The sequence below is a fragment of the Ranitomeya variabilis genome, chromosome 7, assembly GCF_051348905.1.
Source record: "Ranitomeya variabilis isolate aRanVar5 chromosome 7, aRanVar5.hap1, whole genome shotgun sequence".
In the NCBI taxonomy this organism is placed as follows: Eukaryota; Metazoa; Chordata; class Amphibia; order Anura; family Dendrobatidae; genus Ranitomeya; species Ranitomeya variabilis.
In genome coordinates, this window is record NC_135238.1 from 144,907,016 (window position 1) to 145,051,194 (window position 144,179).

General features: G+C 44.7%; 1 protein-coding gene and 1 long non-coding RNA gene across 2 annotated transcripts; one reads left to right on the top strand and one right to left on the bottom strand.

The window, feature by feature from the left end:
* Nucleotides 1-32,119: 32,119 nt before the first annotated feature.
* LOC143785659 (uncharacterized) lies at nt 32,120-32,966 on the top strand. Its single transcript, XR_013218047.1, has 3 exons — nt 32,120-32,198; nt 32,438-32,540; nt 32,846-32,966. It is a non-coding gene; the product is annotated as an uncharacterized LOC143785659 (long non-coding RNA).
* On the bottom strand, nt 32,645-78,042 carry ICOS (inducible T cell costimulator). Its single transcript, XM_077274714.1, has 5 exons — nt 77,908-78,042; nt 68,922-69,275; nt 61,733-61,857; nt 59,461-59,566; nt 32,645-32,931 (listed from the first exon to the last, which is right to left on the bottom strand). Exons 1-4 carry the CDS (start codon nt 77,981-77,983, stop codon nt 59,462-59,464), a joined length of 660 nt encoding a protein of 219 aa, XP_077130829.1. The 5' UTR covers nt 77,984-78,042; the 3' UTR covers nt 32,645-32,931; nt 59,461.
* Nucleotides 78,043-144,179: the final 66,137 nt, after the last annotated feature.

A 144,179-nucleotide genomic window follows, 5' to 3' on the forward strand; every position in this document is an offset into this window, starting at 1 on the left:
AAAACTGCCATGACTGCCTACTGTTTGTTATTTTAGGCCTTTGATAGCCTGTCTGCGGCCCCTACTTGCAATACTCCTCCACTGACCACAATGCTGCCTGGAGTGCCTGCCTGTGTATCCATGTAACCGATGTAAAACTGCCATGACTGCCTACTGTTTGTTATTTTAGGCCTTTGATAGCCTGTCTGCGGCCCCTACTTGCAATACTCCTCCACTGAGCACAATGCTGCCTGGAGTGCCTGCCTGTGTATCCATGTAACCGATGTAAAACTGCCATGACTGCCTACTGTTTGTTATTTTAGGCCTTTGATAGCCTGTCTGCAGCCCCTACTTGCAATACTCCTCCACTGACCACACCAATGCTGCCCGTGTACCCCTGGAACCTATTTAAAAGTTCATAGAGCCTAGTTATATATTTTATTTACTATTAATAAGGCCATGATGGACTACGCTGTACCACGCTACAAGCTAACCAGTCGACACTTCTTTTGCGAGAAAAGCCATCCCAACCCTCCACCAGCATGTAGAAGACCGCATTGTCCATGCACTCTGGCAATCTGTGAGTACAAAGGTGCACCTGACAACAGACGCATGGACCTGTAGGCATGGCCACGGAAGATTACGTGTCCATTACGGCGCAATGGGTTAATGTGGTGGATGCATGGTCCACAGGGGACAGCCTACTAAGTCTGTCTGCAGTCCCTAATTCAAATTGTCCTCCACTGTCTAAATCGGAACTTCCACCTTCTGGCTTTCGGCCTATAGTATCAGAAATTAAACTGCATTTGGCCTTCAACTTTGGTTAGGGCCTACTAACGGCTTCTGCCCCTCCCTGGTGTTGCCCTCAACTAAATAAAGCTGAGCTTCAACCTTCCGGCTCTCATTAAGTGGTTTTAAAAAAAAAATGGTGGTTAGGGCCTACTAACGGCTTCTGCCCCTCCCTGGTGTTGTCCTCAACTAAATAAAGCTGAGCTTCAACCTTCCGGCTCTCATTAAGTGGTTTTAAAAAAAAAATGGTGGTTAGGGCCTACTAACGGCTTCTGCCCCTCCCTGGTGTTGTCCTCAACTAAATAAAGCTGAGCTTCAACCTTCCGGCTCTCATTAAGTGGTTTTAAAAAAAAAAAAAATGGTGGTTAGGGCCTACTAACGGCTTCTGCCCCTCCCTGGTGTTGTCCTCAACTAAATAAAGCTGAGCTTCAACCTTCCGGCTCTCATTAAGTGGTTTTAAAAAAAAAATGGTGGTTAGGGCCTACTAACGGCTTCTGCCCCTCCCTGGTGTTGTCCTCAACTAAATAAAGCTGAGCTTCAACCTTCCGGCTCTCATTAAGTGGTTTTAAAAAAAAAATGGTGGTTAGGGCCTACTAACGGCTTCTGCCCCTCCCTGGTGTTGTCCTCAACTAAATAAAGCTGAGCTTCAACCTTCCGGCTCTCATTAAGTGGTTTTAAAAAAAAAAAAAATGGTGGTTAGGGCCTACTAACGGCTTCTGCCCCTCCCTGGTGTTGTCCTCAACTAAATAAAGCTGAGCTTCAACCTTCCGGCTCTCATTAAGTGGTTTTAAAAAAAAAATGGTGGTTAGGGCCTACTAACGGCTTCTGCCCCTCCCTGGTGTTGTCCTCAACTAAATAAAGCTGAGCTTCAACCTTCCGGCTCTCATTATGTGGTTTTAAAAAAAAAAAAAATGGTGGTTAGGGCCTACTAACGGCTTCTGCCCCTCCCTGGTGTTGTCCTCAACTAAATAAAGCTGAGCTTCAACCTTCCGGCTCTCATTATGTGGTTTTAAAAAAAAAAATGGTGGTTAGGGCCTACTAACGGCTTCTGCCCCTCCCTGGTGTTGTCCTCAACTAAATAAAGCTGAGCTTCAACCTTCCGGCTCTCATTAAGTGGTTTTAAAAAAAAAATGGTGGTTAGGGCCTACTAACGGCTTCTGCCCCTCCCTGGTGTTGTCCTCAACTAAATAAAGCTGAGCTTCAACCTTCCGGCTCTCATTAAGTGGTTTTAAAAAAAAAATGGTGGTTAGGGCCTACTAACGGCTTCTGCCCCTCCCTGGTGTTGTCCTCAACTAAATAAAGCTGAGCTTCAACCTTCCGGCTCTCATTAAGTGGTTTTAAAAAAAAAAAAAATGGTGGTTAGGGCCTACTAACGGCTTCTGCCCCTCCCTGGTGTTGTCCTCAACTAAATAAAGCTGAGCTTCAACCTTCCGGCTCTCATTAAGTGGTTTTAAAAAAAAAATGGTGGTTAGGGCCTACTAACGGCTTCTGCCCCTCCCTGGTGTTGTCCTCAACTAAATAAAGCTGAGCTTCAACCTTCCGGCTCTCATTAAGTGGTTTTAAAAAAAAAATGGTGGTTAGGGCCTACTAACGGCTTCTGCCCCTCCCTGGTGTTGTCCTCAACTAAATAAAGCTGAGCTTCAACCTTCCGGCTCTCATTATGTGGTTTTAAAAAAAAAAAAAATGGTGGTTAGGGCCTACTAACGGCTTCTGCCCCTCCCTGGTGTTGTCCTCAACTAAATAAAGCTGAGCTTCAACCTTCCGGCTCTCATTATGTGGTTTTAAAAAAAAAAATGGTGGTTAGGGCCTACTAACGGCTTCTGCCCCTCCCTGGTGTTGTCCTCAACTAAATAAAGCTGAGCTTCAACCTTCCGGCTCTCATTATGTGGTTTTAAAAAAAAAAAAAATGGTGGTTAGGGCCTACTAACGGCTTCTGCCCCTCCCTGGTGTTGTCCTCAACTAAATAAAGCTGAGCTTCAACCTTCCGGCTCTCATTAAGTGGTTTTAAAAAAAAAATGGTGGTTAGGGCCTACTAACGGCTTCTGCCCCTCCCTGGTGTTGTCCTCAACTAAATAAAGCTGAGCTTCAACCTTCCGGCTCTCATTATGTGGTTTTAAAAAAAAAATGGTGGTTAGGGCCTACTAACGGCTTCTGCCCCTCCCTGGTGTTGTCCTCAACTAAATAAAGCTGAGCTTCAACCTTCCGGCTCTCATTAAGTGGTTTTAAAAAAAAAAAAAATGGTGGTTAGGGCCTACTAACGGCTTCTGCCCCTCCCTGGTGTTGCCCTCAACTAAATAAAGCTGAGCTTCAACCTTCTGCTCCAAATTACCATTTTAAAAAATGCAATAGGCTTTTCCGGCCTACTAAAGGTGTCTGCCCCTCCCTGGTGTTGTCCTCAACTGAACAAAGCTGAGCTTCCACATTCTGGCTTTCGCCCTATACTATCAGATATTAAACTGCATTTGGCCTACTAGTGTGGTTAGGCCCTTGAAACAGTGTCTGCTGCTCTTGGGTTTGCTACTCCACTGAACAAAGCAATGCCGCCTGTTTAGTCCTGTTACCAATTTTGAACTGCATGTAGCCTACTTTATTCTTTGGCCCTATATCTGTTTCCTCCTCATCCTGCCCATTGCCCAGCCACTGCTAAATGAGTCTGCTGGTACATTGACCTAGACCACTACATTCCCCTTGTACTCTACACAGCCAGAATCTGTCCCTGCTGAAAGTAAGGTTCCCCTTCCCGCATGTTATACCACCTTACACAGGGACAAAGAGGAAGGTGCAGATGAAAGTGCAGGTTCCTTCATCAGGTGGGGGGGCATACTCGTTGGCGACGTCACTGGCACAGGGCCCCTCAGAGTACGCAAAAGTGTCGCTGCTGGTGGGAGGCGCCCCCGCCATGCAAACACACCGCCGTACTTTGAGGGGCCCTGTGCCAGTGGCAATGCGAACGAGTGGGCCCCCCCTGCTTGCTCAGGATCACAGCACTTGCAACTTTTAAATACTTACCTTTCCCTGCAACACCGCCGTGACGTAGTCCGCATTTCCTGGGCCCACGAAAAACTTGAGCCAGCCCTACTCCCCCCACAACTTTCCCCCAATTCCCTATGCCCAACTATTATTATACAGTTAATTAAGATTGGCAAGCTTCAGAAACAAGAATGGATGTTTTTGGCATTAAAATGGGCACTGTAGGTGTTTTCCTGGCCTCCACTCACTGCCGACTATGCTTCCCCATTGACTTGCATTGGGTTTCGTGTTTCGGTCGATCCCCGACTTTTAGCGATAATCGGCCGACTGCACTCGACTCGACTCTGGACAAAATCGGGTTTCCCAAAACCCTACTCGATCTTAAAAAAATGAAAGTCGCTCAACCCTACTGGTCACTACAATGGCAATTTGCAATTTTCACTCAGCAACATCCACTGCTGCCTGTTTCTGGAAAACACCCATGGAGTCAAAATCATCATTACATCTGTAGATAAATTCCCAGAGGTTTATAATTTCCAAAATGGGGTCACTTGAGGGGATTCTGCTTTTCTAGCACTTAGGGGCTCTTTATATGGAATCCACAAACTAGTCTAGGAAAATCCGCCCTCCAGGAGGCAAATAGTGCTCTGTCCCTCCCAAGAAAACTCTGTATGGCAAAGTAATACAGTGCAGCCACATATGGGGTATTTCTACATTCAGCAGAAATTGTGGGACAAATTCTGGTGCCATTTTTACCCATTTCCTAGTGTGAAAATGTAAAATGTGCGCCTAACACACAATCTTGGTGGTAAAAATGTAAATGATTTTTCTTCACTTCCCAAATGTAATGTGCTGCTGCAGTGCAGTACAGAGCAACCTCCACCAGGGGGAGCTGGTTAAGGAAAAGAAGTTGTACACACAGCGCAGCAACACTGAACAACTACACAGGTGTCACAAGTAATGAAAGGGACGTCAGACAAGCCAAGGTCATGCCCAGATATAGCAGCGCGGTACAGAAGGGGCGAGCAGAGAGTAGTCGGGGACAAGCAAGAATTCAGAACCTTCCGGGAACGTGGTAACTAGTGTTGAGCATTCTGATACTGCAAATATTGGGTATCGGCCGATATTCGCTGTATCAGAATTCCGATACCGAGTTCCGATATTTTTGTGATATCGGAAATCGGAATTGGAAGTTCCTATAAGTTCCCAGGCGTGTGCGGTGCGTATGGTTCCCAGGGTCTGGAGGAGAGGACACTCTCCTTCAGGCCCTGGGATCCATATTCATGTAAAAAATAAAGAATAAAAATAAAAAATATGGATATACTCACCCCTCCGACGGACCCGGACCTCAGCCGTGCAACCGGCAGCCTCCGTTCCTAAGAATGCAGTGAGTGTAGGACCTGCGATGACGTCGCGGCTTGTGATTGGTCGCGTGAGCGGTCACATGAGCGGTCACGCGACCAATCACAAGCCATGACATCATCGAAGGTCCTTCACTCTGCATTCTTAGGAACGGAGGCAGACGCTTGCAGCAGTGACAGCCAGGGGCCGTCCGAGGGTGAGTATATCCATATTTTTTATTTTTATTCTTTATTTTTTACATGAATATGGATCCCAGGGCCTGAAGGAGAGTTTCCTCTCCTTCAGACCCTGGGAACCATCCAGGATCACTTCCGATATTTGTGTCCCATTGACTTGTATTGGTATCGGGTATCGGTATCGGCGATATCCGATATTTTTTGGATATCAGCCGATCCAATCCGATACCGATACTTTCAAATATCGGAAGGTATCGCTCAACACTAGTGGTAACCAAAACGTGAGACGTAAGACGGAGTCGGGGTACTAGCCAGAGGTCAGAACAAGTCATAAACGGGTGCAGGCAGACAGAGGCAAAAGGAACACTATTACAAGTATCCAGGTCAGGTGCTCAAACCGTGCAGCATGAACTATAGCTGACACTGGCCCACAGGTTGCAGCGAACTTAAATAGCTCAGCCAGCTTCAAAGTGAGGCAGAGGGGATTAACTCCCACATGACCAGTCCAGAGAAAGACAACTGTACACAAACTCAGAACTGCATCATTACACCAGTGTTATAAAAGTTTGTTACACACCTGTGGTGTCAATATAATCACTGCACCCCTAGATTATTACATTGAGAGGTTTAGTTGGTAAAATGGTGTCACTTATGTGGGGTTCTGCTGTTCTGGCTCTGTCAATGTAACATGTCACCCTCAAACAAGTGCAGCAAAATCTGCACTGTAATACTTCCTTCTGAGCTTTGCACTGTGCCTCAAAAGTAATTTTTGACCACATATGGGGTATCGGTGAACTCAGGAGAAATTGCACAACAAACTTTGGGGTCTGCTAATTATTCCATCAAAGTTTGCATTCAAAAAGTCAAATGGCACTCCTCCCTTTCCAATCTCTGCCGTGCGCCCAAACAGTAGTATTCCCCACATATGGGGTATCGGTATACTCAGGAGAAATTGCACAACAAATTGTATGGATCAATTTTTCCTGTTACCCTTATGAAAATGCAAAATATAGAGCTAAAAAAGATTTATTTGGGAAAAATTAGATTTTTTTTTTATTTCCACGGCTCCACACTATAAACTTCTGTGAAGCACCTGTGGGTTTAAAGTGCTCAAGACACATCTTGATAGGTTCCATAAGGGGTCTAGTTTCCAAAATGGTGTCACGTATTGGCGGTTTCCACTGTTTAGACACATCAAGGGCTCTCGAAACGCAACATGGCAACCATTAATTATTCCAGCATATTTTACATTCAAAAAGTCAAATAGCATTCCTTCCTTTCCGAGCCCTGCAGTGTGCCCAAACAGTAGATTTCCCCCACATATGGGGTATTGGCATGCTCAGAAGAAATTGCACAACAAAATGAATGGTCCATTTTCTCCTGTTTCCATTGAGAAAGTAAAAACAAATAGGTCTAAATGAAAATTTTTGTGAAAAAAAGTAAATGTTTATTTTTTTTTCCACATTCCAAAAATTCCTGTGAAGCCCCTGAAGGGTTAATAAACTTCTTGAATGTGTTATTTTGGGTATGTTCTGTTATATAGGCCCCTCAAAGGCACTTCAAGTGTGAGATGGTCCCTAAAAAAATGGTTTTGCAAATTTTGTTGTAAAAATTAGAAATTGCTGGTCAAATTTTAACCCTTATAACTGCCTAACAAAAAAAATCTAAAATTGTGCTGATGTAAAGTAGACATGTGGGAAATGTTATTTATTAACTATTTTGTGCGATATGACTCTCTGACTTTTAATAAAAATGTAAAGTTTGAAAATTGCAAAATTTTAGCTAATTTTCCATTTTCTTTTTCACAAATAAAATAGAGTTACATCAATGAAATGTTACTGATATCATAAAGTACAATATGTCTCGAGAAAATATTCTCAGAATCACTGGGATCCGTTGAAATGTTCCAGAGTTATTACCTCATTAAGTGACAGTGGTCAGAATTGTAAAAATTGGCCTGGTCATTAAGGTGAAAACAGGCTTCATCTCAAAGGGGTTAAAATAAAGAATATACAAAGGGTATAAAACGTTTTGTCCCTAATCTGTCTCAGAAGTCTTCAGTTATTTCATGCAGTATTCCTGCTAATTTATATTTAGAAAGTGTATAGCACCCTGTATACTAATACATATTGGCATAATAGGACAACAAATTTTAGCACCAGTGTCCCCCCAACATGCTAGCAGCGTCATCCTCTGATTCCATGTTTTATTAGGTCCTCTACTACTTCTATTTCAAAGGGTATTGAAGTACCTCCTTCTAATTTTTGGCATCCCTTGCACTTACTTCATACTCTTCACCTGTGTAGGAGACCCACTCTTTAGTAATGGGAAAAAATGCTTTTCTGAGGATCCACCTTCTAGTTGACAGAATTTTTTTGAAACCAAAAGCTTCATCAAAGCTGGCAGTGTTACTTGCATTCCTCCACAGTTTGTTGCTGCCACATACAAGAAAAATCTTTTCAGGGCCAGTTCAAATTTCCGTATATATTCTACAATAATGCCACTTTTATATGCAATTCATGTAGACTTATGTGTGGCACTAGGTGTAGCGCATGACATGCATCTAGTCAGGGATTATTGCCTTATAATGTTTAAGTCTTCCTGCTGTTTTTCTCTATGGACTCATAGACCGATTCATTTTTTAACGGTGGTCTATACATAGAAATGTATCAAAACAGACAAAATTAACTGATTTAATATGTCCATCCACAGTTTCTCTCTGGCATTTGTATGTATGAGGTAGTAGTTGGACAGTTTACGCTACTGGAGCTGGAATTACCACTTCTGAACTCTCAAGTACTTTGTTTGTATCTATTTCTGGGTGTTTTTTTAAGTATGTTTCGGGTTATTGTCTGCTGGCCCTCCAAAATGCTTTGTCAGGGCTGGCTGCTGGCCCTCTAAAATTAGTGTGAGGACCAACTGATGGCCCTCTGACAGTAGTGAGGGCCACCTGATGGCCCTCTAAAAATAGTAATGGCCACCTAATGGTCCTGAAAAAAATGCGGCTTTTAGAGTCCCTCCTTCATAAATTAAACACAATGTGTCTGATAATGTCTCACACTCCACATGGACAGATAAGGTATTAAAATGCTAAAATTGCATTTCCTGCAGACTGTTTTTTCACCATTGAAAGCTATACAAATGTGAAAAAATGCAGCAAAAACAGCCAAAACACTTCACCAGTTTTTTTGTGACATATAGGCCGGGGAATAAAAACATTACGGCAGATGACTTATCTTGCTGTCCTGGGGGTGGAATTAATTGTGAACCAGTACCTATTCTACAAAAAGGGGTGGTTATGGTGTCTATAAGCTCCGATCTAGAAAAGGAGGTCGTTGATGCTCAAGGTGATGCCCCTGCTGCCTGTCTGTTAGGTAAACTGTGCCTGTGAATTTTCATCTGAGAATCCTTAGCAAACATTATGACTCAGTCTTGGCTGGACATCCTGGTGATAAAGCCACCACTGGTCTTCTTACTCAGCGTTTTGGTGGCCAGTAGTTCATTAGGATGTGCGTTAATATGTAGCTGCCTGCAGTGTCTGTGCCTGTTCTAAGACCTCTCAAACTTGTCCATCGGGGTCTCTCCAACCATTGGAGATTCCCAGTAGACCTTGGACTCACTTATCGGTCCATTTTATCACAGATCAACCCTTGTCAGTGGGGAATACAGTAATTTTGGTGGTGGTGAATAAATTTAGAAATTTTTTTCCTTCTATTGCATTACCAGCTTTACCTAATGCCAAAAACTTGGCGCAAATTTTCATCAGTGAAATTGTAAAATTACATGGGATCCCAACTGATATTGTTTTTGACTGGAGAGTGTAGTTTATTTCCAAGTTTTGCAGGGCGTCTTGCACCCATTTGAGGATCCAGCTGTCATTCTCTTCTACATTTCACCCGCAGTCTATTGGGCAGACTGAAAGGGTTAACCAGAAATGGAAGCTTATCTTAAGTGTTTTGTGTCTCAGAATTGGGTTACCCACTTACTGCTAGCGTAATTTGCAGTAAATAATCATCATGAGTCTACTGGTAAGTCCCCGTTCTTCAGGACATACGGGTTTCATCCTCAGTTCAGCTGACTTAATAAGAATCGTTCTTCTGGAGACCTGAAGAAGAACGGTTTTCATCATCTATTACATTAATTTGAGGAAGATGCTTTCCAAATATAAAGGTGTGGCTGATCGGAGACGTTTGGGGGGTCGGGACCTGTGTGTTGGTGACTTAGTGTGGTTGTCCTCTAGGAACATTAAGTTGAAGGTTGAAAACTGGGTCCCAGGTTTATTGGTCCTTATAAGATCGCAGCCGTCATCAATCCCGTGGCATTCCACCTTGCTTTGCCACCCACCTTTAGGATCCATAATGTGTTTCAGTGATCGCTCCTCAAAACATATGTTGCATCTTCTGTACCATCACAGCTACTGCCATCTCCAGTCATTGTGGATGGAAACTTAAAATTTCAGATACTAGAAATCATGGATTCTCGACTGGTTCGTCGGTCGCTGTAGTATGTGGATATCAGCATGTACGCCTATGCGGCCAGACTGATCCGGTCTTTTCACATGGCATACCCTGATAATCTCAGTCCTGAGATTCTGAAGGTCCTTCATAGAAGGGGGGGTACTCTCATGGGATTACCATGACAGAGAGGAGCCAGAAGACCGCAGCACCTCATTGCTCCTACTTCTGCGCTGCAAAGAAAGACTTCACCTTCTTTTAAATGGTGTACATTTCTTTTGGCAGTACAGGGTTTAATCAGTCATGTTGAGAGTTCTGGTAGAAAGGACTCTCGGCTGAGCACTTTTAGTCACTCCTATCCCCTATATAATCAGAGTCCTGATTGACGCACATCATCAGAGGTAGCTTTTGTTGCATGGCTGGGAGGATAGCAGTTGGTGCTTATGGTTATATGAGTAGTAGCTTGGTGGGTTTATGTGTAACTGTTGTTTGGTATAGTGAGTGATAATTCCCTTCTCTTTCCTAACTTTGGTTTTACCCCATCCTCCATTCCCCAGTGCATTCCTCTTTTATATGTGAGAATATTTGTACGCTTGGTATTTTCTGTTTCCCCTATACATATTACCTTGTTCATCTGATTGGTGTACTATGGTGCCCTCATCCCTGGGTGGGGGAAGGGTGCAGATGGAGGGTCGATTAAGGAGATAAGGCAAGGTGCATGGCCCCAGCATCTTCACCTTCAGAAGTAACCTGGAGAACAGGGCGAGCTAGGGTGTTCCCTAGTGTTAGGGACAGGGATGAAGCCCCGGGTCACTCGACAACAGAGTCGTGACGTAGGCCAAGGTGTGAAGGAGCGTTTTTTTTTTCTCTTATTTATTTTGCTTTATATACAAGACATTTTCCTGGGAAACCAGAAGAAAATGAAAGCGCACTCACCGGTTTTGAACAATCAGGGCGGTTTATTCACACGAAATCATGCGATGCAGGGAGGGTTTGTGAACACAAAACGGATGACAGCTGTTTCGTGCTAGGTGAGCACTTCAACAGATCTGTTGATTGGATCTGTTGAAGTGCTCACCTAGCACGAAACAGCTGTCATCCGTTTTGTATTCACAAACCCTCCCTGCATCGCATGATTTCGTGTGAATAAACCGCCCTGATTGTTCAAAACCGGTGAGTGCGCTTTCATTTTCTTCTGGTAACCATAGTGAAATTGTTTTTTCAAAAGCAGCACCAAGGTGGAATCTCTGTAGCATTTTTTTTTGTTTGTTTTTTGACAAAAGGCATAGACGGTGCGATTTATTTTATGCCCCTGGAGCAGAAAGGGTCTGGCGTATAGCGGCTGTGCGATTGCATTTTTTCTTCTTATTGTGGACTGTGAATTTTCCTGGGAAAGAATGTTTCTTAACATTTTTTCCAGTCAAATCCATTTTAAGTTTGATTTTGTATATTTTATTGTCAGTCAGTAAAAATTACGTAATACTCTGACAACAATGTTCCCAGCAGCGACACGGAATTCATAGATGCTTCTAGGGGTCTTTCCTATGCTGTGCCCATGCCATTTCAGTGCTGATTACATGGTTTTCAGCTATTTTTAGACCCATCCATGGGGAGTACCACCTAAAAAATGTTTGCATTTCCATTGACCTCCATTATACTCGCGACTCAGGTTGAGTACCAGAGCATTACGATTTGCTCGACTTGAGTAATGAGTACCTGAGCATTTTAGTGCCTGCTAACAGGGCCGGCGTCAGCACCCGGCGTACACGGGCAAGTGCCGGGGCCCTGGCGAGAGAGGGGGGCCCACTCACGCTGTCATAGATACAGCTGCCGGCACAAGCATCTTCTCACTCACTCAGTGCAGCCAGGCAGCAGGCACATAGGGGTTAAGAGAACGCAGCCAGCCGACTTTGTGGGCGGAGAGAGCACGTTCTCCTGCTCTCTGCTCTCCGCCCCTGGCTGGCTGCAGTGCTGAACTTATCAGGCAGATTCTGGATCCGGAGGTATATACAGGTATCCCTGTATTCTGGGGTTCTAGGTGAGCTGGGCGGCTGCAGGTTGCAGGCTGCACCCCACCAGCTCCTCCAGACATCACCCACAATTTTAGTCAGCGAGACAGACAGCAGCAGACTGAGCCACAAGTCCAACTGCAACCACTGCTGATTAACCCATAGCATGCCAGTCCTGCATGCCGCCCCCCGAACCTGCACCAGTGGGGTAGGAAGAAGCTTAACCCCTTCCCATCTGTATGAAGGTTATTGCTGAACCTTAAAGAAAACAATCCGACCCACATAAATGGGGTTAACCAGATGCCAGGAGGAAAAGGAGCTGCTGCCATGGATAAAACTGAGCTGTGGGCTGTACGTTGGGGCCCCCGTGGCCCCAGGCTGGTGACTGGAGGGACTCTGCCCAGTGCTGGCATGTGGGTGATTTCTGCTCCGGAGTCTCAGCTTCTCTCCTCCACATCACACTGTGCAGTCACAGCAACATTGGTTGTGTCTGTCCAGGTCCCAGCAGCTGCCACCGCTCCCACCACAGACATGGCATTACTTAACCCTTCCCCTGCGGCCACCGGCAACAAATCCACATTATTCCTTTATTAAATCAGGTTCCAACCCAATAGAGGAGCAGACATTTCCTGCTGCCATTAGGGTCCGGGAGGGGGTGACCTGTGACATTGGCTGCCCTGCTACTCTGAAGTGGGGGGTGACAAGGGTAACGATGAAGGAGAAATGCACAGGATAATAGTGAGCGCAACAGAGGGCAGTGTATGGTATGGAGCAGTCAGGGGGTGGGCTGCAGGATCCCCCCATACTGTACATGACTGCTCGGGACAGGGAGGCTTTTTATGAGCTTCTAATGAGGGGGCACTAATTGGATCATTAGGGTTTGTGGAAAGGATTCAGCATCAGGTCCCTCATTAATGCCCGAGCCGCCTGTTACTTTGTAGCACAGATCTGTCAGGGCCGCAAAACCAAACAACGTTGTTTATGTAGAAAAATCTTTGTTTTATAGAATAACTCAAAACAAAAGATTTTCTGATACAACAACACCCTGCACACGACATTGCACAGCACCTCTCCCCCTTTATATATACACTGCACAGCACCTTTCCTCCTGTATATATACACTGCACAGCACCTCTCCTGTATATATACACTGCACAGCACCTTTCCTCCTGTCCTGTATACACTCACCGGCCACTTTATTAGGTACACCATGCTAGTAACGGGTTGGACCCCCTTTTGCCTTCAGAACTGCCTCAATTCTTCGTGGCATAGATTCAACAAGGTGCTGGAAGCATTCCTCAGAGATTTTGGTCCATATTGACATGATGGCATCACACAGTTGCCGCAGATTTGTCGGCTGCACATCCCAAAGATGCTCCATACAAGGCAGGATGGATCCATGCTTTCATGTTGTTTACGCCAAATTCTGACCCTACCATCCGAATGTCGCAGCAGAAATCGAGACTCATCAGACCAAGCAACGTTTTTCCAATCTTCTACTGTCCAATTTCGATGAGCTTGTACAAATTGTAGCCTCAGTTTCCTGTTCTTAGCTGAAAGGAGTGGTACCCGGTGTGGTCTTCTGCTGCTGTAGCCCATCTGCCTCAAAGTTCGACGCACTGTGCGTTCAGAGATGCTCTTAGGCCTACCTTGGTTGTAACGGGTGGTGATTTGAGTCACTGTTGCCTTTCTATCAGCTCGAACCAGTCTGCCCATTCTCCTCTGACCTCTGGCATCAACCAGGCATTTCCGCCCACAGAACTGCCGCTCACTGGATTTTTTTTCTTTTTCGGACCATTCTCTGTAAACCCTAGAGATGGTTGTGCGTGAAAATCCCAGTAGATCAGCAGTTTCTGAAATACTCAGACCAGCCCTTCTGGCACCAACAACCATGCCACATTCAAAGGCACTCAAATCACCTTTCTTCCCCATACTGATGCTCGGTTTGAACTGCAGGAGATTGTCTTGACCATGTCTACATGCCTAAATGCACTGAGTTGCCGCCATGTGATTGGCTGATTAGAAATTAAGTGTTAACAAGAAGTTGGACAGGTGTACCTAATAAAGTGGCCGGTGAGTGTATATTGTATATACACTGCACAGTATCACTCCTCCTGTCCTGTATATATGCACTGCACAATACCATTCCTCCTGTCCTGTATATATATACACTGCACAGTATCACTCCTCCTGTCCTGTATATACACTGCACAGTACCACTCTTCCTGTATATATACACTGCACAATACCGCGCCTCCTGTACTGTATATATATATACACTGCACAGTATCACTCCTCCTGTATATATACACTGCACAGTACCACTCCTCCTGTCCTGTATATATACACTGCAGAATTTACAATAGCTGTCACTCATGTAAGAAGTGAAATCTGGCATTGTACTATACATTTCTCTGCCGCATCTGGGCATCATGAATCGGGGTATGTGTTAAAGGTGGGGGCCCACTGAGACTCTTTCGCCCGGGGCCCTCAAAAACCTGGAGCCGGCCCTGCCTGCTAATAACTAAAAATGATGGCAGTTTGTCTCACACATACAGTATTTGCATGTGGAGGAGTGCAGATCACCAGAATTGTGTGCCTTTGCTAAAGGCCTGAGAACCCAAGCAGGTGAACCCGTACTATTGTACAGTGGCATGTAAAAGTTTGGGCACAACTGGTCAAAATTACTGTTATTGTAAACAGTAAATCAAGTTGAAGATGAATTTATTTCTAGGAGGCCTAAAGCTAAATATGACATATTTCCTTTGCATTTTAATAAAAAAAAAAATAAAAATAAAAATATATATATATATATATATATATATGTATATATCTATATCTATTTTTTTCATCTTTTACATTTTAAAAATTAAGCAGCAAATCAACTAAAAGAGGACTGAAACTCCTCCAAAACTTCAAAAACAGCAGCAAGGAGGCAGCGGTGTTTATCTGCCAAGGCCTCCAGACAAATACTGCAGACCCATGTAGTTAAGATGGCAGTAACACAGGTGCAAAAATACTTATGAGACAACCACTCATGGCCTAGCAGTCCATGAAGGGGGTGGTTGCTTAGTATGTTATTGCACAATAGAGGCTTGTATGGGGAACTGTTCAAATAAAGGTAATGCACAATATCCAGGTTAACAGCCTATTAGTGATGCCCATACTATTAGATCAGGCGGGCTGCCCAGCACTATCCAAATGCATCTCATGTGAACAGACATCACTGGCTGCACACTGGTTGCACACTGAAAAATAAAGTGCGGAAAATGCAGATAAAATATGTATTATAATTAATCAGTGTGCTGTCGCATCGTGTATGTACGTACTTGTATATTGGTCACATAGCGTATTTGAACACCTGAACGTTAATTTAATGCTAAGGGTGTGCGAGCCTTATTTTTTTGGTTGGGCCAGGGAGTTGCTTTTTTGCTTTTATGTTTTCATGTTTTTTGTCTATTTTTATGACTTCAATAAATCGCAAATGATGAATCAGGTTCTGTGTATATAAGTGTATGTGCACACAACATCTTATATACATGCGGTCTTTTCCTGGAGCATTTTATCCAGTGTTTTTTCAGATTTTCTTTTGGTGCCCCAACTTCCAGAATCTTTATTAGATGATTTAGGGCTCATTTACACTGGTGAATATTCTCTCATGCGAGAGAATCGGGCCAACTAAGCTAATGTCACTAGGCTCAAACTCTGTCTGATCTAAAGCCTCTCTTAGGCTACGTTCACATTTGCGGTCAGCGCCGCAGCGTCGGGCGCCGCAGCGGCGCCGCATGCGTCATGCGCCCCTATACTTAACATGGGGGCGCATGGACATGCGTTGTGCTGCGTTTTGCGCCGCATGGCCGCAAGCGTTGGACGCAAGAAACGCTTCAAGTTGCATTTTTTTTGCGTCCAACTTGCGGGCAAAAACGATGCATGCGGCGCAAAACGCAGCGTTTTAGCGTGCGTTTTGCCGCGTTTTTGTTTGCGTTGTGCGCTGCGGCGCCGACGCTGCGGCGCACAACGCAAATGTGAACGTAGCCTTATATGACAGTATTTCAGTTTGTATTTTACATTAGTATTTATAAGCAGAACTATGAGCTGACCCAACTGAGAAAAGATAAGTCTAAAGTGCAAACTTTACCCCTCAACTGGTTCTTTTATATCCACTCCTGGTTATGAAGTACAAATAATTATGCAAAATACTGACTACAATAGTAAAAATGGTCTTACATTTATCCTGCAGTTATAAAGAAATGAAGCCTTAAAGAAAACATATTGATCAGGTTGAAGCAATTATATAATACAATTGTAAGTTAAGCTACAATCACACACAATTATTTTGCCAGCATTTTTACCTGTGCTTTGTATGCTTTTTTGAATTTACATTAAAGTATTTTAGCGTCTTGTGATGTAAAAAAAAAAAAACTTGCAGAAACATGTAAAGCCTTTACATCAAAAATACATTAAAAAAAACACAATATACATGCTGGTTATGAAGACAAAGAAGAAGTCTATCAGGAAAAAACAGAAAATTAAATAATCCGCAATTAGAAAATTATGCTGATTGCATTAGTTTTCCTTTATATTTTAATGACTGCTGCCTTTCAATAAAAAACTACATTTGTTTTTGCAAAGGCTGTGTAATATGTGTTTATATCTGTTTATCTCATTTTCTATATGGAAAATATTGAAGCACTTCAATTTAGTCTTGTGACCTATACAACCTTGCATGTGCGAACTACAAGATAATGTTAGGGAACTTTCAGTGGTTAATGTGTCACCTAAAAAAAGGCATATCTATGTCAAGTTTGCTTTTAACATGTATCGAGCAATGACACAAAGTTGTGCCAATTTCAAAATGATACATACATTTTAGAACATAATGTACTGACTGTATGAGCACAAAAACACATCTTGTTTTTATTTTGGATTTCTTCACAGTCCTATCTTGGTGCAATATAATTCCTTTAATTGGAATGTATCACATGAAAATGTAATTCAGGTCTTTATTATAGTTTAGATTTTTACAAATATTGTGTTGCTATTTTTTATATATTTTGGGACTACTAAGCATATGTAATAGGCTGATATGTGTTTTTGCTTTTAAGTTCATTTGTCAGTTCTGTTGTATAGGTTGGTAAAAAAAAAAGTTTTGTCAGTAGCTTGCATAACTACTAATGGCAATTAAATAACTCAGCTTAAAGAAATTTTCCAGGACTCAAGAATAAAAGGCCCAATCTAGAGATTGGTCATCAATATGAGACCACTGTGGATCCAAAACCTGACACACCCAACTATATATAGGGCTCATGAAGATGGGCTTATAAATTGGACCTCAGCTATCTGATTTTGTTGACTGCACGTTGACCTATGTTACTCAGTAGTGCTCTCTCAGCCTAACTGTCCATGAAAAAACAGTCAGAGCATGTACTACTTTGCATGTACTACTTTCCTCTGAGTCTTGGATGAGACCCATCCAATCAAGTCTATAAGTGAGTTTAAAAAAATCAGATATCACATAGAACATCCGTACTGTATCTGATTTTTACCTATATGTTTTGCTCTGCCCCTTGGAGATTGTACCAAGATAAGAGAGCCCCTTTTTGCAGTCACATTCTATCTGTGTATGCTTTGGATTTGAAAATAATGACATACACCCCTTTCAATTTTTCACTCTTTGTTTCATTGCAGCCATTTGGTAAATTCAAAAAAGTTCATTTTTGTTTCTCATTAACCCCTTCACCCCCAAGGGTGGTTTGCACGTTAATGACCGGGCCAATTTTTACAATTCTGACCACTGTCCCTTTATGAGGCTATAACTCTGGAACGCTTTGACGGATCTTGGCGATTCTGACATTGTTTTCTCATGACATATTGTACTTTATGTTAGTGGTAAAATTTATTCGATATAACTTGCGTTTATTTGTGAAAAAAATGGAAATTTGGCGAAAATTTTGAAAATTTTGCAATTTTCCAACTTTGAATTTTTATGCCCTTAAATCACAGACATATGTCACGCAAAATACTTAATAAGTAACATTTCCCACATGTCTACTTTACATCAGTACAATTTTGGAACCAAAATTTTTTTTGTGACGGAGTTATAAGGGTTAAAAGTTGACCAGCAATTTCTCATTTTTACAACACCATTTTTTTTTTAGGGACCACATCTCATTTGAAGTCATTTTGAGGGGTCTATATGATAGAAAATACTCAAGTGTGACACCATTCTAAAAACTGCACCCCTCAAGGTGCTCAAAACCACATTCAAGAAGTTTATTAACCCTTCAGGTGTTTCACAGGAATTTTTGGAATGTTTAAATAAAAATGAACATTTAACTTTTTTTCACACAAAATTTATTTCAGCTCCAATTTGTTTTATTTTACCAAGGGTAACAGGAGAAAATGGACCCCCAAAGTTGTTGTACAATTTGTCCTGAGTACGCTGATACCCCATATGTGGGGGTAAACCACTGTTTGGGCGTATGGCAGAGCTCGGAAGGAAAGGAGCGCCATTTGACTTTTCAATGCAAAATTGACTGGAATTGAGATGGGACGCCATGTTGCGTTTGGAGAGCCCCTGATGTGCCTAAACACTGAAACCCCCTACAAGTGACACCATTTTGGAAAGTAGACCCCCTAAGGAACTTATCTTGATGTGTGGTGAGCACTTTGACCCACCAAGTGCTTCACAGAAGTTTATAATGCAGAGCCGTAAAAATAAAAAATCATATTTTTTCACAAAAATGATCTTTTCGCCCCCAATTTTTTATTTTCCCAAGGGTAAGAGAAGAAATTGGACCACAAAAAATGTTGTGCAATTTGTCCTGAGTACGCTGATACCCCATATGTGGGTGTAAACCATTGTTTGGGCGCATGGCAGAGCTTGGAAGGGAAGGAGCGCCATTTGACTTTTCAATGCAAAATTGACTGGAATTGAGATGGGACGCCATGTTGCGTTTGGAGAGCCCCTGATGTGCCTAAACACTGAAACCCCCTACAAGTGACACCATTTTGGAAAGTAGACCCCCTAAGGAACTTATCTTGATGTGTGGTGAGCACTTTGACCCACCAAGTGCTTCACAGAAGTTTATAATGCAGAGCCGTAAAAATAAAAAATCATATTTTTTCACAAAAATGATCTTTTCGCCCCCAATTTTTTATTTTCCCAAGGGTAAGAGAAGAAATTGGACCGCAAAAAATGTTGTGCAATTTGTCCTGAGTACGCTGATACCCCATATGTGGGTGTAAACCATTGTTTGGGCGCATGGCAGAGCTTGGAAGGGAAGGAGCGCCATTTGACTTTTCAATGCAAAATTGACTGGAATTGAGATGGGACGCCATGTTGCGTTTGGAGAGCCCCTGATGTGCCTAAACATTGAAACTCCCTACAAGTGACACCATTTTGGAAAGTAGACCCCCTAAGGAACTTATCTAGATGTGTGGTGAGCACTTTGACCCACCAAGTGCTTCACAGAAGTTTATAATGCAGAGCCGTAAAAATAAAAAATCATATTTTTTCACAAAGATGATCTTTTTGCCCCCAATTTTTTATTTTCCCAAGGGTAAGAGAAGAAATTGGACCCCAAAAAATGTTGTGCAATTTGTCCTGAGTACGATGATACCCCATATGTGGGTGTAAACCATTGTTTGGGCGCATGGCAGAGCTTGGAAGGGAAGGAGCGCCATTTGACTTTTCAATGCAAAATTGACTGGAATTGAGATGGGGCGCCATGTTGCGTTTGGAGAGCCCCTGATGTGCCTAAACATTGAAACTCCCTACAAGTGACACCATTTTGGAAAGTAGACCCCCTAAGGAACTTATCTAGATGTGTTTTGAGAGCTTTGAACCCCCAAGTGTTTCACTACAGATTATAACGCAGAGCCGTGAAAATAATTTTTTTTTTTTTCTCAAAAATGATTTTTTAGCCCCCAGCTTTGTATTTTTACAAGGGTAACAGAATAAATTGGACCCCAAAATTTGTTTTCCAATTTGTCCTGAGTACGCTGATACCCCATATGTGGGGGGGAACCACTGTTTGGGCGCATGACAGAGCTCGGAAGGGAAGGAGCGCCATTTGGAATGCAGACTTAAATGGATTGGTCAGCAGCCGTCACGTTGCATTTGCAGAGCCCCTGATGTACCCAAACAGTACAAACCCCCCACAAGTGACCCCATATTGGAAACTAGACCTCCCAAGGAACTTATCTAGATGTGTTGTGAGAACTTTGAACCCCCAAGTGTTTCACTACAGTTTATAACGCAGAGCCGTGAAAATAAAACATCTTTTTTTTCCCACAAAAATGATTTTTAGCCCCCCAAATTTTTCTTTTCCTAAGGATAACAAGAGAGCTTGGACCCCAGAAGTTGTTGTTCAATTTGTCCCGAGTACGCTGATAACACATATGTTGGGGTAAACCCCTTTTTGGGCGCACGGGAGAGCTCGGAAGGGAAGGAGCACTGTTTTACTTTTTCAACGCAGAATTGGCTGGAATTGAGATTGGACGCCATGTCGCGCTTGGAGAGCCCCTGATGTGCCTGGACAGTGGAAACTCCCCAATTCTACCTGAAACCCTAACCCAAACACACCCCTAACCCTAATCCCAACGGTAACCCTAACCACACCCCTAGCCCTGACACACCCATAATTCTAATCCCAACCCTAATCCAAACGTAAATGTAATCCAAACCCTAACCCTAACTTTAGCCCCAACCCTAACTTTAGCCCCAACCCTAACTTTACCTCCAACCCTAGCCCTAACCCTAACCCTACCCCTAACCCTAAACGTGACTGAAATACGTGGCACTGAAATACGTGGCACTGAAATACGTGGCACTGAAATACGTGGCACTTAAATACGTGGCACTTAAATACGTGGCACTTAAATACGTGGCACTTAAATACGTGGCACTTAAATACGTGGCACTGAAATACGGGGCACTGAAATACGTGGCACTGAAATACGTGGCACTTAAATATGTGGCACTGAAATATGTGATACGTGGCACTTAAATATGTGGCACTTAAATACGTGGCACTGAAATACGTGGCACTGAAATACGTGGAACTTAAATACGTGGCACTGAAATACGTGGCATTGAAATACGTGGCACTGAAATACGTGGCACTGAAATACGTGGCACTGAAATACGTGGCACTGAAATACGTGGCACTGAAATATGTGATACGTGGCACTTAAATATGTGGCACTGAAATATGTGATACGTGGCACTTAAATACGTGGCACTGAAATACGTGGCACTGAAATACGTGGCACTTAAATACGTGGCACTTAAATACGTGGCACTTAAATACGTGGCACTTAAATACGTGGCACTGAAATATGTGATACGTGGCACTGAAATATGTGATACGTGGCACTGAAATATGTGATACGTGGCACTTAAATACGTGGCACTGAAATACATGGCACTGAAATACGTGGCACTGAAATACGTGGCACTTAAATACGTGGCACTGAAACACGTGGCACTGAAATACGTGATACGTGGCACTGAAATACGTGGCACTGAAATACGTGGCACTGAAACACGTGCAACTAATACGTGGTACTAAAATATGTGGCACTGAAATACGTGATACGTGGCACTGAAATACGTGGCACTGAAACACGTGGCACTGAAATACGTGATACGTTGCCCTGAAATACATGGCACTGAAATACGTGATACGTTGCCCTGAAATACATGGCACTGAAATACGTGGCACTGAAATACGTGGCACTGAAATACGTGGCACTGAAATACGTGGCACTATGACTGTCAGAAAATGTTCATTAAACGGTTAGGGGTGAGGTTAGGGGTAGAGTTAGGGTTAGGGTTTGGATCCCTTTATCACAATGATGGTGGTGGGTGGCTTTTCAGTGTGTTTTCTGTTTTTTTTCGATAAAAATGCATGCGTTTTTAACGCAAACAAACGCATGTGCTTAAAAACGCAAGAAAATACTGCAGGTTGTATTTCTGAAAATTAACGCATGCAGAAAAAAACCGCATGCGTTTGAAAACGCGACCAAACGTGTACAAAAAAAACGCATGCGTTTTCAATGTTAAATATAGGGAAAAAACGCATGCGTTTTTTTGTGCAAAAAACGCTGCAGACAAAAACGCAAGTGTGAAACCAGCGACGCTTTTTATAGCAAAAAAGTTTTTGCGTCTCCACATTTTGAGAGCTATAATTTTTCCACATTTTGCTCCACAGAGTCATGTGAGGTCTTGTTTTTTGCGGGACGAGTTGACGTTTTTATTGGTAACATTTTCGGACACGTGACCATTTTTGATCGCTTTTTATTCCGATTTTTGTGAGGCAGAATGACCAAAAACCAGCAATTCCTGAATTTCTTTTGGGAGAGGCGTTTATACCGTTCCGCGTTTGGTAAAATTGATAAAGCAGTTTTATTCTTCGGGTCAGTACGATTACAGCGATATCTCATTTATATCATTTTTTTATGTTTTGGCGCTTTTATACGATAAAAAGTATTTTATAGAAAAAATAATTATTTTGGTATCGCTTTATTCTCAGGGCTATAACTTTTTTATTTTTTTGCTGATGATGCTGTATGGCGGCTTGTTTTTTGCGGGACAAGATGGCGTTTTCAGCGCTACCATGGATATTTATATCAGTCTTTTTGATCGCGTGTTATTCCACTTTTTGTTCGGCGGTATGGTAATAAAGCGTTGTTTTTTGCCTCGTTTTTTTTTTTTTTCTTACGGTGTTTACTGAAGGGGTTAACTAGTGGGGCAGTTTTATAGGTGGGGTCGTTACGGACGCGGCGATACTAAATATGTGTACTTTTATTGTTTTTTTTTATTTATTTAGATAAAGAAATGTATTTATGGGAATAATATTTTTTTTTTTTTTCATTATTTTGGAATATTTTTTTTTATTTTTTTTTACACATTTGGAAATTTTTTTTTTTACTTTTTTACTTTGCCCCAGGGGGGGACAATACAGATCGGTGATCTGCCAGTTTGCATAGCACTCTGACAGATCACCGATCTGAGAGAAGTGCACGCTGCTTCACAGTGCCTGCTCTGAGCAGGCTTCTGTGAAGCCACCTCCCTCCCTGCAGGACCCGGATCCGCGGCCATCTTGGATCCGGGACTGGAGCAGGCAGGGAGGGAGGTAAGACCCTCGCAGCAACGCGAACACATCGCGTTGCTGCGGGGGGCACAGGGAAGCCCGCAGGGAGCCCCCTCCCTGCGCGATGCTTCCCTGCACCGCCGGCACATCGCGATCATGTTTAATCGCGGTGTGCCGGGGGTTAATGTGCCAGGGGCGGTCCGTGACCGCTCCTGGCACATAGTGCCGGATGTCAGCTGCGATATGCAGCTGACACCCGGCCGCGATCGGCCGCGCTCCCCCCGTGAGCGCGGCCGATCGGCTATGACGTACTATCTGTTGTGAATTTGCTTTTTGCTCCCTCTAGTGGTTACTAGTTTTTTGACTCTGGTTTTTCTGTCATTCCTTTTATCCGCACCTGGGTCGTTAGTTAGGGGTGTTGCTATATAAGCTCCCTGGACCTTCAGTTCTATGCCTGGCAACGTAGTTATCAGAGCTAATCTGATGTGCTCTTGTCTACTGATCCTGGTTCCAGTTATATCAGCTAAGTCTGCTTTTTGCTTTTTGCTATTTGTTTTGGTTTTGTATTTTTTGTCCAGCTTGTTCCTAATCTGTATCCTGACCTTTGCTGGAAGCTCTAGGGGGCTGGTGTTCTCCCCCCGGACCATTAGACGGTTCGGGGGTTCTTGAATTTCCAGTGTGGATTTTGACAGGGTTTTTGTTGACCATATAAGTTACCTTTCTTTATTCTGCTATCAGTAAGCGGGCCTCTCTGTGCTAAACCTGGTTCATTTCTGTGTTTGTCATTTCCTCTTACCTCACCGTTATTATTTGTGGGGGGCTTCTATCCAGCTTTGGGGTCCCTTCTCTGGAGGCAAGAGAGGTCTTTGTTTTCCTCTACTAGGGGTAGTTAGATTCTCCGGCTGGCGCGTGTCATCTAGAATCAACGTAGGAATGATCCCCGGCTACTTCTAGTGTTGGCGTTAGGAGTAGATATATGGTCAACCCAGTTACCACTGCCCTATGAGCTGGATTTTTGTATTCTGCAGACTTCCACGTTCCTCTGAGACCCTCGCCATTGGGGTCATAACAGTTTGCCAGGCCAATATTAAATGTTTAATGCATCATGCTCCAAACGTATAGCTAAGGTTGTTTATCCTGTCATGGCGTTTGTAGATTCAGGTGCTGCCCTGAGTCTTATGGATCTGTCATTTGCTAAGCACTGTGGTTTTACTCTTGAACCATTAGAAAATCCTATTCCTCTTAGGGGTATTGATGCTACGCCATTGGCAGCAAATAAACCGCAGTATTGGACACAGGTTACCATGTGCATGACTCCTGAACACCGCGAGGTGATACGTTTCCTGGTTTTGCATAAAATGCATGATTTGGTGGTTTTAGGGCTGCCATGGTTACAGACCCATAATCCCGTCCTGGACTGGAAGGCTATGTCAGTGTCAAGTTGGGGCTGTCGTGGTATTCATGGGGATTCCCTGCCTGTGTCTATTGCTTCTTCTACGCCTTCGGAAGTTCCGGAGTATTTGTCTGATTATCAGGATGTCTTTAGCGAGTCCAGGTCCAGTGCATTGCCTCCTCATAGGGACTGTGACTGTGCTATAGATTTGATCCCAGGCAGTAAATTTCCTAAGGGAAGACTGTTTAATCTGTCGGTACCTGAACATACCGCTATGCGTTCATATATCAAGGAGTCTCTGGAGAAAGGACATATTCGTCCGTCTTCTTCCCCTCTTGGTGCGGGATTCTTTTTTGTGGCAAAAAAGGACGGATCTTTGAGACCTTGTATTGATTATCGGCTTTTAAATAAGATCACTGTCAAATTTCAGTATCCTTTGCCGCTGTTGTCTGACTTGTTTGCCCGGATTAAAGGTGCCAAGTGGTTCACCAAGATAGACCTTCGTGGTGCGTACAACCTTGTGCGCATTAAGCAAGGTGATGAATGGAAAACCGCGTTCAATACGCCCGAAGGTCATTTTGAGTACTTGGTGATGCCTTTTGGGCTCTCCAATGCGCCTTCAGTTTTTCAGTCCTTTATGCATGACATTTTCCGGAAGTATCTGGATAAATTTTTGATTGTTTATCTGGATGATATTTTGTTTTTTTCTGATAATTGGGACTCGCATGTGGAGCAGGTCAGGTTGGTCTTTAAAATTCTGCGTGAAAATTCTTTGTTTGTCAAGGGCTCAAAGTGTCTCTTTGGTGTACAGAAGGTTCCCTTTTTGGGGTTCATTTTTTCCCCTTCTGCTGTGGAGATGGACCCAGTCAAGGTCCGAGCTATTCTTGATTGGACTCAGCCCTCGTCAGTTAAGAGTCTTCAGAAGTTCTTGGGTTTCGCTAACTTCTACCGTCGTTTTATCGCTAATTTTTCTAGCATTGTGAAACCTTTGACGGATATGACCAAGAAGGGCTCCGATGTAGCTAACTGGGCTCCTGCTGCCGTGGAGGCTTTCCAGGAGTTGAAACGCCGGTTTACTTCGGCGCCTGTTTTGTGCCAGCCCGATGTCTCACTTCCCTTTCAGGTTGAGGTGGATGCTTCAGAGATTGGAGCAGGGGCCGTTTTGTCGCAGAGAGGCCCTGGTTGCTCTGTTATGAAACCTTGTGCCTTTTTCTCTAGGAAGTTTTCGCCTGCCGAGCGAAATTATGATGTGGGCAATCGGGAGTTGTTGGCCATGAAATGGGCATTTGAGGAGTGGCGTCATTGGCTCGAGGGTGCTAAGCATCGTGTGGTGGTCTTGACTGATCACAAAAATCTGATGTATCTCGAGTCTGCTAAACGCCTTAATCCGAGACAGGCCCGCTGGTCATTGTTTTTCTCCCGCTTTGATTTTGTTGTCTCGTATTTACCAGGTTCAAAGAATGTGAAGGCCGATGCTCTTTCTAGGAGCTTTGTGCCTGATGCTCCTGGAGTCGCTGATCCTGTTGGTATTCTTAAGGATGGAGTTATCTTGTCAGCTATTTCTCCGGATCTGCGACGTGTGTTGCAGAGATTTCAGGCTGATAGGCCTGAGTCTTGTCCACCTGACAGATTGTTTGTGCCTGATAAGTGGACCAGCAGAGTCATTTCCGAGGTTCATTCCTCGGTGTTGGCAGGTCACCCGGGAATTTTTGGCACCAGAGATCTGGTGGCCAGGTCCTTTTGGTGGCCTTCCTTGTCAAGGGATGTGCGGTCATTTGTGCAGTCCTGTGGGACTTGTGCTCGAGCTAAGCCTTGCTGTTCTCGTGCCAGCGGTTTGCTCTTGCCCTTGCCTGTCCCGAAGAGACCTTGGACACATATCTCCATGGATTTCATTTCTGATCTTCCGCTATCTCAGGGCATGTCTGTTATCTGGGTGATATGTGATCGCTTCTCCAAGATGGTCCACTTGGTTCCTTTGCCTAAGCTGCCTTCCTCTTCCGATCTGGTTCCTGTGTTTTTCCAGAACGTGGTTCGTTTGCACGGCATCCCTGAGAATATTGTGTCAGACAGAGGATCCCAGTTCGTTTCCAGGTTCTGGCGATCCTTTTGTAGTAGGATGGGCATTGATTTGTCGTTTTCGTCTGCTTTCCATCCTCAGACTAATGGACAGACGGAGCGAACCAATCAGACTTTGGAGGCTTATTTGAGGTGTTTTGTCTCTGCTGATCAGGACGATTGGGTGACATTCTTGCCGTTGGCTGAGTTTGCCCTTAATAATCGGGCTAGTTCCGCCACCTTGGTTTCGCCTTTTTTCTGTAACTCTGGTTTCCATCCTCGCTTTTCTTCGGGTCATGTGGAGCCTTCTGACTGTCCTGGGGTGGATTCTGTGGTGGATAGGTTGCAGCGGATCTGGAATCATGTGGTGAACAACTTGAAGTTGTCACAGGAGAGGGCTCAGCGAATTGCCAACCGCCGCCGCGGTGTGGGTCCCCGACTACGCGTTGGGGATTTGGTATGGCTTTCTTCCCGCTTTGTTCCTATGAAGGTCTCCTCTCCAAAATTTAAACCTCGTTTTATTGGTCCTTACAAGATATTGGAAATCCTTAATCCTGTATCTTTTCGTCTGGATCTTCCTGTGTCGTTTGCTATTCACAATGTATTTCATAGGTCCTTGTTGCGGCGGTACATTGTGCCTGTAGTTCCTTCTGCTGAGCCTCCTGCTCCGGTGTTGGTTGAGGGCGAGTTGGAGTACGTGGTGGAGAAGATCTTGGATTCTCGCCTCTCCAGGCGGAGGCTTCAGTACCTGGTCAAGTGGAAGGGCTATGGTCAGGAGGATAATTCCTGGGTGGTCGCCTCCGATGTTCATGCGGCCGATTTAGTTCGTGCCTTTCATGCCGCTCATCCTGATCGCCCTGGTGGTCGTGGTGAGGGTTCGGTGACCCCTCACTAAGTGGGGGGTACTGTTGTGAATTTGCTTTTTGCTCCCTCTAGTGGTTACTAGTTTTTTGACTCTGGTTTTTCTGTCATTCCTTTTATCCGCACCTGGGTCGTTAGTTAGGGGTGTTGCTATATAAGCTCCCTGGACCTTCAGTTCTATGCCTGGCAACGTAGTTATCAGAGCTAATCTGCTGTGCTCTTGTCTACTGATCCTGGTTCCAGTTATATCAGCTAAGTCTGCTTTTTGCTTTTTGCTATTTGTTTTGGTTTTGTATTTTTTGTCCAGCTTGTTCCTAATCTGTATCCTGACCTTTGCTGGAAGCTCTAGGGGGCTGGTGTTCTCCCCCCGGACCGTTAGACGGTTCAGGGGTTCTTGAATTTCCAGTGTGGATTTTGACAGGGTTTTTGTTGACCATATAAGTTACCTTTCTTTATTCTGCTATCAGTAAGCGGGCCTCTCTGTGCTAAACCTGGTTAATTTCTGTGTTTGTCATTTCCTCTTACCTCACCGTTATTATTTGTGGGGGGCTTCTATCCAGCTTTGGGGTCCCTTCTCTGGAGGCAAGAGAGGTCTTTGTTTTCCTCTACTAGGGGTAGTTAGATTCTCCGGCTGGCGCGTGTCATCTAGAATCAACGTAGGAATGATCCCCGGCTACTTCTAGTGTTGGCGTTAGGAGTAGATATATGGTCAACCCAGTTACCACTGCCCTATGAGCTGGATTTTTGTATTCTGCAGACTTCCACGTTCCTCTGAGACCCTCGCCATTGGGGTCATAACAACTATCCCGTCGGCGGTCATACGGGCCCACCCCACCTCGACGGGATAGTACGTCGGATGTCAGGAAGGGGTTAATGTACACTCTGCACCCCATCTTGATTAAAACAACAGAAATGTAGAAATGTTTGCAAATTTACTAAAAAGGAAAAAAACTGAAATATCACATGGTCATAAGTATTCTGACCTTAAGTTCAGTATTGAGTAGAAGCACCTTTTGAGCTAGTACAGCTATGAGTCTTCTTGGGAATGATGCAACAAGTGCAACAAGTTTTTCACACCTGGATTTGGAAATCCTCTGCCATTCTTCCTTGCAGATCCTCTCCAGTTCCATCAAGTTGGATGGTGAACGTTGGTGGACAGCCATTTTCAGGTCTCTCCAGAGATGCTCAATTGGGTTTAGGTCAGGGCTCTGGCTGGGCCAGTCAAAAATGGTCATAGAGTTGTTCTGAAGCCACTCCTTTGTTATTTTAGCTGTGTGCTTTGGGTAATTGTCTTGTTGGAAGGTGAACCTTCGGCCAAGTCTGAGGTCCAGAGCACTCTGGAAGAGGTTTTCATCCAGGATATCTCTGTACTTCATGTTTCCTTCAATGGCATCCAGTCATCCTGTCCCTGCAGCTGAAAAACTCCCCCCATAGCATGATGCTGCCACCACCATGTTTCACTGTTGGGATTGTATTTGGCAGGTGATGAGCAGTGCCTGGTTTTCTCCAAACATACTTCTTCGAATTATCACCAAAAAGATCTATCTTCGTCTCATCAGACCAGAGAATCATATTTCTCATAGTCTGGGACTCCTTCATGCGTTTATTAGCAAAGTCTATGAGGGCTTTCATATGTCTTGCACTGAGGAGAGGCTTCAGTTGGGCCACTCTGCCATAAAGATCCGACTTGTGGAGGGCTGCAGTGATAATTGACTTAGTGGAACTTTCTCCCATCTCCCTACTGCATCTCTGGAGCTCAGCTACAGTGATGTTGGGGTTCTTCTTTACCTCTCTCACCAAGACTCTTCTCCCACGATTGCTTAGTTTGGCTGGACGGCCAGGTCTAGGAAGACTTCTGGTGGTCCCAAGCTCCTTCCATTTAAGGATTAAAGAGGCCACTGTGCTCTTAGGAACCTTAGCTACTTGGCCAATTCCTTTGATCTCTTGATTCTCATTTGGTCTCACATGCACTGTGAGCTGTTGATTCTTATACAGACAGGTGTGTGCCTTTCCAAATCAAGTCCTATCAGTTTAATTATACACAGCTGGACTCAAATGAAGGAGTAGAGCCATCTCAAGGAGGATCACAAGGAAATGGACAGCATGACACTTAAATATGAGTGTCTGATCAAAGGGTCTGAATACTTATGACCATGTGATATTTCAGTTTTTCTTTTTTAATAAATATACAAAAATGTCTACATTTCATTTTTTTTCAGTCAAGATGGGGTGCAAAGTGTACATTAATGAGAAAAAAATGAACTTTTTCTAATTTACCAAATGGCTGCAATGAAACAAAAGGTGAAAAATGTAAAGGGGTCTGAATACTTTCCGTATCCACTGTAGCTATACAACATCTGTTCTAAACTGTCATGTGAATTCTTATTTAAATATGCATACTTTTTTCCATTCTTTTACTATCTGTACTGTGTATTTTTGAATTTGGATAGGGTATAATTGTAACACTTCTAGATGGCACACGTGGTTCGTGGACCCACTGTGCCACAGACCAGGGCAATATCCAGCACTAGATGCTGACTCCAAAGGGCAGAGACATTACTTCGGATTCTAAGACAAAGCAGAATGGCCACTTGGGACAAGTTCAGACAGAACAGCCTCTTGTGACAATTTCTGACAGGACAGACAGTTGGGACAGATTCACAGAGTGCAGACTGGATGACCAAAGGGATAAGTTTTCCAGCTTTGGTGTGTGTTTTCAGCCTCCAGGGTGGCAGCTAGGTTAATGTAAGATGTATCCCAGCTATTGGCTGGGAGACACGTTGCAGGTGAATGCACTTTAATTAAATGCCTCTCAGAAGTTACTGGGAGCATTTATCATGTGCACGCTGTCCCTTTAAGAACACATGATCACACACACTTGTTCCTTAGACATGCTGCTGGGTCACAGTGCGGTGTGCATGGAGGATGAAAGAGGCAGAAGCAGAAACGTGCTGGGAGCTGCGCCGTGGGCTGTGGAGGTGAGTAAGCCGTCGTACATGCATGGAGGGAGAAGAGATAACATGCAGAAATGCTGGGCATAGCACAACAATAATTAGGATTATGAGGGACACTAACATTGCGTGGGGGTGCCACTTTGGTAAAATTAGGGTTCTAACCTCTGCTTCAGGTAGGGATAGGTAAAGGGGGTGACTAGGGACATGACAGGTCCATCTGTATTGCTGTCTGGCAAAACGAGTCTAACCCTGACCACATTCCCTATATACCCTTCAGTATCTTTGTCTGCCATGTCTTTTTAGAATTGTTAGTCCTATATACGTTTAAAATAATAATAAAAGTTAATTTTTAGGGGCCTTTTTCTTTGGATTTCAAGTCAGCCCCTATTTTTCTTATCTACGAATTGATTAAAAATGGGTCATGGCTCAGTCTGCCAGCAAGATAATGATCCAAAACATACAGCCAAGGCAACAAAGCAGTGGCTAAAAAAAGCACATTAAGGTCATGGTTTGGCCTAGCCAGACTCTAGACCTTAATCCCATACAAAACTTATGGAGGGAGTTGAAGCTCTGAGTTGCCAAGTGACAGCCTCAAAATCTTAATGATTTAGAGATGATCTGCAAAGAGGAGTGGACCAAAATTCCTCCTGACATGTAAGCAAACCTCATCATCATCTGCAAAAAACATCTGACTACTGCGCTTGCCAACAATGGTTTTGCCATTAATTATTAAGTCTTGTTTGCCAGAGGGATCAAACACTTTTTTCTCACTGCAAAATGAAAATAAATTTATATAATTTATGCAATGTGATTTTCTGTATTGTATTTTTGATATTCTATCTATCAACGTTAAAATTAACCTAGCCTTGAAATTATAGACTGTGCATGTATTTGTCAGTGGGCAAACTTGCAAAATCAGCAATGGATCCAATAATTGTTTCTCCCACTATATCCCAGGAAATTTACTTTTTGAACCAAGACAACATATTTTTAAGTTTAACAGATTAAAAATTGTCTCTCAATCTTTGGAGTTAAGGTACCTTCACACTAAGCGACTTTACAACGATAACGATAGCGATCCGTGACGTTGTAGCATCCTGGATAGCGATATCGTTGTGTTTGACACGCAGCAGCGATCAGGATCCCGCTGTGAGATCGCTGGTCGTTGCTGAAAGTCCAGAACTTTATTTCGTCGCTGGATCTCCCGCTGACATCGCTGAATCGGTGTGTGTGACACCGATCCAGCAATGTCTTCACTGGTAACCAGGGTAAACATCGGGTTACTAAGTGCAGGGCGGCGCTTAGTAACCCGATGTTTACCCTGGTTACCATTGTAAATGTACAAAAAACACATACTCACATTCCGGTGCCCGGCGTCCGCTTCCCTGCACTCCTCCTGCATCCTGTGTAAGTGCCGGCCGTAAAGCAGAGCGGTGACGTCACCGCTCTGTGGGAGATGCCGGAGATGTTCGGTGCTGACACAGGATGCAGGAGGAGTGCAGGGAAGCGGACGCCGGGCACCGGAATGTGAGTATGTGTTTTTTTTTTTAACTTTTACAATGGTAACCAGGGTAAACATCGGGTTACTAAGCGCGGCCCTGCGCTTAGTAACCCGATGTTTACCCTGGTTACCAGGGGACTTCAGAATCGTTGGTCGCTGGAGAGCTGTCTGTGTGACAGCTCTCCAGCGACTAAACAGCGACGCTGCAGCGATCGGCATCGTTGTCTGTATCGCTGCAGCGTTGCTTAGTGTGAAGTTACCTTAACATCCAATAGAGCTGTGTGGATCAATCCCCAAGAGATCAAGTTTGAGTCGAATTTCCTGAAATTGGCAGTTGCATGTGAATTCGAACATTTTGAGAATGGGTTCATTGATCACACAAAAAATATTTTGCTGGCACCATTTCTCAGGCTGCTGAAGCATCAGAGAGTGGGCTAACATAACTTTCCATTGCTGCGCAAGCCCCCATAAAGCCCTGCATCTATGACATCATACCTTGCACAGTAGTGTTCAGTACCGGGGCCATCACATATCAGCAGTTCCCAGTGTAGCACAGTTTGTACCTCAGAGTCGTTGTTCATCTCCAGAGTCACAGGGTAAGTCTTCCTCTTCTGTAGTGTGTAATCTCTTATGATCACTGAGGTTCTCTTTCTCTCTCCTCTTTTGCTATAAGCTGCTATGGTCAGTGGGGTTCATGCTCTCTCTCGCTCTCTTTTGCCTGTAAAGTGTAACTCTGTGGTCAGGGAAGTCTCTTTCCCTCCCTCTTTCCCCTGTGTGTATTTTCTAAGCAATTACAATCTTTACAGTATTGAGATTTGCTCTAATTTATTTGCAGCAAAATTAATTTTGGAGGAAAATTCTGCAAAGTTGGTGAATTTGAATTTGTTCATCTCTATCATGCATATATGTCGGATATGAGACTCGTCTTTGTGTAATGGGTAAGACCTGATTGTGTGTCTTTACTTGTACTAATATTTTTAAATGTTTTATACAGAATTTTTAATTGAAAAAATTACTCATTTTTTTAGATTTTTTTATTATTAATTACTAGTATCATCATTCATTTTGTATATACATCTATTTCTTCACCTATGTTGATTAAGACTGTGGGGTGGCAAAATAAAAAGAAAAAAATATATTTAAATTAAATGATTGAGCCATACATTTTTGGGAATTTACATAGTAGTAGTTGACATTAAGTACATGAAGTTTAAAGTGAAACAAATGAGTCAGCTTTCTTCAGCAGATAAAACAGAAGGATATGCAAAATCCTGTGGTCATGAGTAGCAAACAAAAGTCTGTGGCTTGCAGTATCGATCTCCATTCCACCTAGAAGATAAAAAATACCACTTTTTAACCAGAAATAAAAAATAAAACTGAAATTGTGCAATTACCAGCATACCAAGGTAACTTGGGTTCTTTGGTCTGGGTTCTTGTAAGGCAATAATAAAACTTAAAGTTCATTATCAACATTTATAACCAATGGTTTTGAATCTAAGTAAGCAATTCAAAAACATTTGTTCTTTACGATTGAATAGACACATTCTGAAGAGAGAAGCCCCAGGGTCCTAAACTGCAAACTCTGCAGATGTTATTCCATTACTGAGATGCAGTATTTTTCTAACATTCTATTGCGATATTATTCCATCAATGTATGCTAACATTATTTGTGCACTGTGATTGCATATTTAGGGCTCTCTATTACATCCCTTGTCTGATTTTCTGAATGCAAGTTCTATTAGTGGAAGCCTAGAAGTTTACAGACATTGAATTTGATGCAAGCTGCAAACATTTGTCTTTGATAAGCTTTCCTAGAATTGTAACATTTAAATACAGTGCTGTAAGTTAGAAGCATGAAGCTCTCATGTTTATAAAAAATTATTATGAAATCATTTAGAACAATTTTAAAATAATATTAAACAACTAATAACTTTTTTAAAAAGGGCACAATAGTGACCAATAGTGACCCTCTTAGTCAAGTGCAATAGAATTGTTTATAACTATCTCAGAAACCAATCACATAAAATATAAGATAGCAAGGCCAATGGGCATGTTCACATCTGCATTGTGGTTCTGTATCAGTCACATGATGGATGCCATTATCACTCAAAAAAATCCTAATAAAGGGAATCTGTCATGTAAACAAATTCAGTTAACCTGCCGGTGTGGGGTTAATCTGCAGGATAGGAGCAGTAGGGGAGTATATTAATACACATTTAATAAAACATATATAGAAGGGAGTGCTTATTTAAAATTGTCGGTCATTTACTTCTGTCACAGTACCTATCACATTTGATAGGAATAATAGCTCTGTGCTCCCCAAATACTAGATGGAACCTCTAAACAAAACCTCAAATGTGTATAAGATCAAAGTCTAAATCAAATGACATTACTATTTTCAGAAATACAAACAATAAACACATAAAAGCAACCACAATATCTATAAATAAACATATTAGTATAGTAAGGTGGCACAGTTTGCCTTTTTTAAAAGCTTTCAATTAATTCCCTTTTTTTACGCAGAGGGTTCCATAGTCTCACAGTTTTTACAATAAAGAAGCCTCTTCTATGCAAAGTATGAAACATTTTCCTGTATTGTAGTTTACAGTCCTGTGTATAAATAGGTATTGAAGAATAATTAATTATTGGGTCACCGCCAAGCAGAACCCCATTTTTATAAAATTAATAATACTGTTCTTTTTAATATTTCTAGACAATACAGTCCACTATCTATATTTAATACTTTAGTTCCAGCTTTAATCTCCTCTTCATCACACTGCGATTTTCATTTTTTGCGCTTTCGAGTCTTGTTACCCTTCTTCCAAGAGCCATGATTTTTTTATTTTGAGTCTTCTGCAGACTGCCGGCTGTCATGACAGCCAATAAGCGCCCCACAAAATCACGTGACAGGTTGCCGACTTGTGACACCCTTCCGGCTGGCGCGTTTTAAATGCCCCTGTCAGTGATTGACAGCAACATTTTACTGGTTACCAGACACAAATGGATTTTGGAACCACCCGCGGATGTTAGAAGCCCATGAGAGCTGATCAGATCAGCAGCACGGTGGCGCAGTGGTTAGCACAGCAGCCTTGCAGTGCTGGCGTCCTGGGATCAAACCCTGCCAAAGACAACATCTGCAAAGAGTTTGTATGTTCTCTCCGTGTTTGTGTGGGTTTCCTCCCACATTCCAAAGACATACTGATAGGAATTTAGATTGTGAGTGATAATGTGTGCAAACTGTAAAGCACTGCGGAATATGTTAGCGCTATATAAAGATGATTATTATTATCAGCTGTCTTGTGCGAGGAAAAACTGGGACTCAGAGTTGGAGCTCGCATAAAAGGCAGGGACACGACCTTGCACATATCTGTATGTGCAAGGTTGTGAAGAGTTTATGACTGTGCACATCTTCAAACAGTTTTTTTTTGGTTGATTTGCTTAATGTATGCAAATGTAAGCAACTTTCTAACTAGTCTTAATTATCTGCTTAAAGATTGCTGCCTTACATGAACAGCAGATTGGTGCTGACACTGTATGGAGCGAGCTCAGGAGTTGAGCCCACTCCATACAATGCACCCGACACCCATCAGTAAGTGATGCAATTGAAGATAACTCTCTTTGAATTGCTTTAGCTATTAAATACCACTATACCACTGTCAAGAGCTGGAGCAGCATTTATCAGGCTTCAATATGGCGGACATCAAGGACATAATTTGCCGATTGGTTACAATGGCAGCTATGGGCCTTATGAAGGCCCTCATATGTACCATGTGCTTCATTAGAGATTGGTCATGCCACAATACACTTCTATCATATTGTATTGTAGTGTATTTCCTAGGTGAATCAATCACAGGTTGAAGTCCCATAAGGGGATTGTGTAAAGATATAAAGTACGTATAAAAGTTTAAATCACTCCCTTTTTCCTCAAACATAGATATTGAATTGATCATTCCATTGTGGTCCATGGTTATTGATCTTCCTTGATAGATAACACTTTACCAGGCTGTCTCAGACTTTGTATATTTTCCATGTCAGTAGTACTGAAATAGGTAGCCAACTTCTAATATTGGCAGGTTTTTTTTAATTCCAAGTGTGGTAGGCAGGTCTGCTTCTGCCTCAATTTCAATAGTGGATTGTGGGAAGCAGATCTGCTTTTGTACCATTTTAATAGTGTCTTTGTTCTGTTTCTTTTAATATTTAGATTAAATGTTAAATTTTAAATTCCTATTTCTTGCTGACTCTATGTTATCTATTGTGGGACTTCTATCCTTTACTTTGTTTTTTTTTGGCTAAAATCAAAACTTGATATCACTATTTTTCATATCACACATGAGTATGGTTGGTTAATTACCACTGGAATAGACAGTAATGATTGGCTGACTGTGGTGAAGGACATATTCTCTGATTGAGAACTTTTGCAAAAGACGTATACACCGTCCTTCCAACACAGTGGACCATTTCCTCTTTGTTCAGGCGTTCTCATTTCTTGGCATCACAGACTTGGCCCTATCTTGGATCTCCTCACACCTAACAGACAAGTACATTCAGTGCCTCCCACTAACACACCTCCTCATCATCATGTCCAGTAGCTGTCGGTGTCTCCCCAAGGTTCAGTTCTATGACCCTTGCTCTCTCTTCCCAATCTACACCTTTGGCCTGGGACAGCTCATGGAGTCTCACGGCTTTCAATATCATCTCTATGCCGAAGACACATAGATGTACCTCTCTAGACCTTATATCACCATTTTACTAACTAGAATCCTACAATGTCTGTCTGCTATTTCTTATTTCTTCTCTGCTAGATTTCTAAAACTTATCATGGATAAAGACAAATGCATCCTCTTTTCAATATGTCATTCAACCCCCCAACTGACCTATTCAGCAAAGTCAATGGCTGCCCAATGTCCCCAGTCTGCAAGCTTGGCTCTGATCTTTCGTTCAAATCTGAGATCCAAGTCCTTTCCACTTCCTGCCGACTCCAACTCAAAAATGGCTCTCAGATCTGAACATTCCTCAACCATAAATCTGCAAAAACACTAGTGCATTACCTCATTATCTCCTACTTTGCCTACTGCAACCTCCCACCCTGTGGCCTGCCTTCTAACACTCTTGCACCCATACAATCTATCCTAAACTCTGCTGCCCGACTAATCCACCTGTCACCTCACAATTCTACAGCTTCTCCCCTCAGTCAATCCCTGCATTGGCTCCACATTGCCCCAATATTCCTGTTCAAAACTTTGGAATACAAAGACATCCAAAAGCTATCTTCTATGTAGATCTGTGACCCAGTGTCACGATACTTACCTGCACACAACCTCCAATCATCACAATATCTCCTCCTATACTCCCCTTTTATCTCTTCTTCCCGCAATCACATACTAGATTTTTCCTAGATCCCCTCTACTCTGGAACTGTGTACCCCAACATATCATACACACGCCTACCATGGGAACCTTCAAAAGGAACCTGAAGAACCACCTTATCTGACAAGCCTACAACCTAAACTAATCCTTGCTCCACCATACCGCTGCACAAGCAGCTCTACCCTCACCTATTGTATCCTCACCCAACCCTTGCAGACTGTGATCCCTCACGGGCAGGGTCCTCCCTACTCCAGAACCAATTGGTCACTTGTATTATTTAAGATTATTGTCCTTCTTTTTATTATGTTTACCCCTTTTCACATGTAAAGCACAATGGAATAAATGGCGCTATAACAATAAATAATAATAATATTACTGCTGTGTGACTGCCAAAGAAAGGGAATCAAGTAGACCATACAGTAATAGAAATTTTCAAAAAACTGTGCAATTATAGTATTTATATTCTAGGGAAATTGATGACACTTTAGCAGTGTGTGGAAATAATTTTGGCAAATGTTTGTACTCCAACATGGGTCTCCTTCATGTATATAGCCTGTAACAGTAGGGCTCCCAGACTGGCAGGCCTGCTCTTACTTTCAGTCAACTACCTGTGTTACTATCCTTAAATGTTTCTAAACATAGTAGTCAATGAAGTTGATATTTGTGACACCTAAGTGTGGCTGAGAAGAAAAGCAGTTTTAATTGTTGCATGAGGTATCAGGGCTCCCAGCTGTTATGATCCTTAGTGGTTGAGGATCACAAATTACTCCAGCTAAGTAACAAACATAGGACAAGCTCTAGGGAGGTGGCAAACTGGACTGACCGCAAATCTGAACCTATCCAAACACACTAGAAGTAGCCGGTGAACGTGCCTAAAAATCCTAGACGTCTCGAGCCAGCCTGAGGAACTAACTACCCCTAGAGAGAAAGAAAAGACCTCTCTTGCCTCCAGAGAAATAATCCCCAAAGATATAGAAGCCCCCAACAGATAATAACGGTGAGGTAAGAGGAAGGTACATACACAGGGGTGAAAGCAGATTCAGCAAATGAGGCCCACTAATAGTAGATAGCAGAAAATAGAAAAGGGAATCTATGCGGTCAGTAAAAAACCCTTACAAAATATCCACTCTGAGATTTCAAGAACCCCCACACCAACTAACGGTGTGGGGGGAGAACCTCAGTCCCCTAGAGCAACCAGCAAGCGAGGAAATCACATTTTAGCGAGCTGGACTAAAAACATAATGAACACTGATAATCAAAAAATGATCAAACAAAAACTTAGCTTGTCTTGGAGAGACTGGGAGCAAGGTAGACACAAGGAATCTGAAGAGCACTGAATACTGATAGCAGGCAAGGAACTGAGTATCCAGGTGAGCTAAATAGGAAACCAACCAAGGATAACGAACCAGCTGATGCTGCAACCTGCAGAAAGACAACACTACACAGTACCGCTTGTGACCACTAGAGGGAGCCCAAAAATAGAGTTCACAACAGTACCCCCCCTTGAGGAGGGGTCACCGAACCTTCATCAAGACCCCCAGGGCGATCAGGATGAGCCGCGTGGAAGGCACGAACCAAATCGGCCGCATGAACATCAGAGGCGACAACCCAGGAATTATCCCCCTGACCATAGCCCTTCCACTTAACCAAATACTGAAGCCTCCGTCTAGAGATACGAGAATCCAAAATCTTCTCCACCACGTACTCCAATTCGCCCTCGACCAGCACCGGAGCAGGAGGCTCAACAGAAGGAACCACAGGTACCACATACCTCCGCAACAAAGACCTATGGAACACATTATGAATGGCAAACGATGCTGGGAGATCCAAACGAAAAGACACCGGGTTAAGGATTTCCAAGATCTTATAAGGACCGATGAAGCGAGGCTTGAATTTAGGAGAGGAGACCTTCATAGGAACATACCGAGAAGACAGCCACACCAAATCCCCAACACGAAGTCGGGGACCCACACCGCGGCGGCGGTTGGCAAAGCGCTGAGCCTTCTCCTGTGACAACCTCAAATGCCCACTTCATAGCCAACAACTCCCAATTACCAACATCATAATTCCGCTCGGCAGGCGAAAACTTTCTTGAAAAGAAAGCACATGGCTTCATCACAGAGCCATCAGAGCTTCTCTGCGACAAGACAGCCCCTGCTCCAATCTCAGAAGCATCAACCTCGACCTGGAAGGGAAGAGAGACATCTGGCTGACATAAGACTGGAGCTGAAGACAACCGGTGCTTCAGCTCCCGAAAGGCCTCCATGGCCGCAGGAGACCAATTAGTCACATCAGAACCCTTCTTGGTCAAATCCGTCAAAGGTTTAACCACGCTAGAAAAATTAGCGATGAAACGACGGTAAAAATTAGCAAAACCCAAGAACTTCTGAAGACTCTTAACAGACGTGGGCTGAGTCCAGTCATGAATAGCCTGGACCTTGACTGGGTCCATCTCCACAGTAGAAGGAGAAAAAATAAAACCCAAAAAGGAGACCTTCTGTACTCCGAAGAGGCATTTTGAGCCCTTCACAAATAAAGCATTAGCACACAGGACCTGAAACACCATCCTGACCTGCTTCACATGGGACTCCCAATCATCAGAAAAGACCAAAATGTCATCCAAATAAACAATCATAAATTTATCCAGATATTCTCGGAAGATGTCATGCATGAAGGACTGAAACACAGAAGGAGCATTAGAGAGTCCAAAAGGCATCACCAAGTACTCAAAATGGCCTTCGGGCGTATTGAATGCTGTTTTCCATTCATCTCCCTGCTTAATGCGCACAAGGTTATACGCACCACGGAGATCTATCTTGGTGAACCAACTGGCACCCTTAATCCGAGCAAACAAATCAGACAATAGTGGCAAAGGATACTGAAATTTGACTGTAATTTTATTCAGAAGATGATAATCTATACAAGGTCTCAAAGAACCGTCCTTCTTGGCCACAAAAAAAAATCCTGCACCAAGAGGGGAAGAGGATGGGCGAATATGTCCCTTCTCCAAAGACTCCTTTATATAACTCCGCATCGCGGCATGCTCTGGTATAGACAAATTAAAAAGTCGTCCCTTAGGGAATTTACTACCAGGAATTAAATTTATAGCACAGTCACAATCCCTATGAGGGGGCAGGGCACTGGACCTGGGCTCATCAAATACATCCTGGTAGTCAGACAAAAACTCAGGGACCTCAGAAGGAGTGGAAGAAGCAATAGACACCAACGGAGTATCGCCATGAATTCCCTGACAACCCCAACTTGACACAGACATAGCTTTCCAATCTAAAACTGGATTATGAGCTTGCAGCCATGGCAGACCCAAAACTACAACATCATGCAAATTATGCAGAACGAGAAAGCGAATCACCTCCTGATGTACGGGAGTCATGCACATGGTCATTTGCGTCCAATACTGAGGCTTATTCTCAGCCAATGGCGTAGCATCAATTCCCCTCAGAGGAATAGGAAATTCCAAAGGCTCCAGGACAAAACCACAGCGCCTGGCAAACGACAAATCCATCAGATTCAGGGCAGCACCCGAATCCACAAAAGCCATAACCGGGTAGGACGGCAAAGAACAAATCAAAGTAACAGACAAAATAAATTTAGGCTGTATAGTACCAATGGTGACAGGTTTAGCGATTTTTTTTTAAGCGTTTAGAGCATGCTGAGATAACATGAGTAGAATCACCACAGTAAAAGCACAACCCATTTTGACGTCTATGACTTTGTCGCTCAATTCTGGTCAGAGTTCGGTCACATTGCATAGACTCAGGTCTCTGTCCAGAAAATACCGCCAAAGGATGAGCAGATTTGCGCTCCCGCAAACGCCGATCAACCTGAATGGCTAAAGCCATAGAATCACTCAGACTTGTAGGGGTGGGAAACCCCACCATAACATTCTTAACGGCCTCAGAAAGACCTTCTCTGAAATTTGCAGCCAGGGCACACTCATTCCATTGAGTAAGCACCGACCATTTCCGAAATTTTTGACAATACACCTCTGCTTCATCCTGACCTTGAGAGATAGCCAGCAACGCTTTTTCTGCCTGATTCTCAAGATTAGGCTCCTCATAAAGCAGTCCAAGAGCCAGAAAAAATGCATCTACATTAAGCAATGCAGGATCTCCTGGCGCCAGAGAGAAGGCCCAATCTTGAGGGTCGCCACGCAACAAGGAGATAACAATTTTAATTTGCTGAGCGGAATCACCAGAGGAACGAGGTCTCAGAGATAGAAATAACTTACAATTATTCTTAAAATTTTGAAACCTAGATCTATCTCCAGAAAACAACTCAGGAATGGGTATCTTTGGTTCTGACATAGGGCTACGAATAACAAAGTCCTGAATGCTTTGCACCCGTGCAGTAAGATGATCCACACTAGAAGTCAGAGTCTGAACATTCATGTCTGCAGCTGAGCTCAAAACCACCCAGAGTTCAAGGGGATGAAAGAAGCTAAACAGACTGCAGCAAAGGAAAAGCGGGAGGGAAAAAAAAATGTACTCAGGTCTTCTTTTTATCCCACTTCTGCGATGCATTAAACACTTTTTGGCCTGCTATACTGTTATGATCCTTAGTGGTTGAGAATCACAAATTACTCCAGCTAAGTAACAAACATAGGACAAGCTCTAGGGAGGTGGCAAACTGGACTGACCTCAAATCTGAACCTATCCAAACACACTAGAAGTAGCCGGTGAACGTGCCTAAAAATCCTAGACGTCTCGAGCCAGCCTGAGGAACTAACTACCCCTAGAGAGAAAGAAAAGACCTCTCTTGCCTCCAGAGAAATAATCCCCAAAGATATAGAAGCCCCCAACAGATAATAACGGTGAGGTAAGAGGAAGGCACATACACAGGGGTGAAAGCAGATTCAGCAAATGAGGCCCACTAATACTAGATAGCAGAAAATAGAAAAGGGAATCTAGTAAAAAACCCTTACAAAATATCCACTCTGAGATTTCAAGAACCCCCACACCAACTAACGGTGTGGGGGGAGAACCTCAGTCCCCTAGAGCAACCAGCAAGTGAGGAAATCACATTTTAGCGAGCTGGACTAAAAACATAATGAACACTGATAATCAAAAAATGATCAAACAAAAACTTAGCTTGTCTTGGAGAGACTGGGAGCAAGGTAGACACAAGGAATCTGAAGAGCACTGAATACATTGATAGCAGGCAAGGAACTGAGTATCCAGGTGAGCTAAATAGGAAACCAACCAAGGATAACGAACCAGCTGATGCTGCAACCTGCAGAAAGACAACACTACACAGTACCGCTTGTGACCACTAGAGGGAGCCCAAAAATAGAGTTCACAACACCCAGCACAGCAGGTTTACACCGTTCCCTCACCCACCACCAGGGCCGCCATCAGGGCATTACAGCCGTTACTACTGTATGGGGCCCGGTGATGAGGAACAAAAAGGGGGGCCCAAACACGCTGGCATCTCGAGCCCCCCCACTTGCTTCTCCTCATCGGGCCCCTGGACGTTTTGTTCAAGGCTTCCAACCCCCTATGCATAACAGGACTGTGGTGTTTTAAAGATACACCTACAGTGCTGTTAATGCATCCGGCGAAAGGAAAATGGCATTGTACCTTTAACCCCTTCACCCCCAAGGGTGGTTTGCACGTTAATGACCAAGCCAATTTTTACAATTCTGACCACTGTCCCTTTATGAGGTTATAACTCTGGAACGCTTCAACGGATCTTGGCGATTCTGACATTCTTTTCTCGTGACATATTGTACTTCATGATAGTGGTAACATTTCTTCGATATAACTTGTGTTTATTTGTGAAAAAAACAGATATTTGGCGAAAAATTTGAAAATTTCGCAATTTTCCAAATTTGAATTTTTATGCCCTTAAATCACAGACATATGTCACGCAAAATACTTAATAAGTAACATTTTCCACATGTCTACTTTACATCAGCACAATTTTGGAACCAAATTTTTTTTTGTTAGGGAGTTATAAGGGTTAAAAGTTGACCAGAAATTTCTCATTTTTACAACACCATTTTTTTTTAGGGACCACATCTCATTTGAAGTCATTTTGAGGGGTCTATATGACAGAAAATACCCAAGTTTGACACCATTCTAAAAACTGCACCCCTCAAGGTGCTCAAAACCACATTCAAGAAATTTATTAACCCTTCAGGTGTTTCACAGGAATTTTTGAAATGTTTAAATAAAAATGAACATTTAACTTTTTTTCACACAAAATTTATTTCAGATCCAATTTGTTTTATTTTACCAAGGGTAACAGGAGAAAATGGACCACAAAAGTTGTTGTACAATTTGTCCTGAGTACGCTGATACCCCATATGTGGGGGTAAACCACTGTTTGGGCGCATGGCAGAGCTCGGAAGGAAAGGAGCGCCATTTGACTTTTCAATGCAAAATTGACTGGAATTGACATGGGACGCCATGTTGCATTTGGAGAGCCCCTGATGTGCCTAAACATTGAAACCCCCCACAAGTGACACCATTTTGGAAAGTAGACCCCCTAAGGAACTTATCTAGATGTGTGGTGAGCACTTTGACCCAACAAGTGCTTCACAGAAGTTTATAATGCAGAGCCATAAAAATAAAAAATCATATTTTTTCACAAAAATGATATTTCGCCCCCATTTATTTATTTTCCCAAGGGTAAGAAAAGAAATTAGACCACAAAAGTTGTTGTGCAATTTGTCCTGAGTACGACGATACCCCATATGTGGGGGTAAACAACTGTTTGGGCGCATAGCAGAGCTCGGAAGGGAAGGAGCGCTATTTTACTTTTCAATGCAAAATTGACTAGAATTAAGATGGGACGCCATGTTGCGTTTGGAGAGCCCCTGATGTGCCTAAACATTGAAACCCCCAAGTGACACCATTTTGGAAAGTAGACCCCCTAAGGAACTTATCTAGATGTGTTTTGAGAGCTTTGAACCCCCAAGTGGTTCACCACAGTTTATAACGCAGAGCCGTGAAAATAAAAATTCCTCTTTTTTTCACAGAAATGATATTTTAGCCCCCAGCTTTGTATTTTTACAAGGGTAACATAATAAACTGGACCCCAAAAGTTGTTGTCCAATTTGTCCTGAGTACGCTGATACCCCATATGTGGGGGGGAACCACTGTTTGGGCGCATGACAGAGCTCGGAAGGGAAGGAGTGCCATTTGGAATGCAGACTTAAATGGATTGGTCTGCAGGCGTCACGTTGCATTTGCAGAGCCCCTGATGTACCTAAACAGTAGAAACCCCCCACAAGTGACCCCAAATTGGAAACTAGACCTCCCAAGGAACTTATCTAGATGTGTTGTGAAAACTTTGAACCCCCAAGTGTTTCACTACAGTTTACAACGCAGAGCCGTGAAAATAAAAAATCCTTTTTTTTCCCACAAAACTTATTTTTTAGCCCCCAGTTTTGTATTTTCCCAAGGGTAACAGGAGAAATTGGACCCCAAAAGATGTTGTCCAATTTGTCCTGAGTACGCCGATACCCCATATGTTGGGGTAAACCCCTGTTTGGGCACACGGGAGAGCTCTGAAGGGAAGGAGCACTGTTTTACTTTTTCAACGCAGAATTGTCTGGAATTGAGATCGGATGCCATGTCCCGTTTGGAGAGCCCCTGATGTGCCTAAACAGTGGAAACCTCCCAATTATAACTGAAACCCTAATCCAAACACACCCCTTACCCTAATCCCAATGGTAACCCTAACCACACCCCTAACCCTGACACACCCCTAACCCTAATCCCAACCCTATTCCCAACCGTAAATGTAATCCAAACCCTAACCCTAACTTTAGCCCCAACCCTATCTGTAGCCTTTACCCTAGCCCCAACCCTAACCCTAGCCATAACCCTAGCCCTAACCCTAACCCTAACCCTAGCCCTAACCCTAGCCCTAACCCTAGCCCTAACCCTAACCCTAGCAATAACCCTAGCAATAACCCTAACCCTAGCCCTAACCGTAGCCCTAACCCTAGCCCTAACCCTAGCCCTAACCCTAGCCCTAACCCTAATGGGAAAATGGAAATAAATACATTTTTTTTATTTTTTTATTTTCCCTAACTAAGGGGGTGATGAAAGGGGGTTTGATTTACTTTTATAGCGGGTTTTTTAGCGGATTTTTATGATTGGCAGCCGTCACACACTAAAAGACGCTTTTTATTGCAAAAAATATTTTTTGCGTTACCACATTTTGAGAGCTATAATTTTTCCATATTTGAGTCCACAGAGTCATGTGAGATCTTGTTTTTTGCGGGACGAGTTGACGTTTTTATGGGTAACATTTTCGGGCACATGACATTTTTTGATCGCTTTTTATTCCAATTTTTGTGAGGCAGAATGATCACAAACCAGCTATTCATGAATTTCTTTTAGGGGAGGCGTTTATACCGTTCCGCGTTTGGTAAAATTGATAAATCAGTTTTATTCTTCGGGTCAGTACGATTACAGCGATACCTCATTTATATCTTTTTTTTATGTTTTGGCGCTTTTATACGATAAAAGCTATTTTATAGAAAAAATAATTATTTTGGTATCGCTTTATTCTCAGAACTATAACTTTTTTATTTTTTTGCTGATGATGCTGTATGGCGGCTCTTTTTTGGCGGGACAAGATGACGTTTTCAGCCGTACCATGGTTATTTATATCTGTCTTTTTGATCGCGTGTTATTCCACTTTTTGTTCGGCGGTATGGTAATAAAGCGTTGTTTTTTGCCTCGTTTTTTTTTTTCTTACGATGTTTACTGAAGGGGTTAACTCGTGGGGCAGTTTTATAGGTTGGGTCGTTACGGACACGGCGATACTAAATATGTGTACTTTTATTGTTTTTTTTTAAATTTAGATAAAGAAATGTATTTATGGGAATAATATATATATTTTTTTTCTTTATTTAGGAATTTATTTTTTATTTAGTTTTTTTACACATGTGGAAATTTTTTTTTTTTAACTTTTTTACTTTGTCCCAGGGGGGGACATCACAGATCGGTGATCTGACAGTGTGCACAGCACTCTGTCAGATCACCGATCTGCCTCACAGCATTGCAGGCTTACCAGCGCCTGCTCTGAGCAGGCACTCGGTAAGCCACCTCCCTCCCTGTAGGACACGGATGCCGCGGCCATCTTGGATCCGGGACCTGCGGCGAGGAGGGAGGTAGGAGACCCTCGGAGCAACGCGATCACATCGCTTTGCTGCGGGGGACTCAGGGAAGCCCGCAGGGAGCCCCCTCCCTGCGCGATGCTTCCCTATACCGCCGGCACACCACGATCATGTTTGATCGCGGTGTGCCGGGGGTTAATGTGCCGGGGGTGGTCCGTGACCGCTCCTGGCACATAGTGCCGGATGTCAGCTGTGATATGCAGCTGACACCTGGCCGCGATCAGCCGCGCTCCCCCCGTGAGCGCGGCCGATCGCGTATGACGTACTATCCCGTCGGTGGTCATACGGGCCCACCCCACCTCGACGGGATAGTACGTCAGATGTCAGAAAGGGGTTAAAAGCTGCAGCCGGCCCAGGTGCATCATGGTCCTGCCTGATGTCACACTCTGCTCCACTTCCTCATCCCAGAGCAGAGAGAGCAGCTTGCTGTGTGTCACGCGGGGGCGAGTCTCTCCGGTGATCCCATCTGCTGAGTTGCATCTATTCCTCTCCTATGTGATACTGTCTGCTGAGCTGTATCTAATCCTCTCCTGTGTGATACTGTCTGCTAGGCTGTGTATCTAATCCTATCCTGTGTGATACTGTCTGCTGAGCCGTGTATATAATCCTATCCTGTGCGATGTTGACTGCTGAGCCGTGTACCTAATCCTATCCTGTGATACCATCTACTGAGCCGTGTATCTAATCCTATCCTGTGTGATACTGACTGCTGAGCCATGTATCTAATCTTATACGGTGTGATACTGACTACCGATCCGTGTATCTAATCCTATGTGTTTCTGTCTGCTGAGTTGTATCTAATCCTCTCCTGTGTAATACTATCTGCTGAGCTGTGTATCTAATCCTATCCTGTGTGATACTGTCTGCTGAGCTGTATCTAATCCTCTCCTGTGTAATACTTTCTGCTGAGCTGTGTATCTAATCCTATCCTGTGTTATACTGTCTGCTGAGCTGTGTATCTAATCATATCTTGTGTGATACTGTCTGCTGAGCTGTGTATCTAATCCTCTCCTGTGACACCTTCTGCTGATCTGTGCGTCTATTCCTATCCTGTGATACTGACTACTGAGCCGTGTATCTAATCCTATCCTGTGTGATACTGACTACTGAGCCGTGTATCTAATCCTATCCTTCTATGATCCCGTCTGCTGAGATGTATCTAATCCTATCCTGTGTGATACTGTCTGCTGAGCTGTGCATCTAATCCTCTCCCATGCAATCCCATGTGCTTAGCTGTATCTCATTCTTCCCTGTGTGACCCCATAAGGTGGGCACTGTGGTATAACCCCTTCTCGCTGTTTCAGGTTGGGTGGTCTTGGAGTTCTTCACTTCTGCCGTTCTGTTCTTCTGACTGGGGGCGGATGACAAACGAGCAGGTGGAGTTGGAGGGTAGATCAGGCGGAGGGCGGGCGAGCAGGGTGAGTCTCTCTAGTGAAAAGAGGCTTTGGGTGGCTCACAGTGGCTGTGTCTATACTGGTATGTGGCTGATGAGGGAAGGCGAGTGGTGACTGGGAGCTTGCATCCAACAGGGTCCAGGGGGAGACTAGTGGGAACTGGGGCCACATCCAACAGGGTTCAGGGGGAAGCTAGCGGGGACTGGGGCCGCATCCAACAGGGTCCAGGGGGAGACTAGTGGGGACTGGGGCCGCATCCAACAGGGTTCAGGGGGAAGCTAGTGGGGACTGGGGCTGCATCCAACAGGGTCAAGGGGGAGGCTAGTGGGGACTGGAGGCCACATCCAACAGGGTCCAGGGGGAGGCTAGTGGGGACTGGAGGACGCATCCAACAGGGTCCAGAGGGAGGCTAGTAGGGACTGGGGCCGTATCTAACAGGGTCCAGGGGGAGGCTAGAGGGGACTGGGGGTCGCATCCAACAAGGTCCAGGGGGAGGCTATTAGGGACTGGGGCCGCATCCAACAGGGTCCAGAGGGAGGCTAGTGGGAACTGGAGGCAGCATCCAACAGGGTCCAGAGGGAGGCTAGTAGGGACTGGGGCTGCATCCAACAGGGTTCAGGGGAGGCTAGAGGGGGCTGGGGGTCACATCCAACAGTGTCCAGGGGGAGGCTAGTAGAGACTGGGGACACATCCAACAGGGTCCAGGGGGAGGCTAGTAGGGACTGGGGCCACATCCAACAGGGTCCAGGGGGAGGCTAGTGGAATGTTTAAGATTCTGGATGATCCTGAGCTGCTACAAAACCAAATGCCCAACTATAACATCAGGCAGCAGCTCGGGATCATCCAGTAACTTATAAGTTTTGGTTGGGGTTTGGAAGGGGGGTGGGGAACTACTGAAGCAAGTTGGTATATATGATCGGAAACATCTTTATTATTATGACAGTGTAATTTTTGAAAGGGGGCTGTCGGTCTGTGCACCCACAGCAGTGCATGGACTGGGCGCCGATCTCCTGACCAGCATCCTCATACATGCTGTGAGGCTGCAAATTTCAGATCTGGAGACCCGTGGCCGGTCCATGCACCACAGTCCAAGTGCAGACCGATATTCACCAGAAGTGGAGCTTTTCCAAGAGAGGGTGGAGGAACTGTGGAAGGTTTGAAGGGTGGAGGTGGAACTGGGGGTGGAGCCTGGGTGGAGTTTCAAGGGGACCCCAACATTTTGACAGTATGGGGCCCTGAAATTCCTAGTGGCAGCCCTGCCCACCACATCTTAATTTAAACTTAAATTAAAAGCTATAAATGCTGGCCCAGACCCTGATACCTCATGCATGGCACATGGATGACTGCTGCTGCGCCATTACCACATTTCTACTGTGGTCTGCCATTTTTGGAAATGTTGAAATGTTTGGACTCCAGGTTTTGTCTACTTCATGTGTGTTTTAATCCAAAAAAGATTAAGAGAAAATAATACCCTAAACAATTATCTGATTTCACTGCACTCAAACAAGCAACACTGGCATTTAAATCAGCTCTCACCTCTGATAAACAGGCCTACTTCACAACCCTCGTATCTCCTCCGCCCACCACTGCCCCCTCCGAGTTCCCTAATCGTTGCCGAGGACTTTGCCACGCACTTCAAAAATAAGATAGACCAAACGAGGCAAGTCTTTGTTGTCCAACCACCACAACCGCTTTGTATGAGAGACCAATGCCCAAACCCCATAACTTCACTCTCCAAAATCTCTGAAGGGGAGCTTGCTCATCTTCTCTCCAAATCACACCTCACCACTTGTGCACTTGACCCCATCCCATCCCACCTCCTCCCCAACCTCACCACCACACTAATCCCATCCCTAACCCATCTCTTCAACCTTTCACTAACTTCTGGTTTCTTCCCCTCTGCCTTCAAACATGCCACAATCACACCTATCCTCAAAAAGCCATCCCTTGACCCAAGCGGTATGTCCAGCTATTGCCCCATATCTTTGCTCCCATTTGCTTCCAAACTTCTTGAGCAGCATGTCCATGCTGAACTTTCCTCTCACTTTGCATCTAACTCTCTCTTCGACAACCTACAATCTGGCTTTCATCCCCACCATTCCACTGAGACTGTCCTGACCAAAATTACTAATAACTTACAGCCAAAGCTAACAGACAATTCTCTATACTCCTCCTCCTAGACCTGTCCTCTGCCTTCGGCACAGTTGACCACTGCCTCCTACTACAGATCCTCTCTTCCTTTGGGGTCAAAGACCTTGCCCTATGTTGGATCTCCTCATACCTTGCCAACCGCACATTTAGCGTTTCCTACTCCCATACTACCTCTTCATCTTGCCCCCTCTCTGTTGGAGTCCCCCAAGGCTCTGTCCTAGGACCCTTACTCTTCTCAATCTATACACTCGGCCTGGGACAACTCATAAGGTCCTATGGCTTCCAGTACCATCTATATGCCGATGACACTCAGATGTACCTCTCTGGCCCAGATGTCACCTCTCTGCTCTCCAGAATACCACAGTGTCTATCAGCCATATCCTCCTTCTCCTCTCGCTTCCTCAAGCTCAATGTGGACAATCTGAACTCATTATCTTTCCTCCATCACGCATATCTTCCCTACCTGATCTATCTATCAAAATAAATGAAATCACACTTTCCCCTGTCCCCAAAATCCGCTGCCTCGGAGTAACCCTTGACACTGCCCTGTCCTTCAAACCGCACATCCAAGCTCTCGCCACCTCCTGTTGCCTCAAGCTCAAAAATATTTCCAGAATTCGTCCTTTCCTCAACCCACACTCTACCAAAATGCTCGTGCATGCCCTAATCATCTCCCACTTCGACTACTGCAACATACTCCTCTGTGGCCTACCTTCTAACACTCTCACACCCCTCCAGTCCATCCTTAACTCTGCTGCCCGACTAATTAATCTCTCTCCTCGCTACACTCCTGCTTCACCTCTTTGCCTTCACTGGCTCCCAATTTCCCAGCGTATCCAGTTTAAATTACTAACACTGACCTACAAAGCCATCCATAACCTTTCTCCTCCGTATATTTCCATACTAATCTCTCAATATCTTCCCTTACGTAATCTCTGGTCCTCCCAAGACCTCCTCCTCTCCTCCACGCTTATTCGCTCTTCACTCAATCGCCTCCAAGACTTCTCCCGAATATCACCCATCCTCTGGAATTCAGTGCCCCAACACATCCGGTTATCCACTACTTTTGGATCCTTCAAAAGAAACCTGAAAACCCATCTCTTCAAAGAAGCTTACAGCCTGTAAAGACCACACAGCCACCGCAACACCATTGGAGCTACTGCAACTCTCGACCTACTGTCTCCTTCCCCATAATCCTGTAGAATGTAAGCCCGCAAGGGCAGGGTCCTCTTCCCTCTGTACCAGTCTGTCATTGTTAGTTTTGTTTACTGTAAGTGATATTTGTATTTTAAAGTAACCCCTTCTCATGTACAGCACCATGGAAATAATGGTTCTATATAAATAAATAATAATAATAATAATAATAATAATAATAATCTTATATCATATGATTTTCAAGTAGACACATAAACACTGAAAACCAAAAAAAAAACACTTGTAGACACCAAACAAGGACAAACTTTAAAAAAAAAAGGAATAACAAGACACAATAAAAAACAAAAAACATATATTAAAACCAAAGGGGAGCAGGCCAGCACACACAGCACTATCACGGATCAGTAAGTGCAAGGAGTTTTAATTCCACAGAACAGGCTGCCAGGAGCCCAAGGAAGCAAATTCAATATTCCATCAATTAATATAAAGTGGAGTGCAAACATATATTCTATTAACAATCATCATAATCATGCTTCCCTATTCACCCAGGAGTCTGCACTGAAGGCACCAGCACCAGAATAAAGGTCACAACAAAATGTCAATAAAATGATCACAAGAAATAAATAAATTGCCGATGAAAGAAAGTATACAATATCATTTATATATTACAAGTAAATTCATCAATAACATGATCATACAAGAAATCCATTCATAAGATCTTCAACAAGGAAAGACATTGCCAATCCCAAAAAGTGCACAGTGCCTTTTAAGTTCATACTTAAATCATAAAAAGTCGATAATACTAACCAGTGGTTATGCTGGACGTGCTGGCACTGCCACCCCACACTCCAACGCACGTTTCACATGTTGCTTCGTCAGGGAGTGATCCTTCATGTGTGTTGCCTGAATTTGGCAAAGCTCCCATCATCGAAGGCCTACACCACTCCCTCACCCACCTCTTAATTTCAAACCTGTAAATGCTGGGCCAGACCCTGTCTCATGCATGGCCCATGCCTGATTAATGCACCATTATAACATTTGTACTGTGGGTCAATTGAAGCCATTTTTCCTGGTGTCTGCCCCTAATTTTTAGAAATGTTTGGACTCCAAGTTGGGTCTCCTTTATGTGTATTGCCTGAATTTGGCAGACCTCTCAGACCAACAGGCCTACACCTGTCACTCATTCACCTGTTACTGATCAATGATAAAGCCACAAATGCTATTCCAAACTCTGTCCCAGGCCCTGTACCATACTGAAATATGAAATGTGGCCTGCTGGCTGGACCACACAATTAGCACAAAGGATTTACACACTATTTTGTACTCTGGGTTAATTGATGCCACTTTTCCTGGTGTCTGCCCCTAATTTGAGGTGTTTTGGCAGTCTTTTAGCCACTCTGAAGATGTTGTCTATGCATGTAGTTTTGCCTCCCAATGGGCTTCCCCCAGGTTTTTGTGGGCCCCGGGCCAAAGAGTCTCAGTGGGCCCCTTTAACACATACCACAATTCATGATGCACAAATACAACAGAGAAATATAGTTATAGTACAATGCCAAAGATTTCACTTCTTACATTACATGAGTGATATCTATTGTAAATTCTACAATAGATCAGAAACTGGACAGTATAGTCCTCCATACAGTATATACACGAGTCCATCACTCTGATCTGGTGACGTCATCTTTCACTACACCTCCCACTCGACTCGCTACAACACGGAGGCGATATTCCGTGTCTTTTGCAAGCACTTGGGGAGGCATAGTAATGGAAGGACACTCCCATTGCTTCACGAAGACTATCCCTGCACCGTAGTCTGTCCCAGTACCAAATAACTAAGATGCAAACCATACTCATCTGGTAAAGCATAAGTGCTGCATCAAGCTACTGGCTAAGGGCCATTTCATGTTTTATGTGCATGTTTTATATATTTTTCCAGCAGGTCTGTAGCTCGGTAATTATCTGAATTTGACATTTTAGCGCATGTGCAAGTGCAACAAGATTGCACACAGAGCCTGTCCAATCACCAGCAGCTTCAGGTCATATACAATCTTTGAGCGCCAATGTGTTTTTCTACTATATTCAATAGATTGTTTACTGAGCCCCATATATTGTTCTATACATAATGGGTCCCATATAATGTTCCATACAGTATGTGATGGGCCCCATATATTGCTCCATATATAATGTTCCCCATATATTATGCTCCCCACAGAATAGTCCCCATATAATGCTTTATATGTAATGGACCCCATATGATGCTCCATGATTAGGCTCATATAATGCTCCATATATAATGGGCCCCGTGTATGACATACAGCATAGGGTAGGCCCGATAGAGTATAATGAGCCCCATATCTTGCTTCATACAGTAGTATAATGAATCCCATATAATGTTCCATATAGTATATGATGGCCCCATATATTGCTCCAAACAGAATGGGCCCCATATAATGCTCCATATATAATGTTCCCCATATATTATGCTCCCCACAGAATAGTCCCCATATAATGCTTTATATGTAATGGACCCCATATGATGCTCCATGATTAGGCTCATATAATGCTCCATATATAATGGGCCCCGTGTATGACATACAGCATAGGGTAGGCCCGATAGAGTATAATGAGCCCCATATCTTGCTTCATACAGTAGTATAATGAATCCCATATAATGTTCCATATAGTATATGATGGCCCCATATATTGCTCCAAACAGAATGGGCCCCATATAATGCTCCATACAGAATAGTCCCCATATAATGCTTTATATATAATGGACCCCATATGATGCTCCATGATGAGGCTCATATAATGCTCCATACAGAATAGTCCCCATGTTATACTTTATATATAATGGACCCCATATGATGCTCCATGATGAGGCTCATATAATGCTCCATATATAATGGGCCCCGTGTGTGACTCTCCAGTGTATGATGGGCCCATATAATCCTATATTATGTTCTCATGGGTAGAGATGAGGTAATGGTTCAGTTTGGTTCGGAATCGGCAAACTTCCTGATATTCGCTGAACAATTCTTCAAACATATCCGAACACCAGGGTTGGCGTCAGTGCCAGATGCAACTGGGCAAGTGCCGGGACCCTTAGCAGGTGGGGGGCCCACTCGCCGTCATGGACACTGACGCTCTATGGAATTCCGGTGTCTGTGCCTGTGTTGGCGCCCGCACGTGGGCCCCCCTGCCTGCTCCGGTCCCCAACACCTGCCTTTCCCCTCTCTCCTTGCTCCACCTCTGCAGCATATTCTGTTTTCTAACTGTGACATTCAGAGCAGAGGGCACAATAATGTCACGTCTGTGCGCCCTCTACATCAACAGTCACAGTGCAGAGAGCAGGAAGATGGTGACGCTGAGGAGTCAGAAACAGAGCAGCGGCCAGGTATTTAATTTTTTTTCCTTTGTTTGGAGCATTATATATGGGGGCCATAATACACTGAAGCATCATATATGGACCTATTATATATGGAGCAGTATAAACTTCTATATTCATAGTATAAGCCAAAGAGTCATGCCACTAATCTTTATCACTAATGCTTGGAACAGGGCATCAAGCATCCAGTGATCTTCTTTGTGAATAGTGGTCTGTGAAGCCATGAACATATAAAAGCAGCATGCTGCTTTACTTCTTTTCACACACTTCTGATTTTGTTATCAAAATACTTTAAAATCTATGTAAGAATTGTAATTTTTTTAAATAAAAATTTTTTTATGCGTTTCCGCCGTGTTTTTGCCGCAGCGGAAACGCTTAAAAATGCATTCCCATGCAATCCTATAGGATTCCGCAGTTGCTGTGCCCATGCTGCTGATTTTCCCGCTGCGGAATCGCATAGCGGTAAAATCCGCAGCATGTTCATTATTTCTGCAGAATTGCAGTGTTTCTGCATTGAAATGCTCACTTTACGCATGTGTCTATGCCCACCATATGTAAAGTGAGCGCTTCATGTGTGGATGGTACCCAGGGTCTGGAGGAGAGGAGACTCTCCTCCAGGCCCTGGGTTCCATATTCCTGTAAAAAATAAGAAATAAAATAAAAAATAGGGATATACTTATCTTCTGATGGCCCCTGGAGTCCTTCCGGCTCTCAGCGGTGCACGCGGCGGCTTGCGTTCCCAGGGATACAATGCGCGAATCACCTGGGATGATGTCGCGATCACGACCGTGATGTCACAAAAGGTCCTTCGCGCAAAGCATCCCTGGGAACGGAACATTCCAGGAGAGCCGCTGAGGAAATCGGGGGTCGTTGGAAGGTGAGAATAACCATATTTTTTATTTTTTTATTATTTTTAACATTCTATCTTTTACTATTGATGCTGAATAGGCAGCATCAATAGTAAAAAGTTGGTCACACTTGTCAAGCACTATGCTTGACAAATGTGACCAACCTGTCAGTTTTCCAAGCGATGCTTGGAAAAGCGCAAGCATTCTGCAAGCTAAAAACGCTTGCAAAACGCCTGTGTTTTGCGGTAAAACGCATGCGAATTCAGCATGCATTTTACTCGCAGCAGGGATTTTCGGAAATGCTGACATTTCCGCAGCATTTCTGCAACGTGGGCACATAGCCTTAGACTCAAAATGCATTCTACAATGCATTTTAAAGTCAAAATACAGTAGATCCTTTTGGAGAACTAAGCTAAAATAATTGATAAGAGATTTACCTACTTATAATAATAATCCTTAGAGAGTTTGCACTGTGCCATTATTATTATAATTTTCTAGAAAAGATTTCAGATGTAAATACATTATATATGAGTGTAATATGGTTCAGTAATGCAGCTGAAAGCGACCTTCCATCCTGGCACTTATAAGTGGGTATACATTTGTCATGTATACTCAAAGCACCTGGTGCCCTCTGTTTGTATAATTAAGATCAAGGTTTCGGTCCTCTCAAATCCAAGATGGACCCCTACTGTTTAGGGGCAATAATAGACTTAGGGCTACTACTAAGTGTGCCATAATAGAGTTGAGGCTACTAATAAGGGGGGCCATAGTGGTGTGGGGGCTACTACTAAGAGGCCATAATAGTGTGGGGGCAACTATTATCGCCATAATAGTGTTGGAACTGCTAAAGGGGGTCATCATAACAGCGTGGGGGCTACTAATGGGGCCAACATAATAGTGTGGGGGCTACTAAGAGAGGCCATCATATAACATAAGGGCTACTAAGCGGGTCCTCACACATAGTGGGAATGAGCAAGTGGACCCACACCCACAATGTGGGTTACTAAGGGGGCAATGATACACTATGTGAGCTACTAAAGGGGACGATCATACAGCATGGGACTACTAAAGGGGGCATGATACAGTGTTGGGGTTACTAAGGAGTCCTCCTACGAAGTGGTTACTACTAGAAGGGCCAAGATATGGTATGGGGCTACTAAGGGGGACCATCATACAGCATGGAATCTATCAAAGGGGCCATAATACAAACTGAAGGATACTCAGGGGGTCCTACTATGGAGTAGGGGCTAATAAGGGAGCCCTCCTACAGAGTTGGGGCTTCTATTGGGGCCATCAGAGTGAGCTCTATTAAGGGAGCCATCTTACAGAGTTTTGGCTAAAAAGGGGGCCAATATACTGTATGGACTACAGTGGAGGCCATCATACAGGTTAGGGACTAATATGGGGGCAATCATACAGTGAGGGAGCCATTATACATCATAGGGGCTACAGTGGGGACATTGTACAGTGTGGGAGCCATCAAACAGTATGGGGGCTACTAAGGGGCCATTATACAATGTGGGGACTACTGTGCAGGCAACATATAGCTTTTGAGATGTTATGCGGTCTATAGTAAAGCTGTGGGGACATAATTTTGTATAAAGTGGGGCTGCTGAGACCACTTTCTGTGTTTAAGGGAGCTGTAGTGACATATTGTAAAGAGGGGAGCTGTACAGGGGATGTCTCAGAGAATGTTATGTGGGCACTTATTATAGGGGCACTTGAGTATTGTTACTGTTAAAGTGACTCATAGGGGACATTATTACTTTCTAGGAGGCAAAATGTGGGCACTGTTTTCTAGGGCACTTGCACAGGGCATCAATATATTCTAGAGGTCTTTTTTACAATATAGAGGGCTTACCATCTAGAGGGCACAAAGGAGGCATCTTACTTTGTGAGGGGCACAGTGGTGGCCATTAATAAGTTGGGCACTAAATGTAATGCAGTTTTTGTACCACACAGCAGGTGCAGTAATGAAGACAAATGCAATAGCAGCTCAGTATTGTGGTGAGAGTGGGATGAGGAGTTTGCGCAGGTTGGGAATAGATGGAGACGGGGCTGAAAATGTGAGAAGTCAAATTTGTCTTTGTCATAATCTCTGCAGAGAAGTCGTCATGTAAGTCTGGGCCAGATGGAAAGACGGGAAAAGTGAATGACTGCATCAGAAACAATGTCAGCTGTAAGTTACTTTATATAACTGTTCTGTAATCTCTTCTATTTTCTGTATCTACCACTATGTGGTCACCATATGGCGATAATATCAGTGTTGGCCTTTGTAAAGTGATTTACTTTCAGTAACAACCTGGTAATCTGCTGAGGTTCCCCTATGCCTATTAGGGTGACCCACTACAGTTTTAATAAGGGTTACCTGGCTAGAAGACCACTCAGATGCTTGCCCCTCCCCCAGGCTGAACCCCTAGGTATGCCTTTGGTGTGATGTAAAGTGGCACGGGGCAGTAGCCGTGGCGAGGTACTTGTCTCTTGCGCCCTGACACATAGAAGGTGGGGGTCCTGGCTGGTTGTGTGTGCATCATCTAAAGGGGCTCTACACCTTTGCAGACCACATAATGCTTGTGACTTTGAATGGCTGGGACTGCATATTGAATAGTTCAAAGAGTGAGACCACCACTCAAAAACAAACAGTTTTTTCCTCAACATTAACTTGGTAGGAACTATGTACAATAGCTAGCTGGTGCATAACTTCCCAAACGTTTCTTTCACAATACAGAGCATCTTCATACACAGTCTCTCTACCTCTTCAAGTTTACTTGTTCCTGACTCAAGTTTCTCTGACTTCACTACCACCCAGCATACTTGTAAGGGGTGTACCGAGACCGTGTGATGCTCCACTCCCTTTCCTCATGCTGATAATGTATATAATTATATATAATGTTTCTGATGCTGCTATGTACATATATTTATATGTTGTGCAGATGGGGAAAGTATAGTACGTCAGTATGGACACTAGATGGAGGTGCAATAGTGTACATAGTTTCCATAGGAGGAGCCAACCATGGATAAGTTACAGGGTTTTCCTTCACTGAGTTAGTAGGGGCCTTACAGCCCAGTTAGGGCAGTCAGTTCTGTAACATTTCAAGTAAAGAGCTCAGCCGTCCAGGGCCAGTGGTCCAGCAGTGCAGCAGAATAAGAACACAGGTCGCTCCAAGATGTGGCAGCTTTCTACATGGGCAGATACCCTCATGTTTTTTGCGAAACAGACAAGGGAACTCCTAAACTTAGTGAAGCTGAACAGGAAAGATGCTGTGGTACCGATCGAAACGGGACAAACCGGGTACAAACTGAAGGACATAGCGAAGAGCACAGGTAAAGTGAAGGATATGCATGGTGCAGAACTCTGTGTTGATGCTGTAACTGATGTGGACATGCTGAGATTGAAAACAAGTAAAGTTCTACGTTTAAAGTTGGAATTGGAATCTGTCTCTGTGCAACAACGCCAGCAGCAGAACTTCGGCCGCCCAGATCGGACTCTGATGGTGCAGAAGGTGTAGCTAAAGGTACGCAGCAAAGGGAACATTGTATTCATGTGACGTGGATCCAGGGCACGATTAAGCAATATATGTCAGCAACTACTACAGCCCAGGTGCCCCTCACATACTCCTATGGTCAAGTTAGTCAGAGTCCTATTCTCAATCTGCAGTTCTGCATCCTCTTCTCTTTTAAGGGAAATAGTTTGAGAATATGGCCATTTATTTATCTTCTCCACCTGCAAATGCCTTGGAACTCCTGCCTGGGGCTCTCTTTGTCTCATGTTCCCTGTTCCGTCCTGGCCCGTTACCTCTCCAGCTTGAGTACTTAGGGCCGCACCGCTAGGCATCCTGTCACAGGACTCATCTCCAGAACATCACTCTGTCCTTTGGACAATTCTCACTTTCCCTCTCTCTCTCTCTTTACTCAGGATCCCATGCCTCAGTCTCCAATCATGTCAGGGACACCCACGTTATGCGACTCTGCTTAGTACTCAGGCCAAAGGTCTGCTCTAGCTTCAAGCTAGGCCCAAAACCGACTTTCTAACAGGAAGCTGTGTCTGTCCTTTCAATTTAGCCCCTCCCACTCTGGGCCAGTGCCAACTTTTAGCACTGTTTTCCCCTTACTAACTAAATGTTGCTGGGCAGAGTACAGCTCTAACACTAACAACGCATGTCACTAAATGCATTGCACATCTAAATACATTTAAACAATACACATTTCCTCAAGGGGGAATGTGGGTAGCATGTTCATCTCCTTACCTATGCTTTGTCCAATAAGCATCTAACAGCACACAGTGAGGAAATGAAGGGTTGGGTTACTATACATGACACATGTATTGTCAATTTTCAGTGCCAGTGTTAAGAGTGGCTTTAAACATACTTAATGATAAAATACCAGTGGAAGTTTATCATACCTTAGTGCACCTGACATTTTGCAAGAGGGACAGAAGCCATGTGCATGTATTCGCTGTTTTGCTCCTTTGTCAGCTCCATGTTTCTAGCATGACATTCTTTGCATTGCTGTCAAAAACAGTGATTATTATTAAAACCAGAAACTGCTCGCACACCCCTACTGAGAATAGTGACCAAAGAAATGACACATTGCATTTGTTGTTGATGCATATCCTGCCTCTTCTACACAACTTTACATTTTATGGGGTTTGCATTTAGTAGGGACTAGAGATGAGCAGCATCATTATATTGCATGAAGCCAAATAATAGAAAGAGGCACCTATGATGCCGTATTCGAGTGGAAGCTGAGGAAATTTGCGCTGTCCAGGGTAGTGCAAATCATTTTGTACATTTCTCCTAGGGACCATTGTTAATCCGTGCTGCTAACCTCATCTCTGCACCACAGACATTTTTTTTAGAATTTGTGTAGCTGTACGCTTTATATGAGTCTCCCTTAATAAAATTATGTACTGTATAAATGGTGACAAGCATCATTTTCATTGGTGCTATTTTCTAAAAACTTACTATAATTTAACCCAATCCACAAGGTGTGTTGGATATCCCTGAAGCTTTTTTAAGCAATTTGGATTATTTGGATCATCCTGGTACAGGGTCAATCCGGCCCAACGGAGAACCAGAGGATTCTCCAGTGGGCCCGGGCACTGACGTCTGCTGGCCTGGCATAAAAGGCCGGAAGCTGCCTAGGGCTGATACAGTTGAAGGCAATAATGGAAGAGAGGGTGTCAGATTTGATGCTCCCTCCCCCATCATTCCCCTCTGCCTCTGACACAGCTGGTGTGCGATGACGTCACTTCATCATGCACCGTGCTGTGTGTGCCGGGCAGACGAAAGTGCAGCTGCTGAGACTGGAGCAGAGCCGGGATCAGCAAGGAAATGAGTAGGAAAGGTGAGTATTGTGTTTTATTTTTTGTGTGTTTTTTTATATATCAGTGAGTAAGTACTAATAGTCATAATACTGTGGAAGGGGCTATATTATATTCTAAGGGGGCTGCATGATACTATATCAGGGGGTTGCATTATACCCTATGAGGAGGCTACATTATATCCTATGAGAGGGGCTGTAATATACCCTATGAGGGGGCTGCATTATACATATGAGGGGCTACATTATATTCTATGGGTGGCTGCATTATACCCTATAAAGGGGCTGCATTATATTCTATGGGGGAGGGTACATTATACCCTATTAGGGGGCTACTTTATATTCTATGGGTGAGCTGCATTATACTATTTGAGGGGGGTACATTACATTTTATGAGGGGCTGCATTATACATACCCTATGAGGGGCTGCATAATATTCTATGGAGGGGCTGAATTATACTCTGAGGATCTACATTATATTCTATGAGGGCTGCATGATACTATATGATGGGGGCTGCATTATACAATATGAGGGGGCTGCATTATACTCTATGGAGGGGCTGGATTATACTCTATGTGGGGGCAGCTTTATACTTTATTAGGGGGCAACATTCTCTTCTATGGGGGGCTGCATTATACATTATGAGGGGACTGCATTATATTCTATGAGGGGGGCTACCCCAACCACTGCTATATCATTAAGATGTGTACTACCTTAAATTATACCCTGATATTATCATGTTTTACAGCACAATTGGTGGTCTTGTATTTATTTCTATGTGGCTTCATAGTTGGCCTCAAGAATGATTTGCTCTGGTGGGCCCAAGGTGCTCCAGTCCACAGCATTTGTTAATCTTTTTCTTAAAGTTTGTTTACCAAGCTCATATGTATAAATACTAATTGCAATAATTTTTAATGGCTGCTAAAGTGTTCATGATTTGGGTGATACAAAGTATTAAATAGACAAATATAAATGAACATGTATCATTGCTTAAAAGTCCTTTACCATAAAGCCTCATTCACACTTATTTTATGGCACAGAGCCTCTGAAATGTCCAAGCTCTCAGTGAGGCTATATTGTACCAAGGTAAGCTTCCAATTGATTCTAGTTGCTATGTTATGGAGGTATCTTCCTCTGGAAAGATTGCTTTTAGGGGGAGAGGACCTGTATAATTCAAAGCTACAATACTGCATTGTACAGCAACACAACGAGTCCCCACATCTCTGTGCTTCAACGACATAAGGACTTTTTGTGCTGTGGTACCGTCTTTATGCACTTAGCTCTGTCAGGTGTAGGCAGCTTAAGCATTCTTAAAGAAAAGTGTTACCTGATTACTTTGGTTAGTACCCACCTTTCTTTTTGAGCTCATAATTACTGCAGCTATGAAACATGCAAACAGGAGGGTAGAAACTCCAATCAAAACCCATGTTTCTACAAATGACAGTATATGACAAGCAGGGGAGTTCGTGTGAAAATCTAAAATAAAAAAAAATATATAGAAATTACAAATGAATAGACATAACAAATAGATTAATAATAGCAATCGACTGTATAAGACGTTTTCATCATAAACATTGAACTACATTGCAAAAGTGGCATCACCGCAATCATATAGACTTACAGTGCCTTGCGAAAGTATTTGGTCCCATGGAACTTTTCAACCTTTTCCCACATATCATGCTTCAAACATTAAGATACCAAATGTATATTTTTGGTGAAGAATCAACAACAAGTGAAACACAATTGTGACATTGAACAAAATTTATTGGTTATTTAAAATTTTTGTGGAAATTCAAAAACTGAAAAGTGGGGCATGGAATATTATTCGGCCCCTTTACTTTCAGTGCAGCAAACTCACTCCAGAAGTTCATTGTGGATCTCTGAATGATCCAATGTTGTCCTAAATGCCTAATGATGATAAATATAATCCACCTGTGTGTAATCAAGTCTCCGTATAAATGCACCTGCTCTGTGATAGTCTCAGGGATCTGTTTGAAGCACAGAGAGCATCATGAAGACCAAGGAACACAACAGGCAGGTCCGTGATACTGTTGTGGAGAAGTTTAAAGCCAAATTTGGATACAAAATGATTTCCAAAACCTTAAACATCCCAAGGATCACTGTGCAAGCAATTGTATTGAAATGGAAGGATTATCATACCACTGCAAATTTACCAAGACCCGGCCGTCCCTCTAAACTTTCATCTCAAACCAGGAGAAGACTGATCAGAGATGCAGCCAAGAGGCCCAAGATCACTCTGGATGAACTGCAGAGATCTACAGCTGAGGTGGGACAGTTTGTCCATAGGACAACAATCAGTCGTACACTGCAAAAATCTGGCCTTTATGGAAGAGTGGCAAGAAGAAAGCCATTTCTCAAAGATATCCATAAAAAGTGTTGTTTAGAGTTTGCAAGAAGCCACCTGAGAGACACACCAAACATGTGTAAGAAGGTGCCCTGGTCAGAAGAAACCAAAATCAAACTTTTTGGCAACAATGCCAAACGATATGTTTGGTGTAAAGGCAACATAGCTCATCACCCTGAACACACCATCCCCACTGTCAAACATGGTGGTGGCAGCATCATAGTTTGGGCCTGCTTTTATTCAGCAGGGACAGGGAAGATGGTTAAAATTGATGGATGGAGCCAAATACAGGACCATTCTTGAAGAAAACCTGCTGGAGTCTGCAAAAGACCTGAGAGTGGGACGGAGATTTGTCTTCCAATAAGACAATGATCCCAAACATAAAGCAAAATCTACAATGGAATGGTTCACAAATAAACGTATCCAGGTGTTAGAATGGCCAAGTCAAAGTCCAGACCTCAATCCAATCAAGAATCTGTGGAAAGAGCTGAAAACTGCTGTTCACAAACGATCTCCATCAAACCTCACTGAGCTTGAGCTGTTTGCCAAGGAAGAATGGACAAGAATTTCAGTCTCTCGATGTACAAAACTGATAGAGACATACCCCAAGCGACTTGCAGCTGAAATCACAGGAAAAGGTGGTGCAACAAAGTATTAAGTTAAAGGGGCCGAATAATATTGCACGCCCCACTTTTCAGTTATTGAATTTCCACAAAAATTTTAAATAACCAATAAATTGTGTTCAACTTCACAATTGTGTTCCACTTGTTGTTGATTATTCACCAAAAATTTACATTTGGTATCTTTATGTTTGAAGCATCATATATGGGAAAGGGTTGAAAAGTGTCAGGGGGCGAATACTTTCGCAAGGCACTGTATATAATACAGTAATTGTTATTTATATATACGGATTTCTTTTTCAATTTGTGTGTCTCTTACTATTGCTTATCAATTTTCTACGTGAATAGCCTCTTTAGAGAAAAAGAAGACTTGAACTCTAGCGCCACCTAATGGATGCACCAACTCTAAAAGTCAATATTGACCCTTTAACGAGCCTTGTGACATGACCTGGGATAAAAGTCAAATCAGAATCTCAATTTGCAGACACGTATTTTAGGGCGTTGCCACTCCTCAGTGCAAAGCATGAGATCTGCTTTGGTTGTATGAGTGGCCTCCAGCTCAAGATTAAGGGGCAACATTACCTGTAGAACCTATTCAGAGGTCTCTCATACAGCAAACGTAGAATTCAATTCAAATAAATTAATTTATCTCTAATAGCTGCACTAATACTGCATGTGTGAATTTAGCCTTACAATTAATGTATCTGCAGAGTCCTGGTCGTTGCAGTACTGTGGCTCCGCCGCTAAGGGGGGCTATGGTACGTCTGATGGCACTGAAGGAGTTCATCTGACCAGGTATCACATACACCAATACATTTCACAGTCGGGCCTCCAGGGGGAGCTAAGGGTGCTATTTATTAGGCCACTCCTCACCGTGTGGGTAAACTGGGGGTCAGGCAGGAAGTTAGTTGAGAAAGCTGACTGGGTTGGAACCAGGCAACACCTTGTGGCAGAGGGTGTTGTGGGGAAGATTCGGTAGGGTCCCTGTCAGGTTTGGGACCCTGACAGAGGCCTGGCAACAAGAAAGAACGTCACGGGACCGTGCCTGCTCAGCATAGCGGCGGTGCCCTAAGAAAGGATCAGAAGCGAGATATATTGTGCTGAGTGAGAAACAAGATCAAAGCAAGAAGGAGATTACCAGTAGGAGTCGTGCTGTAAGATCGAGGCAACATCCTACTGAGGCGCACAATCGGCGGCCGAAATGCCGAGGAAGTATTCATATATCTAGCTCCAAGCAATACTTCAAACCAACGGCAGGACAGTCAGTCACAGGCGGGCTGTCTCACCTAAATCACCTATGCAGACTTGGGGGGCAACCTGTATAGAGGGGCGACTCTAGAGTCCCGGAAGAGTTCTGAGCCTATCCGTCATACGGGTGCGTCCCAACCATAACACCGGGAGGGACGGAGGATTAGCAGAACATCATCTAATCGAGTTGTTGTGAGGGAACACGAGAAACAGACAACAGTTGTGGGGACTATCCCGTAAGCACAGCAGGGGAGGACCACAACACATAGCGCTAGCAGGAAGGCACAGATTTCCACCTGCAAGGAGAACTCTGGAGGTGCCATTGGACCGGCCGGACTTGCGCAGCTTGGTGGACCGTATTCCGGACTGAGGACCCAGAGACCTTCAGTAAAGAGGTAAAGAGACTGCAACCTGGTGTCCTCGTCATTTACTGCACCGCACCACCACCATCCACATCTATTATTCACTGTACGCCCCTCAGCAGGGTCACGGACCGGGCCTAGCCACCGTGACAACCCCAGAGCAGAGACTCAGAGGCCCGGTACCGGGTACCCCTCGGCCCTGCGGCAGTGGGGGCGCTACAACTTGGCGTCACGAACAGGATCTACTTAAGCCTGAGGAATCGGGTCATGTGTGCCTTGGAACTTAGATTTACTGTGCTTGGACTGTACTTTATTGCAAAGACTGTGTGTTGCCATTTACCGCCAAAAGTCGCCGCCATTGCAGCGTTCCACGGAGCGTGGAGGAAGAAGAAGGGCGTGCCATGGGAGGAGACTACCAAAGCGGCGCCAGAAGTAGCGACCGCCTTCTCCGACTCCTGCTGCGAGAGGACGACCTACCCAGCAGCAGAGGAGAACCGCCCCCTGATTTGCAACGGCGGGAACGAGGTGAAGAAGGAGCCCGACCTCGGAGAAATGGCGGCCAGGTGCATGCGTTGCCGCCGGATGCCCGACAGCGACGATGAGCAGCAAGTGCCCAAGCAACGGCGAGGTGATCCCGACCTGCCCTCATCCATCAGAGGCGGACTCGCGTCCACCGCCGGTGAAGGACCTGAACTCCTTGGAGCTGCCGGTGGAGGAGCCGAGCCTACCTATCCCAGCCACGGAACCATGGAGGGCGGAGCCACATCAAGAGGTGACTCCGGAAGAGCCACGGTCCGGGCTGCAGCCGATTCCAGTGTCCTCGTCAACGGAACAGATCGACATCGGTGGAATCACATCAGGCGCAGGTATGGACGGCACCCCTACTCCCCCGGCCGATTCTGCTCTCCCGACCGATCCGGCTCCCCTGACCGATCCCGCTCCGGTGACCGCTCCTCACCCCAGCAACAATAACTGTTTCCTCTCAGTGGAGCGGGTAGTCCTCACCCCCGACGCGATGGGGAAGCTGGTACCTCCACTACCGACCAAGATGGGGGAAACCATAGATGTAGGCCCGGATGGGGTGATCCTCCGGTGGGACACCCCCTGGAACGAGCCGTATGGAGCTCCGGGGGAGAGCCTCACCCTTGCGGTACTTACCTGGGAACAGTATAAGCAATGTCTAATCCAACACTGGAAAGATCGAGACGAGACTGAACAACATGATACACAACGTAGAAAGTCTGTGCATGGCAGGAAGGACGTGGTAAAGCGGGGAACTGTGCTGGCCTACCACCCGAAGAGAGGATGGGGCTCCATACAGGAACCGGGACTACCAACTGATGTCTTTGTTACTAGTTATAACGTAAAAACTCCCTGCTGCAGTCGAGATGGTGACCCATTGCAAAGGGGGGATCAGGTGACCTACACTCGCCACCGGAATGCACAAGGATGGTGCGCTCGGAACGTTCGCCGGTGTGAGCCTGAGGGAGCGTCACCTGTTGCCCCGATCATGACTGCTCCAGATTTGCCAGATCTTGTTACTGTCACCACCGTACGCCTTGTAGCGGCTGCTGAACTTGCAAGCAGGATTAGCCTTCAAATCCAGACACCGGTTGATCTGACGGCATCTGAGAGACCAACTACCAGCACAGGTGCTGCATCGGTCGGGGATCAAAAACCACCTTCTGCACCTCAAGAGTAAATATCTTAACACCTTGCCATTGTAAATAGTTCCTTGTTTTCTCTGTTGTTTTGCTGCTATGTTGCTGCTAAAACTCGTCCAGGGTTAACTCTCAAAGGGATCCCTTTGTTGACCCGGGATCCCTATTGTTTTTGTTTGTTTTCTACGTTTTGCACAAGTTATCAAAGAACTGCTGAATCATGAACAATGCATGATACAAACTTCTTGTACATAGTTGCACCTTCTTAAAGGTGCTCTCTACTGGTTTTATATAAAAGACGGACTCTTTGCGAAGATACGGTTATTGGAACTTGTACCGGAGTCCTTACGGTGTACGGACTGGTAGCTGAAGAAGCTGCGCTACCTCATAAAGACTTGGTCCCCTCTTAAAGGGGATGTTTACCTGTGCACTTATGAGTAGTACTGTCTTAAAACAGTAAAGTGATAATGATGTCTTGAAAGAAAGTAATAATGCTGATATGTAAATGTTAGATGTAACTAACTAGTTAATTGTGAGAAATGGTTGATAATGTTGATGAAAGGATGAGGACAGGAAGTGAACCCGTAGGGGTTAGTGGTGAGTCCTCCTAGGAGCCATATAGAGATGGCCTGTTGATCCTAAACTGAAGGAAAAATGTTATGTTCTATACTGTGTATAGTGGTGGAAGGGCAGTAGGCCCGGGCTGAACAGGGCGGTCCTGCATAGAAAGGAGAGGCAGTAGGTCTGGAGCCGTTAGGACAGGCGGTCCTGCAGAAATAAAGTAGGAGAATGTAGCACAGTTGCTTAAGCCTTATAACGTGTTATAAGAAGGTCTTTAGTGGATTTAGAGTGTACATCCTTAAAGGCAATGTTAAATTATTGTTCAGAAACTTGCACTAAGTAGAATACCCGGTTGGGTAAGAAAAGTTATTTGAAAGTATTTAACCATGTTTGTAACGTTTAAGCATCCTCACCTCCCATAAAGGGAAGCTCTGTTCAAGTATGCTTATTGTTATTGCACTCACAAAAATTGTATGTCTTTTTGCTGACATGTATTGTTGTTTTCTTCCCAGTCCCGGAGTACTGGATTTAACCGGGGGGGAGTGCAGCGCCCCAGAGTCCTGGTCGTTGCAGTACTGTGGCTCCGCCGCTAAGGGGGGCTATGGTACGTCTGATGGCACTGAAGGAGTTCATCTGACCAGGTATCACATACACCAATACATTTCACAGTCGGGCCTCCAGGGGGAGCTAAGGGTGCTATTTATTAGGCCACTCCTCACCGTGTGGGTAAACTGGGGGTCAGGCAGGAAGTTAGTTGAGAAAGCTGACTGGGTTGGAACCAGGCAACACCTTGTGGCAGAGGGTGTTGTGGGGAAGATTCGGTAGGGTCCCTGTCAGGTTTGGGACCCTGACAGAGGCCTGGCAACAAGAAAGAACGTCACGGGACCGTGCCTGCTCAGCATAGCGGCGGTGCCCTAAGAAAGGATCAGAAGCGAGATATATTGTGCTGAGTGAGAAACAAGATCAAAGCAAGAAGGAGATTACCAGTAGGAGTCGTGCTGTAAGATCGAGGCAACATCCTACTGAGGCGCACAACCGGCGGCCAGAACGCCGAGGAAGTATTCATATATCTAGCTCCAAGCAATACTTCAAACCAACGGCAGGACAGTCAGTCACAGGCGGGCTGTCTCACCTAAATCACCTATGCAGACTTGGGGGGCAACCTGTGGAGAGGGGCGACTCTAGGGTCCCGGAAGAGCGCCTAGCCTACCCGTCATACGGGTGCGTCCCAACCATAACACCGGGAGGGACGGAGGATTAGCAGAACATCATCTAATCGAGTTGTTGTGAGGGAACACGAGAAACAGACACAACAGTTGTGGGGACTATCCCGTAAGCACAGCAGGGGAGGACCACAACACATAGCGCTAGCAGGAAGGCACAGATTTCCACCTGCAAGGAGAACTCTGGAGGTGCCATTGGACCGGCCGGACTTGTGCAGCCTGGTGGACCGTATTCCGGACTGAGGACCCAGAGACCTTCAGTAAAGAGACTGCAACCTGGTGTCCTCGTCATTTACTGCACCGCACCACCACCACCATCCACATCTATCATTCACTGTACGCCCCTCAGCAGGGTCACGGACCGGGCCTAGCGACAACCTAGCGACAACCCCTAGTGACAACCCCAGAGCAGAGACTCAGAGGCCCGGTACCGGGTACCCCTCGGCCCTGCGGCAGTGGGGGCGCTACAAATCAATCATATTAGAAAAAAGAGAACTTACCATGAACATACAAAAGAGTCCTATTCACAATTAAATTTGAAACAGGAGGTGGAGAAAAAATGTGCATACGACAACTGTATTTATCAGCATGCTCCTTATCAAGGTCAATAAGACTGAAAGAAAATGTGCCATTGAATTGTTGAACATGACATTGTCCTTTGTCTGTCCGGCTTTGTAGTTTTAGTTCATTATTCAAAGTATATGCCAAACATGCCACACCTCCTTTATCGCCTCTTTCTAGAGTCAAGTTAAACGTCGAATTCTCTGGAGGAATAAATTGGCAGAGTTCCACTTTTCCCATACGAAAAGAAACCACTAGATGTGGCCATGGTTCTCTATTCCCAATAGTTTGTGCTATAACAAAAAACAGATATTATTATGGCATGGTTTATGAGTAGTAGATCTAAAATCATGTTCATGAGTTTATTATCTTTTAGTCAAAAATATTATATTTAAATATTTATATAATTACCGGTATATATTATTACTGAAAACTTTCAGAGAATTTAACAAAATGCTTTTTACATCTTTTTTTCCCTATTTTAAATGTGTGCTCCCACACATGAAAGCTATTCAGTATCTACTAGGAAGATAACTTGGTGATTGCAGGATGTCCAATCTCAGCAATTTAAAGCACTGGGCTCTGCAAAGGCTCATTTGAATGGACCAAGTTGCACATGATCAACCTTGACTCAATTCAGAAGAGGATCTGCAAAGCTCCGTTTTTGAGATGCAGATCCTGTTTTTTGTGAATGTTGTATGTCCTAGTTATTGGACCACAAGAGATTAGTAAGTTTTGCTCTATCATGGATTTTGGCAATACTCAATTAAATACTACACAAACTTAAGTCTAGTTATCTACAGCAGATGATCACGTAATGATTAAAATTTTCTAATCCTAAGCAAGCATCCACTTTAGGACGAAATTGGTTAGCAAAGAAAAATGTTCGCCTGTTGTGATGGCCAAGCCAATCACCTAATTTAAACCCTACCTTTGAATTGGGGCCCATACCTATATCAATGAAGATACATTGTTTGCAGATATGTAAATGGAATGGAGCAAGAACTCTTTAGATGTCTTGAATACCCAAGTGGCTTCAATGCTCTGTCAGTGTGGTGCAGTAATTAAAGAGGTTATGCTGCAAAATACTAAGTTATGGCATTGTAAACAATGAATTACTCTCTATGTGGAGATCAATAAATAGTATATGAATGGAAGTTAGTTGCCTTTAATTAAATGACCATACCTACAGTTGTGGCCAAAAGTATTGACACCCCTGCAATTCTGTTTCTTCCTGAAAATGATTGCAAACACAAATTCTTTGGTATTATTATCTTCATTTAATTTGTCTTAAATGAAAAAACACAAAAAGAATTGTCCTAAATCCAAATTGGATATAATTCCACACCAAACATAAAAAAGGGGGTGGACAAAAGTATTGGCACTGTTCGAAAAATCATGTGATGCTTCTCTAATTTGTGTAATTAACAGCACCTGTAACTTACCTGTGGCACCTAACAGGTGTTGGCAATAACTAAATCACACGTGCAGCCAGTTGACATGGATTAAAGTTGACTCAACCTCTGTCCTGTGTCCTTGTGTGTACCACATTGAGCATGGAGAAAACAAAGAAGACCAAAGAACTGTCTGAGGACTTGAGAAACCAAATTTTGAGGAAGCATGAGCAATCTCAAGGCTACAAGTCCATCTCCAAAGACCTGAATGTTCCTGTGTCTACCGTGCGCAGTGTCATCAAGAAGTTTAAAGCCCATGGCACTGTGGCTAACCTCCCTAGATGTGGACGGAAAAGAAACATTGACAAGAGATTTCAACGCAAGATTGTGCGGATGTTGGATAAAGAACCTCGACTAACATCCAAACAAGTTCAAGCTGCCCTGCAGTCCGAGGGTACAACAGTGTCAACCCGTACTATCCGTCGGCATCTGAATGAAAAGGGACTGTATGGTAGGAGACCCAGGAAGACCCCACTTCTTACCCCGAGACATAAAAAAGCTAGGCTGGAGTTTGCCAAAACTTACCTGAAAAAGCCTAAAACATTTTGGAAGAATGTTCTCTGGTCAGATGAGACAAAAGTAGAGCTTTTTCTGCAAAGGTATCAACATAGAGTTTACAGGAGAAAAAAGAGGCATTCAAAGAAAAGAACACTGTCCCTACAGTCAAACATGGTAGAGGTTCCCTGATGTTTTGGGGTTGCTTTGCTGCCTCTGGCACTGGACTGCTTGACTGTGTGCATGGCATTATGAAGTCTGAAGACTACCAACAAATTTTGCAGCATAATGTAGGGCCCAGTGTGAGAAAGCTGGGTCTCCCTCAGAGGTCATGGGTCTTCCAGCAGGACAATGACCCCAAATACACTTCAAAAAGCACTAGAAAATGGTTTGAGAGAAAGCACTGGAGACTTCTAAGGTGGCCAGCAATGAGCCCAGACCTGAATCCCATAGAACACCTGTGGAGAGATCTAAAAATGGCAGTTTGGAGAAGGCACCCTTCAAATATCAGGGACCTGGAGCAGTTTGCCAAAGAAGAACGGTCTAAAATTCCAGCAGAGCATTGTAAGAAACTCATTGATGGTTACTGGAAGCGGTTGGTCGCAGTTATTTTGGCTAAAGGTTGTGCAACCAAGTATTAGGCTGAGGGTGCCAATACTTTTGTCTGGCCCATTTTTGGAGTTTTGTGTGAAATGATCAATGTTTTGCTTTTTCCTTCATTCTCTTTTGTGTTTTTTCATTTAAGACAAATTAAATGAAGATATTAATACCAAAGAATGTGTATTTGCAATCATTTTCAGGAAGAAACTGAGTATTATCTGACAGAATTGCAGAGGTGTCAATACTTTTGGCCACAACTGCATATTCTATAGCATTTTGGTTAAAATTAAGGTCACTCATGATGACAACTTCATGCTCTTTCAAATCCTCAAAAGGAAAATAGCATCACAACAACCATACAGAAATAATCACAATTTAAAAAAAAAAAGCCAGATTTTTGTTCGCCACTGTACCCCCATTTTGCTTGCTATATATGCAATAAATAGGATTGAAGGAAAGGTATATTAACCATGTTTTCCTGACTTAAGCTAAATTTATACTATATGATATGTTCATATTTATTTATCTATAAGAGCTGTATTTAGTAAATGTGCAATTCTTGTCATTGTTTACTATGCACACTTTCAGAATTTCCCTAAATTGGCAGATTGAGTGGGTGTTCATTCTTGGATTGGATTTGATAATAAAGAAAACTTGGCACTCAACTTCTAGAATTTTTTTGGATTTCTTTAATGCAGCCAGAAAATAATATAGACGTTTCGGCCTTACTGGCCTTCATCAGTAACGGACTGCAGTATAATGGTTTATCGCGTTCAGTGCGATAATATTAGTGACACCATAGTCACTTTAAATTTGTCTGTTCATGCACTAGGTGCTGGGCATGGAACCTGTATAAGATAGTATCTGGATGGGTGGAGGTGCCAGCGTGCAGTCAGCAGTGATGCGGTATCCACCGCTGGTCAGTGCTTACTGGTGAAAACCAGTGAGGCCGAAACGTCTATATTATTTTCTGGCTGCATTAAAAAAATCCAAAAATATTCTAGACGTTGAGTGCCAAGTTTTCTTTATTATACATGTATAGTGTGGGGACCTACTTGAGCACCTTTTGAGGTTATGCATACGGTGTTTTACCTTTACTTGGATTGGATTTGATGTACATTTGTTGAGTTGATTTTAATTTTATTATAGGGAATCACAAGGCAATGAGGACCTTTACACTTATTTTGAGCTCGCATATTTAGGCAAAAAATATCAATTAATATCTCGTGTATTTTTCATCTTTTTTGGGATGCAACCAGGCCCTCAAATATTGCTAGAAAAAGGCGTGAATTGGGTTCTGGCAAGAGAGACTGGAAGCTGGGATGGTGAACTACACATACCTCTTTTTTTGGATATTTATATCTTCAATAGGGATCTTAGCCAGTTTCCTTGGGGGAAATATTGCACCCATTTAGACAGAAATATAAAAAGTAAAACTCATATATTATATAGAGTTATTACAAACAGAGTGATCTATTACAAGTGTTTATTTCTGTTAATGTCGATGATTATGGCTTACAGCCAATGAGAACCCAAAAGTCATTATCTCAGTAAATTAGAATACTCAAAAACACCAGCTTGAAAAATGATTTTAAAATCCAAAATGTTGGCCTACTAAAATGTATGTTCAGTAAATGCACTCAATACTTGGTCGGGGCTCCTTTTGCATCAATTACTGCATCAATGCAGCGTGGCATGGAGGCTATATGCCTGTGGCACTGCTGAGGTGTTATGGAAGCCCAGGTTGCTTTGATTGCAGCCTTCATCTATGGGGTTAAGGTCAGGCGAGTTTACTGGCCAATCAAACAGTGATGGTGTAGTTTTTAAACCAGGTATTGGTACTTTTGGCAGTGTGGACAGATGCCAAGTCCTGCTGGAGAATGTAATTTCCATCTCCAAAATGCTTGTCGGCCGTGTGAAGCATGAAGTGCTCTAACATTTCCTGGTAGATGGCTGCACTGGCTTTGGTCTTGATAAAACACAGTGGATCTACACCAGCAGATGACATGGCTCTCCAAAACCATCACTGATTGTGGAAACTTGACACTAGACCTCAAGCAGCTTGGATTGTGTGCCTTTCCACTCTTCCTCCAGAGTCTGGGACCTTGATTTCCAAATGAAATGCAAAATTTACTTTTATCTGAAAGCAACACTTGGACCAATGAGCAGCAGTCCAGTTCTTTTTCTCCTTGGCCAAGGTAAGAAACTTCTTTTGTTGCCTATTGGTCATGAGTGACTGTACACAAGGAATGCGACACTTATAGCCGATGTTCTGGATACGTCTGTGTGTGGTGACTCTTGAAGCAATGACTCCAGCAACAGTCCACTCCTTGTGAATCTCACAGACATTTTTGAATGACCTTCTCTTAACAATCCTTTCAAGGCTGTGGTTATCCCGGTTGCTTGTGCACCTTTTTCTGCCACACTTTTTCCTTCCACTCAACTTTCCATTAATATGCTTGGATACAGCACTCTGTGAACAGCCAATTTCTTTACTAATGGCCTTTAGTGGCTTACCCTACTTGTGGAGTGTGTCAATGACTGCCTTGTGGACATCTGTCAAGCCAGCTGTCTTTCCCATGATTGCGGAACCTACGGAAACAGACTTAGGGACTTTTTTAAATGCTTAAGAAGCCTTTAAAAAAAGGGAAGGCTATCTGCGCTGGATTTAGAGTTTAAAATTCCTTATGGGGAAACCCAAATTCCTGACTGATAAAATTAACAGTCACAAACAATACCAACGTTAATGCAACAACTGCGGAAAGATATAAAAAGTATATCGTAAGCCAAGGAGGGAAGGACATATAATAAATAAAATATATACCTGGTCAGGCTTTCACTGTAAGGTGCAATCTTCCGTGGTTAAATACACTTGCACTGCCCAACAGGAGGAGACGAGAACAAATGAATGCCGTAAGTAGGTTTCAGCCGTAGCAGGTCCGGCTGCTGTTAAAATACAGGATCTTCCGCGACCCTGTGCAGTTATGTTCCCAAAGGAGGAAGAGATCCAGTAAATGCCGCATCTTGCCTCTGGAATAGCGGGCTGCAGGCACTGCCCCGGCCGGTGGCAGAAAGATCCTGCGCTCGAGTGTTCTGTGGAGTAGGTTAGTGTTGCTAGGCTTAGCCGCTGGGTACTCTGCTGTTGCAGGACCTTATGTGACGTCACGGTCACGTGATTGCTCACGTGACAGGCTATGGAAAGCGTGTGGGATCAAATCCAAAGCGAGCGCAGGATCTGCCACCGGCCGGGGCAGTGCCTGCAGCCCGCTATTCCAGAGGCAAGACGTGGCATTTACTGGATCTCTTCCTCCTTTGGGAACATAACTTCACAGGGTCATGGAAGATCCTGTATTTTAACAGCAGCCGGACCTGCTATGGCTGAAACCTACTTACGGCATTCATTTGTTCTCGTCTCCTCCTGTTGGGCAGTGCAAGTGTATTTAATCATGGAAGATTGCACCTTACAGTGAAAGCCTGACCAGGTATATATTTTATTTATTATACGTCCTTCCCTCCTTGGCTTACGATATACTTTTTATATCTTTCCGCAGTTGTTGCATTAATGTTGGTATTGTTTGTGACTGTTAATTTTATCAGTCAGGAATTTGGGCTTCCCCATAAGGAATTTTAAACTCTAAATCCAGCGCAGATAGCCTTCCCTTTTTTTATGATATATTGATTTAGTTATGGACGGGTGGTACCGTAACACTATCGGCTGCAGGTTTTAGAGGGTGCCAGCGCTACTGTTTTTTTATAGAAGTTAAGAAGCCTTTACATGTGTTTTTTATTAATTACTGGGATAAAGACTTTTGGGTTTTCATTGGCTGTAAGCCATAATCATCAACAGAAACAGAAATAAACACTTGAAATAGATCACTCTGTTTGCTTCTATATAACATATGAGTTTTACTTTTTGTATTGAAGAACTGAAATAAATTAACTTTTTGATGATATTCTAATTTTTGTGAAGCACCTTTATTTTGCAGGATTTTTATATGTCTACATGCTGTCATGCAGGTCCCACCGCTGACACAAACAGCATTTGCTAGAACATCCCTAAATTCAAATGAAAAGATAGATTCAAATGAAGCATATGTCAATATGTTTAATTTGAATCTATATTTTCATTCAAATTTAAGCATGTGGTAGCAAATGCTGCTGGGTCAGCGGTGAGGCCTGCATGCTCTTTTTTTGATTACCAACAATAATATTAGCTATAGTCTAGTATGGAATTTCCTTTGTTTCTCTTGTCGAAAAATGTGAATAATTTCCTTTTATTACATTCTAGTTTCCAACAGTGTTTTTCATATATTTTATCAACTTAAAACTACCCATTCAGTAATTTGAGTTACAGAATTCGAGGTTCACTTACTGAACCCATGGGCATTGTTGTGGAACAGTTACTGTACTAAAAAGTCAAGCCACACTCATAATGGACATTTTACCCCAAAACTATATTTGAGTAATCAACAGCCTTCATAAAAGCCTCCCAGAGAGAAGAAACATGCATCTTATGCTCCTGTAATGGCACAAGTTAGTTTCAGAAACAATATTAGGCTAACACGCTGCGCTTTTGCAGCATTTTTTTGCAAATTGAAAGCTGCTTTTTACAGTACCAGCAAAAGCTAGGAGAATACAGAAAGTTTATGCAAACAATTGTTTTTTTCTGAATAAATAAAGAAAACTGTTGCATTTTTTTAAAAATCTGCAGCATGACAATTCTTTCAGTGCTTTTGTCGCATTTTTTTCATCATAGAGAGCAAATAGGAAGTACAAAACTGCTGCAAAATGTACAACCATCTTTTTGCTGTTTTTTCTGCATTTTTGCTGCTCTTTTGGTGAATTAAACTAACTTTATTAAACATGCAGTGTTTACAAATGACACATACAATCCATGCCAATAAAACCACAGCAAAAACACAACAAAAAAGCAGCAAAAATATGCAAAACCTGCTTTTTGTAAGCAGCTTCTTTACTGTCAAGAGAGCAGGTTTTGCCTGCAGAAAAAAAAACACTGCAAAAACACAATGTGTGAACATAGCCTTAAACTTTTAATAACTAAATCATTACCAGATAAAAAGAAAATTGGATTAGACCAAACAATAACCTAACTAGAATTTTACCTTATTCTTCCTGTCATCAAAAGAAAATGTATTTAACATATCTTAAATAATATAAAATAAATTAATGGATAATGAAAATATGTCATTGTTTTATATCTAAATGCCCTCTACCGCCTGAATATCTACCAGATGTTCAGATATTTGTATATAGTATGTTGCATGCAAACACTGAGATACTCATATACCATGAGATACAGTGTAGAGGAGAGATCCTCCTTAATGTGAATTCAAGGATGATTTAGGCTTTCTTTAACCTGGGATAAATGTGCAATTTGTTGCACTAGCCCAGTGCCTAATATCACTGGATAAGGTAAAGTGGCTTTTTAACACATATTCGCATGAAAGGAAAATGTCGCTGGTGTCTGTACATTCAGTTCTGGCCAAAATGAATATGTGACTGCTGCTACCAATCACTGGCTGAAGTTGTCACATTCTTGATACAGGGCTCACATGGCAATTCCAGTGTTAGAGATGAAGCAGTGGGGGTCAGAAACTGAATAATAATAGTAATAGTAATGATAATTTTATTTTATATAGCACCAAAATATTCTGCAGCACTTTACAATTGAGTGGGGACATGTACAGACATTAAATTCAATACAATATAAGACATTTTAAACATTCACATTAGGAGTACGGGCCCTGCTCGCAAGCTTACAATTTAAAATAATTTTTTTTATTCATTTTTAACAGATTTTTTGTTGTTTTTAAATCACGGATGGAAGCTCCCATTAATTAAATTAAATCCCTTCTAGAATCAATGTTAAATATATGCATATCATACAGTACAAATAAAAGCAATACAAATCTAAACTAAACATACAAAGTAACTAATATGGCAGACTGCAAATGGTTTTGTTTATATTGTTCTAACAAGTGTTTAAATAGTTTTGGATTATCTGTAATATTTCACTGAATTTACATGTTTTTAATTTATTTTATACTACATTACAGTTTATTTGAGACAAAAAGGCAAAAATGTATTTTGTATCTGGTTAGTCAATTAATTAATTAAAAAAAACCATACCTATATGTACACATATACACACACAACAAACATATTTGCACCGGATGTGCTTCATAAAGCTTACGATCTACTAAACTTGTCACAAATAGTCCTTTTCCGAAGTGTACATTTTAAGATTACTACTAATTAATATCAATTAGTCGACTAACTTCACATTGAACCAGAATCCATCTTTATATTATATTATCTGATTTCAAAATAAAATAGAAAAATAATAAAGACTTACCAGAAACCTGTAATGAAATCAGCAGAACGAAGCCAACAAGATAAGTGTTCATCATAAAGATTGTTTTACGTAACATGTTATCTGTTTAAATCTTGGATTGTTACAACTGATAAAAGAGAAAGCCCCAGATTAGCTCTGCCCTGAAATGATGTAAGAGACTTAATCTGTGTAAAACATGTTTTTAGCGGAAAGGTTTAGTTAGCATATAAGTATGCCTTGCACTTGCCAATTGATGTGGTTTCACAAAAACAAGGTGACTTCAGTGGAAAACTTACCGTTCCATCGCAAATTTTCCCTACGTTGATTTATTCTAAATCAGTCCATTGACTACAGAATGCAATTGTCTTTTCTAGGGTTGAGCGACTTTCATTTTTTTAAGATCGAGTCGGGTTTTGTGAAACCCGACTTTGTCCAGAGTCGAGTCGAGTGCAGTCGGCCGATTATCGCTAAAAGTCGGGATCGACCGAAACACGAAACCCAATGCAAGTCAATGGGGAAGCATAGTCGTCAGTGAGTGGAGGGCAGGAAAACACCTAGAGTGCCCATTTTAATGCCAAAAACATCCATTCTTGTTTCTCAAGCTTGTCAATCTTAATTAACTTTATAATAATAGTTGGGCATAGGAAATTGGGGGTCATTTGGCTAAAGTTGTGGGGGGTAGGGCTGGTTCAAGCCTTTAGTGGGCCCAGGAAACGTGGACTACGTCACGGCGGTGGAGCAGGGAGAGGTAAGTATTTCAGCGTTGCAAGTGCTGTGATCCTGAGCAAGCAGGGGGGCCCACTCGTTCGCATTGCCACTGGCACATGGCCCCTCAAAGTACGGCGGTGTGTTTGCATGGCGGGGGCGCCTCCCACCAGCAGCGACACTTTTGCGTACTCTGAGGGGCCCTGTGCCAGTGACGTCGCCAACGAGTATGCCCCCCCCACCTGATGAAGGAACCTGCACTTTCATCTGCACCTTCCTCTTTGTCCCTGTGTAAGGTGGTATAACATGCGGGAAGGGGAACCTTACTTTCAGCAGGGTCAGATTCTGGCTGTGTAGAGTGCAAGGGGAATGTAGTGGTCTAGGTCAATGTACCGGCAGACTCATCTAGCAGTGGCTGGGCAATGGGCAGGATGAGGAGGAAACACAGATATAGGGCCAAAGAATAAAGTAGGCTAAATGCAGTTCAAAATTGGTAACAGGACTAAACAGGCGGCATTGCTTTGTTCAGTGGAGTAGCAAACCCAGGAGCAGCAGACACTGTTTTAAGGGCCTAACCACACTAGTAGGCCAAATGCAGTTTAATATCTGCTACTATAGGCCAAAAGCCTAAATACTGAAGCTCAGCTTTATACAGTTGAGGGCAACACCAGGGAGCGGCAGAAACTGTTAGTAGGCTGGAACCACCATTTTGTTTTTAAAAAAACACTAGTTAATGAGAGGCAGAAGGTTGAAGCTCAGCTGTATTCAGTTGAGGGCAACACCAGGCAGGGGCAGACACCGTAAGTAGGCCCTAAACACCATTTTGTTTTTAAAATAACACCAGTTAATGAGAGGCAGAAGGTTGAAGCTCAGCTGTATTCAGTTGAGGGAAACACCAGGCAGGGGCAGACACCGTAAGTAGGCCCTAAACACCATTTTGTTTTTAAAATAACACCAGTTAATGAGAGGCAGAAGGTAGAAGCTCAGCTGTATTCAGTTGAGGACAACACCAGGCAGAGGCAGAAACCGTTAGTAGGCCGGAACCACCATTTTATTTTTAAAAAAACACCAGTTAATGAGAGGCAGAATGTTGAAGCTCAGCTGTATTCAGTTGAGGACAACACCAGGCAGAGGCAGAAACCGTTAGTAGGCCGGAACCACCATTTTATTTTTAAAAAAACACCAGTTAATGAGAGGCAGAAGGTTGAAGCTCAGCTGTATTCAGTTGAGGACAACACCAGGCAGAGGCAGAAACCGTTAGTAGGCCGGAACCACCATTTTATTTTTAAAAAAACACCAGTTAATGAGAGGCAGAAGGTGGAAGCTCAGCTGTATTCAGTTGAGGGCAACACCAGGGAGGGGCAGAAACCGTTAGTAGGCCGGAACCACCATTTTATTTTTAAAAAAACACCAGTTAATGAGAGGCAGAAGGTGGAAGCTCAGCTGTATTCAGTTGAGGACAACACCAGGCAGAGGCAGAAACCGTTAGTAGGCCGGAACCACCATTTTATTTTTAAAAAAACACCAGTTAATGAGAGGCAGAAGGTGGAAGCTCAGCTGTATTCAGTTGAGGGCAACACCAGGGAGGGGCAGAAACCGTTAGTAGGCCGGAACCACCATTTTATTTTTAAAAAAACACCAGTTAATGAGAGGCAGAAGGTGGAAGCTCAGCTGTATTCAGTTGAGGACAACACCAGGCAGAGGCAGAAACCGTTAGTAGGCCGGAACCACCATTTTATTTTTAAAAAAACACCAGTTAATGAGAGGCAGAAGGTTGAAGCTCAGCTGTATTCAGTTGAGGACAACACCAGGCAGAGGCAGAAACCGTTAGTAGGCCGGAACCACCATTTTATTTTTAAAAAAACACCAGTTAATGAGAGGCAGAAGGTTGAAGCTCAGCTGTATTCAGTTGAGGACAACACCAGGCAGAGGCAGAAACCGTTAGTAGGCCGGAACCACCATTTTATTTTTAAAAAAACACCAGTTAATGAGAGGCAGAAGGTGGAAGCTCAGCTGTATTCAGTTGATGACAACACCAGGGAGGGGCAGAAACCGTTAGTAGGCCGGAACCACCAATCTTTACAAAAACAGCAGTTAATAAAAGCCAGAAGGTAGAAGCTCAGCTGTATTCAGTTGAGAACAACACCAGGCAGAGGCAGAAACCGTTAGTAGGCCGGAACCACCATTTTATTTTAAAAAAAACACCAGTTAATGAGAGGCAGAAGGTTGAAGCTCAGCTGTATTCAGTTGAGGACAACACCAGGCAGAGGCAGAAACCGTTAGTAGGCCGGAACCACCATTTTATTTTTAAAAAAACACCAGTTAATGAGAGGCAGAAGGTTGAAGCTCAGCTGTATTCAGTTGAGGACAACACCAGGCAGAGGCAGAATCCGTTAGTAGGCCGGAACCACCATTTTATTTTTAAAAAAACACCAGTTAATGAGAGGCAGAAGGTGGAAGCTCAGCTGTATTCAGTTGATGACAACACCAGGGAGGGGCAGAAACCGTTAGTAGGCCGGAACCACCAATCTTTACAAAAACAGCAGTTAATAAAAGCCAGAAGGTAGAAGCTCAGCTGTATTCAGTTGAGGACAACACCAGGCAGAGGCAGAAACCGTTAGTAGGCCGGAACCACCATTTTATTTTTAAAAAAACACCAGTTAATGAGAGGCAGAAGGTTGAAGCTCAGCTGTATTCAGTTGAGGACAACACCAGGGAAGGGCAGAAACCGTTAGTAGGCCGGAACCACCAATCTTTACAAAAACAGCAGTTAATAAAAGCCAGAAGGTAGAAGCTCAGCTGTATTCAGTTGAGGACAACACCAGACAGAGGCAGAAACCGTTAGTAGGCCGGAACCACCATTTTATTTTTAAAATAACACCAGTTAATGAAAGCTATTCAGTATCTACTAGGAAGATAACTTGGTGATTGCAGGATGTCCAATCTCAGCAATTTAAAGCACTGGGCTCTGCAAAGGCTCATTTGAATGGACCAAGTTGCACATGATCAACCTTGACTCAATTCAGAAGAGGATCTGCAAAGCTCCGTTTTTGAGATGCAGATCCTGTTTTTTGTGAATGTTGTATGTCCTAGTTATTGGACCACAAGAGATTAGTAAGTTTTGCTCTATCATGGATTTTGGCAATACTCAATTAAATACTACACAAACTTAAGTCTAGTTATCTACAGCAGATGATCACGTAATGATTAAAATTTTCTAATCCTAAGCAAGCATCCACTTTAGGACGAAATTGGTTAGCAAAGAAAAATGTTCGCCTGTTGTGATGGCCAAGCCAATCACCTAATTTAAACCCTACCTTTGAATTGGGGCCCATACCTATATCAATGAAGATACATTGTTTGCAGATATGTAAATGGAATGGAGCAAGAACTCTTTAGATGTCTTGAATACCCAAGTGGCTTCAATGCTCTGTCAGTGTGGTGCAGTAATTAAAGAGGTTATGCTGCAAAATACTAAGTTATGGCATTGTAAACAATGAATTACTCTCTATGTGGAGATCAATAAATAGTATATGAATGGAAGTTAGTTGCCTTTAATTAAATGACCATACCTACAGTTGTGGCCAAAAGTATTGACACCCCTGCAATTCTGTTTCTTCCTGAAAATGATTGCAAACACAAATTCTTTGGTATTATTATCTTCATTTAATTTGTCTTAAATGAAAAAACACAAAAAGAATTGTCCTAAATCCAAATTGGATATAATTCCACACCAAACATAAAAAAGGGGGTGGACAAAAGTATTGGCACTGTTCGAAAAATCATGTGATGCTTCTCTAATTTGTGTAATTAACAGCACCTGTAACTTACCTGTGGCACCTAACAGGTGTTGGCAATAACTAAATCACACGTGCAGCCAGTTGACATGGATTAAAGTTGACTCAACCTCTGTCCTGTGTCCTTGTGTGTACCACATTGAGCATGGAGAAAACAAAGAAGACCAAAGAACTGTCTGAGGACTTGAGAAACCAAATTTTGAGGAAGCATGAGCAATCTCAAGGCTACAAGTCCATCTCCAAAGACCTGAATGTTCCTGTGTCTACCGTGCGCAGTGTCATCAAGAAGTTTAAAGCCCATGGCACTGTGGCTAACCTCCCTAGATGTGGACGGAAAAGAAACATTGACAAGAGATTTCAACGCAAGATTGTGCGGATGTTGGATAAAGAACCTCGACTAACATCCAAACAAGTTCAAGCTGCCCTGCAGTCCGAGGGTACAACAGTGTCAACCCGTACTATCCGTCGGCATCTGAATGAAAAGGGACTGTATGGTAGGAGACCCAGGAAGACCCCACTTCTTACCCCGAGACATAAAAAAGCTAGGCTGGAGTTTGCCAAAACTTACCTGAAAAAGCCTAAAACATTTTGGAAGAATGTTCTCTGGTCAGATGAGACAAAAGTAGAGCTTTTTCTGCAAAGGTATCAACATAGAGTTTACAGGAGAAAAAAGAGGCATTCAAAGAAAAGAACACTGTCCCTACAGTCAAACATGGTAGAGGTTCCCTGATGTTTTGGGGTTGCTTTGCTGCCTCTGGCACTGGACTGCTTGACTGTGTGCATGGCATTATGAAGTCTGAAGACTACCAACAAATTTTGCAGCATAATGTAGGGCCCAGTGTGAGAAAGCTGGGTCTCCCTCAGAGGTCATGGGTCTTCCAGCAGGACAATGACCCCAAATACACTTCAAAAAGCACTAGAAAATGGTTTGAGAGAAAGCACTGGAGACTTCTAAGGTGGCCAGCAATGAGCCCAGACCTGAATCCCATAGAACACCTGTGGAGAGATCTAAAAATGGCAGTTTGGAGAAGGCACCCTTCAAATATCAGGGACCTGGAGCAGTTTGCCAAAGAAGAACGGTCTAAAATTCCAGCAGAGCATTGTAAGAAACTCATTGATGGTTACTGGAAGCGGTTGGTCGCAGTTATTTTGGCTAAAGGTTGTGCAACCAAGTATTAGGCTGAGGGTGCCAATACTTTTGTCTGGCCCATTTTTGGAGTTTTGTGTGAAATGATCAATGTTTTGCTTTTTCCTTCATTCTCTTTTGTGTTTTTTCATTTAAGACAAATTAAATGAAGATAATAATACCAAAGAATGTGTATTTGCAATCATTTTCAGGAAGAAACTGAGTATTATCTGACAGAATTGCAGAGGTGTCAATACTTTTGGCCACAACTGCATATTCTATAGCATTTTGGTTAAAATTAAGGTCACTCATGATGACAACTTCATGCTCTTTCAAATCCTCAAAAGGAAAATAGCATCACAACAACCATACAGAAATAATCACAATTTAAAAAAAAAAAGCCAGATTTTTGTTCGCCACTGTACCCCCATTTTGCTTGCTATATATGCAATAAATAGGATTGAAGGAAAGGTATATTAACCATGTTTTCCTGACTTAAGCTAAATTTATACTATATGATATGTTCATATTTATTTATCTATAAGAGCTGTATTTAGTAAATGTGCAATTCTTGTCATTGTTTACTATGCACACTTTCAGAATTTCCCTAAATTGGCAGATTGAGTGGGTGTTCATTCTTGGATTGGATTTGATAATAAAGAAAACTTGGCACTCAACTTCTAGAATTTTTTTGGATTTCTTTAATGCAGCCAGAAAATAATATAGACGTTTCGGCCTTACTGGCCTTCATCAGTAACGGACTGCAGTATAATGGTTTATCGCGTTCAGTGCGATAATATTAGTGACACCATAGTCACTTTAAATTTGTCTGTTCATGCACTAGGTGCTGGGCATGGAACCTGTATAAGATAGTATCTGGATGGGTGGAGGTGCCAGCGTGCAGTCAGCAGTGATGCGGTATCCACCGCTGGTCAGTGCTTACTGGTGAAAACCAGTGAGGCCGAAACGTCTATATTATTTTCTGGCTGCATTAAAAAAATCCAAAAATATTCTAGACGTTGAGTGCCAAGTTTTCTTTATTATACATGTATAGTGTGGGGACCTACTTGAGCACCTTTTGAGGTTATGCATACGGTGTTTTACCTTTACTTGGATTGGATTTGATGTACATTTGTTGAGTTGATTTTAATTTTATTATAGGGAATCACAAGGCAATGAGGACCTTTACACTTATTTTGAGCTCGCATATTTAGGCAAAAAATATCAATTAATATCTCGTGTATTTTTCATCTTTTTTGGGATGCAACCAGGCCCTCAAATATTGCTAGAAAAAGGCGTGAATTGGGTTCTGGCAAGAGAGACTGGAAGCTGGGATGGTGAACTACACATACCTCTTTTTTTGGATATTTATATCTTCAATAGGGATCTTAGCCAGTTTCCTTGGGGGAAATATTGCACCCATTTAGACAGAAATATAAAAAGTAAAACTCATATATTATATAGAGTTATTACAAACAGAGTGATCTATTACAAGTGTTTATTTCTGTTAATGTCGATGATTATGGCTTACAGCCAATGAGAACCCAAAAGTCATTATCTCAGTAAATTAGAATACTCAAAAACACCAGCTTGAAAAATGATTTTAAAATCCAAAATGTTGGCCTACTAAAATGTATGTTCAGTAAATGCACTCAATACTTGGTCGGGGCTCCTTTTGCATCAATTACTGCATCAATGCAGCGTGGCATGGAGGCTATATGCCTGTGGCACTGCTGAGGTGTTATGGAAGCCCAGGTTGCTTTGATTGCAGCCTTCATCTATGGGGTTAAGGTCAGGCGAGTTTACTGGCCAATCAAACAGTGATGGTGTAGTTTTTAAACCAGGTATTGGTACTTTTGGCAGTGTGGACAGATGCCAAGTCCTGCTGGAGAATGTAATTTCCATCTCCAAAATGCTTGTCGGCCGTGTGAAGCATGAAGTGCTCTAACATTTCCTGGTAGATGGCTGCACTGGCTTTGGTCTTGATAAAACACAGTGGATCTACACCAGCAGATGACATGGCTCTCCAAAACCATCACTGATTGTGGAAACTTGACACTAGACCTCAAGCAGCTTGGATTGTGTGCCTTTCCACTCTTCCTCCAGAGTCTGGGACCTTGATTTCCAAATGAAATGCAAAATTTACTTTTATCTGAAAGCAACACTTGGACCAATGAGCAGCAGTCCAGTTCTTTTTCTCCTTGGCCAAGGTAAGAAACTTCTTTTGTTGCCTATTGGTCATGAGTGACTGTACACAAGGAATGCGACACTTATAGCCGATGTTCTGGATACGTCTGTGTGTGGTGACTCTTGAAGCAATGACTCCAGCAACAGTCCACTCCTTGTGAATCTCACAGACATTTTTGAATGACCTTCTCTTAACAATCCTTTCAAGGCTGTGGTTATCCCGGTTGCTTGTGCACCTTTTTCTGCCACACTTTTTCCTTCCACTCAACTTTCCATTAATATGCTTGGATACAGCACTCTGTGAACAGCCAATTTCTTTACTAATGGCCTTTAGTGGCTTACCCTACTTGTGGAGTGTGTCAATGACTGCCTTGTGGACATCTGTCAAGCCAGCTGTCTTTCCCATGATTGCGGAACCTACGGAAACAGACTTAGGGACTTTTTTAAATGCTTAAGAAGCCTTTAAAAAAAGGGAAGGCTATCTGCGCTGGATTTAGAGTTTAAAATTCCTTATGGGGAAACCCAAATTCCTGACTGATAAAATTAACAGTCACAAACAATACCAACGTTAATGCAACAACTGCGGAAAGATATAAAAAGTATATCGTAAGCCAAGGAGGGAAGGACATATAATAAATAAAATATATACCTGGTCAGGCTTTCACTGTAAGGTGCAATCTTCCGTGGTTAAATACACTTGCACTGCCCAACAGGAGGAGACGAGAACAAATGAATGCCGTAAGTAGGTTTCAGCCGTAGCAGGTCCGGCTGCTGTTAAAATACAGGATCTTCCGCGACCCTGTGCAGTTATGTTCCCAAAGGAGGAAGAGATCCAGTAAATGCCGCATCTTGCCTCTGGAATAGCGGGCTGCAGGCACTGCCCCGGCCGGTGGCAGAAAGATCCTGCGCTCGAGTGTTCTGTGGAGTAGGTTAGTGTTGCTAGGCTTAGCCGCTGGGTACTCTGCTGTTGCAGGACCTTATGTGACGTCACGGTCACGTGATTGCTCACGTGACAGGCTATGGAAAGCGTGTGGGATCAAATCCAAAGCGAGCGCAGGATCTGCCACCGGCCGGGGCAGTGCCTGCAGCCCGCTATTCCAGAGGCAAGACGTGGCATTTACTGGATCTCTTCCTCCTTTGGGAACATAACTTCACAGGGTCATGGAAGATCCTGTATTTTAACAGCAGCCGGACCTGCTATGGCTGAAACCTACTTACGGCATTCATTTGTTCTCGTCTCCTCCTGTTGGGCAGTGCAAGTGTATTTAATCATGGAAGATTGCACCTTACAGTGAAAGCCTGACCAGGTATATATTTTATTTATTATACGTCCTTCCCTCCTTGGCTTACGATATACTTTTTATATCTTTCCGCAGTTGTTGCATTAATGTTGGTATTGTTTGTGACTGTTAATTTTATCAGTCAGGAATTTGGGCTTCCCCATAAGGAATTTTAAACTCTAAATCCAGCGCAGATAGCCTTCCCTTTTTTTATGATATATTGATTTAGTTACGGACGGGTGGTACCGTAACACTATCGGCTGCAGGTTTTAGAGGGTGCCAGCGCTACTGTTTTTTTATAGAAGTTAAGAAGCCTTTACATGTGTTTTTTATTAATTACTGGGATAAAGACTTTTGGGTTTTCATTGGCTGTAAGCCATAATCATCAACAGAAACAGAAATAAACACTTGAAATAGATCACTCTGTTTGCTTCTATATAACATATGAGTTTTACTTTTTGTATTGAAGAACTGAAATAAATTAACTTTTTGATGATATTCTAATTTTTGTGAAGCACCTTTATTTTGCAGGATTTTTATATGTCTACATGCTGTCATGCAGGTCCCACCGCTGACACAAACAGCATTTGCTAGAACATCCCTAAATTCAAATGAAAAGATAGATTCAAATGAAGCATATGTCAATATGTTTAATTTGAATCTATATTTTCATTCAAATTTAAGCATGTGGTAGCAAATGCTGCTGGGTCAGCGGTGAGGCCTGCATGCTCTTTTTTTGATTACCAACAATAATATTAGCTATAGTCTAGTATGGAATTTCCTTTGTTTCTCTTGTCGAAAAATGTGAATAATTTCCTTTTATTACATTCTAGTTTCCAACAGTGTTTTTCATATATTTTATCAACTTAAAACTACCCATTCAGTAATTTGAGTTACAGAATTCGAGGTTCACTTACTGAACCCATGGGCATTGTTGTGGAACAGTTACTGTACTAAAAAGTCAAGCCACACTCATAATGGACATTTTACCCCAAAACTATATTTGAGTAATCAACAGCCTTCATAAAAGCCTCCCAGAGAGAAGAAACATGCATCTTATGCTCCTGTAATGGCACAAGTTAGTTTCAGAAACAATATTAGGCTAACACGCTGCGCTTTTGCAGCATTTTTTTGCAAATTGAAAGCTGCTTTTTACAGTACCAGCAAAAGCTAGGAGAATACAGAAAGTTTATGCAAACAATTGTTTTTTTCTGAATAAATAAAGAAAACTGTTGCATTTTTTTTAAAATCTGCAGCATGACAATTCTTTCAGTGCTTTTGTCGCATTTTTTTCATCATAGAGAGCAAATAGGAAGTACAAAACTGCTGCAAAATGTACAACCATCTTTTTGCTGTTTTTTCCGCATTTTTGCTGCTCTTTTGGTGAATTAAACTAACTTTATTAAACATGCAGTGTTTACAAATGACACATACAATCCATGCCAAAAAAACCACAGCAAAAACACAACAAAAAAGCAGCAAAAATATGCAAAACCTGCTTTTTGTAAGCAGCTTCTTTACTGTCAAGAGAGCAGGTTTTGCCTGCAGAAAAAAAAACACTGCAAAAACACAATGTGTGAACATAGCCTTAAACTTTTAATAACTAAATCATTACCAGATAAAAAGAAAATTGGATTAGACCAAACAATAACCTAACTAGAATTTTACCTTATTCTTCCTGTCATCAAAAGAAAATGTATTTAACATATCTTAAATAATATAAAATAAATTAATGGATAATGAAAATATGTCATTGTTTTATATCTAAATGCCCTCTACCGCCTGAATATCTACCAGATGTTCAGATATTTGTATATAGTATGTTGCATGCAAACACTGAGATACTCATATACCATGAGATACAGTGTAGAGGAGAGATCCTCCTTAATGTGAATTCAAGGATGATTTAGGCTTTCTTTAACCTGGGATAAATGTGCAATTTGTTGCACTAGCCCAGTGCCTAATATCACTGGATAAGGTAAAGTGGCTTTTTAACACATATTCGCATGAAAGGAAAATGTCGCTGGTGTCTGTACATTCAGTTCTGGCCAAAATGAATATGTGACTGCTGCTACCAATCACTGGCTGAAGTTGTCACATTCTTGATACAGGGCTCACATGGCAATTCCAGTGTTAGAGATGAAGCAGTGGGGGTCAGAAACTGAATAATAATAGTAATAGTAATGATAATTTTATTTTATATAGCACCAAAATATTCTGCAGCACTTTACAATTGAGTGGGGACATGTACAGACATTAAATTCAATACAATATAAGACATTTTAAACATTCACATTAGGAGTACGGGCCCTGCTCGCAAGCTTACAATTTAAAATAATTTTTTTTATTCATTTTTAACAGATTTTTTGTTGTTTTTAAATCACGGATGGAAGCTCCCATTAATTAAATTAAATCCCTTCTAGAATCAATGTTAAATATATGCATATCATACAGTACAAATAAAAGCAATACAAATCTAAACTAAACATACAAAGTAACTAATATGGCAGACTGCAAATGGTTTTGTTTATATTGTTCTAACAAGTGTTTAAATAGTTTTGGATTATCTGTAATATTTCACTGAATTTACATGTTTTTAATTTATTTTATACTACATTACAGTTTATTTGAGACAAAAAGGCAAAAATGTATTTTGTATCTGGTTAGTCAATTAATTAATTAAAAAAAACCATACCTATATGTACACATATACACACACAACAAACATATTTGCACCGGATGTGCTTCATAAAGCTTACGATCTACTAAACTTGTCACAAATAGTCCTTTTCCGAAGTGTACATTTTAAGATTACTACTAATTAATATCAATTAGTCGACTAACTTCACATTGAACCAGAATCCATCTTTATATTATATTATCTGATTTCAAAATAAAATAGAAAAATAATAAAGACTTACCAGAAACCTGTAATGAAATCAGCAGAACGAAGCCAACAAGATAAGTGTTCATCATAAAGATTGTTTTACGTAACATGTTATCTGTTTAAATCTTGGATTGTTACAACTGATAAAAGAGAAAGCCCCAGATTAGCTCTGCCCTGAAATGATGTAAGAGACTTAATCTGTGTAAAACATGTTTTTAGCGGAAAGGTTTAGTTAGCATATAAGTATGCCTTGCACTTGCCAATTGATGTGGTTTCACAAAAACAAGGTGACTTCAGTGGAAAACTTACCGTTCCATCGCAAATTTTCCCTACGTTGATTTATTCTAAATCAGTCCATTGACTACAGAATGCAATTGTCTTTTCTAGGGTTGAGCGACTTTCATTTTTTTAAGATCGAGTCGGGTTTTGTGAAACCCGACTTTGTCCAGAGTCGAGTCGAGTGCAGTCGGCCGATTATCGCTAAAAGTCGGGATCGACCGAAACACGAAACCCAATGCAAGTCAATGGGGAAGCATAGTCGTCAGTGAGTGGAGGGCAGGAAAACACCTAGAGTGCCCATTTTAATGCCAAAAACATCCATTCTTGTTTCTCAAGCTTGTCAATCTTAATTAACTTTATAATAATAGTTGGGCATAGGAAATTGGGGGTCATTTGGCTAAAGTTGTGGGGGGTAGGGCTGGTTCAAGCCTTTAGTGGGCCCAGGAAACGTGGACTACGTCACGGCGGTGGAGCAGGGAGAGGTAAGTATTTCAGCGTTGCAAGTGCTGTGATCCTGAGCAAGCAGGGGGGCCCACTCGTTCGCATTGCCACTGGCACATGGCCCCTCAAAGTACGGCGGTGTGTTTGCATGGCGGGGGCGCCTCCCACCAGCAGCGACACTTTTGCGTACTCTGAGGGGCCCTGTGCCAGTGACGTCGCCAACGAGTATGCCCCCCCCACCTGATGAAGGAACCTGCACTTTCATCTGCACCTTCCTCTTTGTCCCTGTGTAAGGTGGTATAACATGCGGGAAGGGGAACCTTACTTTCAGCAGGGTCAGATTCTGGCTGTGTAGAGTGCAAGGGGAATGTAGTGGTCTAGGTCAATGTACCGGCAGACTCATCTAGCAGTGGCTGGGCAATGGGCAGGATGAGGAGGAAACACAGATATAGGGCCAAAGAATAAAGTAGGCTAAATGCAGTTCAAAATTGGTAACAGGACTAAACAGGCGGCATTGCTTTGTTCAGTGGAGTAGCAAACCCAGGAGCAGCAGACACTGTTTTAAGGGCCTAACCACACTAGTAGGCCAAATGCAGTTTAATATCTGCTACTATAGGCCAAAAGCCTAAATACTGAAGCTCAGCTTTATACAGTTGAGGGCAACACCAGGGAGCGGCAGAAACTGTTAGTAGGCCGGAACCACCATTTTGTTTTTAAAAAAACACTAGTTAATGAGAGGCAGAAGGTTGAAGCTCAGCTGTATTCAGTTGAGGGCAACACCAGGCAGGGGCAGACACCGTAAGTAGGCCCTAAACACCATTTTGTTTTTAAAATAACACCAGTTAATGAGAGGCAGAAGGTTGAAGCTCAGCTGTATTCAGTTGAGGGAAACACCAGGCAGGGGCAGACACCGTAAGTAGGCCCTAAACACCATTTTGTTTTTAAAATAACACCAGTTAATGAGAGGCAGAAGGTAGAAGCTCAGCTGTATTCAGTTGAGGACAACACCAGGCAGAGGCAGAAACCGTTAGTAGGCCGGAACCACCATTTTATTTTTAAAAAAACACCAGTTAATGAGAGGCAGAATGTTGAAGCTCAGCTGTATTCAGTTGAGGACAACACCAGGCAGAGGCAGAAACCGTTAGTAGGCCGGAACCACCATTTTATTTTTAAAAAAACACCAGTTAATGAGAGGCAGAAGGTTGAAGCTCAGCTGTATTCAGTTGAGGACAACACCAGGCAGAGGCAGAAACCGTTAGTAGGCCGGAACCACCATTTTATTTTTAAAAAAACACCAGTTAATGAGAGGCAGAAGGTGGAAGCTCAGCTGTATTCAGTTGAGGGCAACACCAGGGAGGGGCAGAAACCGTTAGTAGGCCGGAACCACCATTTTATTTTTAAAAAAACACCAGTTAATGAGAGGCAGAAGGTGGAAGCTCAGCTGTATTCAGTTGAGGACAACACCAGGCAGAGGCAGAAACCGTTAGTAGGCCGGAACCACCATTTTATTTTTAAAAAAACACCAGTTAATGAGAGGCAGAAGGTGGAAGCTCAGCTGTATTCAGTTGAGGGCAACACCAGGGAGGGGCAGAAACCGTTAGTAGGCCGGAACCACCATTTTATTTTTAAAAAAACACCAGTTAATGAGAGGCAGAAGGTGGAAGCTCAGCTGTATTCAGTTGAGGACAACACCAGGCAGAGGCAGAAACCGTTAGTAGGCCGGAACCACCATTTTATTTTTAAAAAAACACCAGTTAATGAGAGGCAGAAGGTTGAAGCTCAGCTGTATTCAGTTGAGGACAACACCAGGCAGAGGCAGAAACCATTAGTAGGCCGGAACCACCATTTTATTTTTAAAAAAAACACCAGTTAATGAGAGGCAGAAGGTTGAAGCTCAGCTGTATTCAGTTGAGGACAACACCAGGCAGAGGCAGAAACCGTTAGTAGGCCGGAACCACCATTTTATTTTTAAAAAAACACCAGTTAATGAGAGGCAGAAGGTGGAAGCTCAGCTGTATTCAGTTGATGACAACACCAGGGAGGGGCAGAAACCGTTAGTAGGCCGGAACCACCAATCTTTACAAAAACAGCAGTTAATAAAAGCCAGAAGGTAGAAGCTCAGCTGTATTCAGTTGAGGACAACACCAGGCAGAGGCAGAAACCGTTAGTAGGCCGGAACCACCATTTTATTTTTAAAAAAACACCAGTTAATGAGAGGCAGAAGGTTGAAGCTCAGCTGTATTCAGTTGAGGACAACACCAGGCAGAGGCAGAAACCGTTAGTAGGCCGGAACCACCATTTTATTTTAAAAAAAACACCAGTTAATGAGAGGCAGAAGGTTGAAGCTCAGCTGTATTCAGTTGAGGACAACACCAGGCAGAGGCAGAAACCGTTAGTAGGCCGGAACCACCATTTTATTTTAAAAAAAACACCAGTTAATGAGAGGCAGAAGGTTGAAGCTCAGCTGTATTCAGTTGAGGACAACACCAGGCAGAGGCAGAATCCGTTAGTAGGCCGGAACCACCATTTTATTTTTAAAAAAACACCAGTTAATGAGAGGCAGAAGGTGGAAGCTCAGCTGTATTCAGTTGAGGACAACACCAGGGAGGGGCAGAAACCGTTAGTAGGCCGGAACCACCAATCTTTACAAAAACAGCAGTTAATAAAAGCCAGAAGGTAGAAGCTCAGCTGTATTCAGTTGAGGACAACACCAGGCAGAGGCAGAAACCGTTAGTAGGCCGGAACCACCATTTTATTTTTAAAAAAACACCAGTTAATGAGAGGCAGAAGGTTGAAGCTCAGCTGTATTCAGTTGAGGACAACACCAGGGAAGGGCAGAAACCGTTAGTAGGCCGGAACCACCAATCTTTACAAAAACAGCAGTTAATAAAAGCCAGAAGGTAGAAGCTCAGCTGTATTCAGTTGAGGACAACACCAGACAGAGGCAGAAACCGTTAGTAGGCCGGAACCACCATTTTATTTTTAAAATAACACCAGTTAATGAGAGGCAGAAGGTAGAAGCTCAGCTGTATTCAGTTGAGGACAACACCAGGCAGAGGCAGAAACCGTTAGTAGGCCGGAACCACCATTTTATTTTTAAAAAAACACCAGTTAATGAGAGGCAGAAGGTGGAAGCTCAGCTGTATTCAGTTGAGGACAACACCAGGCAGAGGCAGAAACCGTTAGTAGGCCGGAACCACCATTTTATTTTTAAAATAACACCAGTTAATGAGAGGCAGAAGGTAGAAGCTCAGCTGTATTCAGTTGAGGACAACACCAGGCAGAGGCAGAAACCGTTAGTAGGCCGGAACCACCATTTTATTTTTAAAAAAACACCAGTTAATGAGAGGCAGAAGGTTGAAGCTCAGCTGTATTCAGTTGAGGACAACACCAGGCAGAGGCAGAAACCGTTAGTAGGCCGGAACCACCATTTTATTTAAAAAAAAACACCAGTTAATGAGAGGCAGAAGGTAGAAGCTCAGCTGTATTCAGTTGAGGACAACACCAGGCAGAGGCAGAAACCGTTAGTAGGCCGGAACCACCATTTTATTTTTAAAAAAACACCAGTTAATGAGAGGCAGAAGGTTGAAGCTCAGCTGTATTCAGTTGAGGACAACACCAGGCAGAGGCAGAAACCGTTAGTAGGCCGGAACCACCATTTTATTTTTAAAAAAACACCAGTTAATGAGAGGCAGAAGGTGGAAGCTCAGCTGTATTCAGTTGAGGACAACACCAGGCAGAGGCAGAAACCGTTAGTAGGCCGGAACCACCATTTTATTTTAAAAAAAACACCAGTTAATGAGAGGCAGAAGGTTGAAGCTCAGCTTTGTTTAGTGGAGGACAACACCGGGCAGGGGCAGCCAGACACCGTAAGTAGGCCCTAAACACCATTTTTACTTTTAAAAAACATCACTTAATGAGAGGCAGAAAGTGGAAGCTCAGCTTTGTTTAGTGGAGGACAACACCAGGCAGGGGCAGACACCGTTAGTAGGCCGGAACCAAAGTTGAAGGCCAAAAGCAGTTTAATATCTGATACTATAGGCCGAAAGCCTGAAGGTGGAAGCTCAGCTTTGTTTAGTGGAGGACAACACCGGGCAGGGGCAGCCAGACACCGTAAGTAGGCCCTAAACACCATTTTTATTTTAAAAAAACAGCAGTTAATGAGAGGCAGAAGGTGGAAGCTCAGCTTTATTCATTTGAGGACAACTTGAATTAGGGACTGCAGACAGACTTACCAGGCTGTCCCCTGTGTGGACCATGCATCCAATACATTAACCCATTGCGCCACAAAGGACACGTAACCTTCCGTGGCCATGCCAACAGGTCCATGTGTCTGTTGTCAGGTGTATCTTTGGATATCACAGATTGACAGAGTGCATGGACAATGCGGTCTTTTACATTCTGGTGGAGGGGTGGGATGGCTTTTCTCGCAAAAGAATTGTCGACTGGGTAGCTCATAGCGTGGTACAGCGTAGTCCATCATGGCTTTATTAATATTAAATAAAATAAAAAAATATGCTCTATGCACTGTAAAATAGGTTCCAGGGGTAAACGGGCAGCATTGGTGTGCTACGTGGAGGAGGATTGACACATATCTACAACTGTTAAGAGGAGACTTTGTGCAGCAGGCCTTCATGGTAAAATAGCTGCTGGGAAACCACTGCTAAGGACAGGCAACAAGCAGAAGAGACTTGTTTGGGCTAAAGAACACAAGGAATGGACATTAGACCAGTGGAAATCTGTGCTTTGGTCTGATGAGTCCAAATTTGAGATCTTTGGTTCCAACCACCGTGTCTTTGTGTGACGCAGAAAAGGTGAACGGATGGACTCTACATGCCTGGTTCCCACCGTGAAGCATGGAGGAAGAGGTGTGATGGTGTGGGGGTGCTTTGCTGATGACACTGTTGGGGATTTATTCAAAATTGAAGGCATACTGAACCAGCATGGCTACCACAGCATCTTGCAGTGGCATGCTAATCCATCCGGTTTGCGTTTAGTTGGACCATCATTAATTTTTCAACAGGACAATGACCCCAAACACACCTCCAGGCTGTGTAAGGGCTATTTGACCAAGAAGGAGAGTGATGGGGTGCTACGCCAGATGACCTGGCCTCCAGAGTCACCAGACCTGAACCCAATCGAGATGGTTTGGGATGAGTTGGACCGCAGAGTGAAGGCAAAAGAGCCAACAAGTGCTAAGCATCTCTGGGAACTCCTTCAAGATTGTTGGAAGACCTTTCCCGGTGACTACCTCTTGAAGCTCATCAAGAGAATGCTAAGAGTGTGCAAAGCAATCATCAAAGCAAAAGGTGGCTACTTTGAAGAACCTAGAATGTAAGACATATTTTCAGTTGTTTCACACTTTTTTGTTCAGTATATAATTCCACATGTGCTAATTCATAGTTTTGATGCCTTCAGTGTGAATTTGCAATTTTAATAGTCATGAAAATATGGAAAAATCTTTAAATGAGAAGGTGTGTCCAAACTTTTGCTCTGTACTATATATGGAGGACTTAATTCTTGTATTGCTAGATCAAGGTTTCTCAAATTGAAAGGTGCCTTAAATTTGTTCGTGGGGTAGTTTATCTAGATGTGATTATGAAGTGCAAAGATATAATTATGGATTATATTATAATCCAGGCTGTGTAAGGGCTATTTGACCAAGAAGGAGAGTGACGGGGTGCTACGCCAGATGACCTGGCCTCCACAGTCACCAGACCTGAACCCGGTTGAGATGGTTTGGGGTGAGCTGGACCGCAGAGTGAAGGCAAAAGGGCCAACAAGTGCTAAGCATCTCTGGGAACTCCTTCAAGATTGTTGGAAGACTAATTGCGGTGACTACCTCTTGAAGCTCACCAAGAGAATGCCAAAAGTGTGCAAAGCAAATCATCAAAGCAAAAGGTGGGTACTTTGAAGAACCTAGAATATAAGACATATTTTCAGTTGTTTCACACTTTTTTGTTAAGTATATATATGTGTTAATTCATAGTTTTGATGCCTTCAGTGTGAATTTACAATTTTCATAGTCATGAAAATACGGAAAAATCTTTAAATGAGAAGGTGTGTCCAAACTTTTGCTCTGTACTGTATATGGAGGACTTAATTCTTGTATTGCTAGATCAAGGTTTCTCAAATTGTAAGGTGCCTTAAATTTGTTGGTAGGGGTAGTGTAACGCAACGGGGTCAGTGGGTGCTCTCGTCCGCTGGCCCGGCTGTCTTTAGCAAGACTGCATGGACCACGGCTCATACCACTGAACGCCCGCTCTATCTCCCCATGGGCAATGCACTACACAGACAACACAGGGTTAAGGTAAAACAGTGTGGCAATACTTTATTGAACCACAACACACAATAGCAAACAGAACAATCTCACCATGGCTGGAATTGTTTGGTTACATGGGCGCATATAAAATATCACTGCGTCTCCACGTCTTTCCAGTATGACACGATGTCAGGGCTCCCAGGGTCACATGGGCGCATATAAAATATCACTGCGTCTCCATGTATTTCCAGTATGACATGATGTCAGAGCTCCCAGGGTCGCTACTCCATCTGTGGATGAACGCACAGAGAAGGGGTAACGACAAGCGTAGGGAGATGACCAAGAAAAGTCCATAGAGTCCATACAAGGACCAAAGCCTGTTGCCACGAGAGTCACCACCTGGCTTATCTGACCACCTCCATGGAACCAGGCGACCAGCGGGTCCCAACCCTGGCTTTCTCCAGACATATCCATGGTGCAGAGATGGTCACTGGATCAGATCTGCGTCCCTCCAACCAGAGCCGAAAACCCCCAGGCTGTATCCCATAGAATAAAGCAAAAAGAAAGCGGAGTTGCATGTCCAAAAACATTTAAATATTTTATTAAATTACAAAAAACTAGTTTAACCAATAATTTCCAAATACATAAAAAATACGTATAACGATAAAAATATCAAGCATTAGAAGAGTAGGGGTAGCACAGACCAGAAAACGGTGCGGGAATCGGTCAGATGCCAAATGTCAAGAAAGCTCACTTGCATTGTGCATAGTATAACATAGGTACAGAAGTGGGGGGCATATAATAGAGTATATATCAGATAGCAAGAGCCCTGTACACAGACTCATATCTCACATGTCAGAACCGTAAGCCCTCCCCCCGGACTCTTACCTATGAATTAGCACCACGACCAAGCCACACCGCTGCCCCAACGCACGTTTCGCGTCAGCTTGCTTCCTCAGGGGGTGGTGATAGGTAAGAGTCCGGGGGGAGGGCTTACGGTTCTGACATGTGAGATATGAGTCTGTGTACAGGGCTCTTGCTATCTGATATATACTCTATTATATGCCCCCCACTTCTGTACCTATGTTATACTATGCACAATGCAAGTGAGCTTTCTTGACATTTGGCATCTGACCGATTCCCGCACCGTTTTCTGGTCTGTGCTACCCCTACTCTTCTAATGCTTGATATTTTTATCGTTATACGTATTTTTTATGTATTTGGAAATTATTGGTTAAACTAGTTTTTTGTAATTTAATAAAATATTTAAATGTTTTTGGACATGCAACTCCGCTTTCTTTTTGCTTTATTATATCGGTTATAGGAGTGTCCCCATTATACTAAACGTATCCTCCGGGTAGTCTCCCCCACTTGGGTTGTGAGCATGCGGAGGAAGTTGTTGTATGTGTTGTTTTCTTCCATTTTGGGTCTTTTTTACCTGTATCCCATACAATCCTAGATCAGTGTCCCTCGTGATGGTGCCATGACGAATTGGCTGCAGTCCTTTCTTCCGTCTGTAGCGTGGTTTTGCAGAATGACTGGCTGATAGCTCTGTGTTACTTCAGTCTCCAGGATGTAATCTCTGAGTCTTTCTATGCCCAAGGCATGTAAGCCACTCCCAGAATCACCCAGGGTCTCCCAGTCCAACATCAAGATAAGGCAAACAATGGTGATGGGATTAAGTAGCACTATTAGCATATAAGCACATATCAATAAACAAAGCCCAACACACTCAATGTACAGTCACCACTACAGACTTACAATGTATGTTAAATGGTATCAGTCTGCAAGTCTGTCCTCTTGAACCACCAGACATAAACACTTAAATGCACAAGCCAATATACAGATGAAAATTCAGTTCTTATTGGTTCGCAAAAACGTAGCTGTCTGGGTAATTAAGATACAATCTGGTTTCTTCACAGGTAGTTTACTCAGATGTGATTATGAAGTGCAAAGACATAATTATGGCTGTAACAATCTCTGGTTCAGCAACATTATTGACTCTTGAAATACTAATTTCTATTTTAGTTTCAACGGTTTTTATTTCAGAAAACATCTTTTAACATGAGACTCATAAATCATAAGAATCAAGGATCCCCTCGCAGGGGGAAATATATAACAGGTTCATAAGCAGTGAAGTACATTACAATATCCTTGATAGTGTAAACTTAATTGCAAGCATCTGAGTATCTGATAAACAACAGTCTTAATTTAGTCATATTCAGATTAGTGGGGGGGAGAGAGAAAAAAACAAAAACAAAGGGGGGATCAGAGGTTTTGAGTGTTAGTGACAAGAGATAAGCTGACATGAGTACTTAGGTCAGATATACCAATAAACTGCAGAAATCCAAACGTTAGGGCACTGTTATATGTTAAATGGCGAGGGACATTGCCCTGGAAAAATTGTCATCATTGTGCGCTTGGATCCAGGGATCCCAAATGCTCTCGAAAGTATCAATAGTATCAGATTTAGTAGCCTCGATTTTCTAGTATAGCATTAGTAGGTCTGTCCGTCTCCTCACTTGTATAAATGACAACGTATTTTTTTTCCATTGACTTGCGATATGGTTTCTGGTGGCCATAGTAATAAAATCAATTAGACGACAAGTTCTGTTATCAGCATGAACCGGTCTGTCTCCCAAGAGTAAGACTATCAGTGACAGAAGCAGTTCTTTTTTTTAGAACTTTGCCACATCTTTCCAAAGAGATTTCACTATTGGACACGTCCACCAAATGTGGAGTGTATCTCCCTCATCCGTGCATCCTCTAAAGCAGAGGTGTCAAACTGCATTCCTCGAGGGCCGCAAACAGGTCATGTTTTCAGGATTTCCTTGTATTGCACAGGTGATAAATTAATCACCTGCACAGAATGATTCCAGCACCTTGTGGAATGCTAAGGAAATCTTGAAAACACTCATGGTTTGAGGCCCTCGAGGAATGCAGTTTGACACCTCTGCTCTAAAGCATTCGTTAGGGATTCTATGATAAATGTTATGTAAAAAGCTAGGAATGCAGTGTATTCTATGGAATAGTTTAAGAGATGTCTCAGTTAATGAGATTTGGTGACTTCCTTTCAATATATTTTCATAACATTTAAACCATCTTTGAGGTGTGAGGGTAACTCGTAAGTCATTCTCCCATTGTTCCATGACCTTAAGTCTTGAGTCATTTCTGGATTGATTGAATGTAGAATATAGATATGATATAAGGCCGTTTCCCAATGGGTCATATAAACATTTTAATTAGAAGCTTGTAGGTTTTGGGTTTGGTGCGTTAGTTAATATGGTATGCGGGAAATTAAAGATTTGTTCAAGTCTGAAGTTTTCCAAGGTTGGTATGTGATATTTTGTGATCAAGTCCTGTTTCGACCTTAGTTGAAAATGTGATATTAAATGTTGTAACCTAGTTAATTTGTTTTGTTTCCAACAAGTATGATTTTTTGAAGCCACACCGGAAGGAAACATGGGATTGTCAAATAATTCTAAAAGTGGTGAGGGTTGGGATTGGAGTGAAAATTGAAATCTATTAGCTCTCCAGATATGTAATGAATGGGATGTATAAGGTGAATGTAAATGTAAATCTTTTGGCAGTGGTCCGGAGGCCTCGATAAGACTCTCCAAGGAGTAGGGCGTTATATGGGAGCTTTCTATCTGAGACCAGATGGGTGCATGTTGCTCAGCAGTCACTGCTGCTAGTTGAGCTATTTGACCTGCTTTGTAGTATAGGGAAAAATTCGGTAAGGAGACTCCTCCTTGTCGTTTGTGTCTAAATAGAATTTGTTGGGAAATGCGTGATTTTTTTTTGTTCCAAATGAAATGTAATATTTGTGAATTTATTGTTTTGAGTGTCAGTGAAGGTAATGTAATTGGTAGGGAGCGAAATAGATATAAAAATTGGGGTAATGTTACCATTTTTATTGAGTGAATTCTGCCTAAAAAGGAGAGCGACGGGGTGGACCAATGTGATAAAGCTTGTGTGAACTTTTCTAATAGAGTGGTGTAATTGTATTTAAATAAAGTATTTTTGGTGGGAGTAAGGTTAATTCCTAGATAGGTGATGTATTGTTTTGCATGTTGAAATTGGAAATTATTTAGGATTATGTTTTGAACTGTGGGGGGGTATTCAGAAACATGATCTCTGATTTGTCAACATTAACCTTTAAACACGATATCCCCTCAAAATGTTTAAGGGTATTTAATAGGTTTGGTAGGGATACATTAGGGTTTGTCAATGTTAGTAAGAGGTCATCAGCAAACAAGCTGACCTTGTATTCGTGTTTACCAATCGTCTGGTATCTAATGTCTGGATGCAAACGTATTTTTTGAGCTAATGGTTCCATAACCATAGCAAATAGGGCAGGAGACAGTGGGCATCCTTGTCTCGTTCCTCTGTTAATGGCTATCAGCTCTGGAGAGGTTAAGGGTAGTTTTAAATTAGCTACCGGGTTATTGTAAAGAAGTTTGAGAGAGTTAACTAATTGTGATATTCCCACTATATTAAACATATATGGCCATCCTACAGAGTCAAACTCCTTTTTTATATCCAAGGCTAGTAAAATTAAAGGGGTTTTACATTTATTAGCAGTATGGATTATGATAAGATTCTTACGAATGTTATCCGGGGCTTGTCTTGTTGGGATAAATCCTACTTGATCCTTATGGATAAGGCTAGGGAGGCATTTATTAATTCTGTCTGCTATAATAGCTGAAAAGATTTTAAGGTCTAGATTTAATAAAGATATGGGCCTATAATTTTTTGTGAGTAACGGGTCTTTTTTTGGTTTCAGGATGACTGATATATGAGCTGTGTAAAATTCTGGGGGCATTGTCTGACCTTTCAACATGTCATTACAGTAAGTGTGAATGTATTTGGATAGAATTTTTGAAAACTTTTTATAGTATAAAGCAGTTAGCCTGTCTGGGCCTGGTGCTTTCCCAATTTTTAGATGTTTAACCCCTTCCCGACATGTGACGGGATAGTACGTCACATGTCGGGACCCCCGCTTTGATGTGCGCTCCGGCGGTGAGCGCACATCAAAGCCGGGACATGTCAGCTGTTATGAACAGCTGACATGTCCCCGCAATAGGCGCGTGCAGAATCGCGATCTGCACGCGCCTATTAACTAGTTAAATGCCGCTGTCAAACGCAGACAGCGGCATTTAACTACCGCATCCGGCCGTGCGGCCGGATATGAGCGCATCGCCGACCCCCGTCACATGATCGGGGGTCGGCGATGCTTGCACATTGTAGCCATAGAGGTCCTGGAGACCTCTATGGTTACTGATGCTGGCGTGCTGTGAGCGCCCCCCTGTGGTCGGCGCTCACAGCACACCTGCATTTTAGCTACATAACAGCGATCTGATGATCGCTGTTATGTAGCAGAGCCGATCGGGCTGTGCCTGCTTCTAGCCTCCCATGGAGGCTATAGAAGCATGGCAAAAGTAAAAAAAAAAAGTTTTTAAAAATGTGAAAAAAATAAAAAAAATATAAAAGTTTAAATCACCCCCCTTTCGCCCCAATCAAAATAAATCAATAAAAAAAAAACCCAACCTACACATATTTGGTATCGCCGCGTTCAGAATCGCCCGATCTATCAATAAAAAAAAAGTATTAACCTGATCGCTAAATGGCGTAATGAGAAAAAAATTCGAAACGCCAGATTTACGTTTTTTTGGTCGCCACAACATTGCATTAAAATGCAATAACGGGCGATCAAAAGAACGTATCTGCATCAAAATGCTATCATTAAAAACGCCAGCTCGGCACGCAAAAAATAAGCCCTCACCTGACCCCAGATCACGAAAAATGGAGACGCTACGAGTATCGGAAAATGGCGCAATTTTGTTTTGTTTCGTTTTTTGCAAAGTTTGGAATTTTTTTTCACCACTTAGGTGAAAAATAACCTAGTCATGTTAGGTGTCTATGAACTCGTAGTGACCTGGAGAATCATAATGGCAGGTCAGTTTTAGCATTTAGTGAACCTAGCAAAATAGGCAAGCAAAAAACAAGTGTGGGATTGCACTTTTTTTGCAATTTCACTGCACTTGGAATTTTTTTCCCGTTTTCTAGTACACGACATGGTAAAACCAATGTTGTCGTTCAAAAGTACAACTCGTCCCGCAAAAAATAAGCCCTCACATGGCCAAATTGACGGAAAAATAAAAAAGTTATGGCTCTGGGAAGGAGGGGAGCGAAAAACGAAAACGGAAAAACGGAAAAAGCTCCGGGGGTGAAGGGGTTAATAGTAGAGGTAATTTCTTCGTCCGAAATAGGAGAGTGTAGTGTCGCTGCAAAGTTTGGGTTCAATGAGGGTAATGGCATATTATTTAAGAAGTCATCTACTTTGGATGGAGTAAAGTCTGTTCTATCCGTATATAATTTTTGATAATATGTTTGGAAAGTTTCGTAAATTTTGTTTGGGTTGAAGGTAATCTGAGATTGTTCATCTTTTATAGAGAAAATGGTATTCAATTGTTGTTTGTGTTTCAATTTATGAGCTAGCATTCTATCCATTTTATTGAAAAACAGGTAAAATGTGGCTTGGGTCCATGTAATTGCCCGCTCAGTACGGGTGGTCAATAGGGTATTTAAACGTAATTTTAAATCATAAATCATAAATATTTTTTGTGGGCCATCCATACATTACCCGATGAGGTTTCGTCAGAATTATTTGAAAGAAAGAAGGATCTGAGTTCTTGTTCGACTGATGTCCTCACCTGGGGATCCGACAGCAATGATTCATTTAATCTCTACCTATATAATCGTGAAGTTGCTTGGTCAAGTTTAAATACGGATAGTATACAATCATGATCTGACCATGACGAGGGAATATGTCTGGAATATAGTAAAGATGGTATATTTTCTAAATTGGTAAGGATCCAATCAATCCTAGAATAGGAATGATAAACTCTAGAAAAGTAAGTATATCCTCTTGATTGACGGTGAGTTTCTCTCCACGTGTCAACCAGACGGTGAGATTGTAAAATAGTTTGAAGTATCTTTTTTTCTTTCCCCGACATCTCAGATCTTTGATTGTTGGAGCTATCAAGTGTCTTATCCACAATTAAATTGAAGGCGCCCCCCTATATGATTACATCATACGATACTGAATTCAGGGATCTCGCAACTGATCTAATGGTTTTCATTTGTAACATCGGGGGTGCGTAGCAACTAACGAGGCAAATTCGCTTTTCCTATATGGTTCCCCATAATATTATAAATCTGCCATCTTTATCTACTATTGTATCCTCTTGTATAAATGGGAAAGAATTATGTAGAAAGATAGCAACCCTTCTTGTTTTTTTATCGTGCGTGGCTAAATAAAATCTTAAATAAGATTTATGGAAATATTTGGGGCATGATGTGTTTGAGAAGTGGGTTTCCTGCAAAAATATTACATCAGGGGAATTTTTTGAATAATCAATGAAAGCACGTTTTCTTTTTACTGGGGAATTAAATCTCTGTACATTATGTGATAGTATCTTATATATTTGTGATATATAATAATCTATGTAATTCACCTGGTATAACATCGTATATGAAGCACTGCTTTACGTCAGCTTCCAGTATTATGTTCGTCAACACTGATAAGAAAGAGGGTAAGAAAAATGGGGGGAGAAATAGAAAAACTTACAAAACAGTTATAACAAACAACCAGTATGCGGGCTAAGATGTATTGGTCCATGAACATTTGGATCCAAAACAGTAATAGCCCAAATTGGAGTAGCATATTAATTCCATTGGCACTGCACTCTATAAATGTGAAAGAAAAATATGAAATTGCCCAATATTTAATACAATAACAAGTGTATTGTTTAAAAGAACCAGTGTAAATGAATTTTATTCCATCAACTGTCCTCCAAACCTGTCTTAGTATCATTAACAGGTGTATCTTCAGGGAACAGTTTATCTGCAAAGTTATGGTTTGTTGGGCTTGGTACGTCGAACCTCCGTCCATTCTCTGCGTGGTCTTTGTCTTTGTAGTAATGCACCCGAGTCGAGCACTGGGATACCAGCTTTTTCCAATGCTTTTCTTCCTTCCTCTTGGTTTTTTGGTGAATAGGTGGAGTTACCATGCAAGAAGATTAATGCATGTGGGAATCCCCACCTGTACTTGATATTTGCTTTGATTAGAGCCATTGTTGTGTCCTTCATAGCTCTTCTCCTCATTAGGGTCGCTGGACAGATGTCGGGGAATATGGAAACAGTATCTGGGACACCTGGCAAGTTGGTTTTGTTGCAAGCCGCCTTTAGTATCAAGTCTCTTGCTTCTTCATGGTGTAGTTTAAGAACAATGTCTCTTGGTGAGGCATCTGGCTTAGGTCCACCCAGTGTTCTGTGAATCCTTGTAATCCGTAAGATGTTAGGGTCCATTTGTGGTAAAAGAGCACTGAAGAGTTGCGAGGCCGTCTCCTTTAGGTTGGAATCATTTTCTGGTAGTCCCTTGATTCTAAGACTACCCCTCCGTGAGCGATTTTCCATATCTTCGCATTTAAGCTCTAAGAACTTGATTCTGGCATCTTGCTCTTGTAGCTGTTCTCTGTCATATTCAACAGCGTCAGCAGTATCATCCATTCTTTTTTCCAGATCATTGGTTCTTTGCGCAATGTCTTGGATTTGTTTTGCAAAATTGTCTACAGCCGTTGATAGCTCAGCTTTAGGGTTGAGCAAAACAGATCGGACAAATTAAAAAATCGCCGACTTTCGGCAAAGTCGGGTTTCATGAAACCCGACCCGATCCTAGAGTGGGATCGGGCATGCGGTCGGTGATCTTCGCGCCAAAGTCGCATTTCGTATGACGCGTTCAGCGCCATTTCTCAGCCAATGAAGGAGGAGGCAGAGTGTGGGCCGCGTGATGACATAGGTCTCGGTCCCCACCATCTTAGAGAAGGGCATTACACTGATTGGCTTGCTTTCTGCGGCGTCACAGGGGCTATAAAGGGGCGTGCACACCGACCGCCATCTTACTTCTGCCGATCTTAGCATAGGGAGAGGTTGCTGCAGCTTCGCCAGAATAAGGGACATAGTTAGGGAGGGAAGATTAACCCCCAAACCGCTTGTGCTGTAGCGATTTCCACTGTCCAACACCACCTTTGTTTTGCAGGGACAGTGAAGGCTATATCTTTATGCATCAGCTCTGTAGCTTATTAGGCTGCCTTATAAGGCTCCCTGATAGCTGCATTGCTGTTTGCACCTCTGCTGTGCAAACCAACTACTTTTTTAAAAGCAAAAATCCTGTTGCTCCTTTCTGCACAGTTATCTTGTTTATTTGTCCACACTTTTGTGTGCAGCAGTCCTTTTTATTGCTGCCATACTTGTCCTGAGATCATTGTAGGGAGATTGAAATTGTACTACAGTTCTTGTATTTTCTCATATATCTTCCAGCCACTTGCTGCCACTCACATTGCGTTGTTTTATACACTGTGCCTGAGTTTGGGTTCAGTCTCCCCCCAAAAAAAGTGAGATTCAAATTCTAACAAAGTGGATATACCTCAGTCTTCTTAGTTTGTCGTATATCAGCCAGCCACTTGCTGCCACTCACATTGCATTGTAAAATACACTGGGCCTGAGTTTGGGTTCAGTCTTCCCCCAAAAAAAGTGAGATTCAAATTCTCACAAAGTGGATATACCTCAGTTCTCTTAGTTTCTTGTATATCAGCCAGCCACTTGCTGCCACTCACATTGTGCTGTAAAACACACTAAGCCTGAGTTTGGGTTCAGTCTCCCCCCCAAAAAAAATGAGATTCAAATTCTCACAAAGTGGATATACCTCAGTCCTCTTAGTTTCTCGTGTATCAGCCAGCCACTTGCTGCCACTCACATTGCGTTGTAAAATACACTGGGCCTGAGTTGTGGTTCAGTCTCCCCAAAATAAAAAGGGAGATTTAAATTCTCAACAAGTTTATATACACCTTCTACCTTGTTTTACAGTACCATATAACGGTTGTTATTTTGGTTACATTTTCCCAAAAATTAGGAAGTCTGGTGGAAGAGGCCGTGTGCAGTTGTTGCCAGCTGGTACTGATGGTGGTGTTGGTGGTGGAGCATCTGGTGGTAGTAGGAAAAGCAAAATAGCACCTAATGCTGGAGGTGTTGAGCCAGCGTCATCGTCTGGCTACACAAGGCCTCGAAGGCTCCCTTATCTGGGAGTAGGAAAACAGCTTTTAATGCCGGAGCAGCAGGAAAAAGTTTTGGCTTTCATTGCTGACTCAGCCTCTAGCTCTTTCGCCTCCTCTTCAGAAAGTTCCAAATATAAAAGCAGCGAGTCATCAGTGGATGCTCCCGGTCAGGAACAAGACGTTTCCTTGTGTCCTTCACCCAAACCAAAAGTGAAGGATGCGTCAGGCGACACTACAGGTCACTCCATGGAGCACACATACCGTGCCTGGGTTAGATAGGGAAATTGTTAGCTGCCCATTACAAGATGAATCAGACATGGAGTGCACTGATGCACAGCCACAGCTAGATTATTATGCTGTTCCATTGACTCAGATCACTACATTGCCCTCGCAGTGTACTGAGCCAGAATCTGACCCTGATGAGACTATGGTGCCCTGTCCCGAACGCTATAGCACCTTACACGGTGAAACAGAGGAAGGTGCACATGACATTGAAGAGGAGGTGATAGATGACCCAGTTGTTGACCCAGATTGGCAGCCATTGGGAGAAGAGGGCGCCGCTGCCAGTAGCTCAGAAGCGGAGGAGGATGACCTGCAGCAGCCATCAACATCGCAACAGCTGTCATCTGGCAGGCCCGCATCAGGCCAAAAACATGTGTCAAAACCGAAAACAGTTTTAGGACAGCGTGGCCATCTGGTGAAAGTAGCACAGCATGCAATGAGTGAAAAGGTATTTGATAGTAGGAAGAGTGCAGTGAGGCAATTCTTTAACCAAGATCTGAATGATCAGTGCAAAGTTATCTGTAAAAAATGCTCAAAGACCTTTAGTAGAGGGAAGAATCTTCAAAATTTAAATACATCGTGCATGCGTAGACATTTAACCAGCATGCACTTGCAAGCCTGGAATGAAGGTAGTCAGCAACGCTACATTGCTTCCCTCACTGTAAGCCCACCGGTTAGGACACCACCAGCAGCAAATGTGGAGGTATCGTGGCAAGGCCAAAGCAGTCAGGGAATCACAAGGTTATTGGTAGGAAACACTGTATGTAGGCCAACATCAAGAATACCATCACCAACCCTCTCTCAATCCGCCATGTCCACCACCACCGCTAGTTCCACCATATGCAGCTCTCCAGTCCAGCCCACCCTACAAGAGACTCTCGTTAGAAAAAGAAAGTACTCATCCTCTCATCCGCGAACACAGGGTTTGAACGCCCACATTGCTAGACTAATCTCGTTAGAGATGATGCCCTACCAGTTGGTTGAAAGCGATGCTTTCAAAGACCTGATGGCCTACGCAGTACCACACTATGACCTACCAAGTTGGCATTTCTTTGCGAGAAAAGCCATCCCAGCCCTCCACCAGCATGTCAAAGACCACATTGTCCATGCACTGAGGCAGTCAGTGGAAAGGTGCACCTCACAACAGATGCATGGACCAGTAGGCATGGCCAGGGACGTTATGTGTCAATCAAGGCACACTGGGTTAATGTGGTGGATACAGGGTCCACAGGGGACAGCCATAGTGGGACAGTTCTGCCTAGCCCACGGTCTAGGAAACAGTTGGCTGTAGGCGTTCGCCACCCCTCCTCCTCCTCTTCCTCCTCCAGAAGCAAAAGCTCGTCCACAGAGCGCATTCACATGACCACTCCATCCGCAGCTGCCAGTGTTGCACACGAGGTGTCCCATTATCAAACAGCTAGTGGTAAGAGTCAGCAGGCTGTATTACAAATGAAGTGTTTGGGCGACAACAGACACACCGCGGAAGAACTGGCCGAGTACTTGCAGCAAGAAACTCAGTCATGGCTGGGCAGTGCACATCTTGAGGCAGGCAAGGTAGTCAGTGATAACGCAAGGAATTTTATGGCTGCCATAGCCCTTTCAGAACTGAAACACATACCTTGCCTGGCTCACACCTTGAACCTGGTGGTGCAGTGCTTCCTGAAAAATTATTCGGGGTTACAAGCCCTGCTCCTGAAGTTGCGAAGACTTTGCTCGCACATCCGCCGGTCACCCGTACACTCCAGCCATATGCTGAACCATCAGCGATCGCTGAATCTTCCCCAGCACCGCCTAATAATCGACGTTGCAACAAGGTGGAACTCCACACTGCACATGCTTCAGAGGCTGTGCGAACAGAGGCGTGCTGTAATTTATTTGTGGGAAGATACACATACACGGGCCGGCACTTGGATGGCAGACATGGAGTTGACTGGTGTGCAGTGGTCGAAGCTACAAGACCTCTGTCAAGTCCTTCAGTATTTTGAGGAATATACATGGCTGGCAAGTGCAGACGACGCCATCAGAAGCATGAGAATCCCACTAATGCGTCTGCTGATGCAAAGTTTGATGCACATTAAAGGGACACTGTCACCTGAATTTGGAGGGAACAATCTTCAGCCATAGAGGCGGAGTTTTCGGCTGTTTGATTCACCCTTTCCTTACCCGCTGGCTGCATGCTGGCTGCAATATTGGATTGAAGTTCATTCTCTGTCCTCCGTAGTACATGCCTGCACAAAGCAATCTTGCCTTACGTACGCGTGTACTACGGAGGACAGAGAATGAACTTCAATCCAATATTGCAGCCAGCATGCAGCCAGCGGGTAAGGAAAGGGTGAATCAAACAGCCTAAAACCCCGCCTCTATGGCTGAAGATTGTTCCCTCCAAATTCAGGTGACAGTGTCCCTTTAAGGACCTGGCGTCTGCAGCCGAAGAGGAGGGAAGCCTTCATGACAGTCAGCCATTGTCAGCTCAGGGAACTCTCCTGGACGAGGTGGCGGATGAAGAGGAGGAGGAGGATAATGGGGATGAATATTTATGGGAGGAGGATGCTTCTCAGGGGGCAATAGAGACTGGTGGCGTTGCAAGGTCAGGTACAGGGCTTTTGCGGGACACAAGTGATGTTGATTTGCAAGAAAGTGCTCCTCAACCCAGCACAAGCAGTGAATTGACACCTGGAACATTGGCCCACATGGCTGAGTATGCCTCGCGTATCCTAAAAAGGGACCCCCGCATTATCAAAATGATGACCGATGACGATTACTGGTTGGCCTGCCTCCTGGATCCACGATATAATGGAAAATTACAAAATATTATGCCACATGAGAACCTTGAGCAAATATTGGCTACCAAACAAGCAACTCTTGTAGACCATTTGGTTCAGGCATTCCCAGCACACAGCGGCGGTGATGGTTCTCACACGAGCCATAGTGGGCAACATGGCAGAGGTGTTAGAGGTGCACAAATCCGAAGTGGCGTTGGACAGAGGGGTTTTATGACCAGGTTGTGGAGTGATTTCACAATGACCGCTGACAAGACAGGTACTACTGCATCGATTCAAAGTGACTGGAAACAGTATTTGTCCAGTATGGTTACGAACTACTTTTCCACCCTTATCGATGTTCTCCCTCACAGGTAGTGTTGAGCGATACCTTCCGATATCGGAAAGTATCGGTATCGGAAAGTATCGGCCGATACCGTCAAAGTATCGGATCTAATCCGATACCGATACCCGATCCCAATGCAAGTCAATGGGACGAAAATATCGGAATTAAAATAAACCCTTTCTTTCCTTGTAGGTTCATTCTACATGAAGGAAAACAACTAAGAATAATGTAGGATGTATTGGGGGAGGTGGCGGAGACATTAAAGGCACAGAGGTTTAGCCCAATCAAATAGAATAGCCGGAATTTAAATTTTTTTTATGACGTTCGGCGTTAGAAAGATTTTGACTATGTTAATTTTTTTTTTATTTTGTCAGCTATTGATGTTTCACTACTTCCACGCCCTTCACCTTCTTTTTTACTTCTCCCACACTTTCTTCTTCTTTATTATCCTCATCATCAGCTTCTTTGACATCAAGTTCTTCACCTTATTCATCTTCTTCTTCATCTTCTACCTATTATTTTTTTTGTTACATTGTTCATATTCTTTTTATTTAACTATTATTCTTCTTCATATTCAACTTCTTCATCATATTCTTATTTGTGACAGGCATTCACGTAGTTGTTATCTATAAAAGTTTGAAGATTACACCTTCCGTTCTGCCTGTCACAAAAGAGTTACATTTGTCCGCGTTCAGTTTGGCCTGCAGCATCAGGCTTTATCCAGGGGCACCACGAGGAGGAACGGACTCACCCCCATACACTGCTTAGTCTTCTTCTGCTTATAATTTAGATAATATCTTTTGCTCTGATATTTAGTGTTATGCTTAATGTTCTTCTGCTCTTTGTTCTGCAGCCTCTTGTTCTTCTGCTTCTCGGTCTTCCAGGTCGTCGTCATCTCCAGGGTTGTCGTCTCCGCGGTCGTCATCATCGGGGTGGTCTTCAGGGTCATCGTCTCCAGGGTCGTCGTCATCTCATTGGTTGTCGTCTCTGGTGTCGTCGTCATCTTAGGGGTGGTCTTCCGGGTCATCGTCTTTAGTCTCTTGAACTTGGAAATGTAGCAGAAGGTACAAGAAGGCTGAGAAAATGCCGAGAAACAGCTGATGGAACTGGAACTCAGATGGCTACCCGAAGGTCCAAGAGCCAATGGAACTACCGAGGACCAGCTGACGTTACTGGAACCCGGTTACTAAGCAGGAGGTACCCGTGCCTGAAAGCACTACCAAGGACCACCTGATGTTGGTGGAACTCGGATACCCAGAGGGAGGCACCTAAGCCAAAGGCTCTGCCCGGAACCAGCTGATGGTACTGGAACCAGGATGGGGAGCAGAAGGTACAAGAGCAAAAGACACTGCCGAGAACCAGCTGACGGTACTGGAACCCGGATGGGTAGCCGAAGGTCCAAGAGCCAATGGAACTACCAAGGACCAGCTGACGTTACTGGAACCCGGTTACTAAGCAGGAGGTACCCGTGCCTGAAAGCACTACCAAGGACCACCTGATGTTGGTGGAACTCGGATACCCAGAAGGAGGCACCTAAGCCAAAGGCTCTGCCCGGAACCAGCTGACTGTGCTGGAACCAGGATGGGGACCTATTCAAGCTTGTCTTCCTAGAGCCCCAACTAGCAGTGTTGGAGCAAAGGGTCAGCAGGGGGAGCAGAGTGTAGGCCGAAGCCTGCACTGGCGGCAGCTTTGGGTCTGTTGTGTCTTCGTGGCTGTTGCAGGACACGTTGCCGGCTACACAGCAGGGGAACAGCTGGCGGTGCTGAACCCCATTGACACATTGGCGAGGTGTTTGGCTCTGTGCAGCCAGCACTTCCGGGCACCAACTGGCGTTGTTGGCGCCCGGGCTCTGCAGGTGGAGCAGAGTGTAGGCCGAAGCCTAATTGAACCAATTTTAAAGGTAACCTTTAACCCCCCCTCAGGGGTTACAAACTACAAGAGCCACAGCTTGGGCAGCAGTAATGCTGCACAAGTCAAAGGTTGCTCTTTTAATTTTGCTCTTTGCACATGCAGAAAGAAACACGTATAACATTTAGGCCCTTAAACAGTCAAACTGTTTTGGAGGCGTGAGTTCTTTTCGTAATGAGACGCAGCACAGCTGTCAAAAATCCCACCTTGGTGCTGGGCGCGGCCTCCTGAGCATCGTTATTTGCTGCACAGGAGTCTGCGCTGTCATGTTATCCCTTGGCCTTGCGCTGTTAGCACTGCCCGTCTACTGACATCATTTAATGTCGGCCGGTGCGGTTCGCGATGCCCATGAATCTCAGGCCCGAAGTGTCTTCTAATTTATTCACACTGCGGGGCTGGGATTCATGGCCTGGTGCAGTACATATGTTCGCCTCTCGCTTGGGTTCTTATACCTGCTTCAAACTATGCGGCGTCAGCTGATCCCTTATCGCATGCCACGGCCATGAAGCCGCACAGTCTGAAGAAGGCAGAAGGAGATGAGGGACAGGCGAAGAAATGCATCGCGCATGCCCATCAATCACACCCTCGCAGTCAAAATAAATAAGACACCGAGGGGCGTTGTGTCGGGCAGGGCGGCCGCAGAGGCGCAGCCAGCCAAACAATGATGCCAGAAGACGGGCAGCGCTACCAAGGGGGTTGATGCGTGTCATTACAAAGGAAAGTCAGACCTCAGGGACGTTTTAAAGGTCTCAGAGGACACATTTTAGACGTGTTCAGTTCCACATGTGCAAGGAGAATAAGTTTAAGAGCCACCTTGCACACATGCAGCATTACTGGTGTACAAGGTGGCTGTGAAACATACAAATGCCTGGGGGAGGGGGGACAGGTTCCCTTCAATTTCAGTTCTTGTGTCTGCGTGGCTGTTGCAGGACACGTTGCCGGCTACACAGCAGGGGAACAGCTGGCAGTGCTGAACCCCACTGACACATTGGCTGGTGTTTTTCTCTGTGCAGCCAGCACTTCCAGACAGCAACTAGCAATGTTGGAGCCCAGGGTCAGCAGGAGGAGTAGAGGGAGCGGAGTGTAGGCCGAAGCCTGCACTGGTGGCAGCTTTGTGTCTGCGTGGCTGTTGCAGGACACTGTCATGATCTCAATGGCAAGAGAACATAGCATAAGCATATATAGGAACTAGCTCTTGGAAGATGGGAACTGAGCTGACCATGAACTAAACCTAACGCACAACTAGCAGTGGCCGGGTAGCATGCCTACGTTGATTCTAGATGCCCAGCACCAGCCGGAGGACTAAATAAAGCTAGCAGAGGAAAATATTAGTCCTAGCTCACCTCTAGAGAAATACCCCGAAAGGAGACAGAGGCCCCCCACATGTATTGGCGGTGAGTTGAGATGAAATAACAAACGTAGTATGAAAATAGGTTTAGCAAATTTGAGGTCCACTTACTACATAGCAGAAGACAGAAAGGACACTTTCATGGTCAGCTGAAAACCCTATCAAAAACACCATCCAGAAATTACTTTAAAACTCTGGCATTAACTCATAACACCAGAGTGGCAATTCCTGTTCACAAGAGCTTTCCAGACACAGTAACGAAACTACAGCTGTGAACTGGAACAAAAATGCAAAAACAAACATGGACAAGAGTCCAACTTATCTAGTAGTTGTCTAGAAGCAGGAACAAGCACAGAGAGACTTCTGATAACATTGTTGACCGGCAAGCAACTAACAGAGCAGCAAGGTTATATAGCGACTCCCACATCTTGATGGGAACAGGTGAACAGAGAAGATGAAGACACCAGTTCAATTCCACCAGTAGCCACCGGGGGAGCCCAGAATCCAAATTCACAACAGTACCCCCCCCTCAAGGAGGGGGCACCGAACCCTCACCAGAACCACCAGGGCGATCAGGATGGGCCCTATGAAAGGCACGAACCAGATCGGAGGCATGAACATCAGATGCATTCACCCAAGAATTATCCTCCTGGCCGTATCCCTTCCACTTGACCAGATACTGGAGTCTCCGTCTGGAAACACGAGAGTCTAAGATTTTCTCCACAACGTACTCCAACTCACCCTCAACCAACACCGGAGCAGGAGGCTCAACGGAAGGCACAACCGGTACCTCATACCTGCGCAATAATGACCGATGAAAAACGTTATGAATAGAAAAGGATGCAGGGAGGTCCAAACGGAAGGAAACAGGGTTAAGAATCTCCAATATCTTATACGGGCCGATAAACCGAGGCTTAAACTTAGGAGAAGAGACCCTCATAGGGACAAAACGAGAAGACAACCACACCAAATCCCCAACAGAAAGCCGAGGACCAACACGACGGTGGCGGTTGGCAAAAAGCTGAGTCTTCTCCTGGGACAACCTCAAATTGTCCACCACCTGCCCCCAGATCTGATGCAATCTCTCCACCACAGCATCCACTCCAGGACAATCCGAAGATTCCACCTGACCAGAGGAAAATCGAGGATGAAACCCCGAATTACAGAAAAACGGGGACACCAAAGTGGCAGAGCTGGCCCGATTATTGAGAGCGAACTCCGCCAATGGCAAAAAAGCAACCCAATCATCCTGGTCAGCAGACACAAAACACCTCAGATATGTCTCCAGGGTCTGATTAATCCGCTCGGTCTGGCCATTCGTCTGAGGATGGAAAGCGGACGAAAAAGATAAATCTATGCCCATCCTAGCACAGAATGCCCGCCAAAATCTAGACACGAATTGGGTCCCTCTGTCAGAAACGATATTCTCAGGAATACCATGCAAACGAACAACATTTTGAAAAAACAGAGGAACCAACTCGGAAGAAGAAGGTAACTTGGGCAGAGGAACCAAATGGACCATCTTAGAAAAACGGTCACACACCACCCAGATGACAGACATCTTCTGAGAAACAGGCAGATCTGAAATAAAATCCATCGAGATGTGCGTCCAAGGCCTCTTAGGAATAGGCAAGGGCAACAATAATCCACTAGCCCGAGAACAACAAGGCTTGGCCCGAGCACAAACGTCACAAGACTGCACAAAGCCTCGCACATCTCGTGACAGGGAAGGCCACCAGAAGGACCTTGCCACCAAATCCCTGGTACCAAAAATGCCAGGATGACCTGCCAACGCAGAAGAATGAACCTCAGAGATAACTCTACTGGTCCAATCATCAGGAACAAACAGTTTATCAGGTGGGCAACGATCAGGTCTATCCGCCTGAAACTCCTGCAAGGCCCGCCGCAGGTCTGGAGAAACGGCTGACAATACCACTCCATCCTTAAGGATACCTGTGGGCTCAGAGTTACCAGGCGAGTCAGGCTCAAAACTCCTAGAAAGGGCATCCGCCTTAACATTCTTAGAACCCGGTAGGTATGACACCACAAAATTAAACCGAGAGAAAAATAATGACCAGCGCGCCTGTCTAGGATTCAGGCGCCTGGCGGTCTCAAGATAAATCAAATTTTTGTGGTCAGTCAATACCACCACCTGATGTCTGGCCCCCTCAAGCCAATGGCGCCACTCCTCAAAAGCCCACTTCATGGCCAAAAGCTCCCGATTCCCAACATCATAATTCCGCTCAGCGGGTGAAAATTTACGGGAAAAGAAGGCACAAGGCCTCATCACGGAGCAGTCAGAACTTTTCTGCAACAACACTGCCCCAGCTCCGATCTCAGAAGCGTCGACCTCAACCTGAAAAGGTAGAGCAACATCAGGCTGACGCAACACAGGGGCAGAAGAAAAACGGCGCTTAAGCTCCCGAAAGGCCTCCACAGCATCAGGGGACCAATCAGCAACATCAGCACCCTTCTTAGTCAAATCGGTCAATGGCTTAGCAATATCCGAAAAACCAGCAATAAATCGACGATAAAAGTTAGCAAAGCCCAAAAATTTCTGAAGACTCTTAAGAGAAGAGGGCTGCGTCCAATCACAAATAGCTTGAACCTTGACAGGATCCATTTCAATGGAAGAGGGGGAAAAAATATATCCCAAAAAGGAAATCCTCTGTACCCCAAAAACACACTTAGAACCCTTCACACACAAAGAATTAGACCGCAAAACCTGAAAAACCCTCCTGAATTGCTGGACATGAGAGTCCCAGTCATCCGAAAAAATCAGAATATCATCCAGATACACAATCATAAATTTATCCAAATAATCGCGAAAAATATCATGCATAAAGGACTGGAAAACTGACGGAGCATTAGAAAGACCAAAAGGCATCACTAAATACTCAAAGTGGCCCTCGGGCGTATTAAATGCGGTTTTCCACTCATCCCCCTGCCTGATTCGCACCAAATTATACGCCCCACGAAGGTCAATCTTAGAGAACCACTTGGCCCCCTTTATGCGAGCAAACAAATCAGTCAGCAACGGCAATGGGTATTGATATTTAACAGTGATTTTATTCAAAAGCCGATAATCAATACATGGTCTCAAAGAGCCGTCTTTTTTTGACACAAAGAAAAAACCGGCTCCTAAGGGAGATGACGATGGACGAATATGTCCCTTTTCCAAGGACTCCTTTATATATTCTCGCATAGCAGCATGTTCAGGCACAGACAGATTAAATAAACGACCCTTTGGGTATTTACTACCCGGGATTAAATCTATGGCACAATCGCACTCTCGGTGCGGAGGTAACGAACCAAGCTTGGATTCTTCAAAGACGTCACGATAGTCAGACAGGAACTCAGGAATTTCAGAGGGAATGGATGATGAAATGGAAACCACAGGTACATCCCCATGAGCCCCCTTACATCCCCAGCTCAACACAGACATAGCTCTCCAGTCAAGGACTGGGTTGTGAGATTGCAGCCAAGGCAATCCTAGCACCAAATCATCATGTAGATTATACAGCACCAGAAAGCGAATAATCTCCTGGTGATCCGGATTAATACGCATAGTTACTTGTGTCCAGTATTGTGGTTTATTATTAGCCAATGGGGTGGAGTCAATCCCCTTCAGAGGAATAGGAGTCTCCAAAGGCTCTAAATCATACCCACAGCGTTTGGCAAAGGACCAATCCATAAGACTCAAAGCGGCGCCAGAGTCGACATAGGCGTCCGTGGTAATAGATGACAAAGAGCAAATCAGGGTCACAGATAGAATAAATTTAGACGGTAAGGTGCAAATGGAAACAGATTTACCAAGCTTTTTAGTGCGCTTAGAGCATGCTGATATAACATGAGTAGAATCACCACAATAGAAACACAACCCATTTTTCCGTCTAAAATTCTGCCGCTCGCTTCGGGACAGAATTCTATCACACTGCATACTCTCTGGCGACTTCTCAGTGGACACCGCCAGATGGTGCACTGGTTTGCGCTCCCGCAAACGCCTATCGATCTGAATAGCCATTGTCATGGACTCATTCAGACCCGCAGGCACAGGGAACCCCACCATAACATCCTTAATGGCATCAGAGAGACCCTCTCTGAAAGTCGCCGCCAGGGCGCACTCATTCCACTGAGTAAGCACAGACCATTTACGGAATCTTTGGCAGTAAATTTCCGCTTCATCTTGCCCCTGAGATAGGGACATCAAAGTTTTTTCTGCCTGAAGCTCAAATGAGGTTCGTCATAAAGCAACCCCAAGGCCAGAAAAAACGCATCCACATTGAGCAACGCAGGATCCCCTGGTGTCAATGAAAAAGCCCAGTCTTGAGGGTCGCCCCGGAGCAAGGAAATCACAATCCTGACCTGCTGTGCAGGGTCTCCGGCAGAGCGAGATTTCAGGGACAAAAATAATTTGCAATTATTTCGAAAATTCTGAAACCCGGATCTATTCCCCGAGAAAAATTCCGGCAAAGGAATTCTCGGCTCAGATACAGGTGCATGACAAACAAAATCTTGCAAATTTTGTACCTTCGTGGCGAGATTATTCAAACCTGCAGTTACACTCTGAAGATCCATTACAAACAGGTGGACACAGAGCCATTCAAGGGTTAAGAGGAGGTAAGAAGCAGCTAGACAGCAATTAAGGGCTAGGCAGCAAAACTCTGAGGGGAAAAAAAAAAAAAAAAAAAAATTCCCTTCAACACTTCTTTTTCTCCTGCTTCAGCCCAAACAATTAACACTTTAAGGGCCGGTCAAACTGTCATGATCTCAATGGCAAGAGAACATAGCATAAGCATATATAGGAACTAGCTCTTGGAAGATGGGAACTGAGCTGACCATGAACTAAACCTAACGCACAACTAGCAGTGGCCGGGTAGCATGCCTACGTTGATTCTAGATGCCCAGCACCAGCCGGAGGACTAAATAAAGCTAGCAGAGGAAAATATTAGTCCTAGCTCACCTCTAGAGAAATACCCCGAAAGGAGACAGAGGCCCCCCACATGTATTGGCGGTGAGTTGAGATGAAATAACAAACGTAGTATGAAAATAGGTTTAGCAAATTTGAGGTCCACTTACTACATAGCAGAAGACAGAAAGGACACTTTCATGGTCAGCTGAAAACCCTATCAAAAACACCATCCAGAAATTACTTTAAAACTCTGGCATTAACTCATAACACCAGAGTGGCAATTCCTGTTCACAAGAGCTTTCCAGACACAGTAACGAAACTACAGCTGTGAACTGGAACAAAAATGCAAAAACAAACATGGACAAGAGTCCAACTTATCTAGTAGTTGTCTAGAAGCAGGAACAAGCACAGAGAGGCTTCTGATAACATTGTTGACCGGCAAGCAACTAACAGAGCAGCAAGGTTATATAGCGACTCCCACATCTTGATGGGAACAGGTGAACAGAGAAGATGAAGACACCAGTTCAATTCCACCAGTAGCCACCGGGGGAGCCCAGAATCCAAATTCACAACAGGACACGTTGCCGGCTACACAGCAGGGGAACAGCTGGCGGTGCTGAACCCCACTGACAGAGTGGTAGGTGTTTTGCTCTGTGCAGCCAGCACGTCCGGACAGCAACTAGCGGTGTTGGCGCCCGGGCTCTGCAGGTGGAGCAGAGTGTAGGCCGAAGCCTAATTGAACCGATTTTAAAGGTAACCTTTAACCCCCCCTCATGGGTTACAAACTACAAGAGCCACAGCTTGGGCAGCAGTAATGCTGCACAAGTCAAAGGTTGCTCTTTTAATTTTGCTCCTTGCACACGCAGAAAGAAACACGTATAACATTTAGGCCCTTAAACAGTCAAACTGTTTTGGAGGCATGAGTTCCCTTCGTAATGAGATGCAGCACAGCTGTCAAAAATCCCACCTTGGTGCTGGGCGCGGCCTCCTAAGCGTCGTTATTTGCTGCACAGGAGTCTGCGCTGTCGTGTTATCCCTTGGCCTTGCGCTGTTAGCACTGCCCGTCTACTGACATCATTTAATGTCGGCCGGTGCGGTTCGCGATGCCCATGAATCTCAGGCCCGAAGTGTCTTCTAATTTATTCACACTGCGGGGCTGGGATTCATGGCCTGGCGCAGTACATATGTTCGCCTCTCGCTTGGGTTCTTACACCTGCTTCAGACTATGCGGCGTCAGCTGATCCCTTATCGCATGCCACGGCCATGAAGCCGCACAGTCTGAAGAAGGCGGAAGGAGATGAGGGACAGGCAAAGAAATGCATCGCGCATGCCCATCAATCACACCCTCGCAGTCAAAATAAATAAGACACCGAGGGGCGTTGTGTCGGGCAGGGTGGCCGCAGAGGCGCAGCCAGCCAAACAGTGATGCCAGAAGACGGGCAGCGCTACCAAGGGGGTTGATGCGTGTCATTACAAAGGAAAGTCAGACCAGAGCAGTGCATATCCTCGCCTCTCACTCCCCTCCGTATGGCTTCGTCAGACTGTGCGGCATCATGGCCGTGGCATGCTATTAGGGATCAGCTGACGTTGCACAGTCTGAAGAAGGCGTAGGGAGATGAGTGAAAGGCGGAGGTTCAGATATGCACTGCGCATGTCCATGGATCACAGGCCCGCAGTGGGATTAAATCAGAAGACACTGCGAGGCGGGATCTCGGCCAGCGCGGCCGCACAGGCGCAGCCAGCCTGACACCAAATGACGTCAGAAGACGGGCAGCGCAAAATGTGTGCATGGCCAAGGGCTAACATAACAGCGCAGGATCCGGGACAGATTCAAACAACGCTGAGGAGGCGGCGCACGGCGCCAAGGGGGTAAGAATGACGGCTGTGCTGCGTCACATGACAAAGGAAAGTTCCACCGACCGGACGGTTTAACGGTGTGAGGGGACACATTTCAAAAGTGTCAAGTTCAGCATGTGCAAGGAGCACCACGAAAAGAGGCACTTTTTCCTTTTGCATCATTACTGCTGCAGAAGGTGGCTCTTACAGTAACAAACGCCTGGGGGGGGGACAGGTTCCCTTCAATTTAAGTTGTTGTGCCTGCGTGGCGGTCGCATGACACGTCGTATACACAGCAGGGGAGCAGCAGGCATTACTGAACCCCACTAACACATTGGCGAGGTGTTTGGCTCTGTGCGGACAGCACTTCTGGACAGCAACTAGCGGTGTTGGAGCCCAGGAACAGCAGGATGAGGAGGAGGAGGTGGAGGAGATAGGAGGGATTGCCACACACACAGCTGGGGAACAGCTGACGTTACTGAACCCCAATAACAGAGGAGGGACTGGTGAGACTGTGCGGACAGCACTTCTGGACAGCAACTAGCGGTGTTGGAGCCCAGGGACAGCAGGAGGAGGTGGAGGAGATAGGAGGGATTGCCACACACACAGCTGGGGAACAGCTGACGTTACTGAACCCCAATAACAGAGGAGCGACTGTTGACTGTGCGGATAGCAGTTCTGGACAGCAACTAGTGGTGTTAGAGCCCAGGGACAGCAGGAGGAGGTGGTGGAGGAGATAGGAGGGATTGCCACACACACAGCTGGGGAACAGCTGACGTTACTGAACCCCAATAACAGAGGAGCGACTGTTGACTGTGCGGACAGCACTTCTGGACAGCAACTAGCGGTGTTGGAGCCCAGGGACAGCAGGAGGAGGAGGTGGAGGAGATAGGAGGGATTGCCACACACACAGCTGGGGAACAGCTGACGTTACTGAACCCCAATAACAGAGGAGGGACTGGTGAGACTGTGCGGACAGCACTTCTGGACAGCAACTAGCGGTGTTGGAGCCCAGGGACAGCAGGAGGAGGTGGAGGAGATAGGAGGGATTGCCACACACACAGCTGGGGAACAGCTGACGTTACTGAACCCCAATAACAGAGGAGCGACTGTTGACTGTGCGGACAGCACTTCTGGACAGCAACTAGCAGTGTTGGAGCCCAGGGACAGCAGGAAGAGGAGGTGGAGGAGATAGGACGGATTGCCACACACACAGCTGGGGAACAGCTGACGTTACTGAACCCCAATAACAGAGGAGTGACTGGTGGGACTGTGCGGACAGCACTTCTGGACAGCAACTAGCGGTGTTGGAGCCCAGGGACAGCAGGAGGAGGAGGTGGAGGAGATAGGAGGGATTGCCACACACACAGCTGGGGAACAGCTGACGTTACTGAACCCCAATAACAGAGGAGCGACTGTTGACTGTGCGGACAGCACTTCTGGACAGCAACTAGTGGTGTTAGAGCCCAGGGACAGCAGGAGGAGGTGGTGGAGGAGATAGGAGGGATTGCCACACACACAGCTGGGGAACAGCTGACGTTACTGAACCCCAATAACAGAGGACCGACTGTTGACTGTGCGGACAGCACTTCTGGACAGCAACTAGCGGTGTTGGAGCCCAGGGACAGCAGGAGGAGGAGGTGGAGGAGATAGGAGGGATTGCCACACACACAGCTGGGGAACAGCTGACGTTACTGAACCCCAATAACAGAGGAGCGACTGTTGATTGTGCGGATAGCAGTTCTGGACAGCAACTAGTGGTGTTAGAGCCCAGGGACAGCAGGAGGAGGTGGTGGAGGAGATAGGAGGGATTGCCACACACACAGCTGGGGAACAGCTGACGTTACTGAACCCCAATAACAGAGGAGCGACTGTTGACTGTGCGGACAGCACTTCTGGACAGCAACTAGAGGTGTTGGAGCCCAGGGACAGCAGGAGGAGGAGGTGGAGGAGATAGGAGGGATTGCCACACACAGCTGGGGAACAGCTGACGTTACTGAACCCCAATAACAGAGGAGGGACTGGTGAGACTGTGCGGACAGCACTTCTGGACAGCAACTAGCGGTGTTGGAGCCCAGGGACAGCAGGAGGAGGTGGAGGAGATAGGAGGGATTGCCACACACACAGCTGGGGAACAGCTGACATTACTGAACCCCAATAACAGAGGAGCGACTGTTGACTGTGCGGACAGCACTTCTGGACAGCAACTAGCAGTGTTGGAGCCCAGGGACAGCAGGAAGAGGAGGTGGAGGAGATAGGACAGATTGCCACACACACAGCTGGGGAACAGCTGACGTTACTGAACCCCAATAACAGAGGAGTGACTGGTGGGACTGTGCGGACAGCACTTCTGGACAGCAACTAGCGGTGTTGGAGCCCAGGGACAGCAGGAGGAGGAGGTGGAGGAGATAGGAGGGATTGCCACACACACAGCTGGGGAACAGCTGACGTTACTGAACCCCAATAACAGAGGAGCGACTGTTGACTGTGCGGACAGCACTTCTGGACAGCAACTAGCGGTGTTGGAGCCCAGGGACAGCAGGAGGAGGAGGTGGAGGAGATAGGAGGGATTGCCACACACACAGCTGGGGAACAGCTGACGTTACTGAACCCCAATAACAGAGGAGCGACTGTTGACTGTGCGGACAGCCCTTCTGGACAGCAACTAGCGGTGTTGGAGCCCAGGGACAGCAGGAGGAGGAGGTGGAGGAGATAGGAGGGATTGCCACACACACAGCTGGGGAAAAGCTGACGTTACTGAACCCCAATAACAGAGGAGGGACTGGTGAGACTGTGCGGACAGCACTTCTGGACAGCAACTAGCGGTGTTGGAGCCCAGGGACAGCAGGAGGAGGTGGAGGAGATAGGAGGGATTGCCACACACACAGCTGGGGAACAGCTGACGTTACTGAACCCCAATAACAGAGGAGCGACTGTTGACTGTGCGGACAACACTTCTGGACAGCAACTAGCGGTGTTGGAGCCCAGGGACAGCAGGAGGAGGAGGTGGAGGAGATAGGACGGATTGCCACACACACAGCTGGGGAACAGCTGACGTTACTGAACCCCAATAACAGAGGAGTGACTGGTGGGACTGTGCGGACAGCACTTCTGGACAGCAACTAGCAGTGTTGGAGCCCAGGGACAGCAGGAGGAGGAGGTGGAGGAGATAGGAGGGATTGCCACACACACAGCTGGGGAACAGCTGATGTTACTGAACCCCAATAACAGAGGAGGGACTGGTGAGACTGTGCGGACAGCACTTCTGGACAGCAACTAGCGGTGTTGGAGCCCAGGGACAGCAGGAGGAGGTGGAGGAGATAGGAGGGATTGCCACACACACAGCTGGGGAACAGCTGACGTTACTGAACCCCAATAACAGAGGAGCGACTGTTGACTGTGCGGATAGCACTTCTGGACAGCAACTAGTGGTGTTAGAGACCAGGGAGAGCAGGAGGAGGAGGTGGAGGAGATAGGAGGGATTGCCACACACACAGCTGGGGAACAGCTGACGTTACTGAACCCCAATAACAGAGGAGCGACTGTTGACTGTGCGGACAGCACTTCTGGACAGCAACTAGTGGTGTTGGAGCCCAGGGACAGCAGGAGGAGGAGGTGGAGGAGATAGGAGGGATTGCCACACACACAGCTGGGGAACAGCTGACAATAATGAACCCCAATAACAGAGGAGGGACTGGTGAGACTGTGCGGACAGCACTTCTGGACAGCAACTAGCGGTGTTGGAGCCCAGGGACAGCAGGAGGAGGTGGAGGAGATAGGAGGGATTGCCACACACACAGCTGGGGAACAGCTGACGTTACTGAACCCCAATAACAGAGGAGCGACTGTTGACTGTGCGGACAGCACTTCTGGACAGCAACTAGCGGTGTTGGAGCCCAGGGACAGCAGGAGGAGGAGGTAGAGGAGATAGGACGGATTGCCACACACACAGCTGGGGAACAGCTGACGTTACTGAACCCCAATAACAGAGGAGTGACTGGTGGGACTGTGCGGACAGCACTTCTGGACAGCAACTAGCGGTGTTGGAGCCCAGGGACAGCAGGAGGAGGAGTGTTGTGAATCCGCTTTTGGGCTCCCCTGGTGGTCGCTGGTGGTACTGGTGACTTGTGTGTGCTTTACGGTCTCAGTTCACCTGGTCCCATCAGTATTTGGGAGTTTCCTATTTAACCTTGCTCTCCAGTCATTTCCTTGCCGGTCATCATTGTAACCTGAGCCTTTCGGTTGCATGTTCCTGCTTCTAGTCTGCTGATCAGCTAAGTGGACTCTTAGTCCTAATCTTTTGTCTCTTTTGTCCAGTTTACAGTTTTGTGATTCTCTGTAGCTGGAAGCTCTTGTGGGCTGAAATTGCCACTCCTGTGTCATGAGTTGACACAGGAGTCTTAAAGTAATTTCAGGATGGTATTTTGAAAGGGTTTTCAGCTGAACCGTGAAGTTCCCTTTTGTATCCTTCTGCTATCTAGTAAGTGGACCTCTCTTTGCTAAATCTACTTTCATACTGTGTATGTCTTTTCCTCTGAACTCACCGTTATTATATGTGGGGGGCTTCTATCATCTTTGGGGTATTACACTGGAGGTAAGCCAGGTCTGTTTCTTCCTCTACCAGGCGTAGTTAGTCCTCCGGCTGGCGCGAGGCGTCTAGGGATAAAAAACGTAGGCACGCTCCCTGGCTACTGTTAGTTGTGTGGTAGATTTAGCTCACGGTCAGCTCGAGATTCCATCACCCAAGAGCTCGTCCGTTATTTATATGTTTTTGTTGTTCCCCTGCCATTGGGAACCATGACAGTATGACCGGCCATGTGTTAAAGTTATTGGCAGAAGAAAGGAGAGAAAAAAGAAGTCTGTAGATTTTTTTTTTTCTCCTATGCTTGCTCCATAGTTGAATCAGTTGTATTTCAGCTCTAATTACAGCCTTTGCCTTTCTCTCCTTCTAATCCTTGAATGGCTCTGATCTCACCTGTTTAAAGATGGATCCTCAGAGTTTGGCTGCAGGTTTAAATAATCTTGCTACTAAGGTTCAAAATTTACAAGATTTTGTTATTCATGCTCCTATGTCTGAACCTAAAATTCCTACACCAGAGGTGTTTTCTGGAGATAGATCTCGGTTTCTGAATTTCAAATATAATTGTAAATTATTCCTTTCTCTCAGACCTCACTCCTCTGGAGATCCCGCCCAGCAGGTTAAGATTGTAATTTCCTTGCTGCGAGGTGACCCTCAAAATTGGGCATTTTCATTGACACCAGGGGATCCTGCGTTGCTCAATGTGGATGCATTTTTTCTGGCTTTAGGGTTGCTTTATGAGGAACCTAATTTGGAGATTCAAGCTGAAAAAGCTTTGATAGCCCTATCTCAAGGGCAAGATGAAGCTGAGATATACTGCCAAAAATTTCGTAAATGGTCTGTGCTTACTCAGTGGAATGAGTGCGCCCTAGCGGCAAATTTCAGAGAGGGTCTCTCTGATGCCATTAAAGATGTTATGGTGGGGTTCCCTGCGCCTACAGGTCTGAATGAGTCCATGACAATGGCTATTCAGATTGATCGGCGTTTGCGGGAGCGCAAGCCTGTGCACCATTTGGCGGTATCTTCTGAAAAGACGCCAGAGAATATGCAATGTGACAGAATTCTGTCCAGAAGCGAGCGGCAGAATTATAGGCGTAAAAATGGGTTATGCTTCTATTGTGGTGATTCAGCTCATGTTATATCAGCATGCTCTAAACGCACAAAGAAGGTTGACAAGTCTATTTCAATTGGCACTTTACAGTCTAAATTTATTCTGTCTGTAACCTTGGTTTGTTCATTATCAGCTATTACCGTGGATGCCTATGTGGACTCTGGCGCCGCTCTGAGTCTTATGGATTGGTCCTTTGCCAGGCGCTGTGGGTTTAATTTAGAGCCTCTGGAAGTCCCTATACCTCTGAAGGGTATTGACTCTACGCCATTGGCTAGTAATAAACCACAGTTCTGGACGCAAGTGACTATGCGTATGACTCCAGACCATCAGGAGGTGATTCGCTTCCTTGTGTTGTACAATTTACATGATGTTGTGGTGCTTGGATTACCATGGTTACAATCTCATAACCCAGTCCTTGACTGGAAAACAATGTCTGTGATAAGCTGGGGATGTCGGGGGGCTCATGGGGATGTACCTTTGGTTTCCATTTCATCATCTACTCCCTCTGAGATTCCGGCATTTTTGTCTGATTATCGTGATGTTTTTGAGGAGCCTAAACTTGGTTCACTCCCTCCCCACAGAGATTGTGATTGCGCCATACATCTGATTCCTGGCAGTAAATTTCCAAAGGGTCGTTTGTTTAATCTATCTGTACCTGAACATGCTGCTATGCGAGAGTATATTAAGGAGTCCCTGGAAAAGGGACATATTCGTCCTTCTTCATCTCCTTTAGGAGCTGGTTTTTTCTTTGTGTCTAAAAAAGATGGCTCTCTGAGGCCTTGTATTGATTATCGACTCCTGAATAAAATTACAGTCAAATATCAGTATCCGTTGCCTTTGCTGACTGATTTGTTTGCTGGCATAAAGGGGGCTAAGTGGTTCTCTAAGATTGATCTTCGTGGGGCGTATAATTTGGTGCGAATTAAGCAGGGGGATGAGTGGAAAACCGCATTTAATACGCCCGAGGGCCATTTTGAGTATTTAGTAATGCCTTTCGGTCTTTCAAATGCACCTTCAGTCTTTCAGTCCTTTATGCATGACATTTTCCGTGAATATTTGGATAAATTTATGATTGTGTATTTGGATGATATTTTGATTTTTTCGGATAACTGGGAGTCTCATGTTCAACAGGTCAGGAGGGTTTTTCAGGTTTTGCGGGCTAATTCTTTGTGTGTAAAAGGTTCAAAGTGTACTTTTGGGGTTCAAAAGATTTCTTTTTTGGGGTACATTTTTTCCCCTTCTTCCATTGAGATGGATCCTGTCAAGGTTCGGGCTATTTGTGACTGGACGCAGCCTTCTTCTCTTAAGAGCCTTCAGAAATTCTTGGGCTTTGCTAATTTTTATCGTCGATTTATAACTGGTTTTTCTGGCGTTGCTAAGCCTTTGACTGATTTGACTAAAAAGGGTGCTGATGTTGCCAATTGGTCCCCTGCTGCTGTGGAGGCCTTTCGGGAGCTTAAGCGCCGCTTTTCTTCTGCCCCTGTGTTGCGCCAGCCTGATGTTTCTCTTCCTTTTCAGGTTGAGGTCGATGCCTCCGAGATCGGAGCGGGGGCGGTTTTGTCGCAGAAAAGTTCCGACTGCTCAGTGATGAGACCTTGTGCGTTCTATTCTCGAAAATTTTCGGCCGCCGAGCGAAACTATGATGTTGGTAATCGGGAGCTTTTGGCCATGAAGTGGGCATTTGAGGAGTGGCGTCATTGGCTTGAGGGTGCTAGACATCAGGTGGTGGTTTTGACTGATCACAAGAATCTGATTTATCTTGAGTCTGCCAGGCGCCTGAATCCTAGACAGGCGCGCTGGTCGTTGTTTTTCTCTCGGTTTAATTTTGTGGTCTCATACCTACCGGGGTCTAAAAATGTGAAGGCAGATGCTCTTTCTAGGAGTTTTGAGCCTGACTCTCCTGGGGATTCTGAACCTGCTGGTATCCTTAAGGATGGGGTGGTTTTGTCTGCTGTCTCCCCAGACCTGTGACATGCTTTGCAAGAATTTCAGGCAGATAGACCTGATTGTTGTCCGCCTGGTAGACTGTTTGTTCCTGATGATTGGACCAGTAGAGTCATCTCGGAAGTTCATTCTTCTACGTTGGCAGGTCATCCTGGAATTTTTGGTACCAGAGATTTGGTGGCTAGGTCCTTCTGGTGGCCTTCCCTGTCTCGAGATGTGCGTGTTTTTGTGCAGTCTTGTGATGTTTGTGCTCGGGCCAAGCCTTGTTGTTCTAGGGCTAGTGGGTTATTGTTGTCCTTGCCTATTCCGAAGAGGCCTTGGATGCACATCTCTATGGACTTTATTTCTGATCTCCCTGTTTCGCAGAAAATGTCTGTCATCTGGGTGGTGTGTGACCGTTTTTCTAAAATGGTTCATTTGGTACCCTTGCCTAAGTTGCCTTCCTCATCTGAATTGGTCCCTCTATTTTTTCAAAATGTGGTTCGTTTGCACGGTATTCCGGAAAACATCGTTTCTGACAGGGGAACCCAGTTCGTGTCTAGATTTTGGCGGGCATTCTGTGCCAGGATGGGCATTGATTTGTCTTTTTCGTCTGCATTCCATCCTCAGACTAATGGCCAGACGGAGCGAACTAATCAAACCTTGGAGACTTATTTGAGGTGTTTTGTGTCTGCGGATCAGGATGACTGGGTTGCCTTTTTGCCGTTGGCAGAATTTGCTCTTAATAATCGGGCTAGTTCTGCCACTTTGGTTTCACCTTTCTTTTGCAATTCGGGGTTTCACCCTCGTTTTTCATCCGGTCAGGTGGAATCTTCGGATTGTCCGGGAGTGGATACTATGGTGGATAGGTTGCATCGGATTTGGGGACAGGTGGTGGACAATTTGAAGTTGTCCCAGGAGAGGACTCAGCATTTTGCTAACCGCCGTCGTCGTGTTGGTCCTCGCCTTCGTGTTGGGGACTTGGTGTGGTTGTCTTCCCGTTTTGTTCCTATGAGGGTTTCTTCTCCTAAGTTTAAGCCTCGGTTTATCGGTCCTTATAAGATTTTAGAGATTCTTAACCCTGTGTCCTTTCGTTTGGACCTCCCGGCATCTTTCGCTATCCATAATGTCTTCCATCGGTCGCTGTTGCGGAGGTATGAGGTACCGGTGGTTCCTTCTACTGAACCTCCTGCTCCTGTGCTGGTTGAGGGTGAATTGGAGTACGTTGTAGAGAAGATCTTGGACTCCCGTATTTCCAGACGGAGGCTTCAATATCTGGTTAAATGGAAGGGCTATGGTCAAGAAGATAATTCTTGGGTAACTGCCTCTGATGTTCATGCCTCGGATTTGGTTCGTGCCTTTCATAGGGCTCATCCAGATCACCCTGGTGGTTCTCGTGAGGGTTCGGTGCCCCCTCCTTAAGGGGGGGGTACTGTTGTGAATCCGCTTTTGGGCTCCCCTGGTGGTCGCTGGTGGTACTGGTGACTTGTGTGTGCTTTACGGTCTCAGTTCACCTGGTCCCATCAGTATTTGGGAGTTTCCTATTTAACCTTGCTCTCCAGTCATTTCCTTGCCGGTCATCATTGTAACCTGAGCCTTTCGGTTGCATGTTCCTGCTTCTAGTCTGCTGATCAGCTAAGTGGACTCTTAGTCCTAATCTTTTGTCTCTTTTGTCCAGTTTACAGTTTTGTGATTCTCTGTAGCTGGAAGCTCTTGTGGGCTGAAATTGCCACTCCTGTGTCATGAGTTGACACAGGAGTCTTAAAGTAATTTCAGGATGGTATTTTGAAAGGGTTTTCAGCTGAACCGTGAAGTTCCCTTTTGTATCCTTCTGCTATCTAGTAAGTGGACCTCTCTTTGCTAAATCTACTTTCATACTGTGTATGTCTTTTCCTCTGAACTCACTGTTATTATATGTGGGGGCTTCTATCATCTTTGGGGTATTTCACTGGAGGTAAGCCAGGTCTGTTTCTTCCTCTACCAGGCGTAGTTAGTCCTCCGGCTGGCGCGAGGCGTCTAGGGATAAAAAACGTAGGCACGCTCCCTGGCTACTGTTAGTTGTGTGGTAGATTTAGCTCACGGTCAGCTCGAGATTCCATCACCCAAGAGCTCGTCCGTTGTTTATATGTTTTTGTTGTTCCCCTGCCATTGGGAACCATGACAGAGGAGGTGGAGGAGATAGGATTGATTGCCACACACACAGCTGGGGAAAAGCTGACGTTACTGAACCCCAATAACAGGAGCGACTGTTGACTGTGCGGACAGCACTTCTGGACAGCATCTAGCTGTGTTGGAGCCCAGGGACAGCAGGAGGAGGAGGTGGAGGAGATAGGAGGGATTGCCACGCACACAGCTGGGGAACAGCTGACGTTACTGAACCCCAATAACAGAGGAGGGACTGGTGAGACTGTGCGGACAGCACTTCTGGACAGCAACTAGCCGTGTTGGAGCCCAGGGACAGCAGGAGGAGGAGGTGGAGGAGATAGGAGGAATTGCCACACACACAGCTGGGGAACAGCTGACATTACTGAACCCTAATAACAGAGGAGCGACTGTTGACTGTGCGGACAGCACTTCTGGACAGCAACTAGCGGTGTTGGAGCCCAGGGACAGCAGGAGGAGGAGGTGGAGGAGATAGGAGGGATTGCCACACACACAGCTGGGGAACAGCTGACGTTACTGAACCCCAATAACAGAGGTGTGACTGGTGGGACTGTGCGGACAGCACTTCTGGACAGCAACTAGCGGTGTTGGAGCCCAGGGTCAGCAGGAGGAGCAGAGTAACACAGTGTAGGCCGAAGCCTGATTGGAGAAAGTCGAAAGGGAACCTTTAACCCCCCCCAAGGCGTTTGTAGCTGAAACAGCCAGCTTGTGCAGCACAAAGGATGCAAAAGGAAAAGGTGGCTCTTTTCATTATGCTCCTTGCAAACACAGAACTAAACACTTAAAAAATGTGTCCCCTTATACCGTGAGACCGTCCCGGAGGTGGGACTTTCCTTCGTAATGTGACGCAGCACAGCCGTCATTCCTACCCCCTTGGCGCCGTGCGTCGGCTCCTCAGCGTTGTTTGATTCCGTCCCATAGCCTGCGCTGTTATGTTATCCCTTGGCCAGGCACACTTAGCGCTGCCCATCTTCTGACATCATTTGGTGTCAGGCTGGCTGCGCCTGTGCGGCCGCGCTGGCCGAGAGCCCACCTCGCAGTGTCATCTAATGTAATCCCACCGCGGGCCTGGGATCCACGGCCATGCACACTGCATATCCTCGCCTCTCACTCCCCTCCCTACGGCTTCTTCAGACTGTGCGGCGTCACGGCCGTGGCATGCTATTAGGGATCAGCTGACGGCACACAGTCTGAAGAAGGCGTAGGGAGATGAGTGAGAGGCGGAGGTTCAGATATGCACTGCGCATGTCCATGGATCTCAGGCCCCCAGTGGGATTAAATCAGAAGACACTGCGAGGCGGGATCTCGGCCAGCGCGGCCGCACAGGCGCAGTCAGCCTGACACCAAATGATGTCAGAAGAGGGGCAGTGCTAAGTGTGCCTGGCCAAGGGAAAACATAACAGCGCAGGCTTCAAGACAGAATCAAACAACGCTGAGGAGCCAGCGCACGGCGCCGGGGGGGTAAGAATGACGGCTGTGCTGCGTCACATTACGAAGGAAAGTCCCACCTCCGGGACGGTTTTACGGTATCAGTGGACACATTTTATAAGTGTTAAGTTCTGCGTGTGCAAGGAGCTAAACAAAAATAGCTACCTTTTCCTTGTGCAGCATTACTGCTGCACAAGGTGGCTCTTTCAGTAACAAACGCCTTGGGGGGGGACAGGTTCCCTTACATTTAAGTTGTTGTGTCAGCGTGGCGGTCGCAGGACACATTGCCGGCTACACAGCTGGGGATCAGCTGACGTTACCGAAACCCAATAACACTGGGTCAGTCACCTAATTATTTAATCAGGAAGAGGAGTGGCAAATTCCTGCGAGATCCAGGCCTTGTTCATTTTCAGGAAAGTAAGCCGGTCAACATTATCGGAGGATAGTCGCATGCGATGGTCAGTTAGTAAACCACCTGCAGCACTAAAGACGCGTTCCGATAATACACTAGCCGCAGGGCAAGCCAGCACCTCCAATGCATACTGGCTTAGCTCTGGCCATGCATCCAGCTTTGAGACTGTGACAATACACTCCGGGATCGCCTTTGCTGGGGTCAAAGGTCACGTGGTTTGTGCATTAAACTCTGAGGCGTACAGCAGGATTCTGAGTAGACTGACCGTAGGTCAGATTTATTAAAGTGAAAGCAATCATAACAAAACAAAACCATAAAAATAAATCCTAGCCTGTCCGGCTCTAACTAAACAAATACTTTGCTATCTAACAACTGGGGGGCTTCTCCCACCCAGCTAACATTCCACAGTTCATGAGCACAGCTCTCACTCACGTTTGTCTCACACAGACAGGCATTCTGTGTGCCCCAGGCTGATGCCCACAACCCCCAGCTGGTCATCTTTTATTCCTGCAATTATTAACCCATCAGTATCCTGCCGATACTGAGCGGTCTAATTCCCATAGGACAAATACCTGGGCGAGATATACCTGCCCCCGACTACCAGACCGACATGACTCTTACATATCCTCCCCCCCACTCAGACCACTCCGGTCGAGCAAAGACACTCCTGAAACAGTGCACTCGGGACAGGGCATCAGCGTTCCCCATCTGTACCCCGGGGTGGTGCTCCACCATGAAAGAGTAAGCCTGCAGGGCAAGGAACCACCGGGTTACCCGACTATTATGGTCCTTGTGGAGGTGCATCCACTTAAGAGGGGCATGGTCCGTGACCAGCCTAAACTTCCTACCTGCCAGGTAATACTTGAGGGAGTCGAGAGCCCATTTAATGGCTAGGCATTCTTTTTCAACCACGGCATACCTCTGCTCATGTACATTCAGCTTCCGGCTGAGGTAGAGGACCGGGTGTTCCACTCCGTCTCTCACCTGGGAAAGCACAGCTCCGAGACCGGTATCAGAAGCATCAGTTTGCACCACAAACTCGCTGCTGAAATCAGGAGTCACCAGCACAGGCTGAGAGCACAAAGCCCGTTTCAGGCTATGGAAGGCCTCTTCGGCAGCTGAGGACCACTTTACCATGATGGAACCCTTCCCTTTCGTAAGATCTGTCAAGGGGGTAGCAGTAGCTGCAAAATTGGGTATGAACCGGCGATAATAGCCGGCAATTCCCAGAAACGCTTGTACTTGTTTCTTGTTTACTGGCTGCGGCCAGCCCTGAATTGCCTGTATTTTATCGATCTGGGGTTTAACAACTCCTCTGCCAATCACGTAACCCAAATATCGGGCTTCTTCAAGCCCGATGTGACATTTCTTGGGGTTCGCCGTTAGGCCTGCGTCTCGCAAGTCCTCAATCACCACCTGCACCTTCCGGAGGTGAGTCTCCCAATCCATGCTGTAAATTACGATGTCATCCAGGTAGGCAGAAGCGTACTGCCTGTGGGGCCTCAAGACTCGATCCATCAGTCTCTGGAACGTTGCTGGTGCTCCGTGAAGTCCAAACGGCATGTGGACATATTGGAACAGACCTTCCGGTGTAGCAAATGCCGTCTCCTCTCTGGCCGCCTCTGCCAGAGGGATCTGCCAGTACCCCTTGGTTAGATCCAGGGTCATAATGTATCGGGCTTTACCAAGCCGGTCGATTAACTCATCGACCCGGGGCATAGGGTACGCATCAAATTTGGAAACCGCATTCAGTTTCCTAAAGTCATTACAGAACCGTATGGAGCCATCCGGCTTAGGTATCAACACAATTGGACTGGACCAAGCGCTGTGCGACTCTTCAATGACTCCTAAGTCCAACATTGCCATCACTTCCCAGGGGACGGCTTCACGGCGTGCCTCCGGGATCCGGTAGGGCTTCACATGAACCGTGACACCAGGTTCTGTGACAATCTCATGCTTCACCAGCTTAGTCTGGCCCGGTTTTTCCGAGAAAAACTGTCGGTTCTGTAACAAAAACTGCTTAACTTCAGACTTTTGCTGTTCAGAGAGAGTCTCAGCAATCTGCACCTCGGGTACAGTAGGTGAGCAAACTGTACGAGACAGATCCGCTGTTAGGGCAGAGCGGTCCTTCAAGGGTTTTATCAGATTCACATGATAAATCTGTTCTGGTTTTCTTTTACCAGCCTGGTACACTTCATAGTTTACTTCACCAACTCTTTCCATGACCTCATAGGGGCCCTGCCACTTTGCCAGGAATTTACTATCCACCATAGGGATCAAGATCAACACCCTCTCCCCGGGTGCAAATGTACGGACCTTGGCGCCTCTATCATAACTTTGCCTCTGAGCCCCCTGGGCCTGTAACATATGTTCCTTAACAATGGGCATTACAGCGGCAATACGGTCCTGCATTTGCGTTACATGGTCTATCACCGTTTTAAAGGGAGTGACTTGACCTTCCCAGGTTTCTTTTGCAACGTCCAATAGTCCACGGGGACGACGGGCGTACAATAGCTCGAAAGGCGAGAATCCCGTGGAAGATTGGGGAACTTCCCTAATGGCAAATAGCAAATAGGGTAACAAGTAATCCCAGTTCTTCCCATCTTTGTCTATCGCCTTTCGGAGCATCTGTTTTAAGGTTTTATTGAACCGCTCAACCAACCCATCTGTTTGAGGGTGATAGACAGATGTACATAACGGGTCTATTTGTAAGAGTCTGCAGAGCTCCTTCATTACCCTTGACATAAAGGGAGTCCCCTGGTCGGTGAGTATCTGTTTTGGAATTCCCACCCGACTAAACACTTGTACCAACTCCTTGGCGATCGTTTTAGTAGCTGTGTTACGCAAAGGGATGGCTTCCGGGTAACGAGTGGCATAGTCCACGATGACGAGGATATGTTGGTGTCCACGTGCGGACCGGGGAAGGGCCCCAACCAAGTCCATCCCAATCCTCTCAAATGGGACTTCAATGATTGGGAGGGGTACCAAAGGGCTACAGAACCGAGGTTTAGGCGCGGAGATTTGGCACTCTGGACAGGACTCACAATAGTTACGCACATCACCATGTATACCGGGCCACACAAAACAATGGGATGTCCTTTCTGTGGTTTTCTGCACCCCCAGATGTCCCCCCATTACATGTCCGTGGGCCAGGTCCAGTACCTTCTGCCGATAAGGTTTGGGTACCACTAACTGTTGCACAGTGTCTTCCCCTTTTTTTTCTACCTGGTAGAGCAAATCATTTTCAAGAACCATGTATGGGTACGCTAGCCTGGTGTGAGGTTTTACGGGTACCCCATCTATCATTTTTGCATTTTTCCTAGCCGGAGTCAGGGTAGGATCTTTCATTTGCTCGCTGTGGAAGTCATCCACCTGGACTCCCAAGTCTGGCAGGCAGGGTGCCGGATCGCTGTCTGCCTCCGCCTCTCGCTGAGTTTCCTCAGTTTCCTCAGTTTCCCCCGCCATAACTGAGAAGGGCTACTGAAGGTTAGATTCAATAACCTCCCCAGCAGCATCTTCCTGTGGGGCCTCCTCAAGGAGCTCGGGACCTCCAGATAGCCTGGGAGAAGATTCACGGTTACAGCTACCGTGAAGGAGCAACTGATTCTCCCACAACTGCCAGAAATGAGGAAAATCCCTGCCCAAGATTATATCCTGTAGTAATGCGGGAACGAGTCCCACTTTGTGTGGCACAGACCCATAGGGAGTGGAGATACATATGACCACTGTAGGATACGAGCAGGTGTCACCATGCACACACGTTACAGAAAACTTGTCAGACGGACCAGTTGGACGTGCTATCAGACTGGCTTTCACTAGAGTCACCACACTTCCAGAGTCTAGTAACGCCACAACATTTTTCCCATGTACAGACAATTCACACAGATGTTTCAGTGTATCATTTTGACCCGCATTCACACTCACTAGCCGTGTAACCAAAGACATGCGTGTTTTAGAGTCTGTAACGTCGCGCTGCATGGGTTCAGTGGTAACAGGACAGTTCGCAGAAACATGGCCCTTCTCATGGCAACGGAAACACCTAACAGGCCCCCTATTGAAACCAGAGTCCGACACCCTTGATCTCGGGGTGCGAGCAGTCCCGTGTTCCTCCCCCACAGTTTTTGGCAATTTTCCTTCCCCCGCAGTCCCTGGAACAGTCTTACCGGTTCCACGAGGAGGAGGTACAGTTCGGATAGTTGTAGTATCTTCAGGAAGTCCTTCCGCCACGGAATAACGCTCCACCAAGTCCACAAGTTGATCCGCTGTTGCAGGATTTCCTTGGCTCACCCACTTTTTCAGCGCCGGTGGTAGTACTCTCAGGTACTTGTCCAGGTCGACCCGCTGGATTATCTCCGGTGTTGTCAGTACCTCGGCTTGCAGCCATTTCTTTATCAAGTAGATCAGGTCGAACATCTGGGACCGCGGCGGTTTATCTTGCTGATAGGTCCACTGATGTACCCTTTGTGCACGGACAGCCGTCATCACACCCAGCCGGGCCAGGACTTCAGCTTTCAGCCTCTCAAAGTCCTGAGCGACTTCCGGGTCCAAGTCATGGTAAGCTTTTTGGGCCTCACCGGAGAGAAACGGAGCAATTAGATCGGCCCATCGTTCCTTCGGCCACTTCTCTCTCAACGCCGTCTGCTCAAACGTTGACAGGTATGCCTCGACGTCATCTTCAGCAGTCAGCTTTTGCCAGTAGCGACTCACATGGATCCTTCTGGTCTCTGCTTCCGGGTCAGCCTCAGGCATGCTCACCAGGCGCTACACCACCTGTTGGAGAAGTTGGCGGTCTGTAACCGTCATGTCCAGTAACTCCTTAAGCTGTGCGGCCATCAAGCGATTAGCTTCCTGCTGTGCGGCAGTGGCCTGCTGCTGTATGGCAGTGGACTGCACTAGTGCTTTCACCACGTCTTCCATACTGTCGCCTGTACCACGGAGTGCCCGCGTTCTCCACCACAATGTGACAATTCACTCCGGGATCGCCTTTGCTGGGGTCAAAGGTCACGTGGTTTGTGCATTAAACTCTGAGGCGTACAGCAGGATTCTGAGTAGACTGACCGTAGGTCAGATTTATTAAAGTGAAAGCAATCATAACAAAACAAAACCATAAAAATAAATCCTAGCCTGTCTGGCTCTAACTAAACAAGTACGTTGCTATCTAACAACTGGGGGGCTTCTCCCACCCAGCTAACATTCCACAGTTCATGAGCACAGCTCTCACTCACGTTTGTCTCACACAGACAGGCATTCTGTGTGCCCCAGGCTGACGCCCACAACCCCCAGCTGGTCATCTTTTATTCCTGCAGTTATTAACCCATCAGTATCCTGCAGATACTGAGCGGTCTAATTCACATAGGACAAATACCTGGGCGAGATATACCTGCCCCCGACTACCAGACCGACATGACTCTTACAAGACCCAAAACTTGAAAGGGGAAGAGCCGTCTGGGAGTACAGCAAGAGGGCAAGACATGTAGTCTGTCACCATCTGACGGAACCGTTGCCTCCTTCTGACTGGAGTCGTCTGTGATGGTGTAGACTTTTGTGGCGGGCACACAAAACTGTGCCACAGTTGGGCCATACTGGTCTTTCCTTGGGCAGAGGCACTGCTTCTGCTCCCTCTTTGTGCAGAGCCTCCTCCACTGCCTGGACGCACTGAGCTGCTTTGTAATGCACTAGCAGCACTTCTCTCAGTTGGACTGGAGAAGATGATGGAATTCACCAGTGTGTCTTGGTACTCCCGCATTTTTCGCTCCCGGTTCAACGGTGTGATGAGGCTTTCTACGTTGTCCCGGTAGCGAGGATCGAGGAGGGTGAACACCCAATAATCAGACATGTTGAGAATGTGGGCGATGCGGCGGTCGTTTCTCAGGCACTGCAGCATGTAATCCACCATGTGCTGCAGACTGCCAACTGGCCAAGAAACGCTGTCCCCTGCTGGAGGCGTGATCTCTGCCCGCTTGTCATCACCTCACCCTTGCTGTACACACTGAGTACTGGACAATTGTGAAACTCCCTCCTCTGGACGGATGTCTTCCTCCTCCATTGACTCCTCCTCATCCTCCTCACAAAGTGTCCCCTGCCTACGCATTTGTGAGGAACCACGTGGCGCTGACTGTCCAGAAGATGATGGAAATGGTGAATCCTCATCCTCCACCTCTTCCACAACATCATCCCTTAGCGCTTGCAGTGATTTTTCAAGCAGGCAGATAAGGGGGACAGTCATGCTGACTAGTGCATCATCTGCACTCGCCATCCGCGTGGAATAATCGAAGGGATGCAAAACCTGGCAGACGTCCTTCATAGTGGCCCACTCTGTGGTTGTGAAGTCTGAACAGCGTGGAGTGCGACTTCTTTGCGCCTGATGCAGCTGGTACTCCATTACAGCTTGCTGCTGCTCACACAACCGCTCCAACATATGTAAGGTGGAATTCCACCTGGTAGGTAGGTCACATATGATGCGATGTTCCGGCAGGCGGTGTCGGCGCTGCAGAGCCGCAATGCGTGATTTTGCCATGCTGGAACGCCGCAAGTGAGCACACTCTAGGCGGACCTTGTGCAGCAGTGCATCAAGATCCGGATAGTCCCTCAAAAAACTCTGCACAACCAAATTGAGCACATGTGCCAGACATGGGATGTGAGTGAGGTTGCCGAGGCCCAGAGCTGCCACCAGATTTCGGCCATTATCACACACTACCATGCCTGGCTGGAGATTCGCTGGCACAAACCACACATCGCTCTCCTGCTTGATGGCATTCCAGAGCTCCTGCGCTGTGTGGCTTCGATTCCCCAAATAAATTAATGTCAAGACGGCCTGTTGACGTTTGGCCACGGCTGTGCTCATGTCAGTCGTAACAGGTAAACGTTCATCACGGGTCCATGTGGAGGTGGACTGTGACGGCTCCTGCAGCGATGATTCTGAGAAACTGGTGTAAGAGGAGGAGTCAATGCGTACAGAATGGATTCCTGCAATCCTTGGAGTGGGCAGGACACGTCCTGCGCCACTCGCACGATCTGTACCCGGCTCAACAACATTAACCCAATGGGCAGTGAGGGAAAGGTATCGCCCCTGTCCATGTTGACTGGTCCACGCATAGGTGGTGAGGTGGACCTTGCTACTGATGGCGTTCAGTAGCGTGTGTTTTATGTGTCCCTCCACATGCTTGTGCAGGGCAGGGACGGCTTGCCTGCTGAAGTAAAAGCGGCTGGGCACATTGTACTGTGGGACTGCCAATGACATCAAGTCACGGAAGCTGTCAGTCTCCACAAGCCTGTATGACAGCATTTCCAGTGACAGAAGTTTGGCAATGCCTGCAGTCAGAGCCTGTGCTCGTGGGTGGTTTGACGAGAAAGGCCGCCTTTTCTCCCATGCCTGTACTACCGATGGCTGTAGACTGGGTTGGGAGTGTGTGGATGACTGGGAACGTGGTGCTGCGGGTGGAATTACAGTGGGTCTCTGGACAACAGGGCCAGAGGTTCTTCAAAGGCGATCCTGTGAGGAAGCCGAACCAGCTGCGTGTGAGCTGGAGGAAGAGGCAACACGAGCTGAAGAGGTGGTAGCTGCCGCTGTTGGTTGGCCTAGCTCTTCAGTGTGTTTTTCTAACTCCGCCGCGTGCCTGGTGCGCACATGTTTCCACATGTTGGAGGTATTGAGGTTGCTGACATTTCGACCTCTTTTGACTTTGTGATGACACACCTTGCATTTGACATAGCAAATGTCATCTGCAACTGTGTCAAAAAAGGACCAGGCACTGCAAGTCTTGGGAGCGCCCTTTTTGGCTTTTGGAAGAGACATGTTCCGAACGGGTGCCAAAGCGGAGGCTGCAGGATCCGCAGTCTTCCCCCTCCCTCTGCCTCTTTGGCCCGTTCGGGGAATCTCTTCCTCAGAGCTGCTCCCACCACCTTCCTGTCCCTCACGCCAAGATGGGTCAAGGACCTCATCATCTACACTACCCTCTGCCACCAACTGCTCCTCCTGGGTAGTCTCAGCAGCAGAGCACGCACCAGAAAGTGGCACCTGAGTGTCATCAGCGGATGCGTCCTGCGATGTGGTGACCGGAGGCACTGGCCCACCCGCCTCTTCAGACTCAGAGAGAAAAAGCGGTTGGGCATCACTGCACCCTGCCTCTTCTTCCATTTCTCCAATGCTGCTTGGCTGGCCCCCTGTTTCCAAGCCAAGAGATTCAGAGAACAGAAGTAGAGACGGCTCCTGTCCTGGGCTCTCTGTCTGCCTGGGCAATTTGGCAGGTGGTGAAGAGACAGATGGCTGCTCTCCAGTGCTCTGTGTCTGAGAGGATGTGGCACTAATTGAAGTCGATGCGTTAGCTGCCATCCATCCGACAACGGCTTCAATTTGTTCTTCACGCAGCAGCGGTGTACGGTGCTCTGCGACAAAGCTGCGCATGAAGGACTGTTCCCTGGTGAAACTGGGTGCTGATGAGTCACCGTTGCCCGCAGCAGGCACAGAATCCCCACGTCCTCTCCCTGCTCCGCTCCCACGCCCACGTGCTTTACTCACTGCCTTCTTCATCTTGGTTGACTGATAAAGATAAGCAGAAAAGTACTAACGGCTTTGTGTGCTTATTCCTGAACAACTCCTCCTAACAGGTATAAGAAACACTAATTTTCTAAAGTGTGGACTAGACTTTAATATTAGCTAATGTGGCTTACACAAATGTAAAGTGGTGTGTTTGGTGAACTTTATTATTTATTTATTTTTTGGGGGCTGAACTGACAACAGAGAGAGCTGCAGTCACACGCAGACCGTGCAGACAGCCGTAAACGGCGCTGCAAGGCCCAAAAACCCTCCTCTACGTTATCCTATGTAGTGTTTTTCCACAAGTTAGCTGGATACGGGTGGAAAGACACTAATAGGAATTTTTTGAAAAAATGTGCAGCAGCCTGCACTACTTAAAACAAAAGGAAAATTGATTTTACGGTATGACGCAGTGAACAACCCTGCGCTGGATACAACCAGGCTATGGCTGCTCACAGACTACAGGGCGAGCTGCAGTCACACGGAGACTGTGCAGACAGCTGTAAACGGCACTGCAAGGCCCAAAACCCCTCCTCTACGTTATCCTATGTAGTGTTTTTCCACAAGTTAGCTGGATACGGGTGGAAAGACACTAATAGGAATTTTTAGAAAAAATGAGCAGCAGACTACACTACTTGAAAAAAAAAAAGAACAGTATGAGGCAATGAACCACCCTCCCTGAACTGAATACAACCAGCTATGGATGGCCTATGGCTGCACACAGACTAGAGAGTGGGCTGCACTCACACACACACACACAGACCTTGCAGATCACTGTGAAAACAGCGCTGCAAGGCAAAAGCAAGGTGATTAGTAGGTGAACACAGCGGTTGCTAAATTAGCCTTGGAAAAGCACAAAGAAGCAAATCGCTATTTCTAAACTGGCCGTCAGTCAGCAAACAGCGTCCTGTCACTAACTGAATTCACAGCAGAGTGAGTGCAAAATGGCGCCAGCGACTTTTAAACTGCATCATGACATCATTTCAGCAGCCAATCACAGCCTTGCCAGTAGTTTCAGGCCCTCCATGCTGAACAAGATGTGCCCACACTTGGAATCATTCTCATTGGCTGATTTCGTGCAAATTTGTGCAGTTTGAATCCTGGGAACTTCCGATTCCGGTATCCAATACGCGGCAAGTATCGGATCTCGGTATCGGAATTCCGATACCGCTAAGTATCGGCCGATACCCGATACTTGCGGTATCGGAATGCTCAACACTACTCACAGGTCATTCCCATTTGATTACTGGACATCTAAAATAGACACCAGGCCTGAATTGGCAGAATATGCATTACAGGAGCTCGCATGACCTGCTGCTCGTGTGCTATCAGAAAGAGTATTCAGTGCTGCTGGTTCAATACTGACCAAAAAAAGGACACGTCTGGCTACCCGAAATGTTGATGATCTAACCTTCATTAAAATGAACCAATCATGGATTTCAAAAAATTTGGCCCCACCTTCCCCTACTGACACGTAGCTTGCCTGAAAAATGTCTTGCTTTTGGCCTCCTCTTACTGACTTCTGCAATTCCTCCATTTGCAGCTGCTGAATGTCCACCATAGGCCATTTATATACCTCCCTAAATGGGCTGACTCCCCCCACAGGGCCGTGGTCACCACCTGGCGCAAGCACCCGTGCGAGTGCCATTTGCCTGTATGGGTGGGTGTGCCCACTCTTGGGCGACGGCACTGGCACAGGGTCCCTCATAGTACAATGAAGTGTCTCTGACGGTGGTGGTGCACAACCAACGTCAGACGCACCGTCCTAATATGAGGGGCCCTGTGCCAGTATCGCAGCCCACGAGACAGTGTTCCCCCCCAGCTCGAACAGTGCTCTACCACTTGCAATACTTACCTCTCCCTGCTCCACCTCTTTGTAGTCTGTGCTGTTAAATCCTTCAATGGCGCTGCCAATATAAATTTGTAGAAATGATAGATGATAGTTAAAATACACAGGAGCCCTGGCCTCCATTTTGACCAGTTAATACGTTGCGCCTGCTACCACTGTCTGCTACTCAGCAGAGGAGCCCACCCCTGTACCTAGCTTTGACACCTGGATATTATTGAAAAAAAAATTGGCAGACATTTAGCCTACTTTATTATTAGGGCCTACTCACTGTGTCAGCCCCTCCTTACAATTGTCCTCTGCTGAACCAAGCAGTGCCGCTTGGTTATTCCTATTGCCAATTTTGAACTGCATTTAGCCTACTTACTTATTTTGGCCTACTCACTGTGTCAGCCACTCCTTACAATTGTCCTCCGCTGAACAAAGCAATGTCGCCTGGCTATTCCTGTTACCAATTTTGAACTGCATTTAGCCCACTTACTTATTTGGGCCTACTCACTGTGTCAGCCACTCCTTAGAATTGTCCTCCGCTGAACCAAGCAATGCCGCCTGGTTATTCCTGTTACCAATTTTGAACTGCATTTAGCCCACTTACTTATTTGTGACTACTCACTGTGTCAGCCACTCCTTACAATTGTCCTCCGCTGAACAAAGCAATGCCGCCTGGTTATTCCTGTTACCAATTTTGAACTGCATTTAGCCTACTTACCTATTTGGGCCTACTCACTGTGTCACCCACTTCTTACAATTGTCCTCCGCTGAACCAAGCAATGCCGCCTGGTTATTTCTGTTACCAATTTTGAACTGCAATTAGCCCACTTACTTATTTGGGCCTACTCACTGTGTCAGCCACTCCTTACAATTGTCCTCCGCTGAACCAGGAAATGCCCCCTGGTTATTCCTGTTACCAATTTTGAACTGCATTTAGCCTACTTACTTATTTGGGCCTACTCACTGTGTCAGCCACTCCTTACAATTGTCCTCCGCTGAACCAAGCAATGCCGCCTATATTCCTGTTACCAATTTTTAACTGTATTTAGCCCACTTACTTATTTTGGCCTACTCACTGTGTCAGACACTCCTTACAATTGTCCTCCGCTGAACCAAGCAATGCCGCCTGGTAATTCCTGTTGTCAATTTTGAACTGCATTTAGCCTACTTACTTATTTGGGCCTACTCACTGTGTCAGCCACTCCTTACAATTGTCATCTGCTGAACCAAGCAATGCCACCTGGTTATTCCTGTTACCAATTTTGAACTGCATTTAGCCCACTTACTTATTTGGGCCTACTCACTGTGTCAGCCACTCCTTACAATTGTCCTCCACTGAACCAAGCAATGCCGCCTGGTTATTCCTGTTACCAATTTTGAACTACATTTAGCCCACTTACTTATTTGGGCCTACTCACTGTGTCAGCCACTCCTTACAATTGTCCTCCGCTGAACCAAGCAATGCCGCCTGGTTATTCCTGTTACCAATTTTGAACTGCATTTAGCCCACTTACTTATTTGGGCCTACTCACTGTGTCAGCCACTCCTTACAATTGTCCTCCGCTGAACCAAGCAATGTCGCCTGGCTATTCCTCTTACCAGTTTTGAACTGCATTTAGCCCACTTACTTATTTGGGCCTACTCACTGTGTCAGCCACTCCTTACAATTGTCCTCCGCTGAACCAAGCAATGCCGTCTATATTCCTGTTACCAATTATGAACTGCATTTAGCCCCCTTACTTATTTGGACCTAATCACTGTGTCAGCCACTCCTTACAATTTTCCTCCGCTGAACCAAGCAATGCCGCCTGGTAATTCCTGTCGCCAATTT

What these genes read in the sequence shown, in the direction of transcription:
- ICOS (XM_077274714.1), bottom strand. Translation starts at nt 77,983, where the DNA reads ATGTTACGTAAAACAATCTTTATGATGAACACTTATCTTGTTGGCTTC. An exon ending in GACTCTTTTGTATGTTCATG is followed by an intron (nt 61,858 to 68,921) that starts GTAAGTTCTCTT and finishes TTTTTATTTTAG; the next exon opens with ATTTTCACACGAACTCCCCT. An exon ending in TTATGAGCTCAAAAAGAAAG is followed by an intron (nt 59,567 to 61,732) that starts GTGGGTACTAAC and finishes TGTTTTTGACAG; the next exon opens with CAATGCAAAGAATGTCATGC.